The sequence below is a fragment of the Biomphalaria glabrata genome, chromosome 11 (genome assembly GCF_947242115.1).
Source record: "Biomphalaria glabrata chromosome 11, xgBioGlab47.1, whole genome shotgun sequence".
Taxonomy (NCBI): domain Eukaryota; kingdom Metazoa; phylum Mollusca; class Gastropoda; family Planorbidae; genus Biomphalaria; species Biomphalaria glabrata.
This window is the reverse complement of record NC_074721.1, coordinates 26,171,514-26,287,237: the sequence shown is the minus strand read 5'-3', so window position 1 is coordinate 26,287,237 and position 115,724 is coordinate 26,171,514. Positions and strand designations below refer to the sequence as shown.

General features: G+C 36.8%; 3 protein-coding genes across 15 annotated transcripts; 1 reads left to right on the top strand and 2 right to left on the bottom strand.

The window, feature by feature from the left end:
• Positions 1 to 824: 824 nt before the first annotated feature.
• LOC106067960 (sorting nexin-10-like) lies at positions 825 to 48,636 on the bottom strand. 6 transcript variants are annotated; one of them, XM_056003889.1, is made up of 7 exons: positions 48,501 to 48,636; positions 43,309 to 43,367; positions 8,771 to 8,860; positions 8,326 to 8,426; positions 7,598 to 7,696; positions 5,715 to 5,885; positions 825 to 1,809 (listed from the first exon to the last, which is right to left on the bottom strand). In XM_056003889.1, exons 2-7 carry the CDS (start codon positions 43,360 to 43,362, stop codon positions 1,488 to 1,490), a joined length of 837 nt encoding a protein of 278 aa, XP_055859864.1. In that variant the 5' UTR covers positions 43,363 to 43,367; positions 48,501 to 48,636; the 3' UTR covers positions 825 to 1,487. The 6 variants fall into 6 exon arrangements, with proteins under 6 accessions (XP_055859864.1, XP_055859863.1, XP_055859865.1 ...); XM_056003888.1 differs by having other exon boundaries at positions 48,476 to 48,629; XM_056003890.1 differs by lacking the exon at positions 43,309 to 43,367 and having other exon boundaries at positions 48,476 to 48,626.
• A 3,687-nt stretch (positions 48,637 to 52,323) lies between these two features.
• On the top strand, positions 52,324 to 92,802 carry LOC106072389 (protein lifeguard 3-like). 8 transcript variants are annotated; one of them, XR_008773761.1, is made up of 13 exons: positions 60,022 to 60,184; positions 61,129 to 61,495; positions 64,197 to 64,501; positions 78,034 to 78,121; positions 80,589 to 80,667; positions 80,918 to 80,971; positions 81,716 to 81,809; positions 83,378 to 83,415; positions 84,619 to 84,664; positions 85,710 to 85,841; positions 90,711 to 90,764; positions 92,437 to 92,678; positions 92,739 to 92,802. XR_008773761.1 is itself a non-coding variant. In XM_056004623.1 (13 exons), the coding sequence occupies exons 2-12, from the start codon at positions 61,153 to 61,155 to the stop codon at positions 92,654 to 92,656; spliced, it is 1,329 nt and encodes a 442-aa protein (XP_055860598.1). In that variant the 5' UTR covers positions 60,022 to 60,184; positions 61,129 to 61,152; the 3' UTR covers positions 92,657 to 92,678; positions 92,739 to 92,802. The 8 variants fall into 8 exon arrangements, 7 of the variants coding, with proteins under 7 accessions (XP_055860595.1, XP_055860594.1, XP_055860598.1 ...); XM_056004623.1 differs by having other exon boundaries at positions 92,561 to 92,678; XM_056004620.1 differs by lacking the exon at positions 60,022 to 60,184 and adding an exon at positions 52,324 to 52,792 and having other exon boundaries at positions 92,437 to 92,802.
• Positions 92,803 to 100,677: 7,875 nt separating this feature from the next.
• On the bottom strand, positions 100,678 to 112,416 carry LOC129921790 (borealin-like). The gene is made up of 9 exons (XM_056004645.1): positions 112,033 to 112,416; positions 104,382 to 104,476; positions 104,152 to 104,185; positions 103,960 to 104,035; positions 103,514 to 103,619; positions 103,321 to 103,376; positions 102,803 to 102,880; positions 102,264 to 102,360; positions 100,678 to 101,493 (listed from the first exon to the last, which is right to left on the bottom strand). The coding sequence occupies exons 1-9, from the start codon at positions 112,169 to 112,171 to the stop codon at positions 101,362 to 101,364; spliced, it is 813 nt and encodes a 270-aa protein (XP_055860620.1). The 5' UTR covers positions 112,172 to 112,416; the 3' UTR covers positions 100,678 to 101,361.
• Between the last annotated feature and the right edge of the window lie 3,308 nt (positions 112,417 to 115,724).

The following is a 115,724-nucleotide window of genomic DNA, read 5'->3' as shown; positions in this document are numbered from 1 at the left end:
AGGGGGTAAGGTATAGATAATTAATTTAATTTAATAATTAACTTAATTCCAAGAGCGTATTCAAGATAGGTTACACATTTCTACCAATGGCGGGGCTCCATTAATAAAGTAAAGTGAATAGTCATCTGCCGAAATTGAAAAACACTAAATGTGTCTCAACAAACATGGCTAAGACAGATTTTAGGAGTCAGTTATAGAGATCGGGTCTAAATCAAGGAAATCCTATGCCGGACTGGCCTTAGTAAGATTGTGACAGAGCGTCGCATGAGGTTTGCGGGGCATGTTCTCCGTTAAAATGAATCACGCATAAGAAGAGTTGCGATGACATCCTAGTACAACTTAGCGCCACACATTCATGGAGGTCCTCAGAGCAGGTGGGAAGAGGCTTCAGACATTACCAGTGACAGATTTTTATGGAAAACGGCGCAGGAGGGTCTAAGTCAGTAAGAATTGCACATTAGGTTTTTGAAAATAAACTTGTTAATAGCAGGAAAATGCACTGTAGATACCTCAGAATATGCATTTTGTTGGCTTTCAATACCAGAAATAGTGCTTGGCAGTGGGGGAGCTCCTAGCGCTCCCCCAGACCCCCTTGCTAACAATGGCAGGGAATCTACAATTTTTCCACTAACTCCAGGAAGAACCTATTTTAGGGCACAATAAACGTCTACCGAAAGAATGAAGGGTCAGAATGTAATGAAGATTATACACACACACACAAATACATATAATTTTTTTTTCGCCCGAAAAAAAATCCTGGCTACGCCCATGATGTACCCCATACTACATGTTTCCAATTAGAATAAATAAACACTACAGCACAATAGTTTCAATAGGTGAAGGTCAGATTTATTGACACATATTTATGTACAAATATCACGCAAGTTTAATACAATTACATTTTGATAACTGTAAGGAAGGAAAAGTAGAGTTGTAAATCATCGAAACAAAAAACTTGATAAAATTTGTTTTGAAGGCTAGCCCTACTATCTAGGTTACTTACATACATATTTACACATTATTTTACTCAGCTTCTGTAAAGCAATTACTGTAAGCACCAAGTTTCATCATGGTTAAGGCACTTTGATTAAATTTACAACCACTTGTAGATTGCAAAAGTGTAATGTAATGTTCACTTGCATAAGTTTTGAAGCAGTTTTGTGTGTGTCTATGTGCATAGTTATGTATTAATGAAAAATTAGATCAATTCAAAATGAACATCATTTAAATTAGGCTATTTTTCAACAATTGTCACAAAACAAAAATAACAGCATATTCATGAATGAAACAAATATTTGGTAATTGGGGAATGATATTAGCTTGAACATCTTCAACACTAGTGTAGCTAGTTGGATTTTTGTTTAAACTGATCTACAGTTTACAATCTTTTTGCACAAACACAAAAATAGCACATTATTCTTTGACAGTGTTGTTACAATATCCCTCTTCAGCTCAATGCATAACTATTTAGAGATTGTTCACATTAATTAATGTTTGGAAGCAGTGAATCTAAGTTTGATTGATTCATCAGTTTGAAGAGATATTTCAAAGTCTGAACTACCAACAGAGCTTGTGTGATTACGTTCAGTTGAAGCTATAGACTTCTCTTCATTCACAGTACTACTGGTTGGAACAACTTCTGCATATGCTAATTGTTTTGTTGCAGTCTGTGTGTTACTGGATGGCCCAGTAGAATTCACAGAATGTTCTGCAGAGGAGCCCATTGAGCCTGAAAGTTTTCTTTTGTTCTGTCGCAAATCTTCTTCATTCATAGAAATTTCTTGTGGTTGACATGGTACTGTGTTAATGCTGAAATAAATTTTAAAAATATTGTAATTTATATTCAGAATAAAACTATAGGATACATATTTATACATTTTTAACCAAAAATACTGATACTGGATTTAAAAAAATGTAAACTATGTAATCATAACTTAAATTTTATTAAAAAAAAAAACAACTTATAAATTCTCAGAAAAACACAAAGATAAAAATATAGCTACAACAATCACATTCAAGAATTGTTTTCTTTCTAAGAGTCATTAATTTATTAATTAATAGAATGGGTTTAATGAACTAAAAGATTAATATCATACTTTCTTAATAAGTTTGCAAATTATAGAGTTACAAATTATACACTTAACCCAAGTGAAAAACAAACTAAGTACTGGTATCAGCTGAACTAAAGTGTCTGATCTTCTTCTTCTTCTTCTAGCCAGCTTTATTGCTGCTGAGCTGTGAGCTCTTTTGCAGACTGTGCCAAGGAAAAAAAGTGTGCTGTTTTCTTCAGTTGTTCAGCACTGCCGTACAGGGTGTTGGTTATGTTGGGCTGTAGTGGAAGAAGGGTCTGCCTAAGGTGGATTAGGGAGGGGCATTCAAAGAGGATATGGTTTACTGTTTCAAAGGGGTGGGCGCAATGTCTGCAAAGGGGTAGTTGTGTGGAGTTTATTTTGTTCAGGTGGTAATTTAATAGTGGTGTGTGTCCTGTTCTTAGTTGGAAGATTGTAGATTGTTCTTTGCGGGGGAGGAAGTTAATACTGTCCAGTTTGTTAGGTGTAGTCATTTCTCTGTACATGGCTCTGCCTGTGTTTCCTGATGCCCATTGGTTGAGCCACTCCTCTTTGTGATTGTTGACTAACATTGACCTTAGGGTGAGGTAGTTAACAGGTCTATCTGGTTGTTCCATAGATGTACCTGCCTTTGATAGCTTATCTGCCTTTTCATTTCCCATGATGCCAATGTGTCCAGGGATCCATATTGATATTTAATTTTGATATCATCTGGTGGATTATCACAATGAGTGTTGTCAACTCTCTTGGGCTGTTTGAGGTGCTGCTGTTAAGTGCTTGCAGAGTAGATTGGGAGTCTGTAAAGACAACAATATCTGATGGTGGTTGCACTCCTTCATATAATTTGTTTTCCACTGTCTGAAGTGCTATGGTAATTGCCTCAATTTCAGCTTGGAAGTTTGAGCAGTAATCACCACAGGGTGCGCTTATCTCAAAGTGTTTATTTTAGGGAAGACCAGGAAGGCACCAAGACCAGCATTGATGGTAGCTTTGAAAGCCGATCCGTCTGTATAAATATGGATAGCTGTTTTTTGATAGCTTTCGATTGTTTCAAGCGTGCCTACTTTGAGCTCCAGTGGATTTGATTCTTTTGTTAAGGTGTTATTTAGTAAATGTGTTTTGATGGTTGGTTGTTTGTAGGTTAGTCCGGGTGTAATGTTCGAAAACCTGGTAATTTTTTCTCTGTTGTTGGGTAGGTGGTGTTTTAGGGCTAGTTCGTCAGTAAGTTGGATCAGAGTCCTTTGCTTTTTTTGGTTGTTTTTCCTATTTCTCTGTGTTAGTAATTTATTTGGATGATCGTCCTCCAACCTTCTGTATCTCTCAATAGCTTCTAATGATGCTCTGTTGCGCCTTAACTTAAGAGGTTCAATATTGGAGTCTATTTCACAGGCTGCTGTGGTAGTAGTTCTCATACCTCCACTAATTAACCGCAAGGCTTGGTTTTGGATTGTATCTAATGATGATTGATATGTTTTGTTGGCAGCTACTTGTATGGAGAGACAGTTATCCATTACAGATCTGACATATCCAGTGTATAACTGTCTTAAGGTTTTCTTTTCAGCTCCCCAGGATGTTCCTGCTAGGTGTTTTATTATGTTTAATCTTTGTGATGCCTTTTCTTTTAAATCTGCCATAAAGTGTTTTAGAGACAGTCTTTGGTCTAGTTTTACACCAAGATATGTTGGATTTTCTTCTTTATTTATTGGCTGAGAGTCTATTTTTAGGATGTAGTTTCTTTTTGCTGTTTTGTTGCTGTGGCTAAAGATTGAATAAACTGACTTTTCTTTGTTTATTTCCATTTTCCATAATTTTGAATATGTGGAGATAGTTGTGAGGGCTCTATTTAGTTTGGATCTAGTCAGCACTGGATATTTCTCTGTAGTCCAAATTAAAAGGTCGTCTGCATAAAGTGCCTTATTGACCGAAATGAGGTCCGGGAGGTCATTCATGAAGATTAGAAAGAGAGTGCAGCTTAGGGCTGAACCTTGTGGTAGTCCTTCTTCCAAACTTTTTTTACTAGAGATGGCACCTTCGAATCGGGTTTGGATGGTTCTGTTTTTTAAGAATGCTCTGATCCAGCTGTACATTTTTCCATGGATGCCCATTTTTTCATCTTCAAAAATAGACCTTTTCTCCACACTCTATCATAGGCTTGCTGCAAGTGTCTGATCAAAATATGTTATCATAATACAGTCACACCTCAATTCTATTTCAGAGCACAGACTATTTTTGTTAAACATATTTTCATGTGAGTTCATCTAGCAATGTTTTATGTCAAATTTCATCCATAATTTTAATTTCAAATTATGATGAAAGTGTTTTATTCCTTCAACAAGAATTTCTTCAGATGTCTGAGAGCTAAATAAATTCAGAATCTCTTGTTTGTTAATGACACATCCAATAAATTAAGTGCCACATCCAATACATAAGTGGCATATCAAATACATAAGTGAAACATCCTATACAAAAAGTGCCACATCCAATACATAAGTGCCACATCCAATACATAAGTGACACATCCAATACATTAAGTGAAACATCCTATACAAAAAGTGCCACATCCAATACATTAAGTGAAACATCCTATACAAAAAGTGCCACATCCAATACATTAAGTGAAACATCCTATACAAAAAGTGCCACATCCAATACATAAGTGCCACATCCAATACATTAAGTGAAACATCCAATACATTAAGTGAAACATCCTATACATTAAGTGAAACATCCTATACAAAAAGTGCCACATCCAATACATTAAGTGAAACATCCAATACATTAAGTGAAACATCCTATACATTAAGTGAAACATCCTATACAAAAAGTGCCACATCCAATACATTAAGTGAAACATCCAATACATTAAGTGAAACATCCAATACATAAGTGACACATCCAATACATAAGTGACACATCCAATACATTAAGTGAAACATCCTATACAAAAAGTGTCACATCCAATACATAAGTGACACATCCAATACATAAGTGACACATCCAATACATTAAGTGAAACATCCAATACATAAGTGACACATCCAATACATAAGTGACACATCCAATACATTAAGTGACACATCCAATACATTAAGTGAAACATCCTATACAAAAAGTGTCACATCCAATACATAAGTGACACATCCAATACATAAGTGACACATCCAATACATTAAGTGAAACATCCTATACAAAAAGTGCCACATCCAATACATAAGTGACACATCCAATACATAAGTGACACATCCAATACATTAAGTGAAACATCCTATACAAAAAGTGCCACATGTTTTGTAAAATGTTTTACATGTTTCGGATGTTCCTTCAGAGTTGAAGATAGTTTACTTCCTAGTCCAAACCTCCCGCAGGACGACGGGGGATGGCCGCGGGCAGGGTTTGAACCCTCGACCGTCGATAAATCCGAATGACAGTCCAGCGCGCTAACCGCACGACCAGGCAGCCATCCAATACATAAGTGCCACATCCAATACATAAGTGCCACATCCAATACATAAGTGACACATCCAATACATAAGTGACACATCCAATACATTAAGTGCCACATCCAATACATAAGTGATACATCCAATACATAAGTGATACATCCAATACATAAGTGACAATCACATCCAATACATTAAGTCTTACTTGACAACATAAGGACTTGTGTGTACATGACCAACATTCTTCCAGGCTGATTCAATAAACTCATCAGACAGCCTTCCAGCAAAGTATTCCTCCATTTCTTCTTTAGTTAAATCTGTCTGTAAAAACAAGTGAAAGGCAGCATCTGACAAAACTGTATCCGTGACCAAGAGCCTGCAAAGGTAATGAATTTCAAATAAAATATTTTAAAATACAGACAAGACAGTACTGGTAGGTGCTATAGTCTATTTGGTAAGTAATAATAAAATGAGGTGGATTAGACCTATAATGTCTAAAAATGCCCTACTGGGCTGATTTACTTTTGCTGGGTGAGGTCTAAAAAACATCACTGAAATATGAGGAATTAAAAAGTCCCCCTCCACAACACACACACACCACTCTATCCTATTTCTTTGCTGTATCTATAAAAAGCTTGTTGCTATGTGCGCAGCATAGTGTGAATGTGGAAGAGTGCGAATGTGTGTTGAAAGAGGAAGATAGAGAAGGATGACTAAATGGAGTACTGTAAACAGGTCATTATTGACATTATTATTTGTTGAACCATGAATGAAGTTATCAAAATCTACTATTTACAGGTCTGTTTGGTGTATGATTAAGAGTCTGGTAAAAGACCATTGTCAAATGGAAAAGTGTATTTTGTATAATGAAAGTGTGTACAGTTACATAAATATAATATTTGAAATAAGGAAAAGCTTGACAAATCTAATCGAAATTAACTGCATTACTTTATGAAATACTAACTTGCCACAGAAAGAGTGTACAAACGTACATTTATTGTTTAAGTCAGAGTTAACAAGTATCAGCTGCTTTAAAGTCAGGTAGTAGCACACATAAACATAACTAGGTACAAGAAAATACATCTAAATATATAATTCTCTTCATGGCTCAAGAGTTTGGACACCACATAATGGAAAGATCACTCTTTTATTTTTGCAAGTCAGACGGACTAGAATTACCCTACGTAATTTTAAAGGCAAAAACAAAGAGGGGGGGGGGGGGGGGGAGAGAACAAGTAGTATTCACCTGTCACTAAATACCAGGGCCGGACTTAACCATTGTGAACAAGAAGTCATGGAAAGAGAACAAGTAATCTACTCTGTATTCACCCGTCACTAAATAGCAGGACCAGACTTAACCATTGTGGGGCCCAATGCAAAACGGATTTCGCGGGGCCACGTCTGGGTAGGGATACATATAATAAGTGAAAATTAAGAGTTTGTATTAGAAAATAAATTAGTCTTTGCATTTTATTCATTCTTTACTACATACAGAATTACTTTACGAACCTTGGGTGTAGTCATACAGTGTACCATAAGAATTATGTTTATCCTACATAGATCACGGGTATTGCATAATACCAGGTTTTTTTATCGTGCATAGGATTGGCAATTTCCATATTGAATGACACCCCAATTTATGACAATTTTGTCTATATATTTCAGGCGATTTGTATGTTTTCAAGAGATTTTAATAATTTCCAGATATTTCCAGGACTTTTTCGTATATTTTGCAATTTCAGGCGATTTCCAGAAGCTCCTGGTAAATCAGGAGGCTGCAGAAAATCTGATATATGTTATAAAATGGTTTAATTTATTCATTTATACACCTAGAATTAGCACGGGTCCTATGAAAGTGGAAGGCCCACTGCAGTCGCATAGGTTGCAGTGGCCCAAGGCCGGGCCTGCAAAATAGTGGCGTATGCTACGCTGCTGGTCGACTAGTATTGTTTATTTGTTTAAAAAGACTAGCAATCAACACTAGAAAGCATGCCACGTACCCCCTCCAATATTTATATTAGAATGAAGAAATAGAAGCTTACAAAAATTATTGCTATATATCTTAAGAGATACAATTGTGCAACTTACTCATTGAGATAATTTTCAATTAATTTCATTCTTTCATTAATAAATACTTCATTGAATCTTTCAGCCCAGACTGTCTTTGGAGGAAATGTTGGGAAACTCCTGACATAAAAAAAAAGTACAAAAGTTTTCAAGGTAACATACATTTTTCATGAAGATAAAAACATAACAAAGAACTGATTATTTACAAAAACTTGTTAATAACAATAGAAAAGAATTGGGTGAAAGTGATCACTATTTTTTTTTATAGTTTCATAAGGATAACATTGGACTACTTCATTCTTTTTATAGATAACAGGCTTTATAAAGTGCAATGAACTGAGACAAAATATGCTTATTATATACCAAGTAAAAGTCCAATTTTAAAGTTACATTGTAAAGAATGCTAAAATGTTTTATATTTTCAAAAAGAAAGAAATATTTGAAAATCAGAGTCTAATAGAAAGGTTATATTTTAAAAAGTGTTGTTTTTTTTTTAATAGAATTAATGTTTTAAATAGTTTGCACTACTAAAGAAAAAACACAAATACTTAGGCTCAGTATCCAAAGAGTCATATGATAGATTGAAAAGAATTATAAATTAATTTGGACTTCTAACAAAAACAAATGAAATGTTAATATCACTAAAATATCTGCCAACACACTCATCAAATGAAATAGGAATTAAAATTCTGAAAAAATCAAGTCTTGGCAAGAGTTCTCAAAATGAAAACCAAAGTTCTTGTACTTACACATATTGATGATTGGCTTTTAATACTTTGGCTAACCACACAAGCTCTGAAAATCTTCGTCTGACAGCAGACATAGGCAAGTGAAACGCTGGATGATTAGTCTGTACAAGAAATGGTTTAATGTGTATAACACAATTTACTTTAACTTTAAATTCATTCAGCCCAAACTAGTTGACAGCTATCTAATTCTCAGAAAATGATTCTTTAAGATGCTAAACTTAAATTACAGATCACATTGACATGATTTAGAATAACAAAACACTATAATTTCAACGTATTTCAATGTATGTATGAAAGGCCCCATGACAACATATTATTATACTTAATGTAATCAAACAAGACTGTTATTGGGAGCAAAATGAGGTAAAAAGTTTGAGAGAGAAAATTATTTTTGCCCTCCCAAAGTATTCTCCTACTTGATCTAGCACTTAATGAAAGCACTGACCTTGATGCAAATTAAATAGGAAGTAAACTTCCCATCTTCCCATGTGCTGTGTGTGACTGGATCTTTCACCATGATTCTAGGCAACAAATCCTAAACAAGGCCAATGTGAGAGAATATAATATAATATTATACAGCTAACAAAAAGTGTTGCTTTTTTATTCAATAATCTTTTTTTTCATTCATATGTTGTTTTTTTTCACATTATAATTGATTTTTCGAAATAAGAAGCTTCATTTTTGCTATATTTATTATAAATTCAAGTTTGTTTTGTAGTGAGCCAAAAATTCTGATAGTTAAAATGGCAATTATTATTCAAGATTCTAAATTAAGAAATAAATTCAAATAGTAGCCTACAACTATCAGATGTAGAAATAAACTAAGATAGCCCACAACTATAAGATGTAGAAATAAGCTTAGATAGCCTACAACTATCAGATGTAGAAATGAACTCAAATATCAGATATAGAAATGAACTCAAATATCAGATATAGAAAACAGCAGATATAGAAAACTATCAGATATAGAAAACTATCAGATATAGAAAATAAAACAAAAGAAGACAAGAAACAAAAAAAGCACTAGATTCATTATTCCAAAGATTTTTTAAAATTATCAATTTCTCATCATTTCTCACCCCAGTTTTATTTTGAACCTACATTTAAGTTCTACACATAAACAACATTTGATTACAAACAAACAAAAATAAGTTGTTTTTTTTAAATTAAGGTATCCAATGTTACAAAATAAAAAGCCAACCACTGAAAATAGATATAAAAAAAAAATCCAATGTACAAATTTAAATGCCTAACTGAATGATGAAAAATCAAGTATGCAATCTTCCAATAATATATTCAATACAGTGACAAGTGATCATAAATGATAATAAATGCAATTCTAAACTTATTATTTAAGCTATTTCAAATATTTGTATTGCAATATAGTAGGGGCCTACCTATTCTAATCTATATAGCCTAATTTTCGAGTTTTTAAAATCACAGTTGAATCTATCTATTTAGATGAGATTTAGATCCAATACATTAATTTTATATATTATTTTATAAGAAATATTATACTAGTTATTTATTCTATGCCTCTATTGTTTTTCGAAAATTGATTCAAGTATTTACGTATTATCGTATAGAAATAGATTAGATCTAATATTGATACATATGATCTTCTGAAGAATCCTTAGAATCTCTAATAAATCTACTTTCTATGTTTGTTCCTAGATCTAATGAAAAAAGAAAAACACTCTACTTCTCGATATGTAGTATTCGTTTCTTCTAACATCCTGTACGTACACAAATTGTGATGTGTATTTGTAACACAATACGATCCTTATCCTACAAGTGGGCGTCACTTATAAGCTAGAGTAGTATTCCGTGATAGACAAGGGCACGTTGGAAATAGCAACTGCGGCTTTGGGACGAAAGGTCACCAGTTGACCGTGTCATTAGCGATAGACGAGTAGTCAAGCGCATTTTAAATAAATGCCATCAAGTCTAGATAGAATCTAGGTCTAGAATTCTACATCTAGTTCTAGATCCTAAAAGCTAGATGTACATCGTAGGGCATCTAGAGTTTTCACATAGAATTAAGTTGTTTTTAGCTTCTTTTAGTTTCCAAAATCTGGAAAAATAATTTGTCTTTGAAACAAACAAAAAAAGTTCAAAAGCAGACCTAAAATATAGATTCAAGCAATCGAAGGTGAACAAAGTCATGTTTACGTCAAATAAACCTAGGCCTATAAATGCTCCGTCTCAGTTTACAGTGCCACCATCCTTCCTATATACGAAATTGAATATTCAAGACTGACTAAAAATTTTAAATTACAGAACTAGCCTATTAACCATTTGATTAGCCTAATGCCGAAGCAAATGAAGATTCTAGTCCCAAAACCAAACTGTCCAATGTGGGGAAAATGATCTAGTGCTCTGGTTGGTCGTGTTACTTTGCAATCTCGATGCTATGGGGCGAGGTTCGAATTTCAACATTCTCTGCCACCCCAGTAGTAAGTGCTATTATTTCTTTTAAAAAAAAACCTGTTGTTATGGTAATGAGTTACAAATAGCTAATTTAAAAAACAACAACACTGGAACGGTTTAGCAGCTATGACATGTCGAGATAGCTTCCTTGTTTGGTTGCCCTATCTCACCCATTTTAAAATAGGAAGCAGATTAATATTTCTATTTATTGACATTGCCATGCAAGGAGTTGAAAACTTCGCTTAGACGAGGTTGTATCTGACTTGATGAAAAGTAAAGCTCCACTTTCAGACCTTGCGATCTAAGGGGCAGATGATATTAAGGTCATCTGTTTCTTTTGGCCTACGGTTAACGAGCAGTGTGTCATGTAGCCAGAACAACAACCAACAGCCTTTACTTTCTCCAATTAAAGTCAGGTACCCATTAGAGTTGGGTGGACTCGGGGGGGGGGGGGGCTTAAAAACTCAGTCTTCACCGAAATTGGAACCCGAGACCTCAGTGTTAGAAAGCCAAGCACTTTACTGACTTCATGCACTTTACTGACTCCATGCACTTTACTGACTTCGTGCACTTTACTGACTTCGTGCACCTTACTTTGAATGAGCGAGTGCTGGCTTTGAGATCATTTAGTAAGTGTTGTTAGGAAAAAGGAATCATAAGACGTCAATGATACCAGAGAAATCTTAAATGGCTGTCGTAAAGTAGAAATACGGATTAATAAATATTGTTTTTTTAAACTTGGTATAGCATAGCCGTTCTTGTTGATTACAGACAAAATAACAATGTTTTCCTGGCCAATCCAGATAAACCCATTCCATGGTATCCATGCTGGAACGTAGGAAGAAAGAAAACGTATGAATTCGTCCTGGAATACGGAATAGGAAATGTACCCTCATCTCGTATATATTTTATTAGTTTTTTGTTTGTTTGTTGTTGTTTTTTTGGTATCTGTAGGTTATAGTTAAGTGTTTTTCTAGTTTTCTGTCCAGGAGTAAAACTATAATAGTGATTTTCCTAATAGTGTTTTGTTAATATAACCCACAGACCGATGTGATATAATATACATATGTCTGTGGTAGCAATATTCATTTGTGAATAACCCCCTTTTTTTCAAATCTGTTTTACTTTGTTTTCTTGAGTTGGAAAATCCCAAATAGAGGTGTAACCAAATGAAATAGAAATTTAATTTCATAATCGTATTTGATCTATTAAAATCTTAACTAACCTCGTTGAAAGCTAATGCATTGTTTGATTTCTTTGTAATGTCAACAGTGTGAACATTCCACAACTCTTTAAAAAGGTATTTGAGTTTTTACTTTCAGTAAATGGCTTCACAGTTCCGCCATTGGACGGTACCAATCCCGGCAGAAAAAGAAGGAGGTTTGGGCATAGGGCTAGAAATCCATTAGTTACAGTAAAACTAAACAGTAAATCAGCAAAAGTCAAGGACCTGGGTGAAGATAGACCTCCAGCTGGAGGTTTATGTCGAATGTCGGTGAAAGTCATCTGGAAGCCGAAAAGCCGAAGACCATTATCTCCACCAGAACCACCACAACCATCGGTACAAAGAATGTCCGGACCATGTATGAGACTGGGAAGACAGCACAAGTGGCAGCTTAGGAATCAGCGAGTCAAGAAGGACTGGTTCCGGACAGATAAGGCTGACTTCAGGTGAGATACTTTTATACTCAGGAAATGACTGGTTCCGGACAGATAAGGCTGACTTCAGGTGAGATACTTTTATACTCAGGAAATGAGCAGGAGGCTACACACATTCAGAGAGTAGCCCTGATGCTGTCCAGGAGGGCTCAGATAGAACTTATTAGGTGGGAAGCGCACGGACCACCGATAATAACAAGCCACGTTCCACACAAAGAAGAAGAGGGTTTCACTGATCCAATGCTACGCCCAAACGAAAGCCAGTGAAGGGGGGGAGAAGGACAATGTGTACAACAGACTGACTACCATCCTAGATGACAGACCTAAAAAGAACATTCTCATCATAATGGAAGACTTCAACGCTAAGGTTGGCATGACAACAGTGGATATGAGGAGATCATGAGAAAGCAGGGACTAGGTGAGATGAACGACAATGTAGAAAGATTCGCCAATGTGTGTTACAAGAACACACACACACACACGAATACACAAGGCAACTTGGATATCACCAAACTTGTCAACAGAGAAACAAACAGACCACTAAGAGCAGATGCTGGTTGAGATCTTCATCTTTTGGTAGCCAGAAAGAAACTGAAGTTGGAGGAGGATTCAGCCAACGCCAGCACTACAATACCATTGCGCTGAAAGAAGAGCTAAAACGAGTTCCAGCTTCTTAATGAGGAGACAAAAGAACAGACGTGTCAGAAAGTGAAAATGACAGTGACCTCCAAGAAGTACTGAGTCCAAGTCATACACACAGAAGCAGTGGATTTCATCAGAAACTCTTCACCAGATTGAGGAAAGAAGAGATAAGAAAGCAGACGTGAAGAACAGTAAAACAAAAGCAACACAAAAATAATAAGCGGAAACAGATAGAAATAGCGTAGCGCCAGAAAAGAGGCGGGACTACATTGAAGCACTGGCAGAAGCAGCAGCCCATCAGAACAGAAAGGCAGAACTACATTGAAGCACTGGCAGAAGAAGCAGCCCATCAGAACAGACAGGCAGAACTACATTGAAGCACTGGCAGAAGAAGCAGCCCTTCAGAACAGACAGGCAGAACTACATTGAAGCACTGGCAGAAGAAGCAGCCCTTCAGAACAGACAGGCAGAACTACATTGAAGCACTGGCAGAAGCAGCAGCCCATCAGAACAGACAGGCAGAACTACATTGAAGCACTGGCAGAAGAAGCAGCCCTTCAGAACAGCACCAAAGACCTGTACTCAGTCATCAAAAAAATATCGGGAAATTTTACCAAGCCAGAGAGACCAGCAAAGGGCAAGAATGGAGACGTGATAACAGATGAAAAAAAAACAGAAGAGATGGATTGAGTATTTCCAGGAGTTACTTAACAGACTTACTCCTGCTAATCCACCTGAGATACAGTCAGCTGCAAAAGACCTGCCTAAAAATTGCAGTGCACCCACTAAGGAGAGATCCACAGCGCAATCAAGCAATGGAAGAACGGTTATCTGCAGCTTCTGACAGCATCCCTGTTGAAGCGTTAAAGGCAGACACTGAAACCAGTGTGAAGCTTTTCTACACTCTCTTCTGCAATATATGGGAAAAAGAAGAAGTGCCATCAGAGTGGAGGGAGGGCTAAAAAAAAAACACCTCAAGAAAGGTGACCTTAATTCCTAATCCAACTACCGAGGGATAACGCTGTTGTCCATTCCAGTTCAAGTTTTTTAACCGCATTCAACTGAACCAAATGAAAGATGCCATATGTCCACATCTCTGTGACCAACAAGCCGGTTTTCGAAAGGAGAGATCATGCACAGATCAAATAGCGACGCTACGAGACACTTAGGAACAGTCCATGGAATAGAACTCCCCTGTCTACGTCAGTTTTATAGACTATGAGAACGCGTTCACCAACGTGGACAGACATATCCTATGCTATACTATGTCTCTAAAGAGTGCCTGAAAAAAATTACTAACATCATCAGTTGTTTTTGTAATCGATTTCCCCTTTATGAAAATGGTGGAGGTAATAATTTCTCATTCTATTACTTTCTTGTACTGCTTCATTATTGCAAAGAGTCTTTCCAGTCAGCTTGCACAATCCATTTCTTCTAGTAACAGTCAGCTTGCACAATCCATTTCTTCTAGTAACAGTCAGCTTATGATTTCTACACGAACATGCATGTCTATTTGTTGATTCAACTCCTTACTGAAGACAAAGAAACTCTGGAATCAAGTTCGGGAACCCCACTAAACAGTGTTCAAAATTAAAAGACGGAAGCTAAGTTGAATTCTAAGATTATATTTTGAAAAATTGTATCTGTCAAACCAGAGGGTGTTTGTGTTTATGGTTTTTGTACTGTGTGAAGGGGGTAATTTTTTTCCCAAAGAGTCAAATTTCTAAAGTAAAAAAAAATATAATAATCTAAAAGTACTGAAAGAAATTATTCGCCATGTTTACAAATATAGACATCCGGCCCGAGAGTGATCGCATTTAATATCACCAGGTAACCCGCGGGCATGGCCGGATTTAGGGCTGTGGAGGCCTCGGGGAAGAAATTTCGTGGAGGCCCCTATACTTTTTCGAAAGCTTTAATAAAAATCCACTTATTAATAATAATTAAAAAACACAACTAATATGTAAATTTATGCACTATTTAAAAAAAAGCACTTGTAAAGTAAATTTAATTTTCCTTTGTTTAAAACAAAATAAAATTATGGAATATCCATATTCTAGTTTTAAAAAAATGTAAATTTTTAGGGTATATTATACGCAATGTATTTGGTTTATCCTAAGTAGCCTATATTAGGAGAATACAAGCACACTTGAAGCAGACCATAGACAGTGTTGCCAACTGTAAGATTGAAAGTATGTTTGATAAAAATGTGAAAAGAAAATGTGTAAATAAGAAATAGAAAAAAAACGATTACTTATTTACAAACAAGTGAAAGAACTGCTAATTACTGCCATTTATCTGAAAATGGCAGAGTTTCGCTCCCTTTCTGCTAAATATAACAAAATTAATTAAATAGTACTGACTAAACAACTAATTGGTTAATTTTTGGATTCATTCATGGTCATCGACTATAAATAATTATGCAAAATGTCGACTTGATCTGAGAATGGGAAGTGGGGGGGGGGGGGGAGGAGTTCAAAGCTTAATAAGCGGATTAAATCCATACATACATCCACATCTCTCATTTAAATAGCATTTATTTCCCTTATTTCATTATCAAACAAAATAATTAATAACTATTAATTAATTAACTAATTGTTATTTTTTGTTTATTGATTTAAGTCTTGTCACATACAATGAATAATTGTGCAAAGTTTTAACTTGATCCGAGAATGGAAAACGGGAGAAAAAATATGTACAAACTTTTTACCAGACAGACAGACAGACAGAGTAAGTTGATACAAGATTTGTAAAAAAAACAACAACAAAAACAAAACAAAACGTAAAGTAGTTGACCCGTTGAAATATCGATTTGATCTCTTGTGTGGAGCCCCGCCTGCCCTCCCTTCAATCCGACCCTGCCCGCAGGCCAAATGTTTCCACATAGAGCTGGTCAAAATGTGTGGTAGGGTTTACAAACTTACGTCTAAAGGTATTTCATAGCTGCTCAGTAAATCAAAGTCCATGGTCTTCCCGAACTCACTGAACTAATTGCACGTACACGTTGTCACTAAGAAGGAACTAAAATAGCCAAATAAATCCAGGGTGAGATAGCAGGAACAATTCCCGGATATGTGTCACGGATGTGTTATCTAGAAGTAGTCACTTGGAACTAAGTCTTCATACAACTTCATGGTACTTTATATACCCGCTTACAATGAGCGCTAATTAGGTCAAGATGAACTTTTTTTTAAAGACTTGGTCTAGTCTTTATCATTAGGAAGATTTCCCATCTAAATATATTCTTGTCCGCTTCGTATAAAAACGTCAAATCCTGTGAAACTCCAAACCAGGAAGTTGTTTCACTAGACACGCAGAACTGAATTGTCCGGGAGAAGACTCGCATTAAGACGATCCGAGAGAAACCCAAATGATCACCTACACAGTTTGTTGTTAAATGGCTTATAAGCAAACTAGGTCGCTTGTAACCAAACTAGGTGGCTGACTCTTGCGTGGACAATATGTGACAACTTGGTCACGATTGGATCGGTCCGACTTATCAACGAGTGTGGTCACTAGTGGTCATTATCCAAGGACAGTTGTGAAGAAGTAGAGCCGGCACGCGTGGTATGAAGTTGGGAGAGGGGGGGGGCGAGGTTCCAAGGCCACAATGTTTTTAGAGTAGGCCTCTACTGAAAAGCAGCCCCCCCACCCCCCCCCCCTTGGATGCCAGTTTCAGAGCTCGAGTCTAGATGCAAGTAAAAACGACAAAATAGATCCCTGTTCACATTAGACTCCTCAACCCATGACATGTCAAGTTGAAAAGCTAATGTTCACATTAGACTCCTCAACCCATGACATGTCAAGGTGAAAAGCTAATGTTCACATTAGACTCCTCAACCCATGACATGTCAAGGTGAAAAGCTAATAAGAGACACAATAAAAAGAAAAAAAAAACTATGAAGCTACTGTAAGAGATTATTCCCATGTTTACACATTTTGATCTGCCAATACAGAAACAAGAAAAACATTTTTAAAATACTTTTTAAGTGTAATACTTATATAAATTAGTTTGGAACAGTCATGCGATTATATGTATGAACGACCTAGACATATTGCCTACATCTATGCGATAGAAATATTTTTACCAACTAGTCGACCGGCGGCATAGCATACGCCACTATTTTGCAGGCCCGGCCTTAGGCCACTGCAACCTATGCGAACGCAGTGGGCCCCGCATTTTCATAAGACCCGCGCTAATTCTAGGTGTAAATTATTAAATTAAACCATTTTATAACTTATAACAGATTTCTCGCGGCCTCCTGTCGATTTACCAGGAGCTCCTGGAAAGCTCCTGAAATTACAAAATATACGAAAAAGTCCTGGAAATATCCGGAAATTATCAAAATCTTTTGAAAACTCATAATACAAATCTCCTGAAATATATACACAAAAAAATGTCATTTTGGGGTGTCATTCAGTATGGAAAACACCAATCCTACGCGCGATTAAAAAAAAACGGCAGCATGCAATACCCGTAATTGTGGAATCTAGTGTAAGAAGCTTCTCGCGCCTCAAACTAATGAAGAATTACTTGAGGTCAACAATTCTCGTAGATAGATTGAAACATTTCGTAATTCTTGCTATTTAGGGTGATCTATGTAGAAAACAGACTTCTTAAGATATATACTGTATGACTTCGCTACATGCAAGGCTCGTGTAGTAAATCTGTGCGTAGTAAAGAATGAATAAAATGCAAAGACGAATATATTTTCTAATATAAACTCTTATTTTTCACTTATTATCCATGTCCCTACCCAAACTGGGCCCCGTGAAATCCGTTTCGCATTAGGCTCACAATGGTTATTTCCGGCCCTGCTATTTAGTGACGGGTGAATACAGAGTAGTTTACTTGTTCTCTTTCCATGACTTCTTGGTCACAATGGTTAAGTCCGGCCCTGCTATTTAGTGACGGGTGAATACAGAGTAGTTTACTTGTTCTCTTTCCATGACATCTTGGTCACAATGGTTAAGTCCGGCACTGCTATTTAGTGACGGGAGAATACTACTTGTTCCCCCCCCCCCCTTTTTTTTTTTCGCCTCTAAAATTACGTGGGGCAACTCTAGTCCATCCGACTTGCAGAAATGAAAGAGTGATTTTCACATTTCTAGGTGTCCAAACTCTTGAGCCACGAAGAGAATTATATATTTACTAATTGTTTTTGTTTAGCTTATAGCTTTCTCAGTGCACTATGATCCTATCAATTGTTTGGACCAGCCGTGAAAGGGAAAGGGAAGAAGGAGGTATCTTGGTGAATGATTACATGATCGTTTTTTTTTTTAATGTTCAAAAGATTTTAAAACAGCATTGGAAATCTCAAAATGCTGAAACAATAGGTACAAATTGAATTGCAGCATTTGGTAGTCAAAACAACCAACTGTTTTTTTCCCTACGACAATTAGATGTCATTTTGAAATTGTATGAATCTTTTTTAGTTTAACTTACAGTGCTAGGCATGTATATATATGCTTGTGCCTTGTGTCTACTTAAATCTTTCTAAATTAACAACTGTAACAAGTTTACAATTCTATTTCGGAAGATTTGAATTAGCATTGGCACTTCTTTCATGCACGAGACAGATGGTATAAAATTGGATTTTTAACTGCGTTTTTAGTTTTCATCATCTGTACTTAACAAACAAACAAACAAACAAAGTTACAAAGACTGTGTGGAAACACAAACTCAAAATCGGCCCCCGAAGTGGTCCACCCAGGCAGGCAAAAAAGCAGGTATCAATACTTTCGGAAAGAACATCAGAATTAAATTTGATCAAAGACAAATGACAGAAGAATGGAGAAAGAAGGTTGGCAGATCTTGTGAGGTGCTCCAGCGATTCAGCAGACCAAAGGATAGGTGAAAGTGAATGTGAAGTTAAATGTGAACCTGGCCTTTGCTGGGGAGGAAGTTAAAGATAGATACACAACATGTATAGAGTTTGGTAAATCAATATAAAAATACCCAAACAGTACTACTCCCTTAGCCTTTCACAAATTTTATATTAATAAACAGATATATATTGATTAGATGGAAGTAGGTCACAGTGAAGCAGGAAGGTACATTAGACTATTTGTTGAAGGTCACATGTTCAGTCACAAACTATTAAGATTTAGTCATCTTTCAAAGTACATTCAAGTGCTTCAATCTTTTCTAAACATAGCCTGGGTACACAAATGACCTTATGGCCTGGGTACACAAAAGATCTAATGACCTTATAGTATGAGTACACAAATGACCTTATAGCATGGGTACACAAATGACCTCAGGTACACAGTCAGCCCCCAGTGAAATCTGAACAAAAAACACAAGGGCCCAGCAGCATTCCACCTCTTTTTTTTCATTGTTGTGCCTTTTTTGGTCCAAAAAAAATAATGTCAAGGTACTGAATACCACACATATAAGAACTTCCTGCAGTGCAAAAGTCAAATAATACTATGTTTAAAATACATGCAAATAATTTTTTAATTAAATTACAAGGTATGGCGACAAGTTGCAAATCAAATCACTTTCCCTTCCCTCTTGTTGAAATGTTCATAAAATGGGTTTGGGAATTTCATGTTTCAACTTTAAAAACTTCACACTCTTGGTATTTATAAAAAATTAATGGTCATATTAGAGTAAAAGGTGTTGTTTTTTATTTATATAAATAAAAGTTATTCTAAAACATTAAAAACATGGTAAGTGTCTAAATCACGAAACACAATTTACCAACCCAGTTATCCTGAATAAATGAAAGGCTGTTAGAAAGGCAGCCCAAATTGAAATCATTTAAAAATGTAAATTATTGAGTCAACAAAATGTACATCCTACAAATCTAATTCCTCTTAATAAAAATGTGTAAATGAAAAAAAAAAAAAAAGTCAATTTCTTGGTGCATTCCCCTGACAGGACTAAAAAAGAGTCTTTGTGTATCACATAATCTTTAGTCTGTGTTTGACACTTAGTTGTTCATGTAACAGATAGGTAAAGATGCAGATGTTTAAAAGTCAATACTAAGGTCCCCAAATAAATGAATAGTGTTGCTGGATGGATGATTTTAATTCTTCCCATAACATGAAAGAGAGCAAACACCGAAATAGACCAAGGCATTCACTTCCACAGTATATCAACCAGTGGCATTTACTGCCAACTGGGATAAAACCCAAAAAGTGTTGAAAGTGAAACCCCATGCCCTGAATATATGGACCAACATTTGTATTCCTCTAAACCATCGCCACATGAACAGAAGGCATCCAACTCAAAGAAACATTTTCTTCAGGCATGCAGAGATGGAGACAAGCTTCAATGTGTCCAGAGTCAATTCATAGGACAATTACAAAGTTCAGTAAAAGGCTATATTTATAACTAGCTGGATATGATTCGTGGACTGTGGGCCTTAGTTTACTGAACAGTAGAGTGTGAAAATGGGCTTGCCAGCTTTGCCAAGATATTCAGATCAAATATAATACACTGCAAACAATGTATAAATGAGATTACCCAATTCGTTAAAAAGTTTTGTTCTTTAATAAAGATAAATTAAGTTTTTTATTTTTTTATTTTTAGGGACCCCCCAGCCATGATCTAAGGAAGGAACACATTTGCCAAGTTTTATTAAGATCGGTCAAATGGTTTTCATTTCTATGCAGAACATACAAACATACATATACATCTTACATTCAATTATATATAAATAAATTAAATAAATCTATATATTTTTTTCCGAAAGTGCATGGAAAAGCTGCTATTTTTTTTATGCCATCAATCCATCTGGTAGCTTACTTTGAGATTCTCATCCATGACTGAGTAATTACATGCATGTTAGTAAGGAGTGATGGTAGGAGAGAAAGGTAATAGAAGTAGAGAATACAGTTTATTAAAAAGTAGAAATATTTTAAATTATAATTTAAAGTACATACCACAAAGGAAAGAAATTTGTTTTTCTTCATTTCTTATGTGACGCTCCACAAGAGACAATAATTCACAGAATGAATCTCTAACAAATGAAGCACTGCTGGCTGGAAAAACCACTGCTTAAAATCTATAGTCCTTTAGTATAGCTCTAGTACTTTATGACACAATTAGCAGCTGAAAGGTCACTTGTTTGTTTGTCTTTTATTTGTAGTTTTAAAATGACATATCTTTTCAAAACAGGAAAGATCTAGTTTCTATATCTATAAAATCTATGGTAGTCTACAAAACTTTGTCTTCAAAAGAAAAATTTCCAACAACTCAGTTGATGAACCATGGTTGAACTAGATCTAGATGTAGCCTTTAACAGTTTAAATACATATATATATATATATATATATATACATTTATTTCTCAAAACCTTGAAGCTTTTGGCCTACACTGACAGTAGCATTGGCTAACATGTATATAATCATTTTATTATAATAATAATATGGCTTGTCTTCGAGTCTGAAAATAAGTGAGGAGTGCAGTATTTCCCATGGCTGCACAGCCCCAGCTGTGACCTACATATTTTGCCACATCCAGGGCACACCAATGTATATATTATCAAATAAGTTTATCAAGTGTATTACTAGCTTACTAGCATGATTGGTTCATTAGTTATTAAATATTAACTCTGTTAATAACTATTATATAAAGATAATGTATGTCCTGTATGTCCTGTAGATTGTTAGTGATAGTTTGCTTTATCATAAAGCCTTAGACTCCATATTGCCTGTTTTCCGCGAAATTCTTAACAAAACTTTGTGAAAAAGTTGACATTTTAAATTTTTTCTCCTATCAGTATCAAAGATACAGCAATGCTGTTTGGTACAATAATTGATCATATTAGGAAATTTGTATTTTTCAAATTTCAATAATTCTGTTAGCTCACTTTTAAGACATTTGATATTAAAACTAACAAACACTCAGCCTAGAGTAGATTGTAGTCATTGAAGGCAATAAAGGCCTAGATCAGTAAATGAGATGTTAATCATCCATAATGATACAGATTATATAGATCTAGATTAATATAGAATATAAAATATAGCCTATATATATATATAGACTTAGAGTGCTCTAGAAGTTGTCTTATCCTTAGCCTTTAGGCTTATGTCATGAATTAAATTTACTTTTAACTTTTAAATCTATCTAGATCTATATATATGGTAGTTTATTTAATTCGGACATTACATGAATTCGGACATTCGCTGTTTTTTGTGGTCATTAAATAATTATTTTAATATGTATTATAAAACTAGCGCGCTGTATAATGTGCTTGTCCATTTTCCAATGATTCTGACCCAATTTCCTTCAATTTAGCTGTCTTTTTATGTAAGAAAAACGAATTTCAAATTTGTTAGTCAGGTTGTTGTTTTTTCCTATGTTACCCGGACAACTTTACCTCTTCCTAGGCCTAGAGTTAAGACTATATTTTTTGATTTGCTAAGTCTATACTAATGAGCCCGGCAATATTTATTCTGTTTTTGGAGCTAATTTATTTGATTCATAAGCCATGTTTTCTAATTCCATACAAAAAAAAAATTAATACAGTGTCCGAATTAAATTACGATTTTCTTACCAAAATTTATTTCGGACAGCCAGTTTTGGACATCAATAAAAATGATCTTATATTATATTTGTTCGTTTGTTGTTGTTGTTTTTTTTTTTAAATAAATAAATGGGCAAATGTTTGGAGTGAGCTTGGTACATTGAATGAAGTTAAATGCTTAGATCTAGACCTACTAGATCTAGATAGATCTAGATTTATATAGATCTAGAGCGAATATAGAGGATTCAGTTAGGCAAGAATGGCTATCGTAACCTATAGGGGCCTACTATACTACAAAAGATCATCGATCTGTATTAGAAATTTATTAAATTAATAAACAAAAAAAACACAAACATTCAACACACATCTAATCATGCAAACCCCTAACATTCAACACACATAAAATAAACATACATAAAATAATTAAGTCTAAAAGTCGGTGCAGAAATCACTATCCCAGTGACCTAATTTTGGTAGAATAAGTCATTTAAGTGTGTTCATATTTTTTTTTTTTTTGTGTTCGTATTTATGCATAGTTTGAAAACATCGTAATGATTTCATGTGAGGGGCTATGCCTGGGGATCTTAAAATTTAAATAATGTTAATATAGAATTAAAATCTGAGTTTATTGATGCCTAAATATAGAGACTGTCTGAAATAAATTATGGTGTCCGGAATCAAATAATGTTAGTCAAATGTGTCCGATTTAAATGAAAACACACGGCCTCTTTGACCTTAAATATAATAACAAATATAGATTAGGGGAACAAATATAAGTAGTCATCCTTATCTTCTTATATAATACAGACGTTACTTCAAAAAAGAAGATGATTACGTCCTACGCGTCATGCATTTAGTCATGCATATTAACCAATGACTTAAATTCTGCCAAGTCACTGGTTTTCCTGGCTAGCTCAGGCAACCCATTCCATGCTCTAATAGCACTAGGGAAGAAGGAGTATTTGTACAAATTTGTCCTAGCATATGGGACGAGGAATGTGCCTTTATCTTTGTGTCTTTCAGAGTATTTTATTAAATTTTGTTTTTGTATTTGAAGATTATGGTTCAGTGTTTTATGTATAATTGCTACTTTACTTTTGAGCCTTCTGTCCTGAAGGCTTTCTAAATTTAGTGATTTTACTAAAGGTGTTACTCTAGTCAAATGTGAATATTCGTTTGTTATGAATCGCACTGCTCTATTTTGTGTCTGTTCTAGTTTCTTAATGTTTTCTTGAGTTGAGGGGTCCCAAACAGAGGATGCATATTCTATTATTGGCCTAACCAAGGTTAAATAACATTTTAGTTTTATGTTCTTATTTGATTTATAGAAATTTCTTTTAATAAATCCTAATGCTTTGTTTGATTTTTTGTAGTTTCATCATTATGTGGATTCCATGACAGTTTTTCATTTATTATAACACCTAGGTATTTTGCGTTTTTAGTCTGTGTTACTGGTTTGCCATGAATAAGATAAGTGGAATTAATTTGTTTTAGTTTTTTTGTTACTCTTAACAACTGACATTTTTCTGGGTGGAAAGACATGCTCCAATTTGATTCCCATTTCTGTAATTCATCTAATTCTCTTTGTAAAATATCTGTGTCTTGTGTTGTTTTTATTGTTCTATATATTATGCAATCGTCTGCAAATAATCTGACTTTTGTTCCTGAAGTAATGCAATTTGGTAAATCATTTATGTAAATTAAAAATAGTAGTGGACCCAAGACTGTTCCTTGAGGTACACCTGAGTTTACTGTTATCGGTGTTGATTTAGAGCCATTTATTATTACAGTTTGTTCTCTCCCTATCAGAAAGTCTTTAATCCACTGATGCAGTGGACCATTAATGCCGAAATATTTTAATTCTCCTTTATTAACTAAAGAAGATTTTGATACTTCATTTTCTTTTCTAGATATGTCAAACCATTGTTAAATAATGCGCTGTCAAAGACAAACTTTCAAATTTGGGCATATAGTTATAGGAATAGGATTATAGGTGTCCAAATAGCATAAAGAGTATTAAAGTTAAAGGCATAAACTACTCTAGCTAGTAGCCCCTATGCATATATAGATCTAGATTTAGATCTATATTAAAATAGTAATAGAATAGGTCTACATGATAGTACATGCATCTAGCTAGATCTGACGGTAGTAGATCTAGATTCTACTAATTCTAGCATTAGCATTAGAGCTAGATTTAATCTAGACCCCTACTTAAGGCTACTTTTAAACTTTACTTAACTTGACGCTCGACTTGAGTGACTTGAGTTAAAAAAAAAAGAAGACGAGAAGATTCAATTTCAAGTCATTCAATCAAGATTAGATCATCTTGAAGATGTAACGCCAAAATTAAGATCAGATAATCATAATAGATTATTAGAAAATTAGATCTAGATCTATCTAGATTTAAATCTAGATCTAACCGAATCTAACCATATAATGATATTTTTTTTAAACGATTATACTAGATCAAGATTTTACTAGATCTAGGTCTACTATAACTATATAGATCTAGAATTATTTAATTCTAGACCAAAATAACAAAACTCGAATTATAGCATAGCACAACATCGACATCACGCTATTAGTATTACTATTAGAAGCACAGTCACACTCACAGTTTTGTTTTTTTCTGTAGATCTAGGTCAGGGGTTCTCAACCTGTGGGTCGCGACTCCTTTAGGGGTCGATTGACGATTTGCCAAGCCAGGGTCGCCTAAGGCCATCGAAGATATTGATTTTTTTTTATTCTAACGTGTAAAGTTTCAAAATTTTTCATTTGGAAGTTACTTTTTTAAAAATTTTTGAAGATGTTGAAGACAATTGAATCAGAATGATTTCAAACATTTTAAATTTGCCAGTATAAATATTTTGAACAGTTTAAATTAATGTAAATTATTCCATAATACAGCGTTACACCATTGCAAAATCATATATATTACCTCTATGTAACGTAGTTTGTTGAAAACAGTACTGAGATCAGAAAACTATTAGATGAAAAGCACAAGCTCCATAAATTGTTACTGAACAACCCAAACTACCAGTCCAGTAAAGATGCATTCACAAACATCCGCAAAAATGTGCAAAAACAGTTACGCTAAATGCAAGATACCTGGCTAAGCAAGAAAGTGGAAACAATACAGGAATTAGCTGACAAGCACGACATGAAGAACTTCTTCCATACCATAAACGAAGTCTATGGACCCACAAAGATAGGCTCATCCCCTTTACTAAATGCTGATGGGATAATCAGATAAGGATGAAATCCTAAAACGCTGGGCCGAGCACTTCGAAAAGGTTCTCAATACACCTTTCATTATAAATGAACCGGCCATAGGCAGGCTACAGCAAATACCAATAAATTAAAAAATGGATGACTCCCCTACGCAAAAGGAAACCGATCTTGCCATTCAACAGCTCGCAAGCGAAAAAGCCCCAGGAGCTGATTCCATTCCTGCAGAGGTCTACAAAAAAGGTGGTTTAGCCCTGATTGAAAGACTTCATGAGCTGTTCTTAATTATGTGGGAACAAGAGTCAATACCACAATACTTTAAAGATGCCACTATTGTCCATTTATACAAGCGAAAAGGAAACCGCTAAATCTGCGACAACCACAGAGGGATACCTCTTCTCTCTATTGCTGGGAAAATCCTTGCACGCATCGGCTCATGCAACACATAGAACATGGTCTACTACCAGAAAGCCAGTGCGGCTTCAGAAAAGAGCGTAGTACCATTGGCATGATCTTTGCGGCAAGGCAACTCCAGGAAAAAATGTCAAGAACAAAATGCTGACCTCTTCTCAATATATGTCGACCTAACAAAGGCATTCGACACTGTTAGCAGAGAAGGACTCTGGAAGATTATGTCAAAGTATGGCTGTCCACGAAAATTCATAACCATGGTGAGACTATTTCATGATGGCACGAAGGCTCGTGTCCAAGAAAGTGGAGAACCACCAGAGCCCTTCGAAGTATCAAACGGGGTAAAACAAGGCTGTGTCCTAGCTCCTTCACTGTTCAGTATCGTGTTCTCTGCTATGCTGACAGATGCATTCACAGATAGAGAAAACATCGGGATAAATACAATACTCAGATTTGATGGTGGCCTTTTCAACCCGACCTCTAAAAGCAAAATCAAAAACAAATTCAGCGGTAATCAGGGACTTGCTATTTGCTGATGACTGTGCCCTAAATGCCTGCTCTGAAAATGACCTGCAGAGCATCGTCAGTGACTTCTCAAGAGCATGCTCAGACTTTGGCCTTACCATTAACACAAATAAAACTGAAGTCTTATATTTACCTGCTCCTGGGAAAGCCTACTCGTATCCAAGCATCAAAATAAATGGACATGATATAAACGCAGTGGACAGATTCACGTATCTTGGCAGCACACTCTCCAGAAACGGAAAGATTGATAATAAAATCGACCTGCGTATCGCCAAGGCCAGTGCATCCTAAGGCAGACTGACTAAAAATGTCTGAAACAGACGTGGTATCACTACAAATACAAAGCTAGGGATTTATCGAGCCGTCATCCTACCTATATTGCTCTATGCCTCAGAAACGTGGACAGTGAACAGAAAACATGCAAAGAAACTGAATCACTTCAACATGACACGTCTAAGAAAAAATACTAAATGTCAAATGGCAAGACAAAATACCAGATACTGAAGTCCTTCGAAGAGCGGGTCTGCAAAGCATCCATACAACCCTGATGCAGTCTCAGCTGCGATGGGCTGGACACGTCTGCAGAATGGAAGACCACCGCATCCCTAAATGACTCTTGTATGGCCAACTAAGCGAAGGAAAGCGATCGCAAAGTGGACAAAGAAAGCGCTTCAGGGAGGCCCTCAACGCTTCTCTGAAATCGTTCAGCATACACCCAGCCACTCGAGAGACAGAGGCACATGACAGAGTATCATGGCGTCACACTGTGAAAACTGGCTCACAGGTTGCTGAGGAAAAGAGAACCACGCTGGCAGAAGAAAAACGCCAGAGAAGTAAAGCAAGGCCCACGACACTAGCTCCAGCTGGAATAACCTGCCCAGTGTGCAGCCTAACATTCCGGGCTCACAAAGGTCTCAACAGCCACATGAGGAGGCATAAAACCGCAGTGCAAAGCCCTCAGCCCCCTGGATGACAAAGTGGTCATCATCGAACCAAGATGGACGAACTATATATGTATATATGGTACATAGTGACGTAATGGAAAAAAAAAAGTTAATTGTTATAATACACCTTCGTTTAATATTTCATCATATTGAAGGTAATCTTATCTTATCTTATATAATACAGACGTTACTTTAAAAAAGAAGATGATTACGTCCTACGCGTCATGCATTCAGACATGCGTATTAACCAATAACTTAAATTCTGCCAAGTCACTGGTTAGCTCAGGCAACCCATTTCATGCTTTAATAGCACTAGGGAAGAAGGAGTATTTGTAGGCCTACAAATTTGTCCTAGCATATGAGATGAGGAATATTTTCATTATGGTATAGGCTACCATTGAAAAGGCATCTCGCATAAAATAACGTTAAGAAAATTTTTAGAAAATATAATGTCAGTTAATTTACGGTATGTTTTGACTTCAATAGTTTAGCAGGAATTGAAGAACCCTGTGCATCATTAGTAACGAAGCTATAAGAGCTAAAGCTATGTAGCCGAAAAATCTTTAACGTCAGTTTGATACTCAACACCCGAGGTTTGTCGACGAAATACACAGTATTGAAAAGGAAAGATGAGGGATATCAATGAAAGCGACCTTTAAGACGTGTTTTTCTTTTACAAAAATCTTGAAACGACTTCATTTTATTTCATTTAATTTTTCTATTTTTAAAGTTTAAGATATCTTTGATATATTAGTGAAGTCAGCACTAATTGGCTAATATTATGGTTTGATGTCAATGTTTGGTTCGGAATGAGTCTCAAATTTCATCGGAACTCATCATAGGATTCATAACGAAGACACTGCTACAAATATAACAAAAAGCAATGAAAAACTTCAATGCAAGGATCAAATGCGACCTCCATAGAGTTGTCAGGAAGAAATTGAAAATACCAATCTTCACCAGGATTCGAACCCGGGGCCGCCAGTTAGGAAGCCAAGGGCTTTACCGCTCAGCCACCGCACCTCTCCTGGCCTAACTGATGTCTTATAGTTGATCTAATTGTTTTGAAAAGGCTCAATTTCTTATTCGAATCCTCGGTAGTTACTATATAGATACTGTAATTAATACAAAATGAGATGCATACTACAAGATTACTATTTGTTTTAAATTATGTCTAACTTATAATGCATACTAAATAGATTTTTTCTCTTTGAAAAATAGTAAACATTTGTTTGTGTGTAAATAAATAGTAAACATTTGTTTGTGTGTAAATATAGTACTTAGCATAACAGAACTTACATAAATTAATAATACAAATATAAAAACAAAAATTTTTGACAAAAAATCTACAACTGCATAAATGTGTTAAAAATATGGAAACCGGTCGTCTCCCCTAATAAAGAGCCTCAAGTGTTTGAGTGTTTATATAGTTAATAGTTGTAAAAGTGATGTATTTTTATGAAAAAACTGCTTACATAAGTGATTTAAAAAATTAGATTTTTCGCTTTCAGAAAAGAAAAAAGTATCCGTTGCATCAGAACTTTGAATGATCTAAAATATTGTTACAAATGAACAGTGACAAGTAGAGGTCAACGTGTGACCCCAGCGAGATGACACAGCAGCCAGTGTTCTCTGGAATCTACGCGTATAAACAAAGACAGGATGTGACGTGTCCTCACGTGTTGTACCAGAGGACGAACTGATCTACGAAGGGGGCAGTGTTACAAATGAACAGTGACAGTTAGAGGTCACTACGTGTGACCTCGGCAAGATGACACTGCAGCAGGTGTTCTCTGGAATCGACATGTATAAACAACGACAGGATGTGATGTTTCCTCCCGTGTTATTCCAGAGGATACTAGCAGTGTTTGTGCAACTTTGGAGGAGCGATTAGGGACTATATATAAGCCAGAGAGTTAATGTGAAAGTCCGTCGTGAGTGAGTCGTGAGTTAGCCGTTACAGTCGATACAGACGATGTAAGACGTGTGCGGCTCTAGTGGAAGAGAAATGTGTACGACTCGGTGCAAGTTAACTAGGGTAGAGTTAACTGGAGTGGACTACTGTCGTTAAAGTCTATACAGCGAACTACAGTGGACTTGAGCCGTTACAGTCGATACAGTCGATGTAAGACGTGTGCGGCTCTGATGTGGTAGACTTGAGTACGACTTGGTTCAGCTTTGGGAGACCTGGAGCGACACTGGGAAGTGTGTCGTTGGTCTGTTCTGTGGAATACGGCTCGATGCAAGTTGAGAACAGATGAATTGCAACGAAGTGAAGAGATGAATTGCAACGAAGTGAAGAGATGAATTGCAACGAAGTATAGCTAACTGTAAACTGACAGATATTTTACAGTCTTCTACGCTACATGTTACAGTAACGAATTGTTGGAGTTAATAGTCATTAAAGTTATATGAAACTGAAAGTTTTTAGTCGTCAAGTTCTTTGCAGTGTTTTTATTTGTGTGCCTACTAATACATTTAGCAAGAAGATTCAGAAATACGTAACAATATTAGGATGTCGGATTTTCACTATCTTTTCTAGTTTACGAGATCTAAACGGGACGGACGGACAGACATTTCACACAAAACTAATAGCGTCTTTTCCCCTTTCGGGGGCCGCTAAAAAAACGTCCGAAAGAATGAAAGGTCAGTAAGTAATGAAGATTAATTACACACACACACTCTCATACATCCTGACTACGCCTATGATATGACATGCCATTAGTGGGTGTCACGAATCATCTATAGTGCTAATGACACAATCTAAGATGGTGCCAGATGTTACGATTATACTTGATCTTTATTGCACTTTCAATGACCGTGGTTGCCGAGGATTCAGAAATCGTCAGTTGATAAGATGATCATCTAGAAGTTGCTAGTTGATAAGATGATCATCTAGAAGTTGCCAGTTGATAAGAGGATCATCTAGAAGTTACTAGTTGACAAGACGATCTAAGTATATTATTATATATTCAATGAAGAAACTTCTCTTCGTCTAAAACAAATACTTTAATTCAGAACTTGGAAAAGCTATTCACAAATAATTACAATGGTTAAATGTACTTGAATAGAATAACTGATCTACACAATAATATAATTGAGTTCTAACACTAGACTCTCATACATGTTAAATCTAACACGTTCCGCACATGACTGGCGGCAATCTAGAATCTTCCCGGGCTCTAGAGCGTTATCACGTGACCAACATCTCTCCGCTGCAGGGCCAACCAATAAATGCAGCTCAAAGTACAATAATTAATACTTTAAACCAATCATATTTATTCCAAAACATAATTTAGTTGCGTGATAGAAAATTTCCCGAGGTAGCTAAAATTCTGCCGACAAGCTAAATATAGACTATGGCTAAATATAGATATAGTGTACGTGACAGTGGGCCTGTTTATATGGTAATGCCCGGGCTGATTTTGATACCCAGACTGCCCCTGCTGTCACTTTGAAGAAGTTAATAAGGAATAAAGGATAAGCAACAAAAGCAAAGAAGAACAGAAAAAGAATACCGAATGTTTTGGAGCTTCGTCCGGTCAGGGACAGTAACTTTTGTACATGACATTTGTCTACTAAAGTTGGAGTCAAGGCAATCTGTATTATTTGTAACCCACTAATCTTTGACATTTTTGGGCCTCGTTCGTCCAGTATTGGAGAATCTTTGACACACACATCATTGAAATTATAGACATTTTGAGGAACAATTTATTTGCCATTTCGTGAAGTCTATCAAGTAATTTTCCCGACAAGTACAAGTTTCACATATTGTAACCAGAGCTAGAGTCACTATTGTATGTACAATGAGTCAACATGACATTAAATTATAAACACGTAAGGCCAGTCCAAAAGTTTAGCCGAAGCCTGCAAGTTTTTTATTGGTTGACCTAAGTTCACCCTGACCTTACACAAGCGATCAGCACACGAAAGTTTGTTTTGATAGAAAACTCAAGATAGAATCTGAATGAAGTTTTGTTCTCCAGTATCGTTTACGTCAACGTAGACAACGCCTAGAGATGTGTACAGATCATTATATTTAATCAACTCTATATAAAATGACATACCATTCAAAAGAGTTGACATTTCTACTAGAGCCGTATTTGTTTAACCTAATTCGTCATTTGTCATTGACTAATTTGGACTTGCAGCTACTTCTTGTCTACCGAGGTCATATCATAGAACAAAGTCTTGAGTACCAACAACGGCTAACGATCAGTTTCGTGGACTTCAAAAAAGCGTTTGATAGTGTCCACCGAAAATCACTATGGAAAATAGTTAGAGAATACGGTATCCTAGAAAAATTCGTCCAGATCCTACGACACCTTTAAAGTCAGTCTAGTTGCTGCATTAAAACAGAAGAGGGAACAACAGAGTTTTTTACAATCGAGACAGGTGTGAGACATTGATGCATCTTATCTCCCTTCCTTTTCCTCCTAGCCATCGACTACATAATGAGGAGAGCAATGAACCAGACTGCCTTTGGTATTCCATGGCATGAACAACTCGGTTGACGGACTTGGACTTTGCTGCTGGTGTTGCACTACTCGGGGCTACAAATAAATGCATTCAAGAAATGACAAAGAGCCTAGACAGAGAGGCATCCAAAATTGGCCTCCGCATAAACTTGGACAAGACTAAAATTATGCGAGTGGGATATAAGGCAAAGGGTGTCCCCGTCAGACTTGGCGAGTCAAAGCTTGAAGAGCTGGACAAGTTCACGTACCTTGGCAGCATTATAACAAATGATGGAGATGCTTACCATGATGTAGCGTGACGAATAGGAAAGGCAGGGAGCATTTTCCAAAGGCTGCAGCCTATTTGGACTAGCAAAGCCATTGGACTCGAGACAAAAATACACCTTCTCAACACAATCGTCATTCCAACTGCTACATATGCATGTGAGACGTGGAAGTCATCTGTCAAAATTGAGAAAAGACTAAATGTGGCTCAACAGAGATGGCTGAGACGGATTTTGGGAGTCAGTTACACAGATCGGGTCTCAAACAAGGAAATTCTATGCCGAACTGGGAGTAGAACACTTAGTGAGGTTGTGACTGAGCGTCGCATGAGGTTTGCGGGACATCTTCTACGTCAACATGAATTACGCACACCAAGAGTTGCGATAACATGGAAGCCAAAAGCGCAAACAGGGACGTGCTCGTATTACTTGGCGACACATCTTCATGGAGGACCTCAGAACAGTGGACACAATAGATGGGAGGAGGCTTCAGACAGTGACAGATCTTTATGGAGACAGCTTGCCGCCCAATGCGCCGAACGGCGCGGGAGGACCTAAGTCCTAAGTAAGTAAGAGGTCATTGCGTCACTCCCCATTATTTGTTGACGTCCTGAGATTCAGCACGGCGTGACATCTAAAGAGACAAACTTACATCGATGTGGATGAAACTGAAGACTATAGACGACCCAGATACTATATGTCGACTTTACATACTTGTGGATTATATAAGCTGAGGTCATCTATTCACTTACGATTGGATTATTTTACATGAATGCGACTTAAGTACTCTTGGATTATCTACCTTTGTTCCATTGAAGTAGGATTATACTGGACTTGTACGCATTGGCGCCCTCTTGGACACAGAGGATAGGAGGCCAAGCAAATAGCAAGTGCCAGTATCACTGTATCGAACCTATTGGACTGATTGGATTATTTGTATATCTGCAATATCTGATATCTTTTTGGATTATTATCGTACAACCTGACTTGATAATCATTTTTTTTCTATGTACACATTATTATTACTATTAGTATTATATCGATGTTTAAAAATTTTGTTTTGTATTTGTTTCATTCTATTTGCTGTGAGTTATACAGCATTTACAAGGAGGCTGAACAGCGCCCGGACACTTCAAAAGGTTTAATCCAGTTGTGTGGAATGAGCTGTCATCTCTTCCATGGCATCAGACAGAGCACAGATAAGTTTTCTTCTATTGTCTGTTGTGTCGGGCACCTCAGGTCGAATCGTGCATTATCTTGTCAGTGATGGAGATTGAGGGCGACATTTTTGTGTGTGTTGATCTTTGTATAAGTTATTGTCAGATGTCATGAGAACATTGTTACTTGTTAACTTCACCTCTATAAGCTAATTTAAACTTATTCAGTAATATTTCTTATTAATTGTGATTATCATGGACGAGTTTAAACCTAGGTCGACCAAGGTAATAATAGAACAGGCCAACATGATAGGAATTGAGGGTGAGGAATTGAGAGAGTTTGTTTTAAACCAACAAAAACTAGATTTAAAGAGACTAACTCTAGAAATGGAAATAAATGCAATGGAAAGCAGAGGAAAGGAAACAAATGAGGGAGGTGGAGGACAAAAAGTTGGAAAGAGAACTGGAAATAAAACTGTCCATGCATGGGGATTAGCCCTATATAGTAGAAATGGACATTGCTGATCTGAATAGTAACAGACCGTATAACATGAGTATTCCTACAGAGTATATATATATATATATATATATATATATATATATATATATATATATATATATATATATATATATATATATATATATATATATATATATATATATATATATATATATATATATATATATATGTTGTAACTCTCTAAGGCAGGCACTCAACGAAAGACAGGTCGGCAACAGTAAACGATGTATTTATTTATTATAACTAGTACTAAGTATAAGTTTACTATAAGCATCAACAAATAGTAATAGTTACTAGTTAGACTTGGACGTCTGCTATAAAGTCACAGGGAGTAATATGTCTTAAGTTCTAAGAGTCCTACTTCATACCAGAACACAGAACAGACCACCGACACACTTCCCAGTGTCGCTCCAGGTCTCCCACACAGTTTCCTAGTATCACACAGGACAGCACTCAGCACCAGACTGTTCAGACTCCCATGACTTCTAGCCGGCTCACATCAGTCCTTCTTCCTGTCTCTATCTGTCTTTCACTAGTCGTGTTCAGTAGTGCTCAGATGCGCACCATTAGTGTAGCGCAGGAGCGGGGTTACAACAATATATATATTTCTAAGTGATATCTAGCTACTAGCTAGGCATATTCTTTTTTTTTTTTTTGTATAAAATGTTGATACACTTTGATATATAACTAAAATAATGTCCTGTTGTGCTCTTTATTTGAATACATTTATATATATATATATATATATATATATATATATATATATATATATATATATATATATATATATATATATATATATATATGTATGTATGTATGTATGTATGTATGTATGTATGTATGTATGTATGTATGTATGTATGTATGTATGTATGTGTGTGTGTATGTGTGTGTGTGTGTGTGTGTGTGGATATATGTGTGTATATTTAATAATATTTATATGTATATAGATTGGTTAGGCCAATAATAGAATATGCATCCTCTGTTTGGGACCCCTCAACTCAAGAAAACATTAAGAAACTAGAACAGACACAAAATAGAGCAGTGAGATTCATAACAAACGAATATTCACATTTGACTATAGTAACACCTTTAGTAAAATCACTAAATTTAGAAAGCCTTCAGGACAGAAGACGCAAAAGTAAAGTAGCAATTATACATAAAACACTGAACCATAATCTTCAAATACAAAAACAAAATTTAATAAAATACTCTGAAAGACACAAAGATAAAGGCACACTCCTCGTCCCATATGCTAGGACAAATTTGTACAAATACTCCTTCTTCCCTAGTGCTATTAGAGCATGGAATCGGTTGCCTGAGCTAGCCTGGAAAACCAGTGACTTGGCAGAATTTAAGTCATTGGTTAATATGCATGACTAAATGCATGACGCGTAGGACGTAATCATCTTCTTTTTTGAAGTAACGTCTGTATTATATAAGATAAGTTTATGTATGAAGGTATATATATGTATATATTTGAATGACTGCTATCTAATAAGTCATATCGTGTGAGGGGGGATGTCAGGGGGAGGTATGGCGAGAATGAATGTTTAGTTTGATAGTTGGTATTATTATTATATCCCCTTGTTATGAATGCAAAGTGTTGCACGTGTTATGAACTGAGTGATTAAGTCTTCTTTGAATGTGCGAGAGAGTGTGTTAAGTTAGTGAGGTCTTGCTCCCGGTCCAGGAAGGTTGGACGTTGCTTCCTGGACTGGTGTTTATATATGTATATAACATGAAAATCGATGGACTGGTGATTGTTGATTAATAATATTTGAGAGTTGATTTCATTATGTGCGTATTGAATATTAAAGTATTATTCGTATTTCAATGGATATCTATAGTTGGAGTTTCAGTGTATCTAGTAGTAATTGTTCTTATGTGAGTAACTAAGCAAGTATTAATTAGTGTAATTGAGTATTCATACTCCTAACGAGCCAAGTCAAGACAAGCGAAGATAAGAACCTTCTGACAGTCAAAAGAATTTGGAAACGGAAAATACAAACAAAAAAAATTAAAATTTCTTTCATCTCAAAACTTGGTTTGCTAAATATAAAATATTTAAAGATTGGGCTTGGTCTCTAATTTGTTTTTTCCCACTCTTCTGTCAAATGCACAAATTAAATGCTGAAAAAAAATCAGTTTGTTGATATAGCACAAAAGATTCCCTGCGACAACTTCTTTTTACCAATCAGCTCGCTAAAGTGACTTGTCGCATCCCACGAGGATAACTTCAATGACTGATGTGAAGAAAGACTATCTTAGGAAATATGAAGATAATTTGAGACCATTTGCTGGCGAAATCCAGTTTTCCAAATTCAATTTGTCATGCTATGTTTGCATCTTTATACATTTGAAAGCAGCTTTTTTTTCTGTTATAATTCTTAGAAAAAGCTGCGATAGATTAACATTATTCCACTCTTAAGAATAATAGTCTAAATTTGACGCTCGCAACGGTAAAATACCGAACGCCAACCCATCTGGAAGCTAGCTTATGGAAAGTCTAGTCTCAGTAAGTCAAGTCAGCGCTTTTCGCAGAAAGCTCACACAGGAAGCTTACGACAGAGAAATTTACAGTGAGCAATTGTTTTCGAGGCGACCCAACCGCCCCCCCCCCCTCCCACCTCGCCGGACGCTCGCCACGGATTCGGAGGTGCCGTAATTATAGTTCAAACACTTTAAGAAACAATAAAGTGACAAAGTGCTGATATACTTTTTTTCTGTTTTATTCTTTTAGACTCAAACTTGAAACAATAAATGTATGTACAGTTCATATTTAAAATAGATACAGGATACAATAATAATGACCAATAAAACTAAACAACTGTTTACTTTCAAACTAGCGACTTATAGATCTAACTTTCTAACTCTCTCTTCTTTTTCCAATCTACTACTCCTCATTATACAGAGGCGTAGCTAGGGTGGGTGGAGGGAGGGGGAGAATTTGAAAATTCCCCGGGCCTCCACTTGAGGGGGCCCCAAAATTAGTTTTTTTTACATTAAAGATTAAATATTATGCAAAATGCAGGGGCCCCCAACGAAGTCAAGCCCCCCCCCTCGGCAAATATGATGGCTAATTCCCAGTTACGCCATTGTCCTTCTCTATCCTTCCTTAGGATCATGACACCTCAATACGCCATTGTCCTTCTCTATCCTTCCTTAGGATCATTTAGAATCATGACACCTCAATACGCCATTGTCCTTCTCTATCCTTCCTTAGGATAATTTAGAATCATGACACCTCAATACGCCATTGTCCTTCTCTATCCTTCCTTAGGATCATTTAGAATCATGACACCTCAATACGCCATTGTCCTTCTCTATCCTTCCTTAGGATCATTTAGAATCATGACACCTCAATACGCCATTGTCCTTCTCTATCCTTCCTTAGGATCATTTAGAATCATGACACCTCAATACGCCATTGTCCTTCTCTATCCTTCCTTAGGATCATTTAGAATCATGACACCTCAATACGCCATTGTCCTTCTCTATCCTTCCTTAGGATCATTTAGAATCATGACACCTCAATACGCCATTGTCCTTCTCTATCCTTCCTTAGGATCATTTAGAATCATGACACCTCAATACGCCATTGTCCTTCTCTATCCTTCCTTAGGATCATTTAGAATCATGACACCTCAATACGCCATTGTCCTTCTCTATCCTTCCTTAGGATCATTTAGAATCATGACACCTCAATACGCCATTGTCCTTCTCTATCCTTCCTTAGGATCATTTAGAATCATGACACCTCAATACGCCATTGTCCTTCTCTATCCTTCCTTAGGATCATTTAGAATCATGACACCTCAATACGCCATTGTCCTTCTCTATCCTTCCTTAGGATCATTTAGAATCATGACACCTCAATACGCCATTGTCATTCTCTATCCTTCCTTAGGATAATTTAGAATCATGACACCTCAATACGCCATTGTCCTTCTCTATCCTTCCTTAGGATCATTTAGAATCATGACACCTCAATACGCCATTGTCATTCTCTATCCTTCCTTAGGATACTTTAGAATCATGACACCTCAATACGCCATTGTCCTTCTCTATCCTTCCTTAGGATAATTTAGAATCATGACACCTCAATACGCCATTGTCATTCTCTATCCTTCCTTAGGATACTTTAGAATCATGACACCTCAATACGCCATTGTCCTTCTCTATCCTTCCTTAGGATAATTTAGAATCATGACACCTCAATACGCCATTGTCATTCTCTATCCTTCCTTAGGATAATTTAGAATCATGACACCTCAATACGCCATTGTCATTCTCTATCCTTCCTTAGGATAATTTAGAATCATGACACCTCAATACGCCATTGTCATTCTCTATCCTTCCTTAGGATAATTTAGAATCATGACACCTCAATACGCCATTGTCATTCTCTATCCTTCCTTAGGATAATTTAGAATCATGACACCTCAATACGCCATTGTCATTCTCTATCCTTCCTTAGGATAATTTAGAATCATGACACCTCAATACGCCATTGTCATTCTCTATCCTTCCTTAGGATAATTTAGAATCATGACACCTCAATACGCCATTGTCATTCTCTATCCTTCCTTAGGATAATTTAGAATCATGACACCTCAATACGCCATTGTCATTCTCTATCCTTCCTTAGGATAATTTAGAATCATGACACCTCAATACGCCATTGTCATTCTCTATCCTTCCTTAGGATAATTTAGAATCATGACACCTCAATACGCCATTGTCATTCTCTATCCTTCCTTATGATAATTTAGAATCATGACACCTCAATACGCCATTGTCATTCTATATCCTTCCTTAGGATAATTTAGAATCATGACACCTCAATACCATTGATCCTTTTACATTTATTTCCCGTTGTCTATTTATTTTTCTAATTTAACCTTTATTAATTATATTTTCCAGTTGTTGTTTTTTTATCAACGTCTCTCTGGCATTTTAATCTCCCAAGTGTAATGACGTGTGACCTAATCTGAGCTAGATAAACTGTCCTACATTTTGTGAACAATGAGCTGTCACCTAGGATGTGACAGATATCAGGAAATCGAATACTAGATCTAAGTTTCTTTATTTTTCTTGATGAAACAAAATATTATAGTCCGCCTATTTTTTTTTCTGAGTTTTTGACCTTCTTCTCAAAAAAGTTCGCCCAGCACATCACACACACACACACACATGTACATATACTATTTGTTTCAGTTATTCCCAGCAATCAGCAGGATGCTTCAGTTATTCCCAGGATTGAAGGCGTACTTTTAAATCGTAGATCATGTGACAAGTCAAAAGCTCGCTGTCAGAGTCACTCAAATTTATCACAGCATTAATTATTATTATTATTATTCATTATTTATTTATTTTATTTTAGTCATTTCCCCGTCCTACCCCCAATTTCTCCCACCCGCCCCCACCTTTTCCTCTCCAGGCTAGACTTAGTTGACCACATTGGAGATAGCTATGCCGCGTCTTTCATTTATCTTCCCTTGACCGGGGTAAAGATACACACAGTCTCTTTGATCGTACCGACCGGATGTCTGACGGGCGCAGTTGACACCACCTTGTGTGGATTGCAAGTCACTCTTCCCCACGTCTCTCTTTGATCTAGGAGACCACGCGGACCAACACGCCCATTTACATTTCCAAGCTGCGACTCCCATCTCAAAACTAATTCACCCACGTGAAGGATAATTCTTAGCCTAGGACATTTCCGGTTTCCGTCCATATCTTCCAGGCCTATATAAGGTAGAGTAAGGCGGAATAGACACTCTCTCATTTCTCACTCTATCTGAGCAATCGAGTCTGGACTACTTCATTTATCCTTTCTCCTAGAGGACAGATATCAGAACTTTGGATTGAGACTCCACAAGAACTGAATCACGGCGTCCCTCTATCCGCTAGAGCGCCACCTCCAACTGCAGAACCTCAAGCCAGGACACAGCCAGCTGCGACATCAACAGGACAACCAGCTAAGTTCAGAAGACAAAGTGACATACTTTCTTATTAAGTGCAAGAGTGATGATTAAACATAGTATTCACTAGAGATAGATGCAAACCCTCCCCCTTTTTATTCTCATATGTAAATATGTATGTAAATAAATATTCTTCATTTTTAACTTTGTATCTATCTTTCATTGCTTGTCTCGTTGCGTGTCTGCTCCCAATTTATATGCTGACGGGTTGGTGTGTGATAGCTTTAAAAATAATCATCCCCTAGACATAAAACGCGCCAAACACACGTCACTCTCCCCAACCTGTCACAGATCAGCCATAGGTGTTGAGTGATAATGTTTTTAAAAACAATTTGTCAGCAGTTTTTTTTTTGGGGGGGGGGGGCTGTTTACATTCGCTAATGTCAGTTTTCCTGGGAAAAAAAATTGCAGCTATTGAAGAGGATGAAACGTCTGCTCGGGAGGTGTTCAGTACCTTACATTCAACAAAGAAAATTCTGCTAGACAGGAAGGTGAAAGAACTGAAAAACAGTACTACGAAGACGAATGCAAGGTATTAGGGACACTATCTACATTGAATAATTGGAAAAATGGATGGCACATTTCGCAGTCTTCAAGTGCTTTCACTGGATGTTTCTAAATGTGTTAATAATCATCCCATTGTTCACACCAAATAATGACATTGATGCTCTCTTGTCATACATACACTGCCTAAAGGCAAGAGGTATCAACAAGTTCCATTGTTTGACCAGTACTGCTATTTGAACTCATTTGCAGAACAGAAAGATGGTGTTTGATAAACTTCCTCATTAACAGTACTGTGCATATATACAAAGCTGTTCTAATGAAACTTGTTACTCAAAGCTCCGAAAAATTTGAACATTCCCCCTATGTTATCCCGAGCATAATGCCAACGTTGTCGGTTTTTTTCCAGTTAAATGCACAGTTGGCTAAAGAGAGAAATAATCTATGCCTTGAGTCAGTGAGACACATTCTTTTCACAAAGTACTATTTAAATGAAATGCCCTGCATGCAGTTCCATGTGATGTTTGCGCAAATGATGAACTATTATGAAAAGTCCTTTCTTATGAGATATATGAGGTGTACTAAAGTTGCCTTACAGATTATGATTTACTCTATGTTCAATAAAATAAATATAAGTCCATTTTTTAAAGTTCACTTTGTCTTTTTTTTTGTCCTTCTTTGTAAGGTTTTGTCCTCCTTTTTGTCCTCCTTGGGGTATAGAGGTATCTGGTAACTTTACTCAACGAAAGATGTTTTGTCGACTTGTTAGACATGCACAAGTGACCTAGGCTCTATTTGATTAGGTGTTTAAAGTTTCAACCTTTTACTAACAAGCTGGCTGGTATGGTAGAGACAATGTTACAGATTAGGGAATTATCTTTTTTTGATCCCCCCTACACGCCTGACACAGCACTTCATAAGTATCATGCAATGCTTACATTATGAACTGCAATATCGTGTTTTTTTTTACTTCCCTGTGCATTTTAAGTTTGTTACCACAAAAAGGAAATCTCAGATTTCTCAAGCTATTTTCTCACTTTTTTGAAATACATTTTAATTAAAATATTATACAGAATCTCACAATCCAGGCTCTCTGCAAACTGCACAACACGACAACTCAGGGATCCTAAATAACGTAACACTTAAATATCCAATAAATCACTATATACTATACAAATGGCAACACGTAACACAAACTAAACAAATGCTTCTTCGTTGATAACAGTACCGCCGTATCATCTCCTGTACCGCTGTATCATCTCCTGTACCGCAGTATCATCTCCCGTACCGCCGTATCATCTCCTGTACCGCTTTATCATCTCCTGTACCGCTATATCATCTCCTGTACCGCAGTATCATCTCCCGTACCGCCGTATCATCTCCTGTACCGCTGTATCATCTCCCGTACCGCAGTATCATCTCCCGTACCGCCGTATCATCTCCTGTACCGCAGTATCATCTCCTGTACCGCTGTATCATCTCCTGTACGGCTTTATCATCTCCTGTACCGCAGTATCATCTCCTGTACGGCTGTATCATCTCCTGTACCGCAGTATCATCTCCTGTACCGCTCTATCATCTCCTGTACGGCTGTATCATCTCCTGTACCGCAGTATCATCTCCTGTACCGCAATATCATCTCCTGTACGGCTGTATCATCTCCTGTACGGCTGTATCATCTCCTGTACCGCAGTATCATCTCCTGTACGGCTGTATCATCTCATGTACGGCTGTATCATCTCCTGTACCGCAGTATCATCTCATGTACGGCTGTATCATCTCCTGTACCGCAGTATCATCTCCTGTACCGCAATATCATCTCCTGTACGGCTGTATCATCTCCTGTACGGCAGTATCAAACTTTACTGGCCTCGTGCCGGACATACACTTGATTCAATTGTTCCGAACTGACTTCACGCTGGACTCGCTGGACCGGACTTACGAGATTTCGTCTCTTACTCGTGAAGTGTGATTGCCTTCGAAAAATCGACTGAACGTCACTCGTCTCTTCTGGATGATCCCAGGACTATATAAGACGTGACTGACCTGAGTAATGTTCACATTATTATGTTTCGCCGCATCGCCACTAGTCACATAGCGCCGTCCTGTGTGCAATTGTGTAAGCTGACTACACGCTCATACACACCACTACCCCCATTCGCGTAACAATATTATGAGTGTCACAATATTAGCGAGTGTTAACATTTAAAAGAGTATTCCATAGTGTAAACCATGTTTAAGCTACCACTAGACTTACATATGATAAAGACAGTGTAGAAGTTTGTAAAATTATTTGCTGAATTATGTGAACTCACTGGCATGTGTACTTTAACATTTTACTGTTACAGAGAAAATACAAGGCACCGAACACAAAAACAAACAGGCACGAGAACTTTGTTTCCCAGGTAGTCCAATCATTCCAACCAATCCAAATTTCTGATGTCAACTTGTTGGAGTGAAGCTGGTGTGAACGTATATTTCATTTTGCTATCACTATCAAATGTTTTGTTACGTGTCATGCACACATTGTAAGACGAATATCGACAAGGCCATAATGAAAACTTTTACCCAAAACTCTTGCTTCAAAATCATGAACACATAACATTGTCCTACAACGAGGCTATATATTCATCATAGGAACAGGGAACACATGTGTCTCTCATCCGTCACCCGAGCACCCTGCATCCAACTTATTGACTGGGGAGTCAGACATTCATTGCACACAGGGTTTTATATAATGCACTGTGAAAACTTACCTGACATTTCCCAACAGTATTTTGTATTCTGTTTCTGGAAACCATTCTCTCCATGCAAACTAATAAAAGAAAATGTAGTTACTGTCATATGAATAACATTCAGTACATAATTTCAACCTTATGAGTGGTAATTGTTTTTAATTTCAGTACCGAATATATCCCCATTACACAGCAAGTAGAACTAGATGAAACATAACTATAAGCAACATTTCTACTGGCTGAACAAATACTCCAGTGAACAATTATTTGCAAGCCCCCGAAATGAAATTCCCCCCGCAGGGAATTTAGTGACTGATCTTTTGCTTTAATTCTGTTTATTTTAGGTGAGATTTTAATACTAAACCATCACTTGCCCCATCTCAACCAAGGGGTTTAGAGTATAAGCCCCCCTACCAGGGGTTTTGCAGTCAAATCCCCTTTTTCTATAAAACAAAACCTAAAAAAAAAAGTATTCCAAGCATAGCTGAGAAAGATTTTGATTTTAAACCCCCTCCGAAATTTACAATAAAACCCCCTCTTCAATTTAAGACTATCTATACATTAGATACCAGATTCCATGAGCGTAGCCAAGAAAGGTTTTGTGTTACCCCCCCCCCCAATCCATGGGGTTTAGCGCTAAAAACCACCTCTTCAATACAAAATTCTATGAGCATAGCCTAAAGGGTTTTTGAGTTTAACCCCCCCCCCCCCGATAGCCTAAAGGGTTTTTGAGTTTAACGTCCCCGCCCCCTTTCAAAGGACTTGAAGCTAAAAATTACCTTTCCAAAATTTAAAAAAAAAAGAAAATTACACACTCAAAATGCTATGATCGTAGCCATAGGAGGTTTTGAGTTTAAACCCCCCTCCAGCTAGGTTTGAAGCTTAAAAATACCTCTTCAATATGAAAAAAAACATATTACACATTCAAAATTCTATGAGCGTAGCCAAGCCATGGAGCGTTTTGAGTTTAAACCCCCTCCTACAGAGGGCTTTTTTAAAAGTTTAAAACCTCACCACTAGCAAAGCATGAATGTGAACATCACCACTGTAAAGCTTGACATCACCACTCGCAAAGCATGAATGTGAACATCACCACTCGCAAAGCATGAATGTGAACATCACCACTCGCAAAGCATGAATGTGAACATTACCACTAGCAAAGAATGAATGTGAACATCACCACTGTAAAGCATGACATCACCACTGTAAAGCATGACATCACCACTGTAAAGCATGACATCACCACTAGCAAAGCATGAATGTGAACATCACCACTAGCAAAGCATGAATGTGAACATCACCACTCGCAAAGCATGAATGTGAACATCACCACTGTAAAGCATGACATCACCACTCGCAAAGCATGAATGTGAACATCACCACTGTAAAGCATGACATCACCACTCGCAAAGCATGAATGTGAACATCACCACTAGCAAAGAATGACTGTGAACATCACCACTCGCAAAGCATGAATGTGAATATCACCACTAGCAAAGCATGAATGTGAACATCACCACAGCAAAGCATGACATCACCACTAGCAAAGCATGACTGTGAACATCACCACTCGCAAAGCATGACTGTGAACATCACCACTAGCAAAGCATGACTGTGAACATCACCACTGTAAAGCATGACATCACCACTCGCAAAGCATGAATGTGAACATCACCACTAGCAAAGCATGACTGTGAACATCACCACTCTCAAAGCATGAATGTGAATATCACCACTAGCAAAGCATGAATGTGAACATCACCACAGCAAAGCATGACATCACCACTCGCAAAGCATGAATGTGAACATCACCACTAGCAAAGCATGACTGTGAACATCACCACTCGCAAAGCATGAATGTGAATATCACCACTAGCAAAGCATGAATGTGAACATCACCACAGCAAAGCATGACATCACCACTCGCAAAGCATGAATGTGAACATCACCACTAGCAAAGCATGACTGTGAACATCACCACTCGCAAAGCATGAATGTGAACATCACCACTAGCAAAGCATGACTGTGAACATCACCACTCGCAAAGCATGAATGTGAATATTACCACTAGCAAAGCATGAATGTGAATATCACCACTAGCAAAGCATGAATGTGAATATCACCAGTAGCAAAGCATGAATGTGAACATCACCACAGCAAAGCATGACATCACCACTCGTAAAGCATGATATCACCACTCGCAAAGCATGACATCACCACTCGTAAAGCATGACATCACCACTCGTAAAGCATGACATCACCACTCGCAAAGCATGACATCACCACTCGCAAAGCATGAATGTGAATATCACCACTAGCAAAGCATGAATGTGAATATCACCACTAGCAAAGCATGAATGTGAACATCACCACTAGCAAAGCATGAATGTGAATATCACCACTAGCAAAGCATGAATGTGAACATCACCACAGCAAAGCATGACATCACCACTCGTAAAGCATGATATCACCACTCGCAAAGCATGACATCACCACTCGCAAAGCATGACATCACCACTCGTAAAGCATGACATCACCACTCGTAAAGCATGACATCACCACTCGCAAAGCATGACATCACCACTCGCAAAGCATGAATGTGAACATCACCACTAGCAAAGCATGACGATAAAGGGCAGTAACAAAGTGTAACACAAAGTTTTATCTGCTTAGCAAACTAAACAGCAATTTATTTTTTACAAACCAGGGCCGCATTTTGCATAGGTAAACAAGGCAGTTGCCTAGGGCCTCCAATTGGTGGTTAGTAAATAAAATTGAGAAATATGTATCAATTCTCAAACCTAGTAGACCTCTGTGTACTAGCCTAGGTCTAAGTCTACTTCAATTACATATTTATTGACGAATATTTAGATCTTGTTAGTCTACATAAGTTAGAAGACCATTGTTATTTCCTTTTGGTGAAATGTTGAAGTTTCATTTCTAGTCTGGCACGTACATGCTATCGGTACTAGACGAATTTAACTTATTTGTTGATGTAGAAATAGATAAAGGAAGGTTTTTAATTTATTGCATATTTTTGGGCCTTAATATTCGGTTTTTCTTTTTCGATTGGGACATCGCCTAGGGCCTCCAATTACTTAAGGCCGACCCTGTACAAACAAAATTGTTCATTTGATTTCGTCTCTAATGCAAGCCGGTCAATGTTGTGTCTTTAATGCAAGCCTGTCAATGTGGTGTTTCTAATTTAAGCCTGTCAATGTGATGTCTCTAAGGCAAGCCTGTCAATGTGGTGTTTCTAATTCAAGCCTGTCAATGTGGTGTCTTTAATGCAAGCCTGTCAATGTGGTGTCTTTAAGGCAAGCCTGTCAATGTGGTGTTTCTAATTCAAGCCTGTCAATGTGGTGTCTTTAATGCAAGCATGTCAATGTGGTGTCTCTAAGGGAAGCCTGTCAATGTGATGTCTCTAATGCAAGCCTGTCAATGTGATGTCTCTAATGCATGCCTGTCAATGTGATGTCTCTAAGGCAAGCCTGTCAATGTGATGTCTCTAATGCATGCCTGTCAATGTGATGTCTCTAATGCAAGCCTGTCAATGTGGTGTCTCTAAGGGAAGCCTGTCAATGTGATGTCTTTAATGCAAGCATGTCAATGTGGTGTCTCTAAGGGAAGCCTGTCAATGTGATGTCTCTATTGCAAGCCTGTCAATGTGATGTCTCTAATGCATGCCTGTCAATGTGATGTCTCTAAGGCAAGCCTGTCAATGTGATGTCTCTAAGGCAAGCCTGTCAATGTGATGTCTCTAATGCATGCCTGTCAATGTGATGTCTCTAATGCAAGCATGTCAATGTGGTGTCTCTAAGGGAAGCCTGTCAATGTGATGTCTCTAATGCAAGCCTGTCAATGTGATGTCTCTAATGCAAGCCTGTCAATGTGGTGTCTCTAATGCATGCCTGTCAATGTGATGTCTCTAATGCATGCCTGTCAATGTGATGTCTCTAATGCAAGCATGTCAATGTGGTGTCTCTAAGGGAAGCCTGTCAATGTGATGTCTCTAAGGCAAGCCTGTCAATGTGGTGTCTTTAATGCAAGCATGTCAATGTGGTGTCTCTAAAGGAAGCCTGTCAATGTGATGTCTCTAATGCAAGCCTGTCAATGTGATGTCTCTAATGCAAGCCTGTCAATGTGATGTCTCTAATGCAAGCCTGTCAATGTGGTGTCTCTAATGCATGCCTGTCAATGTAGTGTTTCTATTGCAAGCCTGTAAATGTGATGTCTCTAATGCCAGGTACTAGCCTGTCAATGATATTGCAGAAAAGAAAAGTAATTTGATTTTTTAGAACGCTGAAAAAAAAAGTGGTGGGGGATGCTAGTTAGATTACTTATTTATAAAACCAGTATGGCTGTCAAGGTCATGAAAGCGTTATAGTAATATATTATTTAATGGAGGAGAATAGACTTAAAACTAAATTATTTTAGGCTTTATTTAGTTTTAAATTTTAAGGTGTAATAATTTGTAAAAAAAAACAACAGACACTAAAGAGCGCCCATGCTTAGAAGTATATTTGAATGCTTTAGACCTGTTCAATCTATTTGGATAATAGAAAAATCCTATCAATCAACGCATGGACCTACATTGACAATCTGTATCTCAGAAAGTCTGTCCACGTCACATACATAAATCATGTGTCGATTACTTTTAGTTGCCTATAACGTATTAAAAAAAGAATAAAGTTTAAACTTCGTAGAAAGTCAACAATTGGAGGAGAGAGAAAGTCAACAATTGGAGGAGAGAGAAAGTCAACAATTGGAGGAGAGAGAAAGTCAACAATTGGAGGAGAGAGAAAGTCAACAATTGGAGGAGAGAGAAAGTCAACAATTGGAGGAGAGAGAAAGTCAACAATTGGAGGAGAGAGAAAGTCAACAATTGAAGGAGAGAGAAAGTCAACAATTGGAGGAGAGAGAAAGTCAACAATTGGAGGAGAGAGAAAGTCAACAATTGGAGGAGAGAGAAAGTCAACAATTGGAGGAGAGAGAAAGTCAACAATTGGAGGAGAGAGAAAGTCAACAATTGGAGGAGAGAGAAAGTCAACAATTGGAGGAGAGAGAAAGTCAACAATTGAAGGAGAGAGAAAGTCAACAATTGGAGGAGAGAGAAAGTCAACAATTGGAGGAGAGAGAAAGTCAACAATTGGAGGAGATCATTTCAAAAGAGAAAATAAACACTTACTTGACTTCTTTTTGTTTTCACTTACTTAACAAAACAAACTTGATACGTTCCTAGTAACCCCTAGTGTTCAGCCCAGAGTAAGCAGGGATTTTCTTACAGCACGGGTTGTGTTTACTGGAAATTATACAGGATATAATTGAAATGATAACATCCTCGACTGTACACTAACTGAATCTAGTTTGGTTTGTTTTTTAATTATAGGCATCATCATGACCTAAGCTTTTGAGAGATATTCCTCAGTGGCGTTGACCCAACGGAATCAAAGTTCGACAGTGGGTCAGTGGCGCATAGTAAAACTTTTAAAAAATCGAACAAGATCTCCACTGACGTAGACCATAACTAAGCCAACTGAAAGGCTCTCCATAGGCGTAGATTTCATGTCCGCTCTCTCTAAGCATAAAGTAATTTGGAACTTTCTCAGTCCAGCTAGATATATATGTAACTCAACAAGTGAAAACAAGAGACAGTCAACTTAATTAAACAAGATAACAAATGAAGATTATGTTTGCTTTATGAACTTGGAGAAGGCCACTACAGGTCGACGGATCAACAGAAACATGCTATGATATTAATCTATATTACAGAATATCACATCGTTATCAGCTGATGAACAGAAACCTGTTTTGCTATTAGAGTATATTACAGGATGTCACATCGTTATCAGCTGATGAACAGAAACCTGTTATGCTATTAGAGTATATTACAGGATGTCACATCGGTATCTTGTTATTGGTTTTATTGTCTACCTCCACAGACATGGGAGTCACAAGGGTACACGTTTTACTCAATATAACATTTACTGTTCTTGAGATTGTAGTACATCTAATTCTACCACTAAGTAATGGTGTACATGTTGAATACATTCAACTATCTTTGGCTAAACATTAATGAACATATCCTTAGTTCTTGTTAGGCATTCCCTTCAATGGCGGATAAATAAATAGCTACCCTTTTGGCCTATCCGGTGTACTAAACGTTATGCATTTCAAAAGAGTTATATGTGTGCAATTCTAACCCCTGTCAAAGCAAATGTCTAAGTTATTTTATTTGTAGCACAAAGTAATTTTTTTATTGAGTTATCAACACTACGGCGTACTTGACCTTGTTTAGTTTTTCTATATATTTCAAAATATCTCCCAAACCTTCCTATTGTTATTATTCTTTATTTATAGCGGCCTCCAAAAGGGGAAAAGACGCTATTAGTTTGTGTGAAATGTCTGTCCGTCTGTCCCGTTTAGATCTCGTAAACTAGAAAAGATAGTGAAAATCAGACATCATAATATTTTAGTCCCTTCAAAGTTCTGATGGAACGGCTACTTTTTTCTTTTCTAAAAGCGAAAAAACTATTTTTTTTAAATTCACCTATGCAGGCAGTGTTTTCATGAAAATACACCACTTTTACAACTATTCACTATTAATAGTAACAAACACTGGAGGCTCTTTAGTAGGGGAGATTACTATTGACCATATTTTAAACACATTTACGATAATGGTTTTAGACTTTTTGTTAAAAAAAAATATTTTTTTACATTTATATTGCGACGTTATGTGAGTTATGTACTACTAACTACTACAATTACCCAAAAATAATGTTAACTTTTATTTAAGAGAAAAAAATCTACTTAGTATGCATATAAGTTGGACATAGATTAAAACAACAATTAATAAGCAGGTTTTCATATTATCGCGTGAACTGCAGTGCTACACAGTACTGTTGTTTTTTTTTGTCGGCGCTACTTAGATTGTAAACTATCGCAGCAGGGCCGGATTTAAGGGGGTGCAGAATAGAGACTCTTTGAGTAGAAGACTCGACGACCATTTTCCCTGTAAATAAACGTTTCGACGGTTTACTAAAGTGATATCCAGTTCTTTCAAGAGCGTCTGAAACGTTGTGCGGACTGGCATGTGTGTTATAACTTTTGGTTGGAGATTAACAATTTATCAAATGTGATAGCAGTCTGGGTGATAGCACAAAAATTAGAGACTGAATTAGACATAACTTAAGGAACTATAATGACAGGCTCGAGCTAAATGGGAGATGGCATAAACACGGCTTGGTGTTGGACCGAATTGATGTTGGAAATCAAGTGCCAGCGCTTCTTGTAACTGAATTAAAGACAGTATTATAAGTGCACAATCTTAAAAGCACGATATTATTAATTAAAATCTATTCGTTTTAAGACACATTAGGAAGTATTATGTAAGCATGTAGTTTAAAGATTGGACTATTAGTGTTATGTTAAATTTAATTCAGATGACGGCCAGGGACGGTAGATCTATATGGCGCAACCACTGCCTGCTATACAAGTAAATATCGGTATTACACTAGTAGGCTACTGCGCAGACCGTGACGTTGGGCTCCAGGATCCGTACAGGAGAGACAAAGACAGACAGAGAAAGTCCATCGTAGCCAAATATTAATGTCTCAGTAATTACTATATTCTAGTTCTGGAATCACATAGGTTAAAGAGAGCACTTTATAATATGATTATTACTACTGTCTTTTTTACATATTAAAGACCCAACTGTCGTAGGATACGTAGGCTAACTTGATATATTAATAAACATCACCTTACTTCTATTTAATTATTTTCAGTGTTGTTGATTAACGCCTAGTTCTATATCAACATATCAATTTCAAATACAAATTTTTGTCCGGAGCAGTGTGGGCATTGGCATCGCATTGGTTTCAAAATCAACCTCCGCAAGAAAAGGAAAATAAAAACAAACAAACTTCGAATGGATGGTTTTGAGGTCATACGATGAGAATGTGTGGGCATTGGCATCGCATTTGGTTTCAAAATCAACCTCCGCAAGAAAAGGAAAATATAAATAAACAAACTTCGAATGGATGGTTTTGAGGTCATACGATGAGAATGTGTGGGCATTGGCATCGCATTGGTTTCAAAATCAACCTCCGCAAGAAAAGGAAAATATAAACAAACTTCGAATGGATGGTTTTGAGGTCATACGATGAGAATGTGTGGGCATTGGCATCGCATTGGTTTCAAAATCAACCACCGCTGGAATTCGATGTCGGAATAATTTAAATTGGCACTCGCTGAACCTCCAAGAAAACATTTAGCATCTACATTTTATTTATCCTTGACAACAATTGTTTAGTATGGGGATTGAACTCAGGACTTGTGTGTCATTAGACAGACACTCAACAACCAGTTTCTCAAATACGTGCCGCATTTTAGTTTGAACTAAATGATTCAGTCTTTAGTCTTTTACAATACTTAGATCTGCATGTGTCTAAAATGTTGGTTCTAGAATCAATTTTATTTCTTTTCTCTTCTGAAATCAAATCAAATGTGTGGGCATTGGCATCGTATTGGTTTCAAAATCAACCACCGCTGGAATTCGATGTTAGTGATTTTGCAGATTTTTATGACCAATCTACCAGCTGTCACGCGCCCCAGCCCGATCCCACCCCCGAGGTGCTGTCGGTGATAACGTTTAGAAGCTTAACGTGTAGGACAAAAGGTTGGTTGCTACCTAAAGCTAACGAGTTCCTCTTGCCCGAGAGAGAAGGAAAACTCAGAATTCAAACCTCTGCTGCCTTCAGATAAATATGATTTTTAGATCAAGACATATTTGACATGAGATACCAGGGGCGGACTGGCTATATGGGCAAACGGGCAAATGCCCGGTGGGCCGGTACCAAATGGGCCGGTCTGGTCGCGACCAAAGAAAAAAAATCAATGCAGACAACTTTAAAAAAAAGTGACAGTAGCAAGACATAAAGGCCCGAACATGTTTTCTTGTGTTGTTTTTTTTTAAATTATTATTACAATTAATTTTGTTTGAAATTCAACAAGAATATAATTTTAAGAATTACACTTTACATTGTACGTATTATCATTTGTAAAACGTTAGACCGTACTTTCTGCTATGCATGAGCGGCATGGCCTTCAACACTACTTTGATGTCTTCGAGACTGTGTTTGGCCTGATCATTTTGCTGGTCGGCATGGGCCTTTGATGGCACTCCTATTTTGTTTTGCTCCTTCCCTCACCCGTCTTTTGATGGTTCCATGAAAGTTAACGAAAAAGAGGGATGGGAAAGGATAATTTAGAAAACATTGATATAACGCGGCAAAAGGGGAGACAATTAGACAAAACACATACACAGCCGCGAAATTGCAAACCAACCAACTTATTCACAGCTCAATATGGGTATAAAGATAAGATAAGATAATATAATTTTTATTGATCCAATGTAATGGAAATTCAGTTTGACTACAATTGACAACCTCAGCGTAACTACTGTACAAAAACAGTAGTTCTACTTTCTGCGATTTGAAAAGAAAAAGTAAGTTTCTTGTTGTTTATTTGTAATAACAGATCTAAAAATACTACACTTATGGCTTACAAAAAAAAAAAAAAGTATTATTTAATTAAAACATAAATCTAGATCTAAATCAATTTTATACCGTTGTGATTAACGGCAAACTTATGCTTAGTATGAAGTCATTGATGATGAAAATTATTACAATAATTACAATAATTTATATAGCGCTGTCACATCCGATATTTAATGAAAAGAGATTTAGAATCATTTATATTTTAAATAATATATTGATATACAAATCTCGTTTTTGAGAATGTACTAGGACGAAGCAAGAGCTTTTCACATTTAGAAGTACCTCTCTAACCGTTCTGCTTTCTCTTATCTTTTAAAGGAATATATATAGTTCGTCCATCGTAGTTCGATTATGACCACTTTGTCATCCAGGGGGCTGAGGGCTTTGCACTGGGGTTTTATGTCTCCTCGTGTGGCTGGTGAGACCTATGTGAGCCCGGAATGTTCGGCAGCACACTGGGCAGGTTATTCCATCTGGAGCTAGTGTCGTTTGTGTTGCTTTTCTTCTCTGGCGTTTTTTCTTCTGCCAGCTTTGTTCTCTTTTCCTCAGCAACCTGTGCGCCAGTTGTCACAGCGCGACGTCATGATGCTCTGCTATGTGCCTCTGTCTCCCAGGTGGATGGTTCTATGCTGAACGCCTTCAGAGAAGCTTTGAGGGTGTCCCTGAAGCGTTTTCTTTGACCACATTGAGAGCGCTTTCCTTCGCTTAGTTGGCCATACAAGTCATACAAGAGTCGTTTAGGGATGCGGTGGTCTTCCATTCTGCATACGTGTCCAGCCGATCGCAGCTGGGATTGCATCAGGGTGTGTGAATGCTTTGCAGACCGGCTCTTTGAAGGACTTCAGTATTTGGTATTTTGTCTTGCCATTCGACATTCAGTATTTTTCACAGACATGTCATGTGAAAGTGATTCAGTTTCTTTGCATGTTAACTGTACACTATCCATGTTTCTGAGGCATAGAGCAATGTAGAGGAGGATGACGGCTCGATAGACCCCTAGTTTTGTATTTGTGGTGATACCACTTTAAAGGAATGGGTTGTCAGGCAGGAAAAACAATGATTTAGCATATTTTAAGTCACAGATCAACATGCATGACTAGATTGACACGTGAAATGCGTAGGACCTAAGTATTTTATTTTTTTGAAGAAACGTCTGTAATCTATAAGTAATACCAAAAAGTTTGAAAATCATTAAGGCTGCTATTGTAGTGTCTATAGTTTTCAGACTACATACATGTAGATCTATAAATAGAATACATTATGTAAGCCTACGAAAGCATACATCCAGTTTTCTATGCGTTATCAAACTTTAAATATTTTTAATAGAATTAGGCTTACACCTATGATAAAACACATGGGCGTAGCCGAGAGGGTAGGAATTCAAACCATCACTGGCCTCAGATCTTATTGTCTGAAAGTGAAACTTTACTTACTTCCCCAGTGCAGCCAACTTAAGCAAACTACAGTCACCAAATTTCATGAGCGTAGCCAAAAGGGGTTTTGTGGTTCCCCCCCCCTTTTTTTCCAGTACAAAAGTAAAGCATTTTACCATTTTCTAACAGTTGCTGAACTCCAGTGAATAGAAGATTTAGTTTTTGATTTTTTTAGCGGAAGAGTAGCAGGCTAATTGCACTGTAGATACATCAGAATATGCATTTTTTAAAGCTTAAAATAGCGAAAATAATGATTGGATCCGGGGCTTCGCCCCGGACCCCACTGGGGGAGCTTACGGCGCTCCCCTAGTCTTCCTAGCTGTAGCTGTCCCTTGGCGGTGTGTACTACCTTTCACTAATTATAGGAAGAGAGTATTCTAGAGTAGAAAAAACTTTAAAAGAATGAAAGGTAAGAATGTAATGAAGATTAATTACATATACACACACTAATACCCCCCCACACACACACACACACCGAAAGTACATGACATGCCATTAGTGCCGGTTTATATGGTAATGCCCGGGCCGATTTTGATACCCAGTCCGCCCCTGTGAGATACATTCATTTTTAGCGGCCCCCGAAAGGGGAAAAGGCGCTATTAGTTTAGTGTGGCCTCATGATATTTTAGATCATTCAAAGTTCTGATGGCTACTTTTTTCTTTTCCGAAAGTGAACCATCTAATTTTTAAAATTAGATATGCCATCAGATTTTTCAAAAAATTACACCACTTTTCAATGAAAAATTTCAGGGGAGGTAACTCTTTTTAAAAGTTCGTGGACTTTTTCATTAATAAATCAAGCATCATTCATAGATTCGCGCATTGGTACAAAACATTTGCAACTAAGGTCAAATGGTAAAAGTGCCAATGGATCATTATAAAATAGATTTTCCATTTATTAACTAACTCATTGAATAGAATACTGATTCAATTGTTATTTTAAAAAAAGAATTTTGATACGAACTTCGTTTTAGTTATAAGTTTCAAAAATAACGAACTACTTTTTTGACATATCCTCATTATAGGGGCCTACACTTTACAGTCTAAACAAGACTAAATAGTTAAAATAGAGATTGAGTTTTGAACTTTTTCAAGATTCTAGATATAGATCTAGACTTAGATATAGACTTAGATCTAACTAAAAAAAAACCTTGGCTGCGCTGGGACAAGTGATGGTTTAGTATTAAAATCTCACTTAAAATAAACAAAATCAAAGCAAAAAATCAGTCTCTAAACTCCGACCCCTCCGATTTCATTTCGGGGGGAGGGGGTTGAACCCCCAACCCCCACCCCCCTGGCTACGCCCATGGTCTGTGCTATCTATTTGTATAGTTTCATTAGCTGATACGCGTGATTCACAACAGTTGAACTAGTCAATGTTTGTTTAGTTTGATCGAAACACGTTTTCATTGTTTGATTGCACGGTCTGCTTTACAGCGACACTTTGTCAATTGGAAATAATCCCCGGGCCTTCTTGATTTGGTCTCATTTCTACTGCAATCGAACGGCACGTAACCCATTACACACACACAAATATATACATATATATATATATATATATATATATATATATATATATATATGGCTCCTTTTGTCTCGAAAGGCAATGGATGCGCCCAAATGAGTCACTGGTTTTGGCTTAATCTTGAGACGGGGCAGAATCTGGTGTGGCTAATCAAGCCAATTCTAGAATGGCAGACTTTGCCACAATTCGTACATGTGTATGCCTCTGATTTAGGGCTAGTGGACAGGGCAGCTTTCTTTTTTTTTCTCTTGATTAAAGCCGCTTCAATTCTTTTGTTCTCAGCAAGGGTTGTCCCAGCACGCACAGTCTGTCTCCATGCACTTCGGTCTTTGGCTATGTTTTCCCACATACTTTCGCTGATGCCTGAGGCTCTCATGTCTCGCTTGCAGACATCTCTATATATTAGTCTTGGGCGGCCCTTGGGTCTGACTCCTTCCACAAGCTCAGCATATAAGATATCTTTCGGGATTCTACCATCTGGCATGCGGGTGACATGTCCGAGCCAGCGTAATCTTCTTTGTGTCAGGAGAGCATACATGCTGTTCATATTGGCCAATCTCAAAACTTCCTGATTGGAGACATGGTCCCTCCAAGAGATGCCCATTATGCGTCTCAGGCAGCGCAAGTGGAAACTATTCAATCTGTGCTCTTGGTACATGTATGTTGACCAGCTTTCACTGCCATAAAGGAGAGTGCTCACAACACAGGCGTTGTAGACTAGGGTTTTGGTCACTGTGGTCAATTTACCATTTTCCCAGACGCGCTTGGAGAGTTTTGCCAATGCTTTGGTAGCTTTTCCTATCCTTTTTGTCAGCTCGATGTCTAAGTCTAGGTTACTGACAATTGTTGAACCCAAGTAGGTAAATTCCTGCACCACTGAAAGGGTGTGGTTCCCAATTTGTATTATAGGTATTTCTGCGACGTCTTGTGCCAGGATTTCGGTCTTGGAGAGACTTATAGTAAGGCTAAACTCTTGAAAGCAGCTGCTAAGGCGTTCACTAGCTTCTGTAGACCTCCTTGTGAGTGAGATGCGAGTGCCGCGTTATCGGCAAACAGCAGCTCCCTTATCAAGATACAACGCCTTTTTGTTTTGGCTTTAAGACGTGCCAGGTTAAAGAGCCTTCCATCGGATCTGCTATGGATGTATATTCCGTCTTCCAGGGATTTAAAAGCACTGGATAGTACGACTGAGAAGAAGATGCCAAATAGTGTAGAGGCCAGTACACATCCTTGTTTTACACCGCTCTTAATGGAGGATGGCCTGGAGGAAGAACTTTCAAACTGAACGGTGCCCTGCATATTTTCGTGAAAAGCTGACACTAGTTTTCTTAACTTATTTGGGCAGCCGATTCTCTCTAGTACAGCAAACATACCGCTTCTGCTAACAAGGTCAAAGGCCTTGGTCAAATCAATAAATGCTTTGAAGAGGGGCTGCTTTTGTTCTCTGCTCTTCTCCTGTAGCTGCCGAAGAGAGAAAATCATATCTGTTGTAGATCTACCTGCCCTAAAGCCACACTGCGACTCTGGATAAACACGATCTGCCAGGATCTGTAATCGCTTTAGTAATACTCTAGCAAAAGCCTTTCCGACTATGCTAAGCAGTGAGATGCCTCTGTAATTGTTACAATCAGAGCGGTCGCCTTTATTTTTATAAATTGTAACAATGTTGGAGTCTTTCAATTCCTGGGGGACCATTCCTTGTTCCCAGCACAAGCTTAGCAGTTCATGGAGTGGTTTGATTAGGGCATGTTTTCCAGCCTGAATTACTTCAGCAGGAATGCCATCTCCTCAGGGTGTTTTCCCATGTGCAAGCATGTCAATGGCAATGCTCAGCTCTTTTACTGAGGGCGATTCGTCTAATTCCGTCAAAACTGAAAGTGATGGGAAGTTGGAAACAGCATTTGGTGAGATGGCGTTTTCAATCTGGTAGAGTTCTGCATAGTGTTCTACCCATCGTTCCATTTGCAGCGCACGATCGCTGATGATTGAGCCATCTTTTGACTTGAGTGGAGCACACTTGCTGGTGTGAGGTCCAAAGGCTTTTCTCATGCCCTCATATAGTCCTCTTATGTTACCACAGTCGGCACAAGATTGAATATCTTCGCATAGCTCCTGCCAGTATTTGTTAGCGCATTGTCTCGCTACTCTTTGGGCATTGTTACGTGCAGCTCTGAGCCTTTTTAAGTTACTTGGGGTGGGATCCTTCTTGTAGATTAGCATGACTGCTCTCTTGTTCGTAGTGGCAGTTTCCATTTCTGGTTGACTAGCTTCAAACCAGTCTTCGCTTTTCTTGGTTTTGTTTCCAAAGACCAGTGATGATGTTTGGTAGATTGTATCACGCATAAACGTCCAGCTTTTTTCTACCTCAGTCACAGAGAAGTTTTTAAAAGCTTCCTCTAATTTTTTCTCAAATTCGGTGCAAAGATCAGGATTTTTTGTGCTAGTAGTATTCAGGCGTGATTTTCTTTTTCCCAGTGATGTGTGGATCTTAGTTGGCAGCAGTCTTGTCCGGCAGGACACTAAAGTATGATCAGTATCACAATCCGCGCTTTGGTAGCTACGTGTCAGCAGTATATTTCCAATGTCCTTTTTTCGTGTCAGTATCATATCCAGCTGGTGCCAGTGCCCAGACCTAGGGTGCCTCCATGAGACACAGTGCTGTGGTTTTGTTCTGAAGTATGTGTTGGTAATGCAGAGCTTATGGTATGTGCAGAATTCAAGCAGTCTTTGTCCGTTCTCATTCATCTTTCCGATTCCAAAAAGCCAAAGACAGTCTGGCCAGGTGTGATTTGATCCTACTCTGGCATTGAAGTCACCTAGAAGGATCATATGTTCTTTTTGAGGAATGTTTGCAATGGCTTCTTTGGGGTCTTCATAGAACTTGTCTTTGTCCTCCTGAAGCGAGCATAGTGTGGGGGCATAGGCACTAATTAGAGTGACTTTTCCAGATGCTGTCATCATACTTATGCTTAGTAGCCGATCCGAGCCACCAACTGGAGGGACTATCATGGGAAGAAGACTGTTCTTGACAGCAAAGCCCACACCATGTATTCGATTCTCATCCTGTGCTTTCCAAAAGAAAGTGTAGTCAGTCTCGCGGAGCATGCCGTTTTCGGCCAGTCGGGTTTCTTGCAGGGCTGCAATGTCAATATGTAGCCTTTTTAGCTCGTTGTTTATAACTGCCGTCTTCCTTGCATCGTCGATCTGCCTTAGATCATCAGTGAGACCAGGACACATTGTCCTGATATTCCAAGTGGCCAGTCGCATGACAGGGATTTTCTTTTTCAGTTTAATTTTTCTTCTTTTGTTGCTTGTTGCAAGTTTCCAGCCTACTTGTCGTTTTAAACTAAGCTCTAAGCACCCATTAGAGCAGGCAGGCTGTGGCGGATCAGCACCTAACTGACTGGGGGCTGCCCAGGTTGAGGCGGGCGGTAGCTGATCAGTGAGGCGCGAAGACCTCTCCCACCGTCAGAGACAACCCGTGGCGTCCATACATTACGCCAATCAAGTTGGACTTATAACCCGTAACTGTTGTCTCCCGTGTTGTTTTAGCCGCTTTGCAGCAGCACCAGAGTTTCCTCTCCGGGGCGCATTCCTGGGCCTTGAATAAAGGGGTCATGGGTGGCCCATGCGTCATGATCCCTCTCTCGACCTTGCTGATGTGATCCAAAGGAACGCATCGCATTACATTTGGCACCAACTCAGTTGCAGAAGCTGCCGGAGGAAATTTCGTAGCTGAAGGGGCTTCACTCCTGATTTCTCCTCGAGGTTGTCTCCTGAAGCCTCAGTACCGCAAGGCAGCGGGGGTTTGAAGTCAGAGTACCCCTCTCCTAGATGAACTGCCTTACTAGGCTGACGAGCTCCATCTGCCCGAAGCTCCCGGTTTTGTGGCGCCAGGTATCCGCCTTCACCCCTTCACCTGTTAGTAAGAGCAGTTTCGCCGGGCTTAATATCTAAGCCACACGAGCAGGCCAGGTGCTGGACTTAGTTGTCAGAGGCTATTTGAGACGCATGCCATTAGGAGTATTTTATAGACAATGGGAGCTTAACCCCCATTGACACCCCTGGCTTGACAACCTTTGAAACTATATATATATATATTGGCCGGGGGGGGGGGTCCGAAAAAATCCTGGCTACGCCCATGGCACAGACTTTATATACCTTGCGCACCATTGACTGCACCTTCAGACACCTTTGATAAATGAAAATGTTTCAAAAACGGAGAGAGTCTATTTCCGGAAACATCACGCATCAAGAAATGTCTATTAGGATAAAACTAATCTGAACTCATTTTGATTTTGCTAAACCCTTGCCGTGTTTAAAATGTGGGTAATAGATCTCTAGATTTACATAGATATGTCATCTACACACATCGATCTTTGGTACTTATAATTAAATCTAGTCTAAACCTTTGTTTTTTGTCTTTGTGTTATTGTTTTTTTTATTTTAACAAATATTATATATAGATTATAATAGATTTATCTAGATCTACACCATGCCATAGTCGACCATGATAGACTGTTTGACCTACTATAATCATACCAATGGACTGCTGCAAGGGATGCGGAGCTTAAAGGGCGACACCAATCAGGGGTTGACAAAGTGTTTAAAACATATATTTTAAAAGGAATTGGCGTCAGGGGCGGACTGAGTGTCAAAATCGGCCCGGGCATTTATTTACAATCCGGCCCATAAGTTGTATATCATAATGAGATAATATAATATAATATAGATACACTGCCTTCATCTTTCCCTCAACCAATGTCAGGTACCCATTAGAGCTTCCAAAATTAAAAACCAGCCAAGCACTTTACCACTCAACAACCGCGCCTCTTGTCTACGGATGCAGGCTAGTACATTAGTTCGAGAAAACAAAATTAGATTAAATGAGTTTATTACACTGTCCAAGATTTGTTGAACACCACGCTCAAAAGTCACGTTTATAAGAGAATATTATAGAAGCTTAATTGACTACGTATCATAATAACATACTTGAGGTCCTTTAGGTGCCCTACCGGCCCATTTTGGTACCGGCCCACCGGGCATTTGCCCGAAAATACCCATAGAGCCAGTCCGCCCCGGCTTGGCGCACATTCTAGTTGTGTAGCGATAAGCTCAATCCAGATACAATACACAAAAACTATGTTTGTTACGTTTGAAGCTGAAGACGATACTATCAACAGATAATGTTTGAAACATAGATACAAAAGTAATTAAATAATTGCCTTTTTTTGTAGAGAATAAAATGTTCCTTAAAATAAATCGATGCATGCTATGTTTTCTAGAGTTTGTATTTGATGTTTCTACTAACATTTCTACTCGACAGATAAAGCAGCTTCATGATTCTGAAATGTTGACTCTACTTTCATTGCTTCACCCAAATAAGAAAATCTGCAATGGTTGTTACATGGATATCAATTCCACCCGACAGTCCAGTGAGATCAACGCAAGCCCATTGGGTGGTACAGAGAGTAACGAAAACTACCCTCCAACAGACCCTCCAAAACTTCGATGTTGTTTTAGCAAATCCAGGACTTCTCCACAAGCTGTTGAAACAGAAGCAGGGGTGGCCAGTGTGAAATCAGCAAAAGGCAGTGAAACTGATCTTCAGACAACTGATACATTAATGTATGGGGACAGTGCTATGGACAATAAGAATGCAAGTGCTGATCATGCTCCAGCTGGACATCAAGGTAACTTTAAAACTCCAAAGAAAATGTTTCCAAGAAGCTAGACTCACTAGTCCATTGTTACTCAGCTTGTAGGGAGCACGACGTAAGACTCACTAGTCCATTGTTACTCAGCTTGTAGGGAGCACGACGTAAGGCTCACTAGTCCATTTTTACTCAGCTTGTAGGGAGCACGACGTAAGACTCACTAGTCCATTGTTACTCAGCTTGTAGGGAGCACGACGTAAGACTCACTAGTCCATTGTTACTCAGCTTGTAGGGAGCACGACGTAAGACTCACTAGTCCATTTTTACTCAGCTTGTAGGGAGCACGACGTAAGACTCACTAGTCCATTGTTACTCAGCTTGTAGGGAGCACGACGTAAGACTCACTAGTCCATTTTTACTCAGCTTGTAGGGAGCACGACGTAAGACTCACTAGTCCATTGTTACTCAGCTTGTAGGGAGCACGACGTAAGGACATAGGAAGCAAGGGCGATCATTCTTCTAAACTTAGTTTCTAAGCTCATCTGTGTTCTAGATACATAACCTATATATGCAATGTTCAATACAAGGGACATTATTACAAATACTAGTCGATCCATGGTGTAACATACGCCGCTATTTAGCAGGGCCGGCTTTAGGCCACTGCAACCTATGCACCGCAGTGGGCCCCGTACTTTCATAAGACCCGCGCTAATTCTAGGTGTATAAATATTACATTAAACCATTTTATAACTTATAACAGATTTCCCGCTGTCAATTTACCAGGAGCTCCTGGAAATCTCCTGAAATTGCGAAATATACGAAAAAGTCATGGAAATCTCCGATAAAAAAACGGCATTATGCCGTAATTGTGGAATCTGATGAAAGAAGCTTCTCGCGCCTCAAACTAATGAAGAATTACTTGAGGTCAACTATTCTCAAAGATAGAATGAAACATTTGTTAATTCTTGCTATTGAGCGTGATCTATGTAGGAAACATAATTTGTATGATATATAGTATGACTTCGCTACACGCAAGGCTCGTAAAGTAATTCTGTACGTAGTAAAGAATGAATGAATAAAATGCAAAGACGAATTTATTTTCTAATACAAACTCTTAAGTTTCAGTTATTATCCGTATCCCTACCCAAACTTGGCCCCACGAAAACCGTTTCGCATAGGGCCCCACAACGGTTAACTCCGGCCCTGCTATTTTGTGACGGGTGATAACTACTTGTTCTCCCCCCCCCCCTTCTTTTTTTTCGTAGGGTAACTCTAGTCCGACTTGCAGAAATAAAAGAGTGATCTTTCATTTACTTCGTGTCCAAACTCTTGAGCCATGAAGATAATTATATCTATTACAAATATTATCTCGTCATCTAGCCACTTGTGTTACTAATATCCTTTTCTCTTAAGATGTCTGCACAAAAATAGCGATCCAGGGAGCTCGTTTGGAGAAGACATTTTAATATGTTTCTGCCTATGTCCTTTTCACGGTCAAAAGCTTTTTTTTATGTTGAACTTTTTACTTATCTTTGACGATGATATAAATATTTCTGCAGCTTAAAATGCATAAGTCCTGATGGCGAAAATTAGCTGGACCAAGATGGAAGCGATCCCCGGAAACCCTAAATGACCGTCAGGGCGTCTGGGAAATACGATTCTATTCGCATAGCATTCAGAAACTTGAGTTGATAGGAATTATAACAAGAGAAAAATATAATAATATAATAGATCTAGATTAACAAGAATAAATCAGTGCGATTAGAAACATTTTTGCCTACTGTTTTTGTTTAGCGCAATTTCATGCTTTTAGCTTTTTCAATGCGCAATGATCCTATCAATTGTCTGGACCAGTTGTGAAAGGGAACACAAAAGGGGGGTGGGGGGACTATTGGGGTAGCTCAGTAAATGCTAGCGTGATCGCTTTGAAATGTCTCTTTGATAGTTCAAAACTGGTGTACGACTTGAGCTCTGTGGCCTATGGAGATGCAATGTGTCCACTGTGCCAGCTTATGAGATAGAAGGTTTTAGAGTTATCTATTGTTAGTTTCAAACCTGTCTCTACACAAAGTATAAAGGGAACTCATTCTTATAACACAGCATCTGTCAAGTAGACTTTCTTTCCTTTATTCAATCCCAAACAAAATAATTAATTACCAATAGTAAATAAACTAATTTTTTTTAATTGATTCTCTTTTGTCAGATACAACAGATGATTGTGCCAAATTTCAACTTGATCCCCGAGATTGGGTGTGAGAGAAATAACGTGTAAAAACTTTTTATCCGACAGACAGACAGACAAGCTTTGCAGGAAAATTGTGGGAGAAATTTTAAAAGCGTCTCGGATGCAATTCTTGTCATTTCAGTACTTTGTTATCTTAATAACTACATTTTATTACAGTGAATCTTTAGAGCTGCATAAGCTGTCTTGTTTTGTTTGTATTTTAATCGGGTTCAAATAAAATGTGAAGTTTCTTTGTTTTTCGGATCGGTGAATACAATGTCTTCTTTTCCTAAGCCTCCATTAAGATGCAAGCGTTGTTACGTTCCCATTGAGAAGACTCTCTCTGAGAGTATCTATTAAATGTTAGTCCGACCCCAAATCATGCTACATTATAAAACTAAATCAGAAATTATCATCTTTTTTTATCGTATCGAACAGCTGTTCTTTGATCCGTTTGTAGTTTTGTTTTAATGTTTAGTTTCAACTTAATTTTTTTTTCTCTTTGGCTTCCAGGACCAAATCCTTACGCACCATATGCCCAGCATCCCCCGCCACCGTCCCAACAGCAGTACACTTCCTACCAAAATTCGGACACTCAGTACCAGTTGCCTCACCCACAGTACCAGCAGCCGAGGTATAACCCTCCTCCTGGTTACAGCGTCCAGGAGGGTCACACTGTACCCTATCAGAACCCCCAGACTCACATCGTCTACGTCATCCCACCTCAAGACCACGCATACATCAACAATAGTGAAACCACCGTTGTGATGCCCCATGGTCAGCGTCAGGAAGCTCTCTATGTACCTGGACAACAAATAGCTGAGTAGTGAATTTACTTATCATCATCATCTTCGTCATCATCTTGTAACACACACATACACACACACACACATACATACATACATACATACATACACACACACACACTCATAATACATACATACATACATACATACACACATACATTACATATATGCATACATGCATACATACATACAGACAGACAGACAGACATACATACACACACTCATACATACATACATACATACATACATGCATACATGCATTCATACATACATACATACATACATGCATACATACATACATACATACATACATACATACATACATACATACATACATACATACATACATACATACACACACACACATACATACATACATACATACATACATACATACATACATACATACATACATCCATGCATACATACATGCATGCATGCATACATGCATACATACATACATACATACATACATACATACATACATACATACATACATACATACATACATACATAACTAGATCTAGATCTGGCATCCTATCAAGGGATGTATTGATTTCCTTTCTTATCGTGTATGGAATCTAAAATGTCAATAATAGCGGCTTCCTTACAGGGGCCCGCAAAAAAAGGGGCAAAATTGATTGTTCTAACTTTATCTAGTCTAGATCTAGTAGGTCACATTCACAATAGAGCCTACAATTCCGTCGGATAGTTAAAATAACCCTATAAATAAATTAGCCCTAAGCAAATTAAAAACCAATCAACTGGTAATGAAGCTGCCTACAGATCTAGATCTATTCTAGATCTCGATTCGTTTTTCTTGTAAACAACCAAATTCAGGAGAGAGTTCTTTTGAGATGAAAGTGAAAAGGGCAGAGGTTTGAATAGAAGAAATAGCCTAGTGGTTGAGCTTAATCTCTCTCTTAGCAGGATAATGGGAATCAAACTGTTATAGTCACTAGCGACTAGCTAGGTGCCATTACTGATGAAGGCCTAAATTCAAAGAATGAAATCTTGAGCATTCAATGCTTATGCTTACAAAAAATATTCGATTCTTGATTTCTTGCACCCTCCTTCAACACATCTGTTTGTTTTCAAATTCAAGCATCAGAAACCAGAAGGAATAGTTTTATTCAGCAGACTCAATAGCCCAGCTTTTATATTAAAAACAAGTTCAATGACTGAATAGAAATATCTGCCTGAAAATTTTTTTGTGAAGTATTTGTTTTTAGTGATTGTTGAGGATGCCAAAGCTTTCATTGGTAACTCTGCAAATAATGGTCTGAAAGAAAATCTGAATTCTTTCAAAATATTACAAAATATTTACAGCGTCTGGATACCTTTTAAAGAAATAGTCTATAAACAAAACTACTTTTATAGAATTAGATGCCACTGATCCTGCTAAGCAAACCATTACATCGGGTTGAAGACTTGAAGCCTAATTTCACTTGTAACAAACATTCCCATTCTTTTGAATACATTTTCTGTTGCCGCTATTATGGAATCTGAAATACACTAGAGGCATTAGGATCATAAAATCATTGCCAAGTGACAAGAACGACATCATTCTAACATAGTCTAGAAAAGTCTATGACAAAGACTAAATGTGTAAATATTTGGACAAATGTACAAAATGTCTTATACTACTTTATGCTGTGTTAACTTTAGGATTGGTGCATTTCGTGTATATTAAGTGCTTGAATGATTTTAGTCTTTGCTGAGTATATTTTTAATATTTAGGAAAATACACATTTGCCCCTCAAAACACACATCTCCAGGGGTGGGAATTCACATTTCCATTTTGGCATGTAGGCATCTCTGCCGTAAGGATTTTTCTCCCCCCCCCCCCTTTCGCCGCCATATTTATATATAGGCTTACACAAATTTGTAACCCCTCTTGGCTAAGCTCATGGAATTTTCTGACTGTAGTTTGCTTTAGATTTTCTATAAAAAGGGAAGTTTTATCGCTAAAACCATCTAAAACACCTCTGAAGGTTTCAAAAAAAAAAAAAAAACATAAGCTACGCTCATAAAATATATATATATACTTGCCTTTGATAGAATTTCATACTGATATTCTTTCTGAAATTATTGAAACCTGCCTTTTTACCTGCCAGGGTGGACCAGCAAAGTACAGAAATACACATAGGACACTTACCTAAATGATTTTTAGCGGCCCCCGAAAGGGGAAAAGACGCTATTAGAAAAAATAGTGAAAATACGACATCACAATATTTTAGACCATTCAAAGCTCTGATGCAACGACTACTTTTTTTCTTTTCTGAAAGCGAAAAATCTAATTTTTTAAATCACTTATGCAAGCAGTTTTTTCATAAAAAGACACCACTTTTACAACTATTCACTATTAAACACTCAAACACTTGAGGCTCTTTATTAGGGGAGACGACCGTTTTCCATATTTTTAACACATTTATGCAACAGTTGTAGATTTTTTGTCAAAAATTTTTGTTTCTATATTTGTATTGTTAAGTTATGTAAGTTTTGTTGTACTAAGTAGACCTACTATATTTACCCACAAACAAATGTTTACTATTTTTTAAAGAGAAAAAATCTATTTAGTATGCATTATAAGTTAGACATAATTTAAAAGGAATAGTAATCTTGTAAATTGTAAAAAAAAATTTTCTTTGTATGGGTGCATACCATCCAGATCGAGCCTTTGCAAAACAATTAGGCAATGTTTAAATGCCTATGTTCGCATAAGTGTGTACACACATAGATGTGTATGCACGTTTGATAGAAGTTAATATAAAGAACTGAACTGGGGTAATGTAGCAGAGCACAAGGAAACAACCATAAGCAATGTAGACAAAGTGGAAAAAAATGTGACTACGATTTTTAAAATGTTTTAATATCATTTAAGTTTATACTTTCACTTTTTGATTGTTTCTATTTAATTACCTATTGTTGACATTCTTACCACATATATTTGAAGAACCTTAAATTTCAAAAATATTCATTATATGCTATTGGAAAAAAATAACGCCACATACAAAGCAATTTAAAACGTTAAAATATTATGACAAACTAAATGTAACTATTTGAATTGCTACGTTTGCAAACTTTGTACTTTAAAATGTAACTATTTAATTTGTACGCTTACTAACAAAATATGCATCTTTTTGTTAAAAAGAAAAAAAAAGCCCAATAAAGAGGCCAATAGCCCAAAAAAGAGGAAATGCCCAAAAAAAAGGCAAAGAAAACAGGCAAAAGCCCAAGGATTCCTAGGATGTAAACAGCTGGACAATTGAAGTCAAAAGCTAAAAAGCTGAGGTATCCTTAAAAAAAAACAACAAAAAAAAAAACAATTAGGCAAGGGGAGGCGCGGTGCCTGAGCGGTAAAGCGCTTGACTTCCGAACCGGGGGCCCAGGGTTCGAATCCTGGTGAAGACTGGGATCTTCAACTGACAAAGATGAGCCCTTTTCTCATCTACAAAGGACCAAAGTCAGTAGAGGGAGAGCCCAAGAGTGTATCTAAGCTACACAAGTCAATGGAACTTCTTGTAGAAGTTGACAGTAAGATACATTCTGACGGGCTTTTACGATGCAGACAAATCTGTGATCTCCAAGTGGAAATCATGCCACACATGGGTTTGAACACCAGCAGAGGTGTAATCAGCTCTTGATACCTGCTGGAATGTTCCGAGAAGGAAATAGTGGAGGGTATTGAAGGAGTCACCCATGCCCGGCGCATTACCAGGCGCAGGGATGGGGATGAGGTCAAAACCGCCACAATTATCCTCACATTCGGAACTAGAACACCGCATGAGTATGTGAAGGCAGGATACCTACGAGTTCTAGTGAGGCCCGACATACCTAGCCCTATGAGGTGCTTCAAGTGCCAGGGTTATGGACAGGGTGCGGCAGTCTGTGTGTGCCAGATGTGCTGGAGAGGGTCATGAGGACAAGGGCAGCACAGCCCAGTTCAAATGCCCAAACTGTCATGCTGGCCACTCAGCCTACTCCAACTCCTACTGCCCTGTGTGGAAACAGGAGATTGCCGTGCAGGAGTACAAGGCAAAAAATGGATGTACTTCAGCCAGGCGAAATCGGCTGTATTGGCCCTACCCAAGGGCCAATTTGGCTTGACAAAGACCTACGCCCAGGGTGTGGCTAAGATAGGAAGATCCATAGCCACACAGACGGACACATTGACCCCACCACCCCCTCCTCCTCCAACTCAGAAGAAAACACCGCCAAAGAACACACCTCCGAAGAGACAAGAAAGCCCTGTTGTCATGCTAAAGAACAGGTTCTCTGTGCTCGCTGATGAGAGCATGGAGACTGAGCAGCATGTCAAAACCAACACTCCGGGAGAACCCGGAGACATCATGTCACTCCTCAGAGAACCCTGCCAGACACCCCAACCTCTTGAATTAGAGGTTGACCAACTCCATAAGGGGAGAAATCAAAGCGGAGAGGATGCCTGATGTGAGGTAGGAGGAAATAACCTCCGCTCTAACCAGAGGGATCTCCCCTCTCCAGAGAGAAAGACTTCCCCATCCAAACCCAAGAATAAAAATACCAAGGTCACTGGAATAATGGGCAAACCCCTCCGGGGGCCTCCCATGGCCAAATAGCTCCAAGTAGGTCATTTAGAATAAGCCATGGATTCCAGAATTGTACAGTGGAACTGCAGAAGCCTCAAGGCCAATTATGAGGAAATGCAGCTACTGATGGACTCTGAGACTCCTGTAGCTGTCTGCTTACAGGAAACATTTCTGAAAGATAGCATCAGTTTCCGAAGCTACAGTGCTTACAGCAAGAATGTTGAGGATGCAGAGAGAGCATCAGGTGGAGTCTGTATCCTTGTGAAGCGTCCCCCATGAGAGGGTAGAACTACAGACCACACTACAGGCCTTAGCACTAGCTGCTACACAAGGTTATCACTTGCTGCAGCCTGTATCTACCACCAGGCGCTCCATTAAACCGAACAGACATGGAGGACCTATTGAAACAACTCCCTCGGCCTTATATAATTCTTGGAGATTTCAATGCCCATAACACTATGTGGGGATCCAACAACACCGACACAAGAGGTCGTATGCTGGAGGATATCTTCCTCTAACATGATTTATGCATACTTAATGCGTCCCCGGACTTCTGGACGACTTTAAATGGTCAGTAAGCAATGATCTACGGGGAAGTGATCCCAATCATCATTACTAACAATCTCCCCTCATTGGGACGTCATCAGCGGTGGAAACTGAATTAGGCCGATTGAGAACAATTCCAAAAAAGATTCCCCGAGGATATTACAGAAAATTTTCTTGATGAACAGAACCCAGCTGATATCTTTGCTATCAAGTTACTTGATATTGCCCGGAAAGTTGTTCCCCTAACCTCCGCGAATCCAAAACGGCCTAGCAAACCATGGTTTGATACAGCTTGCAAAAGTGTTATTGGCGATAGGAAAAAACGACTGGCTGCATTTATAAAGAATCCTTCCCAAGAAAACCTAAAGCTATTCGGGATAGCTAGAGCAAAGGCTAGACAAACCATACGGTCAGCCTAAAGGAATTCCTGGAGGAATTTTGTTGGCAGTCTGGATGCCAAAACTTCTGCTAGAGCGGTTTGGAAGGCAGTAAGGGGAATCAAAGGGAAAGAATCAAATGCAATAGAGCATTTGAAAAACCAAGGACGAGCTGTTACGTCCCCCAGAGATATAGCTGACTGCCTTGCATCCTCGATAGCAGGTAAATCATCCACTGCACACTACACGCCAGAGTTCCAAAAAGTCAAAACCAGGGAGGAAAGACACCCCATTGATTTCAGATCTGAGAACAATGAAGATTATAACAAACCGTTCTCGCTTGAGGAACTGAAGGACTCGCTGGACAAATCAAATGAAACAGCGCCAGGAGAGGATGAAATCCATTATCAGTTCCTCAAGCATCTTCCCGAACCCTCATTGGCAACCCTGCTAAAAATCTATAACTGTGTGTGGCAAACAGGCGCTTTCCACAAACAGCTGGAGGAAAGCCACAGTTATACCGATACCCAAACCGGGAACAGGTGGGTCTGACCCAGCTAACTATCGACCAATAGCACTAACAAGCTGCATCTGCAAAACCATGGAAAGAATGATAAACAATAGGCTGGTCTGGTACCTTGAGAGAAATAAAGTAATTTCCAACTACCAGTGCGGATTCCGGCAGAGGCGGACAACAACTGACCACTTGGTAAGGCTGGAAAATGCACTGCTAAGACGAGAACATCTAGTAGCTGTATTCTTCGATATAGAAAAGGCCTATGATACAACCTGGAAACATGGCATTCTACGTGACCTGGAGCTTATGGGGCTTAAGGGACACCTTCCCTGCTTTGTAAGGGAATTCTTAAAAGACCGGAAATTTCAGTGTGAGCAGGTCAGGCAGGCGCGAGTGGGAGACCTTTTCTTATCTGCTCAACATTAAATTTTATAACAGTAGACAGATGTTAGCGCTACTGGGTGGGCTCAATCTGTGACACCTCAGTCTACAACCAAGGGGCTAGAGTCGCCTAAGTAACCAGACATACTAGACTATACTAACTTAAACTAAATGAAAGCACCAATGAAACTTTAATTAGAATTAAATAAGATAAAATGAAACTTTATTTACATGTACAAAAAAAAATCAATAATAAAATATAATATATATATACACTAACCACTACGACAGAACCCAGCAACTAACTAAAACCCTCTAAATCTACGCCACTACAAACACCAACAAACTAACTGAACCAACTATCTCAGACCAACTGATCAAACCAACTATCTAAAGAGAACTAAATCAATACAACTACTACACTAGACCTAGATCTACACAAACACACTACAATAAACTAGTCTAGATCTACAATATTCTACTATTATAACCAACCCATAACTTGAACAAAACCAAAACAAGAACACCTTAGCCTTAGTACCTTATTATTAGTATTCACTAAGAACAGAAACAGACTATAACTAAGCCACTAAGGCAACTAAAATAACTAAGGCAACACTACAGAAACAAAATAACACTGGATCTACAGCAGAGTAATAGCATTTATAGCACAGCAGAGTAATAGCAGCATGTATTTCAGCAGCTATATTCAGCAGTTAAAACAGCAGTAATAATAGCCTGCAATACATAAATGCAAAACTATATTATATTCTATTAGGACTGATGGACGCCGCCATCTTTAATACAGCATGTTGCCAACTATTATCACAAATAGTCCAAGTAGAAAATAAAATAACTACCTTACACATAGTGTGACATAGATCTAGTAAAAGAAAATATAAAATAGTTACAAACTTACAGGCCGTCCCAGGTACAGAATAATAAAATAATTAGACGACAGACCACAAAGATCTTCAGCTGTCACACAGACAGAGATATGGTACTGACCACTGGTCAAATGTACACTCAACTGTTTTAAGACAGCATGTAGTACATCACTTTTATACTATACCGCAGTGGTCCCGCACTAACCTATATAAATATGCGGAAGTACAATTATAAAATCTGACACTAACCTATAAAAATAAAATATATAAAAATAGCTCTAACCTATACAACAAAAATACATTGAAAAATAGCTAAAATTGCATATAAAACTAGCTCTGGGAGCGCAAGCTCACATTAGGTTCGAGTGGGCAACTCCTCTACTGACACTTATGACCAGGAAATGGGTGTACCCCAGGACAGCATTCTCTCAGTGACACTGTTCAACATAAAAATAAACAGCATCATAAATGCTCTGTCCCCTGGCATAGAGTGCTCTCTGTATCTCCCGTAGACTCCCCGATGGCTGCTCCATCTTTACGGCCGAATTACATGCAATATCGCTTGCACTTATGGCCGTCAAAGCATCAGAAAGGAAAAAATGTATAATCTGCTCCGACTCCAAATCTGCATTGCAAGCTTTGGGGGCGGAAGAAGACTGACATTCCATTGGTACATAAGAGTCTGAAGCTGTTAGACCAAATAACAGCCGACCATAGGGATGTCACCTTCATCTGGGTCCCCTCCCATGTGGGCATTTGTGACAAGTCGGATTAAAGTATTGGCCGTTTTGGGTGTCTAGGGGATTTTTATGGTTTGAGAATCCACACTTGCACATATAAACTACAAGCACAGCGTTATAATGCAGGCAACATATACTATATTTAGATGTACACTTATGTACAGTTTATTATACAAAATAAGATAATGAAAGGTGAAATGCTGTACAGTTGCTAGTATGGGATCTAGCTTATTTACATATATAGGACTATCATCATCAGATATTAGAACCAAGTGGTCTGAGTGTCATTAGGCTGCTTGCTTAGCTTTAAGTCCGGTGCTGCACTGATGAGACGGGTGTGGCTAGTACTGATGCTGTCTGCTGGTGAGCTGGTGTAGTGGATCCAGGCTCCGGTTGCAGTCCAACTTGTATGGCTGCAGAGCTAACCTGCGTCTACCAATCAGTCAAGCCAGTGACGAGTCTGTGGCTAGCGTTGTTACTTGGACTCTCGAAGGATGAGTAGGACTGATGTCTGCAGATCTGGTGTCAGCAAATCTGTTATCAGCTTTAGGTTGCTAAGATTTCAGGCGGATGTAGCCTATAGATAAAAGCTGCAACGATATGATGTATATGTCGGTTTAGCTATAACGATAACACTGGGAGGTAGATGCCTTTCCGTAAAGTACATCTTCAGACTTATGTAGAGAAACTATAAGCTAGTTTCATAAACATCAAAGGGAACTAACAAATGAATACAGTGTCCCCTCAAGGGAGATAACAATAATAATGGGAACTACCATAAAGGGAAACAACAAACAGTAATAACTGATACATGATAAGTAATATAAGTATAATATATGGTGGGAAGCGTGGTCGACAGGCTAAGTGCGCATGAACTTGGCTTGTCTTGGCTACCTAGAAGGGGGCTCGAGGTTCGACACCCGACTCGGGCAGAGTTGTGTTTACTGAGCGCCTAAAGGCAGCACGGGAAAACCAACTCCTAGATACCCCCTCCCCCCACTGGTCCACAAATGAGATTGGACCAAAGCGCTCTGAGCATGCTATAAGCATGAAAGTAGCGCTATATAAAAGCTATAATAATAATAAGTAACGTTCACCCATCACGGTGAATAGCAGGTACATAAATCGCTTAGATAAATGAGATGAAAGGGGAAGGGGAGATCAACGCCTGATACTCGCCCATGCCCTCACATAAGTAAACATAGAGCATAAGTAAATGCATACTCAGTAATAAGACATGTTTACAGAAATGCTTTGATAACTCCCTGCCAAGGAATTAATCAATGATGATATATTGAAAGCTCGTGCCGAGCGCTAATATATCAGAGTTAAATTAATAATAGTTAAAGAGCTAAATACATCTGGTAAGAATTGTTAATAGACTCTAGTCCAGATGGCTTGAACATTTAGCCACAAAGTCATGATATAAAATATAAGTATACAGTAATCTACTTACATTATCCATGATAAGAATGCACAAATATATACACAAATAATGTAGTAATAAATGCACAAATATATATATACATTACTAAGTAAAATGGTTCTGAAGCACTTTACTAAGTTACATACCACCAATCCAAAGTAAAATAAGGGAATGAAAATAGTCTAGAGCTCAAGCAAGAGATAGATGTGCTCCCTGTGGTCTCTCCAGCGTGAATGAGATCGGACGATGAAGTTTGTCCATATACACGTGGATAGAAAGGGGGGGGGGGGGTGAGTGGCGGGAGATAAGTGCAAAGGTGGTCTAGACTATCTGGCGTCTTTGACAAAGAGATCCTCGCTTGACCGTGACGGCTTTTCCGGGAGATAGACACCGCGCGAAGGCGCGAGTTGAAAGTCCAGGAAATCAGCCCAGGTGGTCAGAGAACAAAGAGAGAGGGGGGGTGATCGGAGGTGCCCAGGTCAAGGTAGATTACACCTTGATACTGGCTCTGCGCTAGACGATCGGGGAGACCGCCGCCCGAGGTGTTGAGTTGAACGGGCACTTTGAAGTGACCAGCCGCTCCCGGAAGGGGGGGGGGTCAACGGATGTTTGCCACGATAGATGGAGGGAGTGTACTCTTGTCTAGAGTCTAGTGTGACACGTGTCAAGGTGGGGATAGTAAAATGTGACATCGCTGCCATAGGGGGGGGGGGTTGGATTGAAGGGGTGGTGGCTGTGTTTTTAGCGCTTGATAGCTAAATTAGTGCAATTGATGATTAATAGCGAGTAAATAAATTAATTAAATGCTTAGACCTGAGTGATACCTTGAGTGAGCTAAAACAGTTCGTCACAGCATTGAGGGAAACGAAGCCGCAGACAGAGAAGCAAAGAGAGACCTAAATCACGCGGTGTCAGGAACCCTAATTCCCTGCTCGGACCTGAGACTAAGTATTGCCTCTGCCACCTATCGAGAGTGGCTGGACCGATGGGAGGCTGAGACTCACAATAAACTCAGGCAGATTGTGGCGGATGACAGGTGGCGGCCCACAACTAAGGGTCTGACAAGGCATGGTAGCACGACCATGTCCAGACTTAGGATTGGCCATCCTACATCACGCACTCTTTTGTGCTGAAGAGAGAGGAGACCCCACTTTGTGAGTACTGTGACTCTCGCCTCACCGTGGAACATATCCTCATTGATTGCCCCAGATACCAGGATGTCAGGGAGAAATTTTTTTAGAGCACAGACCTTAAAAACACTACTCGACAAACTCGACCCTGGGAAGGTACTGGGCTTTGTCCGGAAAGTAGGGTTGTCTACGAAGATCTGATTTTTGAATTGTAAACATATAATATTTACATAAGATTTTTACCAAATTATTAAATTTTTACTACCCTTACTATTTTAACTTTGAATAGACCTTGTTTTTAATGATTTAACTGTATAGAATTTAGCCATTGTTATGTAAAGGGAGAATGATCCTTAAAGGATTATGGGCACGACATGGCCTAAATTGTGCCGATGTGCCTAAACTCAAAACTCTGATATTCTTTCTGAAAATACTGAAACCTGCCTTTTTACCTGCCTGGGTGAAGCAGTTCGGGGGCCGATTTCGAGTTTGTGTTTCCATCCAAACTGTCTTTGTAACCTTGTCATTTGACAATAACCGAAGTCGTAATGAATATTGGGGCGGAATATTTTTTTAAAAGACCACCAGAACTACATTACAGACCACTAGAACTACATTACAGACCACTAGAACTACATTACAGACCACTAGAACTACATTACAGACCACTAGAACTACATTACAGACCACCAGAACTACATTACAGACCACCAGAACTACATTACAGACCACCAGAACTACATTACAGACCACTAGAACTACATTACAGACCACCAGAACTACATTACAGACCACTAGAACTACATTACAGACCACCAGAACTACATTACAGACCACCAGAACTACATTACAGACCACCAGAACTACATTACAGACAACCAGAACTACATTAGAGACCACCAGAACTACATTACAGACCACTAGAACTACATTACAGACCACTAGAACTACATTACAGACCACTAGAACTACATTACAGACCACCAGAACTACATTACAGATTACAGACCACTAGAACTACATTACAGACCACTAGAACTACATTACAGACCACTAGAACTACATTACAGACCACCAGAACTACATTACAGACCACCAGAACTACATTACAGACCACTAGAACTACATTACAGACCACCAGAACTACATTACAGACCACCAGAACTACATTACAGACCACCAGAACTACATTACAGACCACTAGAACTACATTACAGACCACTAGAACTACATTACAGACCACTAGAACTACATTACAGACCACTAGAACTACATTACAGACCACCAGAACTACATTACAGACCACCAGAACTACATTACAGACCACCAGAACTACATTACAGACCACCAGAACTACATTACAGACCACCAGAACTACATTACAGACCACTAGAACTACATTACAGACCACTAGAACTACATTACAGACCACTAGAACTACATTACAGACCACCAGAACTACATTACAGATTACAGACCACTAGAACTACATTACAGACCACTAGAACTACATTACAGACCACCAGAACTACATTACAGACCACCAGAACTACATTACAGACCACTAGAACTACATTACAGACCACTAGAACTACATTACAGACCACTAGAACTACATTACAGACCACTAGAACTACATTACAGACCACTAGAACTACATTACAGATTACAGACCACTAGAACTACATTACAGACCACTAGAACTACATTACAGACCACCAGAACTACATTACAGACCACCAGAACTACATTACAGACCACCAGAACTACATTACAGACCACTAGAACTACATTACAGACCACCAGAACTACATTACAGACCACCAGAACTACATTACAGACCACCAGAACTACATTACAGACCACTAGAACTACATTACAGACCACCAGAACTACATTACAGTCCACTAAAACTACATTACAGACCACCAGAACTACATTACAGACCACTAGAACTACATTACAGACCACTAGAACTACATTACAGACCACTAGAACTACATTACAGACCACCAGAACTACATTACAGACAACCAGAACTACATTAGAGACCACCAGAACTACATTACAGACCACTAGAACTACATTACAGACCACTAGAACTACATTACAGACCACTAGAACTACATTACAGACCACCAGAACTACATTACAGACCACCAGAACTACATTACAGACCACCAGAACTACATTACAGACCACTAGAACTACATTACAGACCACTAGAACTACATTACAGACCACCAGAACTACATTACAGATTACAGACCACTAGAACTACATTACAGACCACCAGAACTACATTACAGACCACCAGAACTACATTACAGACCACCAGAACTACATTACAGACCACCAGAACTACATTACAGACGACTAGAACTACATTACAGACAACTAGAACTACATTACAGACCACCAGAACTACATTACAGACCACTAGAACTACATTACAGACCACCAGAACTACATTACAGACCACTAGAACTACATTACAGACCACCAGAACTACATTACAGACCACTAGAACTACATTACAGACCACCAGAACTACATTACAGACCACCAGAACTACATTACAGACCACCAGAACTACATTACAGACCACTAGAACTACATTACAGACCACCAGAACTACATTACAGACCACTAGAACTACATTACAGACCACTAGAACTACATTACAGACCACTAGAACTACAAGATGCTGTTTCTTTTTTTTTTTTTCTGATCTAAACTTTGCATTAAAAATCTTCAAAATGAAAGATCTAAGCTCCTGCACAAAGTCATTTCTTTTTCTGACTGATTCTGGGCCACTCATTCCAGGCTGGAACTAGGAAAGAAAAAAGGTTTTCCAGTTTGTCCTTGAATATAAACAAGATTTATTCAAACTCTTTGTCCTTGTAACTTTTGGTATAGTCTTGAATGTATTGAATGCATTAACATTGGTTGTGTTCCTCTCTCTGCAGATTATTGTCAGCGTGAGAAAACTGGAAGATCCACGGGAACGACAACGTAAGAGAAGACTTCATTCTCTAGAAAGATTTGGTGTATTTGGTAGGGAATAGGCCCCGGAATGGACCAACCCGAATACATTCAATGTTGTAGGAACTGTAGATCTATGTCAATTTTACCGTTGCTTAGCTAATGCGACTTTGGTAATATCAAGTAGAGTTGGTTGAGTTCACTTCGGAAATATTTGGATCTGTAACTCTTGCGTTCAAAATGTGGAAACTAGCTGAACTAATTCTTCTACTAGGTCATACTAAAATGATAATCTCTCGTTTCCAATGAAGGCTAAAATAGTAATTAGGAAATGATAGTAGGGATAGACAGACATGTTTGCGTACTGAGTAGGTCTATCTTGGCCAAAAGAAATGCCAGGGACAAATGGATATGAAGAGACACAAAATTGATCGCTGTCTCTCTGACAGCGTAACCAAATCCCTCCACACTTTTCCTGGTCAGGAGTTGATCTTAGGAGGATATCAAGAGAGAGGCCTGCCCATTCTTTTACATTGTCCAGCCAGCTTTTCTTTGGACGACCCTTTCTTCATGCTCCCTCCACTGTATCTTGAAGAATGACTTTTGACAGTGTTTCGTGTCTTACAATATGACTGAACAAGCTCAGCTTTCGATTCTTCACAGTGTTAAGAAGTTCCTCCTTCTTTTGCAAGCCAGAGTGTTGACTTGTGCAAACTCATTTGCCTTCTTTTCTTGGTATCTGATACCCAGCATTTTTTTAACATTTACTCTCAAAGGTTTGGATTCTTCTTTCAGCCTCAGCGTTCAGTGTCCAATTTTCACAACCACACAAGAGTACAGAGACCACTAGCAGAGAATACAGTTTTAAATTTTACTGGGAAGCTGATTTTACTCTTGCAGATTTTCCACATTTTTCTCAAGGCAGCAGATGGCAAATTAAACGGTTTTTATCTCTTGTATTGATCCTCCATGTCTTGATATGTTTGAACCTAAGTATTTCAATAAGTCCACTTCTTCTAACGTATCGAACGCTTCAACACCATGTAACATCTCCTGAGATCTCCACCACAAAGTAGCAAAAGTAAGGAAGTATCCCGAAAACCTTGGGGAACTATTGAAGTAAACTAAATTTTAACTAAACAAACGTAATGTAGAAACATTTAGAACTAAACAGAAAGTCTCGGTAGAAGTTGGACACAACTTGAAGGAAATACTAACAATGACGTAAACATTCCAGAAAAGTTTTTGTACTATAAGGGAATTAGAGCTGAGTCATTGTTCCTAATAGATTGTTCAGTGATCAGTATTCTATGATGGATAATTAGGCCTATTAATAATCAACATCTTCATTGTGTTTTATTTACTCAACGATAATACTATTTGTCAACTATTTGTACAAGTGATTAATTTTTCCAATGGGTTTATCACTAGATTTAGGTTATTTGTTTATTGAATTGAGTTGGAAAGCATTAAACTCAAGGGGAATATATTCAGCGTTGTGTTTCTTCAATATCATCAAATAGAGGCGCTTACTAACTTGGCGTTGTGTTTCTTCAGTGTCATCAAATAAAGGCGCTTACGAGGTCACATATGTCATGTACATTGGGGAACAATACTACTCTACAGAGGCCGCCTCTTAAATTTTGTTTAACGTCGGCTTCACATTTATGTTACAAGGTCATAGTCAGTCACCTACACTTTGAGATTGTCTCCAGGTCATAGTCAGTCACTAACACTTTGAGATTGTCTCCAGGTCATAGTCAGTCACTAACACTTTGAGATTGTCTCCAGGTCATAGTCAGTCACCTACACTTTGAGATTGTCTCCAGGTCATAGTCAGTCACTAACACTTTTGAGATTGTCTCCAGGTCATAGTCATAGTCAGTCACTAACACTTTGAGATTGTCTCCAGGTCATAGTCATAGTCCGTCACTAACACTTTGAGATTGTCTCCAGGTCATAGTCACAGTCCGTCACTTACACTTTGAGATTGTCTCCAGGTCACAGTCAGTCACTAACTGTGCTGTTTTCTTCAGTTGTTCAGCACTGCTGTACAGGGTGTTAGTTATGTTGGGCTGTAGTGGAAGTAGGGTCTGCCTAAGGTGGATTAGGGAGGGGCATTCAAAGAGGATATGGTTTACGGTTTCAAAGGGGTGGGCGCAGCGTCTGCAAAGGGGAGTTGTGTGGAGTTTATTTTGTTCAGGTGGTAATTTAATAGTGGTGTGTGTCCTGTTCTTAGTTGGAAAATTGTAGATTATTCTTTGCCTAGATAGATAGATAGATAGATATATAGATAGACAGATAGATAGGTAGGTAGGTAGATAGATAGATCGATCTTATCTTCTTATCTTATATAATACAGACGTTACTTCAAAAAAGAAGATGATTACGTCCTACGCGTCATCATCTTCTTTTTTTGAAGTAATGTCTGTATTATATAAGATAAGAAGATAAGATCTATCTATCTAGATAGATGTAGTATAATCTTCTCTGTTGTAATCTCTCATTGAATGCTACTCATTTGTTCTGCTTTGTCCAGTGTTTATACGAAAAGTCTACAGCATTCTTATGATCCAGTTGATCTTCACGTCATTTGTTGTCGCTGCTGCTATGTACATGTAAGTTTAAACCCCACAGATCTAGGTTTGTGTGATCGCTGCTGCTATGTACATCTAGGTTTAAACCCCACAGATCTAGGTTTGTGTTGTCGCTACTGGTATGTACATGTAGTTTAAATCCCACAGATCTAGGTTTATGGTTTAAATCCAATACATAACAATCGCTGTGCATTTGTAGAAGTAGAGTTACGTATCAACAGTCTTGAGAACCTCCGTATGACTTGATATGGGATTTTGTTTATATTTCTAGCAAGCCAGTCAACACCTGGATAGCTGCTAACTTTTACTGGATTTACGTTTTTATGTAAGTACTGTCAATCATAGTGTATCAGTGGACTTAAAGAGATAGAGAGAGATGTGTGAGAGTATGTCTTAATTGGCTGACGAGAGGAGCAACATTAAGTAAAGGAAACTGAAAAATGAAATTTCGGGAAAGAAAATTAATTGCATGTTTTTCTTTGATCATCCTAAGAATGAGTAAAAATAAAAGAGACCACATCACATGTAAAACTATAATGGTTAAATAAACAATTCCCAGGCCTTAATGACAAGAAATATTTGAATGCAGTTCAATATAAGACTTGCACCCATAGTCCCCTTGCTTGTCTTCTTTAACGGCAGACAACTCTAGTAGCTATGGCATTGGGATAGCGCACACACTTGTATTTGTAGGCAATACTTTGGTCTATTATGTGTATATCTGAAACGACACAAAGACTCTCGTATGGTCCGAGATCTAACTGGAGCAACGAGTGGACAAGGAGTGTAGAGGTCATCGACAGGCTTTCTAGTTTTCTATGGGATATTTTCTTCTAGTCTTAATTAAAGAAAAAATGCAAAGTTAAGCAAAATGAAAATCAAATCAACTAGACGCAAACAATTTATTTTAATGTCAAGAATGTAATGTAACAACTGCATAATTAATGAATCGAAAATATAAGTTAGGTTATTAATACTGTTCATGATAACTTAATAAAAATCGTTTCCTTTATAAAATTGTTCATAAAAATTAACGAAACAATGCTAAATGATGTTTCTCTCCGCTCAGGTTCCTCTACCTTGCCTGTGGTATACTTATATGTTGTCTTACTCCATACATGTTGACCACAAACTTCTTGAGTCTTCTAGTCCTATTTACACTTGTAAGTATACATCTATACACTAGTCACGCTTGTAAGTATACATCTATGCACTAGTCACGCTTGTAAGTATACATCTATACACTAGTCACACTTGTAAGTATACATCTATACACTAGTCACGCTTGTAAGTATACATCTATACACTAGTCACACTTGTAAGTATACATTTATACACTAGTCACACTTGTAAGTATACATCTATACACTAGTCACACTTGTAAGTATACAACTATACACTTGTAAGTATACATCTATACACTAGTCACACTTTTAAGTATACATCTATACACTAGTCACACTTGTAAGTATACATCTATACACTAGTCACACTTGTAAGTATACAACTATACACTTGTAAGTATACATCTATACACTTGTAAGTATACAACTATACACTAATCACACTTGTAAGTATACAACTATACACTTGTAAGTATACATCTATACACTTGTAAGTATACATCTATACACTAATCACACTTGTAAGTATACAACTATACACTTGTAAGTATACATCTATACACTTGTAAGTATACAACTATACACTTGTAAGTATACATCTATACACTTGTAAGTATACAACTCTACACTTGTAAGTATACATCTATACACTTGTAAGTATACATCTATACACTTGTAAGTATAAATCTATACACTTGTAAGTATACATCTATACACTAATCACACTTGTAAGTATACAACTATACACTTGTAAGTATACATCTATACACTTGTAAGTATACATCTATACACTTGTAAGTATACAACTATACACTTGTAAGTATACATCTATACACTTGTAAGTATACATCTATACACTTGTAAGTATACATCTATACACTTGTAAGTATACATCTATACACTAATCACACTTGTAAGTATACATCTATACACTTGTATGTATACATCTATACACTTGTAAGTATACATCTATACACTTGTAAGTATACAACTATACACTTGTAAGTATACAACTATACACTAATCACACTTGTAAGTATACAACTATACACTTGTAAGTATACATCTATACACCTCTAAGTATACATGTAAGTATTTATGTAAACACTAGCTTTTATTGCTAATGTTCACTACTTTTCAAGTTACTTAATTAAAAAGAATTGTAAAGCTAATTCAATTGAGTCTAAATGAATAGACAGAGATTTTAGAGATCTTATGAGTCCAAATAAATAGACGACAAGTTCAGTCCTTTATTTATGCACTCTTTTCTTCATCAATGTTACGGTCTCAGTTTGGACATTTCGAGACTACCCAGAGAGTAGCAGACATTTGATGTGGATCCAAGAGGAGTGCTGGTTACACGTTTACATCACATTACCCATCAATAGACCCTGAAAGGATTTCATTGTCTTAGAAAATGTGTCTAAAACTATTCAGACAGTTTGCTACTAATTGTGAAGTTCAATCTCTCTTTGAAACAACTCTATAATTAGCACATTGATGTATCGTCTAGAATAAGTTTCTTTTTCTAAATTTCTTTCTTTTTGTTTCAACTGAAGCTAGAGAACAATGAATTCTTGATATTTGTATGTATTTATTCCAAACAGACAGTGGCCTGGGCTGGAATATTGAGCTTCATAGCTGTGTAAGTTGAACTTAGTCTAGCTGCTGGTCTCATCTTGTGGACTAGGAATGGAGGACTCATCGTGTCGGTGAAAGAATACCTTTTACAATCGTTACATTCCGATTAGGCTTTGATTTCTCTCTCCCTCACACATACACACACACTGATGTGTGGAAGCAGGGGGGAAACCCTCACGAATTCTAGAGCAACGTATGGCAGACATCACTTCAGATTGCAGATTTGACTTTTTAGTTGTAGACTTCCTGTTCATTTGAATCACCTGACTCTTTCTTTCATTTTTTTTTCTGTGGTCATTTCCATATAATACTAGATTTACCCACCGACTACGCCCGTTGATTAGTTTTCGGGTTACATAATGTTTATTTTGGCTGGAAACCTGACCCCCTTTTTCTTCCAAAGTTCAATTAGAACGTTTTGCCTATTAGCATACTTTTGTCCTTTGAACTCTAGTATCGCTTCTATTTAATAGGCTGCTGTTAGACCGGGACTCTTGCATCCTGTACAGTGTGTAACACACTTCAACAAAGGCTCTTTGCTTGTAGTATATCTCTTATTTTATACATACTCCTAAATATAAATATATATATATATATATATATATATGAGAGAGAGGGGGTGGGAGAGAGAGAGAGAGAGATATTTTCTTTACTAAGATTGACAATGCTAAATCCAAGTGACTTTCATTAAAGTCTGTCGCAAATAGACCGGCGAGCTAATGCCTCTGTACACTGTCATATTAGCAGCAGTGGGATCCTAGGGGTGACTTAGAAAGATTAGAAACAACTGTGTAAAACTGTATGATGTATTGTCTTTGTTGAAAACCAATTAGCTTACATATGTAAGTAAAAAGATATTTGAGATAGATTTCAACAAAATGAATAAACCAACGACAGATTTAATGATTTTTTTTTCGGGCCGGGGGGGGGGGGGGGGATGGAAAAATTGAAGGAGGTGCCGGGTCACAGCGAGCCAATCGCACTTTGTGACACCGACCTAGCCACTCCTTTGCTTAGCAGTAGTTGGACTAGATGTAGGCCTAATTGTAATGACGAACACAAAATTTAGAGTTAGGGTCCTTTTTGGTTCTTGGATTTTATTGTAATACGATACGATTTTTTTTTCATTTGTCTATTGGCAAGTGTTGTTCTTTACTGGACCTATTGTTTATATGTAATTATTTAATATTGATGTCTGTATTGACAGAACTAAGGCACACGAACCAATGCTGATCGCCACAGCCGCTACGACAGTAAGTAGAAATGAAAGCTTGCACTAGTAATTACAATGTGAACATATGTAAGATTGAAAGAGTCTAGCTTCCATCTGACTGACCAAATCTAAATCTAGTGGTTAATACGCCTTAATAGTATCAGAAGTGAAATGAGATGAGCCATTGTCCAATTGTAGGCCGGAGATCCTGGTTTTTGTGAATACTAGATTTCTCCTCTACGAAATAAAACACTTTTATGGCTCGAGTGGAAATCTTGAACACACATGTTAAACATAACAATAGAACATCATTTCAATAATAGAATCACAAAAGTAGACTTAACATAAAGACTAAAACGTATTGACCCCTCTTATTGTAGGCCTATATAGACCCTCTCTAAAATGAGGTTCTCCAATAGACAGGAAACATCTTTAATTTTCTGCTCAAAATATCTTGGTCTATTTGTAAGTCCCTTGGCTATTGATATGTTCAGTGTAAGCTTGCTCTTATTTCTTAATGTTTGTCAAATGTTTGTTTCATGTTTGTCAAATGTTTCATGTTTGTCAAATGTTTGTTTCATGTTTGTCAAATGTTTGTCAAATGTTTGTCAAATGTTTGTTTCATGTTTGACATGTTTCGGATGTTCCTTCAGAGTTGAAGATAATTACTTCCTAGTCCAAACCTCCCGCAGGACGACGGGGGATGGAAGCGGGCAGGGTTTGAACCCGGGACCATCGATAAATCTGAACGACAGTCCAGCGCGCAAACCGCACGATCAGGTAAACATGTTGTTTATTGTTTCGACAAATGAAACAATCTTGAAGCTTATTATTGCGTGACAATTTAAAAACATTAGTTAAAAAGGGGATGAGGAATCATGTCAGAGTCGGATTTCTGATGTTTTTACAGTTGTGGTGAACTGAAAATTTCTATGATCCTCCTATGGAGAAAGTGTTGAAAACTTCAAGACAAGGATTTGCAGATGTGTATCTAATGTATGTTTCAGGTGTGTGTTCAATCTGTGTGTTTCAGGTGTGTGTTCAATCTGTGTGTTTCAGGTGTGTGTTCAATCTGTGTGTTTCAGGTGTGTGTTCTGGTGCTGACATTCATCGCCTTCTGTAGCAAGCAAGACTTCACTCAACTCTACTCCATCATTACAGTCTTCTTTATCATTGTCATTCTCTTTGGCTTTTTGGCCGTAGCTCTACATCAGCAAGTAAGTCACTGAGTTATCACTTAGATATACATCTGCAAGTAAGTCACTGAGTTATCACTTAGATATACATCAGCAAGTAAGTCACTGAGTTATCACTTAGATATACATCAGCAAGTAAGTCACTGAGTTATCACTTAGATATACATCAGTAAGTAAGTCACTGAGTTATCACTTAGATATACATCAGCAAGTAAGTCACTGAGTTATCACTTAGATATACATCAGCAAGTAAGTCACTGAGTTATCACTTAGATATAGATCAGCAAGTAAGTCACTGAGTTATCACTTAGATATACATCAGCAAGTAAGTCACTGAGTTATCACTTAGATATACATCAGTAAGTAAGTCACTGAGTTATCACTTAGATATACACCAGCAAATAAGTCACTGAGTTATCACTTAGATATACATCAGTAAGTAAGTCACTGAGTTATCACTTAGATATACATCAGCAAGTAAATCACTGAGTTATCACTTAGATATACATCAGCAAGTAAGTCACTGAGTTATCACTTAGATATACATCAGCAAGTAAGTCACTAAGTTATCACTTAGATATACATCAGCAAGTAAGTCACTGCGTTATCACTTAGATATACACCAGCAAATAAGTCACTGAGTTATCACTTAGATATACATCAGCAAGTAAGTCACTGCGTTATCACTTAGATATACACCAGCAAATAAGTCACTGAGTTATCACTTAGATATACATCAGCAAGTAAGTCACTGAGTTATCACTTAGATATACATCAGCAAGTAAGTCACTGAGTTATCACTTAGATATACATCAGCAAATAAGTCACTGAGTTATCACTTAGATATACATCAGCAAGTAAGTCACTGCGTTATCACTTAGATATACACCAGCAAATAAGTCACTGAGTTATCACTTAGATATACATCAGCAAGTAAGTCACTGCGTTATCACTTAGATATACACCAGCAAATAAGTCACTGAGTTATCACTTAGATATACACCAGCAAATAAGTCACTGAGTTATCACTTAGATATACACCAGCAAATAAGTCACTGAGTTATCACTTAGATATACATCAGCAAGTAAGTCACTGCGTTATCACTTAGATATACACCAGCAAATAAGTCACTGAGTTATCACTTAGATATACACCAGCAAATAAGTCACTGAGTTATCACTTAGATATACACCAGCAAATAAGTCACTGAGTTATCACTTAGATATACACCAGCAAATAAGTCACTGAGTTATCACTTAGATATACATCAGCAAGTAAGTCACTGAGTTATCACTTAGATATACATCAGTAAGTAAGTCACTGAGTTATCACTTAGATATACACCAGCAAATAAGTCACTGAGTTATCACTTAGATATACATCAGTAAGTAAGTCACTGAGTTATCACTTAGATATACATCAGCAAATAAGTCACTGAGTTATCACTTAGATATACATCAGCAAGTAAGTCACTGCGTTATCACTTAGATATACACCAGCAAATAAGTCACTGAGTTATCACTTAGATATACATCAGCAAGTAAGTCACTGAGTTATCACTTAGATATACATCAGCAAATAAGTCACTGAGTTATCACTTAGATATACACCAGCAAATAAGTCACTGAGTTATCACTTAGATATACACCAGCAAATAAGTCACTGAGTTATCACTTAGATATACATCAGCAAGTAAGTCACTGCGTTATCACTTAGATATACACCAGCAAATAAGTCACTGAGTTATCACTTAGATATACACCAGCAAATAAGTCACTGAGTTATCACTTAGATATACACCAGCAAATAAGTCACTGAGTTATCACTTAGATATACACCAGCAAATAAGTCACTGAGTTATCACTTAGATATACACCAGCAAATAAGTCACTGAGTTATCACTTAGATATACACCAGCAAATAAGTCACTGAGTTATCACTTAGATATACACCAGCAAATAAGTCACTGAGTTATCACTTAGATATACACCAGCAAATAAGTCACTGAGTTATCACTTAGATATACACCAGCAAATAAGTCACTGAGTTATCACTTAGATAAACACCAGCAAATAAGTCACTGAGTTATCACTTAGATATACACCAGCAAATAAGTTACTGAGTTATCACTTAGATATACACCAGCAAATAAGTCACTGAGTTATCACTTAGATATACACCAGCAAATAAGTTACTGAGTTATCACTTAGATATACATCAGCAAGTAAGTCACTGAGTTATCACTTAGATATACACCAGCAAATAAGTTACTGAGTTATCACTTAGATATACATCAGCAAGTAAGTCACTGAGTTATCACTTAGATATACACCAGCAAATAAGTCACTGAGTTATCACTTAGATATACACCAGCAAATAAGTCACTGAGTTATCACTTAGATATACACCAGCAAATAAGTTACTGAGTTATCACTTAGATATACATCAGCAAGTAAGTCACTGAGTTATCACTTAGATATACATCAGCAAGTAAGTCACTGAGTTATCACTTAGATATACACCAGCAAATAAGTTATTACCTAATCGAGTAGACGAGTGTAGCAGTGACAGGTCCTATGTTAACTTTCGTATTTTAAGTTCTGTCAAGTGGAGAATAAACGTTCGGTGACACTGGACTATATATTTTGAGCTTGCGAATAGTCAGTTGTTCAAAAAGTGAAACTAATTTTCGTGACTGTTACATACACAAAATTGAAGGCTCAAGTTTCATGAAATAATATGATCAAATAATGTCTACATTCTTAAAACAAGATTAAAAAAATATTTAAAAAAAGCTTACATTAAGTGTAATTGTATCAATTTTTTTGGAACAGTCGTGTAATTAAATTTGTAATAGATTTACACAGTGCTTTTTTTGTAAAAAAAAAAAAAAAAATAGGTGCCGGTACCCAGTGATGGATTGCCTAACTTTTAACTACTAGTAAATTAATAATAAACGTTAATATACAAGAAAAGTAATAATTTTCTCCTCACATTGAAAAAGGTGCGGCGTACCGTCACAAAAAAAGGACTGGATCTACATTACCAATAATAAATCTGTGCGATTAAAAATATTTTTACTAATAGTTTTTCTTTAGCGCAATTTCATGCTTTTAGCTTTCTCAATGCGCTATAATCTTAAAAGTTATAAGGGTGGGGTGAGAACAAGTTTTGAGCTTTGTACAAATCTAACAAGATTTGAGCTTTGTACAAATCTAACAAGATTTGAGCTTTGTACAAATCTAACAAGATTTGAGCTTTGTACAAATCTAACAAGATTTGAGCTTTGTACAAATCTAACAAGATTTGAGCTTTGTACAAATCTAACAAGATTTGAGCTTTGTACAAATCTAACAAGATTTGAGCTTTGTACAAATCTAACAAGTTTTGAGCTTTGTACAAATCTAACAAGTTTTGAGCTTTGTACAAATCTAACAAGATTTGAGCTTTGTACAAATCTAACAAGATTTGAGCTTTGTACAAATCTAACAAGTTTTGAGGTTTGTACAAATCTAACAAGTTTTGAGCTTTGTACAAATCTAACAAGATTTGAGCTTTGTACAAATCTAACAAGATTTGAGCTTTGTACAAATCTAACAAGATTTGAGCTTTGTACAAATCTAACAAGATTTGAGCTTTCTACAAATCTAACAAGTTTTGTGCTTTGTACAAATCTAACAAGTTTTGAGCTTTGTACAAATCTAACAAGATTTGAGCTTTGTACAAATCTAACAAGTTTTGAGCTTTCTACAAATCTAACAAGATTTGAGCTTTGTACAAATCTAACAAGATTTGAGCTTTGTACAAATCTAACAAGTTTTGAGCTTTGTACAAATCTAACAAGATTTGAGCTTTGTACAAATCTAACAAGATTTGAGCTTTGTACAAATCTAACAAGATTTGAGCTTTGTACAAATCTAACAAGTTTTGAGCTTTGTACAAATCTAACAAGATTTGAGCTTTGTACAAATCTAACAAGATTTGAGCTTTGTACAAATCTAACAAGATTTGAGCTTTGTACAAATCTAACAAGATTTGAGCTTTGTACAAATCTAACAAGATTTGAGCTTTCTACAAATCTAACAAGTTTTGAGCTTTGTACAAATCTAACAAGTTTTGAGCTTTGTACAAATCTAACAAGATTTGAGCTTTGTACAAATCTAACAAGTTTTGAGCTTTGTACAAATCTAACAAGATTTGAGCTTTCTACAAATCTAACAAGATTTGAGCTTTCTACAAATCTAACAAGATTTGAGCTTTCTACAAATCTAACAAGATTTGAGCTTTCTACAAATCTAACAAGATTTGAGCTTTGTACAAATCTAACAAGATTTGAGCTTTGTACAAATCTAACAAGTTTTGAGCTTTGTACAAATCTAACCAAAAAAAAAAGTGGATTTCTCTTCTATTTATTTCTCTGTACAAATTATTGGTTCGAAAAAACAATTCGGGCGCTAACATTGCAAAGTCCGCCCTTTTAAAAACACTTCCTTCTATTGGAATTTCATAGTTTTTAATTTAGACTACAGAAAGGCAACACAGTTGTAAAATATTTTCCTCATCCGAAGTTGACAACAAATACAACACTTCCCAGATTTTAAGGGGAATTTACTCTTATAAAAACATCCTCCAACTGAAATGTGTCTTTCAGCCGACTGTGTAAACTGAGGCTCTGACATACTCCGTGTTCAGTGCAATCAATCTACAACTCAGTGTGAAAGACATCTATTCAGCAATGCTGTGGCCACACTTTACGACTATAATTGAAGAATGTCCTAAGTTGAGTGTCAGACGTCCCAAATTGTTTTCAGTTGAAGACGATTACACTTAAATAAGTTGACTTGTACCTGTATAAATAATCCATACTATCTATTGTCTGCCTCTAACAGATACCAATTTTAAAACTTGTCTATTCACTACTTGGAGCCCTAATCATGTGTTTTGTAAGTATAGCCGCTCGGTTATTCATTTAGTTTTGTAGTGACCAGTGAAATAGAAAGGATATAATGCACGCAATGAAAACAAATATTTCTGACCGATAATTAACATTGTCACACATTAAGTGGTAGTGGATATCGATGTTGACTACTAAGAAGACATTCTCTAAACCGCACACTATGGAGAGAGAGGGTGACAAAGAAAACTTGACATCAACAGTGAAAAAAGCATTGGTCTCAGCTCTGGAGGAAAAACGTACTCATCGAAAAATGGCGGGTTGCTCGACCACCTGCGGCAAGGTTTCTCCAGAAGACAGCTCTCTAGTCACATGAAAAGTGTTCTACGAAATGAACCATAGGCGTTTTACGCCTGAAGGAGACCAAGATATACAGGACCAAGATATACAGGACCAACATATACAGGACCAAGATAGACAGGACCAAGATAGACAGGACCAAGATTTAAGACAGGACCAAGTTAGACAGGAAAAAGATAGACAGGACTAAGTTAGACAGGACCAAGTTAGACAGGAAAAAGATAGACAGGACCAAGATAGACAGGACCAAGATAGACAGTGGTGGTAGTCAGAAAACGAATCTTGACATTGAACAGAACGAATTAAAAAGCCTGCATACATTTTTATTGTGGTAAGTCTAGTCTTGGAGGTGGTTGAGCGGTAAAGCGCTTGGCTTCCGAACAGAGGTGCCGGGTTCGAATCCTGGTGATGACTGGGATTTTTAATGTCGGGATCTTTGGTCGCCTCTGAGTCCACCCAGCTACAATGGGTACCTGACATTGGTTGGGGAAAAATAAAGGCCGTTGATCGTTGTGTTGGCCACATGACACCCTCGTTAACCGTGAGCGCCGAGGAAACATGATATTTACATCATCTGCCCTATAGATCGCAGGTCTGAAAGGGGAACTTTAAGTAGGCAAATGGTAATATATACAATGCCAATCATATCACTGCTTTGTTTCAATAAAGTGTCATAGACACAATGTCAATTATTGTTTAACATAAGAAGTTACTTTTTTTTTCATTACAGTTTCACAGACACACACTAACTTCTGTCCTAGACACACACCAATTTGAAACTGTCAGGTACAGTTGAGCCATAGGCTCTTGGAGATCTAGGCCAGCAAAAGCGAACACCGGCCTGATTGAACAGTGGGTTCTGTCTGGCAGAGGGTCTTACTCGTGTCTATTTTGACGCTGTCATTTCCTGCGACACGGTCACTCCTGACTCGCGGACTAGAGACGCGGCATTTTTCGATTCTATACCAGGCTAACCATGCGGGTGACGCCAATTATGCAACGGCCCCTTGAGGAACGGCGCTTGGATTGTTGACAAGATTGTGGGATCTCTTTGACAAGCCCGCACAGTGCAATGAGGATACTCTCGCACCTACTTAGGCACACACACACACCCCACGGGAGTCTTGTTTCGCTAACCTTTGACCTAATAGTTTCCTCTTACGATCGTTTCCACCCGTGCGCCATTATTATATTATGCCCGTATAGACACACACCCACTTCTGTCATAGACACGCACTAATGTACCTTCTGTTATAGACACATTTAATTTCTGTCATATAGACTCCCATTTAATTTCTGTCCTAGACACACACTAACGTCTGTCCTAGACACAAACTAACGTCCTCTGTTGTTTGTCTCAGTACATCATAATGGACACTCAGATGATAATGGGAGGTAAACGTCACGAACTGGACACCAACATGTACATCTTTGGTGCTATCATGCTCTATTTAGACATCATGATGTTTTTCCTGTACATCCTAGACATCACGGACTCGAGCTGAGAAACATATTCAAGTCTCTAACTCACAAGTTCCAATCAGAAAGAAAAAATCTAGACAAGAAACATTGAAGAACTAAAATCTACCGGAAACTTGAAGAGGTCAACACAAATCTAGACAAGAAACATTGAAGAACTAAAATCTACCGGAAACTTGAAGAGGTCAACACAAATCTAGAAGATGCGTTGAATGTCCACATGTTTGAATAAAGCTTTATAAAAACAATTAGTTGTATTCTATTCTTCATTATAAACTAACTCTCCGGTATTTCAAGTTAGATTTCTTGAACAAAACATTTTCAGAGTTCAACACAAACAAGAGTGTCATTAAGTGTAACTGTATCTATTTATCAATTAGTTTGGGTCAGTCATATAATTAAATTTGTAATATTAAATTTGTAATAGGTATACACTACATACACTGCAATCGCAATCTTAATTTGTCTCTAATCTCATTCTTTACGTATGTATTTAATGCCTACCAGGGTCAACGTCATATCACATTATTGTTTCAAGACACTAGTCTAGTGGTAGTGTTTTGTGGTCACATTTAGAGACTCTAAACTGTTAAGAGACATCCGACGTTAAAGGCGCACATGCTTATCCATGAACTAGTGCGTTTGTGGTTAACCCCCCCTCCCCATTTTTAGCGGCCCCCGAAAGGGGAGAAGACGTTATTAGTTTTGTGTGGAATATCTGTCCGTCCGTCCCGTTTAGATCTCTTAAACTAAAAATGATAGTGAAAATCCGACATCATAATATTTTAGACCAATGAAAGTTCTGATGCAACAGCTACTTTTTTTTTCTTTTTTGAAAGTCTAATTTTTAAAATCACTTATGCAAGCAGTTTTTTTTCATAAAAATACACCACTTTTACTACTATTCACTATTAATTAGTAACAAACACGGAAGGCTCTTTAGTAAGGGAGACAACTATTTGCCATATTGATAGCATAATTATCCAAACGGTTGTAGATTTTTTGTCACAAAATTATTATTTTCTTTTATGTTTGTATTGCTAAATTAAGTAAGTTCTTTTTTTACTAACTACTACATTAACACACACCAAATGTATACTTTTTTAAAAGAAAAAATCTATTTAGTAATGTAATTATATAATACACATACGTTGGACATAATTTAAAACAATTAATAAGTAGTGTTTTTTATATCATCACGTGAGCTGCAGCGCTGCACTATGGCACTGGGAACTAAAGGAATTTTATATTTTTTTTACGGAAATGTTGTTTTTTTCCTTGAGGAATAAGAGAATGTCCCTTTACAAAACAATTAGAGCCATGGGCGTAGCCAGGATTTTTTTTTGGGCCCCCCCCCCCCACCACGAAAAAAATATATTTATATGTATGTATGTGTGTGTGAATAATTTTTACTACATTCTGACCCATCATTCTTTCTGAAGACGCTTATTGTGCCCTAGAATAGGTTCTTCCTGGAGTTAGTGGGAAATTTTTTGACTCCCTGCGATTGCCAGCAAGGGGGTCTGGTGGAGCGCTTGGAGCTGACCCAGCGCGGGGCGGAGCCCCGCCGCCAAGCACTATTTCTGATATTGAAAGCCAACAGAATGCATATTCTGTGGTATGTACAGTGCATTTTCCTGCTCTTAAAAAGTTTTATTTCAAAAACCTAATGTGCTATTCTTACTGACTTAAACCCTCCCGCTCCGTTCGGCGCATTTGCCGTCAAGCAGTTTCCACAAAAATCTGTCACTGGTAATGTCTGAAGCCTCTTCCCACCTGCTCTGAGGACCTCCATGAATGTGTGGCACCAAGTTGTACTAGGATGTCATCGCAACTCTTCTTATGCCTAATTCATTTTGTTGGAGAACATGTCCCTCAAACCTCTTGCGACGCTCTGTCACAATCTTACTAAGGGGTCGACTCCCAGTTCGGAATAGGATTTCCTTTTTTTACACCCGATCTCTATAACTGACTCCTAAGATCTGTCTTAGCCATCTTTGTTTAGCCACATTTAGTGTTTTTCAATTTCGGCAGATGACTATTCACTGCACTTTATTAATTGAGCCCAGACAGAAACCTCTCTTGAATACGCTCTTGGAATTAAGTGACTGTAGTTTGCTTTAGATTTTATATCGAAAAGTGAAGTTTTATCAAAATCATCTGTTTGGGGTTTTAAACTAAAAAATCTCTGGAGTTATGTTTTTTTTTAAATTCAAAACCCCATTTAGCTACCGTCATAGAATTTAGTAACTGTAGTTTGCTTTAGAATAATATTGAAGATAGAGGTTTTCCAACTCAAAACGCTCTGTAAGGGATAACTCAAAACCATCTGGAGGGGTTTTAAACTTTTAAAAAAGCCATCTGTAGGAGAGGGATTTAAACTCAAAAACCCCAATCGTCTTGGCTACGCTCAAATAATTTTAGTGTGTAATTTTCTTTTTTTTTTATATTGAAGAGGTATTTTTTAGCTTCACACTCCTCTGGATGGGAGTTTAAACTCAAAACCCCTTTGAATACACTCATAACATGTTGAGTGTATAATTTGCTTTGTTTTTAATATTCAAGAGGTATTTATGACTTTCAAACCCCACTGAAGGGGGGTTTAAACTCAAAACTGAGTCAAAACCCATTTATCTACGCTCATAACATTTTGAGTGCGTAATTTGCGTTTTTTTTATACCAGGTATTGAAGAGGTATTTTTTAGCTTCAAACCCTACTGAAGAGGGGGTGGGGGTTAACTCAAAACCCATTTGGCTACGCTCATAGAATTTGAGTGTGTAATTTTCTTTTTTCATACTGAAGAGGGGGTTTAAAAATCAAAATCTTCCTTAGCTGTGCTCGTGAAATTTGTCGTATACATTTTTTTGTTTTGTGTTATAGAAGAGGGGAATTTAACTGCGAAAACCCCTGGTAGGGGTTTTTTAAACTCAAACCCCCCTAGTAGGGGTTTTTTAAACTCAAACCTCCCTGGTAGGGGGTTTTAAACTTAACACCCCCCCCCGGTAGGGGTTATAACCTCAAAAACCCCTTGTAGAGGGTTTTCAAATCAAACCCCCCCTGGTAGGGGTTTTAACCTCAAACCCCCCCCCCTGGTAGGGGTTTTAACCTCAAACCCCCCCTGGTAGGGGTTTTAACCTCAAAAACCCCTTGTAGGGGGTTTTAAACTCAAAACTCAAGTGATAGTTTAGTATTAAAATCTCACCTAAAATAAACAAAATCAGCAAAGCAAAATATCAGTCACTAAATTCCGATCCCAGGGGGGGGGGGGGATTTCCCCCCCCCCCCCTGGCTACGCCCATGATTAGAGCAATTATATGTTAATTATAAGACATTAGTTAGGCCACATCTAACGTCACATTCACTTTCATCTATCCTTTGGTCTGCTGAACCGCTGGGGTACCACGCAAGATCCGCTAACCTTCTTTCTCCATTCTTCTGTCATTTGTCTTTGATAGAATTGCATTCTTCTGATCTTTCTGAAAATATTGAAACCTGCCTTTTACCTGCCTGGGTGGATCACTTCGGGGCCGATTTTGAGTTTGTGTCTCCACATAAACTTTCTTTGTAACCTTGTTTGCTTTGATTTTGTTTATTTTAGGTGAGATTTTAAGTTACAATGTCATTATTTCCCCTTTTAATAGAGTGTCCAGTAAGTTAGAAGCTCCTTTCTTTTATTGGAGTGTCCGGTAAGTTAGAAGCTCCTTTCTTTTATTGGAGTGTCAGGTAAATTAGAAGCCACAGCGTAGTCAAGGGGGATTTAACCCCCCCCCCCAACCGAAATTTTTTTTTTACGAAAGGGATGAGTTTTTTTGAACTAATTTTGTTTAATAGCAGGAAAATTCATTGTAGATACTGAAGAATATGCATGTGTTTGTTTTAAATACCGGAAATAGTGCCTGGCGGCGGGCCCTGACAAGGACGGAGTGTTTCCAGTTTATTCCCCTCACTTCAGGAAGAACCAATTCTAGGTTACAATGAACGTCTTCCGAAAGGATGAAGGGTCAGAAAGTAAGATCAACTATGCACACACGCCCACACATATATATCTAGGCCGAAACAAAAAAACCTGGCGGGCTGGCTGGTTTCTAAGTCATCTAACGTGGCATGATAGACAAAAGTCAATGGAGTCGTGAATGTTCCTTCGTGAAAGTTCTCATCAGATTCAGATGACGTTTGGCTGCATCTCTTGGCAGAGGATTTCAGCAATTTTTGCTTTTCGTCACAAATTTTTTTCTTTAGTTTCCTTTTGATTAATTTTCGGTTACATTTTTTTTAATTTTGAAAATAATAATTGTGATTTGGCAATGAGATTGTAGCTGTGAAATGCTGGGATCTAAAAACTGCTCTAAACCTAACTCCACCCTAACATTAAGAAATAGTTCCTTACTTTGAAGTGCCAGGTCCCGTTCAAGATGAACACGAGCATGTTCACACTAGTTAGACTAGTTCTATAGGACTATACACACAAATAAAATAAAACAAATTACGAGTCTTCTGTTGCTAACTTGTTTCTTAATCTCTTAGAGGCTCTAACCATCAGAAATATCCACATAGTTTTCGCCTAAAAAACTTGACATTGAACACAATTTTCAATTGAATTCAAATTATTTCAAACATTGCAATTGTCGCAGTATAAATATTGCAGAATCATAGATTCTAGTTCAAGTATTTATATGGTGAAGATTTACGAAAAGCACATCAATTTTTAATTATCACTTGTGAATTCGCCATCATGTTGTTGGAAGTATTTTCATTCTTGAACAACTCATGAACATGGCTCTCGAACAATAGAACATTAAGAAAAGATCAAACCGCAGGAATTGAAAAGCCACAAAATGCATCACTTGTAACAAAAGTTCTATTTTTAATACCGCACAAACTGAAACGTCATTTTGTAAATCTGACAAGAGTCAAGAAAGCCAGGCTATATATCTAAAAATGATGGCGATTTTAAAGACGAGCTTCCTTCTTTGCAAGCCTGTTGAAAACGACAACTACAGCAAAAAGTCATCGGAACTATTTAATTCATCAACAAATGTTAGTAATTTCCACAAGAATTACAAAAAGTTATTAAAAAAAAAAAAAAAAAGAATTCCAGAACTGGTCAAACAGAAACAAGCTCAAATTTTGCAATGACATTTTGGCTTTTTTTTTCACAAACCGTCACAACTATTGTGTGTTCAATGTAGGATTCCATTGCTGGAGATGTTCCCATGTCCACTCATTTTTTCCTAATTGTCACATACCGGTAAGTACAACACAAAAATCATGAATATAGTTAATGTGCAATTGAAAGCAAATGAATGCAAGTCATAAAGATACAATTTAATGACTTTGCCATGATGAAACATACAGCTTTGGCTATTTATAAAAGTGATTTACATTTGGATTACAATGTTATACAGGACCAAACAAACAGGCGATCTTATGGTGGGGGGTTTACTGCATAATGGGGAATTGCAAAAAAGGGTTGAGACCATTTTTTTTCTTTCATTTATTATTAATCTATATTATAAAGTAGAATGTGAGGTTTGTATGTATGTATGTTACTTATAGACATCAAAACCGCTTGACCAATCTTGATAAAACTAGGCAGGAATGTTCCTTGGGTACTAACTTAAACCGTAGTGTATATATTGTAGCCCTAAAACAAACGTAAGACCTCAAAAAAAAAAAGTCCGACTCTATTACAGCTATTGTATTTTATGGATCTTGGCCATGTCTACAATGTTGACATGAGAAAAGATAGAAAGGATTTAGACATAGATCTAATTTTAAGAAATACACTTTGCGCAGATAGTTTTTTACTTTGACACATGAAAATACAAAAGAAGATCCATTGATTTCATTATAGAATAAAATTAACCTTCAATTTTGTGTTTCAAAAGCATTTTTTACATAAATTAGATCCTTATATCTGTGACTTCATATTTCCTGACGAACATTCTTTCATTAGACAATACCGTAATGAATCGCGTACTAAATATTAATTTGTTTAATTGTTTACTTTTAAATCCCATCACTAGATTTAAAACTCTAATTCAACTATAAGATGATAAAACTTCTCTTGGCACAGATAGTTAGATACTTTATCACATAAACTAATTAATTAAAGTCCATTCATTTCACATTTTGATCAAATAAACATTCAAATTTGGTTTTCTAAAGCTACATTCATTTACGAAAGCTGCGAAGCCGAGTTGAGATAGGCCTAGATCTATATTCATTCATGAATCGCGTACTAAAAATTATTTCGTTTAATTGTTCACTTTATAATCCCATTCATTTAACAAAGCTATCGCTCTTTTCGTTTTTAATAGATAAGAATGTATGGACCTCGGGTAAACCCATTTTCGCAAAACTAATTTTATTTTCGTAGCGAAAGAGAAATAACGTGAAAGGATCATCAGCTACGTTTATCATACATCTAAATCCAATCCAATGGATTATTTAAAAGCATTTTTTTACATAAATTAGTTCCTGATATCTGTGACTACAGATTTCCTGGCGAACATTCTTTCATTAGACATTACCAAATGGTTACACATTAACACATCTCTCTACTGAGTCTATTCCTAGGCCTAGGGCCTAGGTCTAAAACTCTTATTGAACTCTAAGACTGATAAAACTTCTTTTCGCAAAGATAGTTTTATGCTTTAACACATAAACATACTAATTATTGTCCATTCATTTCATATTTTAATCAAATTAACATTCAAATGTGTTTTTCTAAAGCATTTTTAATACATTCGTTCGCTGTTCGCTAAAGCTGCGTAGCCGTGTTGAGATAGGCCTATGTTCATTTATGAAAAAAAGTTCACGCATGCGCAGCACAGAATGAACTCTATAAAAGCCAATTTTTAACTTAGATTTAGATCTATGTCTACCTCAAGATCTACTTTATACACATGAACATACAAAATTTAGTCTATTCATCTCAAATTTTAATCAAATATATGTAGGCCTACAAGCAAATGTTTTAATTTGAAAAAAAAAAATGGATTTAAGCCTATTAGCTATTTTGATTTGATAGCTTCATTCACACTATTTTTACATTGACACATTCGCTTTACTTATATTATTACATTATTATTTCGTTTAATTGTTTACAAAACACTCTCAGTGACTATATCAAAAGTAATGCGCAAATAAAGACCTGCGGGTCGCGGGTAACATATGTCTAGTTAATTATAAAGAGTAAAAGATTCGGTGACCGGTCACTTCATCCACCAAATTGAATATTGTTTCTTATTAAATTGTCTAGTTGTGCTAATAAGGCTTTGATTTTAAGCCCTCATTTCATGTACAAAATAAATAGGATTATATAGAATGCTTTTTGATATTTTGGAAGTTATTAATGCGTTTATAGTGTTCACCTATAATCAATTATAAATCTGGGGTGTGTACTTAGCTATAGCGCTTCTATTCAATGTGGTAGATGTAATATTATAATAGTATCCTGCGTGAGACATACTGATCAAAAGCCCAAGGTGTGGGGGAAGTTGTGGAAATCTTTTGAGAGATGAGAACGATTAGAATACATGATCATGCCGCTGATAACTCCTGGACGACTATCTTTCACTTTATTTTTCAATCGCTCTTTCTTGAAAATGGGCGTCATTTTTAGCCATGAAATAAGGTTTTATTTTTTCTAGTAAAAGGCTGACTTGACCCATCCTTAGGATATCATGTCGGCTATATAAGTTTTGCTTTTATTTCTTTTAAACATTAAAGTTGTCAATTGTGCTACAGGCATTAAGTACTATGAATCGCTGGATCGTCTTGTGTACTTACAATCAATAGCCTATCTATCCTATCTGACCTATCTGATGTAACACAAAAACACTTTTTTACATGACCTCTCTATTTATACATGTTCAATTTGTATTGTTTTTAATGGCATTTAATTATATTCTGATCTAATGTGTCACACGTTTTGTCATGTAAATAAAAATGAATATATTAAATAATGCTTATTTCATGATTTGTACAATTACTATTTGTTAAAAGATTCACTTTGACAAAACAGCTTCATAAAGGACTTGTCTTCATTTGGTTGACATCTGGTTGTTTGGAACTTCATTGACACATAGGACATTAGGTAGACATAGGACATTAGGTAGACATAGGACATATGTAGGCAACATAATTAAGATGAATCATAGGAAGTAAATGGGGGGGTGAACTGACTAGACAAAGTCTAAAATCCCACAAAGAGAAATAAGTGAAAGAAAAAACTTTGTGAAGAGGCAAGTAATTTACTGAATGACAGTCTCAAGATCTAGAAGTAAACAATCCAACTGAGGAGAGCTGACACACTACAGTCACTTGACATTCAAGCATCCACTCCCAGTAATTCCTCTCTTTCATGGCATTCAATCACACAATGTCAATCTCACCTCTCAGTCTTACCATTCAGTCATCACTGTTTACACAATAGTTGTGATTGCATGACTTATTTACAGCTACAATTGACAATTCTATGAACATTTTGTCCACATTATCATCATTAATAACAATGAGTGAAAGTGTTGAATAAATAAAACATTTATGTTGCATTGAAAATATTCTAATTTCTCTAACCTAATCTTGGTAGTTTACCAAAACAAAAAATTCTAGGTAGCCTTGACAAGCTTACAGTTTATGTAAACTGATATACAGACACATTCGACTGTGACAAAAAGATTTCATCAATGATTTTGCAGTTTTTCCAAGCAACAATGTGAATATTTATTTTTTAATTTTTGAAGATATTGTTACACTAAACTAATGACACACATATAGTGAAAACAAACTTCTCCAGTGCTCATTTTTTCATGAGCTTCGTTGAGACCAGTTCTAAAATTTTCTCAGCCCGGCCTGGTGTTAAGTCAATTCCTATGTCAGCCAACCCAGCAGCAAATTCAGTCTTGTTGACATCCTCAATACAAACAGTTGGCTGGAGAGACAAAATGTTGAATCAAACATCAAAGTTTTACTATCAATTTGTCTTTATATGTAAGGGGATTAAAATTGTGACATTCATATATTGCAATTTCAGTAGTAGAGACAGAGTTAAACTAGTAAACATCATAGAGTCATAGTGATCTACTAGGTTTGAGATCTGATTAAAATGTGTTGCTTTTTTTTTTTAGTCCTGTGTTCAACAGCTCACATGATTAGATGCATATCAAGATGATAGCTACAAATGGGTGCATTATATTATGATGAAAAAATTGTTGATTCTAGCCAACTACTTCAAATAAGAATTAATGGCTTATTGTTACAAGATTTACAAACACTATGAACCAGTGGAGGTAACTGGACTTTTGTTAACTATGTAAAAAAAGAGATGATAAAAAAGCAACAAATAGATAGCTGGTCTACTGTATGTATCAGTTTAGAACAAGATCTAATGACTTTTTGTGTTGGTTTAGGACAAGATTTAACCTCTAGATGTACTAACTGTTCAATCAAATCACATTAAGAGTCATATGAGCTAGCATAGAAAATGATACAGTATGGGATTAGGTCAATGTAGTCAAGGAGATTATAGTAAACAAATCATTAAGGAGACTAAGTAAAAAGAATGAAAAACACTTGAGTATTTCTAGGTAGATCAACATATTCATCTCTCCAGATAAGCTTCTCAAATCTGACAATCACACAATATAAACCCTATCAAAAGAAGCATTAATTTTTAACTCCATTTTGATGATAATATCTTACTTGTCGTTTGCCTAATTGCCGCACAGGACTACCAGCTAAGGACATGAGCCTTTCTCCAGGTTTGATATCTCGTTCATTTTCTGGTGTTATTGGTAAGCTGTTAGGAAGACACACAATCAATCAACACATAAATAATAAAGACATTTCTTTCAAACAAATCTCCAAGATCACACAAAACTTTACAGACTTAATTTTCAGCAATTTTCTAGTCAATGTCTAAAGAGAGACATGAGAGAGAATGTGTAAATATTTTAACTCTTTCTCTCCTAATTGACCTCATTAAATTAAATTAATGTTTAATTTTATAAACTTTATAAAAAGAGTATGTATTCTCATTTAATTCTATACCAAATAAAACATTTTCTGATTACAAACGACAAAGCTATTGAAACTTAATCATAACAGGGGAGTGAAATAGTAACGAGCAAAATGAAGAATTTCGTCAAAACGTGGAAAAATAATTACAGAGAGAAAGAGTTACATCAATTATGAAATTAAAAAGTACAAGGAAGAAACAAAATTTGACTGCTTCAACTCACTAAGGGTTAAATTTAGGTGTTATTAAAGGTGTTTGTCCCCAAACAGAGCGGGTAGTACTGTTACATGGTGTAGTCAGTCTGAAAGAAACAAAATAGTAATATATACACAAATAGCTTTTCTTGCTTTAAAAAAAAAATGGGTTTAAAATTACAAAGTAACAAAAAGTACTACTAATTGAATATATTAACTTTCAAATTTGCTATCAACAATAAGACATAGATACCTATGGCTACAATGAATATTTAATCTGAAGTTATCAGTTAAGCCCCCTTGATTGTGATATTAAGATCAGAATTATCTCAGTAGAAGAGTTGTAAGAAACAGTATATAAAGCTAATCCTTGTTTCTGTTCGGGAATATTTTCCTATATTTCATTTTATATTAGCACTACCAAATGAAGGCACTTTATAAGGCTTCTCAAATTTCTTTAGAATAGAAGATAAAAGGTTTGAGAAATACAAGTGTATATATTCAATTTTCTATAAATTACCAATGTTATGAGCATTACTATACTAACTTTGATCGAGTGGCCCTTGAAGTAGGAGGAAGCATAGTTCCTTTCTTTGATTTATTCTTTATAAAAGAAAGAAAAAGTCATATAATGATTAAATTATTGAGAAGAAACAGAGAAGAAATGATTAAAGAATATGAACAAACAAAATCATTCATTTCAATTGAAATTGATCAAATGACCAAAGAATACAACACACCTTAGCTTTAAATGTTTTTGTTGAAGCTTCATTTCCTTCTGAATCTTCCTCACTTATGATACTAAGACCTGATTCTTCAGTTTTCATTGATTTCATAGCTCCAGCCCTTTGGGGAAAAAAAAGTATTAGCTTATCATTATGGCCTCATTCAGTCCCAAAGTGACTATGGATCATCTCATGGAAATGAGATGAATGTTTAAGCATTAGCTGTGGTTGGAATGATGTCACACACACACACATCAGTTCCCCACTCTTCACGCAGCTGACATATTCAAAGGAGCAACTTTAAATTACCTTGAATAGCCAAATGAAGTCAATGTGGTAAGAACAGAAATAAAATATTTTTACCCCATTTTTTATGTGTTCTTATATTTGGTTCAAGAGTCATCCATTAAGATATTGTTACCTACATGTAGGCAATCCATTAGTACAAACAAAAGTATTACCATGACAATTCATCAAGCATTTGTCGTCTTGTTGTATTTTTCAGTTTTATCACTGCTTCCTCAGTACCACCAGCCTCTAAGACAGAGTATAGGGAAATCAGTCTATGAAATATATAGACATGAAATAATACAAATATAGTAAACATATATTTCTTTAGCTTTCAAACTTAATATATATTATGAACAACTGACCTGCATATTCTTTAAGAGTCATATTCGCTACAACCTAAAGAGAAACAAAAAGAAACAGCACACAATTTATTTACTAACATTAAATGTTGTGCATTAAAATTTTGAACTTTTAAGACATAACTTTCTATATAATATACTTTGAATATAGAATTTTAATTTTAGAATTAGAAAGTTATTTTTCACTAGTTATTTAACAAAATTGTGAAGTAAAAACGGAACAAAAAACTTACAGCTGGTAAGTTTAAAATTTGTTCTTCAAAGCGGGCATTGATGAATTTAATGATTGCTGTCTTTTTCTTTTCAAGGTCCTGTAGTGTATTTTTAACTGTAAAAATGAATTATTGAAACATTTGCATTACGAGATAAGATCTATGTAACTTTTATATATTCAGTTCTGTACAACAGCTAAACATGAAAGACAATTTCAATTTAAACAGAAAAGTAACTACCAATGGAAGAAATGTTGAAAAGTCAAGTTTTACACATTCGAATAAAAAAAACAACAACACAATATTTCCAATTATGAACAGGAGGAGAAACTAAACAACTACTTTTTGTTAAGTGAAAGTCTGATGTTTTTGCTGTTCATTTTTCTCCATTGTGCCAATAAAAAAGACATATTAAGACATATTAATTATTAAAGCTTCCTTTTATTCTTAACTTAATTTGTTATTAAGTTATTAAAACTATTTCTGTAAACTAAACATATTGTACTATTTTTAATGGTTTATTTTTGCGCTGACATTAACAAACACCATTCCCTGCTTTGTAACTTAACAAACACTCTCAGTGCACTAATGAACACTTCATAGTTATTGTATTTAAAAATTTTCATTATCTCCAATTTTTGTTTTTATATCAATTTAATTTAATTCAATTTAATACTGTAGCAGTGTAGCCTACCTAGATCTAGTTGACCCAAATAAAAAACTGCGTGACCACGCTTACACCACTCAGTGACTGTGTCCTAAATTTAGTACATGATCAATCAATAATTGTTCCTCCCGTTACATTTTTTTTTTCATTACTGTGTTGATGATAGTACCTAACTGGTCAATCAATAATTAGGACACCAAAGAGAGACAGAATTTAAGAGAAAGGGACAGCAGGGTTGTACCTATCACTGTGTTTGTTTGTTAATTGCTTTATCATATTTTTTGCTTTAGTAGCTTTTGTCTTTTTTATATTTGTAACGCATTAGGGATATGCGGCCTGTCAGTCTAACACAGTGTTTCTCAAACTGTCGAAGATCTGCAGGTGTGCAGCGGGAGTTTTCAGAACGCCACACGTGCAGTTACACAGGTGTGCCTACTATTAAATGTTTATTTTACATTTATCGCTCCATAGTGGCGGAAAGGGGTGTTAGCTCTTCAGGTTATGGAATTGTCCACTATACATATATTATTATAATGACTCAAATGTAGGCCGCCTTAGCAGACGCACAGCAGTTCTTGAATTGTTAACGATAATAATAAGCGGTGTGTTTCATGTAAATTGTTTAGGTGTATGCTGATAATAACAAATTATTATTATTCATTGTTATCCATGGAGAAATACGTTAGCAAGAATGAAACTGCGAAAGCGTTAAATGAAAAGCAAGGAACCAAACGAAGGTACAAAGAAGATTACATCGGATATGGTTTCATATCTTCTGGACCTGAAGATGCTCCATTACCATTCGTTCTTATCTGCAATGCAACTCTATCGAATGAAGCACTTGTTCCAATCAAATTGAAGAGAAAGTTGGAAACAAAACATCCAGCTGTAAAAGCGCAACCGAAGGAATACTTTGAAAGCATCAGGGCTCAACAAAATAAACAAGCTAAGAAACTTACGAACTACCTAAAGCTGCCAGAAAAGGGATTAATTGCAAGTTATAAGGTAGCTCAGTTATTAGCAAAACGCAAGAAAGCACACACAGAGGCTGAATCAGCCATTGCACCAGCTTTAGCAATAGTTGTTGAAACTATCCTTGGACCCGATGCCGCCGAAAAAGTTAAAAAAGTTCCTTTGTCAAATGGTACTATCTTGCGCAACATGGAAGACTTATCGTCAGATTTACAAGATCAAATCTGCGAACACTTCGACGTGACTGACGATGAAGTGTCTCTGTTGTGGTCTCTTCAAGTTGATGAATCCACTAACACTAGTGGCAAAGCCCAGCTGCTAGCTATTATTCGGTTCATAAAGGATGAAAAATGTGACAACGAATTCTTATTTTGCAAAAACTTACCAACTACGACCAAAGCGGAAAATATTTTTAAGTGGTGAACGAAAACATTTTGCTATTCAAAGTACAGTGGAGAAAAACTGTGTAAGCGTTTGCACCGTTGGCTGTCCTTCCATGCAGGGAAATAGAAAGGGATTCGTCACTCTTGTGCGTCAAGAAAATCCAAATGTATTAGTTGTTCACTGCATGATCCACAGATAAGCTCTTGCCTTCAAATCTTTGCTGAAATATTTGATGTCTGTTCTGGATCAAGTGATTGAAGTTGTAAACTTCCTCAAATCTTGACCGCTTGCATCCCGACTGTTCTCTCAGCTCTGTGAAGCAATGGATTCAGACTACAAATGTCTCCAGTATTACACCAACATTTGTTGGCTCTCCAGGGGAAAAGTGTTAAAGCGTGTCGTCCAACTAAGGGCTGAGCTGATTTCATTCTTGGAGACTGAAAAAAAAAAAGACTTTGGATTTTCTATTCATGACGAGATCTGGTGGGTTAAGGTGATATTTTTCTCTGAATTATTTGACAAATTAAATTCATTGAATTTAAGTCTTCAAGGACCATCGGAAACCATCATCATTGCATCCTCAAAACTGAAATCATTTGGTGAAAAATTGATTGTCTTTGTGGCAAAGTAAGACCTTGAACGGACTGCTTTCCTACTTACAATGAATGTGCTTCAACTAAAGAAATCACCCGTGAAATTCTGCACACTTTGAAACACCAGCAGTCAACATTGCAGCATTACTTTCCAACAGTAATGAATATGAATGGGTCAGCTCTCCATTTGGAAACAATGAAGTTACAAATCTGACTACTGAAGAAGCAGAGCAGGTCATTGATTTAAAAAATGATGCAGTTCTTAAGTTAAGTTTTGCAGAGAAAGCTTGGATGTATTTTGGATTTTAATCAACAAGTTATATCCTGCAATCAGTTTAAAAGCAATCAAAATAATTCTTCCTTTTGCATCTTCATGGTTTTGTGGGTTTGGATTTTCAGCACTGACTGTAATCAAATCTAAGAAAATCTAAGAAAAGAGAGAGACTTCTTACAATAGTCGATGACATGCGAGTTTGTTTGTCGACTCTGGAGCCTCGATTAGATCGCATTTGCTCTCAAAAACAGGCACACCCTTCACATTAAATATAATACTTAAAAACAGGTAAACTCTTTTTTTCTTCTTATTATAAAACAACTGTTGCTCTTCGTGGTGTGCCGCAAAATTTTTTTTAGTTTGTTTACTGTGCCGGCAGACAAAAAAGTTTGAGAAACACTGGTCTAACAGCTCAAGGATCATTAAAATAGCGTTAAAGTCATTGATAGTAATAAAAGAATATTAGTGAGCACCCCCATTTACACAAAGGCTATGACATGTATAGTGTTTTAGGGGGTGTTTGTTAGACGAAAATGATTACTAAATCTAGATCTATAGGACTAAAGTCTAGAGCTATTAAGGTCTGAGTTTCTAGATCTAGACAGATTAGATTATAAATCTAGATTAGATCTTAGAGTAAGATACTCTTAACTCTAGTAAGTCTAATACAAAAGAAGTAATGTAGATCTATATTTATATAAGTAGATTCTATTATATATAGATTATATCTAGGAGATTACTAGAGTGTCTAGAGTCTAGGACTCGATTAGGTAGCTAGGCAAAAAACCCAGAAGTGCGGAACTAAAAAACAATAAATAATTTAGAGATCGCTTTTTTGATGTTTTTTTCACACAGGCTGCACTTGGAAATTTATTATCCTTTTTAATGAAATGTGAGAGGTTTTAATGAAGTGTTATCCACTACTTTAGACCAGTGATGCCCAAAATATGGCCCGCGACGTGGTTCCATCCGGCCCGCAGAAACGACACAAAGTGTAGAAAATCCCCTCTCTTTTTTTAAAGTTGAAAAAGTATCTTGAAGTACGTTAGGGCCTCTCTTTTTAATCTGATGGATTGGTACAATGTCCTTTAACATTAGTACATGTACGTTATGACATGGAAGACCTGAAGAAACTCTAAGTGGACTCTGAATTTAGAATATACCAGGAAAAGTGAACGGATCTTTAATTTTTTTGTGAAACATGATAAAAAGCCAACATATATATGATTTATATAGAAAGTTTGGCTGTTTTAAAAAAAAGAACAATATATAAACGGCATAATAAAACAAATATGTTGTCATTTTTGGTTTGAGTCTCAGATAAAAAGATTGTTAAACTACGCCTAGAGATTGGAGGATAAACAAGAGAAGAAAATGAATTGTTGGTAAGCTAGCTACAATGTCGCTCACATTTTAAGTAGAGGCACATAAAAAAAAAAAAGAAGAAATTTCAGATATCCCATTAATTATTGTAAGTAGGCTACTAGATCCAGAGGTTTCTAATAAAATTGTTTCAGGTCAATTTTATTTCGTTTTTGTACCTTTTCGGTCATGCGGCCTGCGACATGAGTGTCGGAAAGTGAAATGGCCCGCAGGTCGCTTTAAGTTGGACATTACTGCTTTAGACAATAGCCTATTTAATGCTTAATCAGGATTTTTTTAAAAGTTAATTATATTTTTTAATTTATTATGAAAAATACCCCTTTTTTGTTTTTACCATTACAGGGTTGAGAAAAATAATCAAACATTAAATTTTTTTTCTCGCTAGATATCATACCTGGCTATAATTCTACCAAGTTTTATCGCGTTATCTTATGCACGTCACATCAAAAAAGTTGAAAACCTGGTTAGCATTGCTAGCAATGGGATTTACAGTTTTTGTTATAGAAATTTCTTAAAAGACATAAAACCACTTAAGGCCATGTAAGGCCTAATATTCTACATATATTCAAATAGTTTTTGTGTACTAAAAATATGCGCACGAATTTAAAAAGGAAATGAAAAAAAATTGTTTCAGACTATTTTTATCAAACTTTTAAATATTTAATTATTTTCTGCCATCATTACGCCACCATTTTGTCCACACCACTCTGACATTTCTTGTAGCTTAAGACCTGATAATTTGTTTATTCTTCAATATTTACATTCTAAACAAGTAAAGTTCATAAATATAAATGAAATCAGCTTTGTGAGCTAGAAATTTACTACTAATACTAGATCTACTATTAAATTTATTATTTAATAAGTAGATCTATCGTCTATGAAAACTCAACTTCAACTTTTGACCGGCTAAGCCAGCGACAAGCTCTCCAGTCACAACTCCAGCTCCAGTGACTTGTTCCATTGCCCTCAATGTTATGTCAAAATGTCACACAAAAAAATCATAACTCTCTAACTGTTAAACATACAGTCATAATTTATACATAATACACCATTGGAAAGTTCTGTTAAAGTATTTTAATTAATTTTAATGATATATAGACGTCTAGACTAAATCTAGAGATAATATATATAATATATAATAATATATATATTAATACTGACCATAAATTGTTTTTTTCAAAGATAATTTGGTAATTCTGAATGAGACTTATAAGACTTTAGTGCATGGGACTGGGTCAGCCAACTTTGTTACTAGATCTAGATTTGCTAGACTAGATCTATTTTGTTATTTTTTAAATTCATATTATTTTCACCTCCCTGGGTGGATCCTAGATAGTAGATTAGGCTAGGTACTTCGATAAACTGACCTAGTTCCATTTTTTTTAATCTCCCAAAAAATGGCTGAAAAGTGTGTCAGCACATTTTACCCTTTTTTTAGGGGTGGTCATTTCCATCAAAGTTTTAGCACATTGTATTTGATTTGAGGACTAATTATGATTACTTTTTGTAAACATAAGATATCAGAGATAATTTTTATTTCATTTTGAAGCCAATCTGTTAAAATTTTTCTTAAAAGTTTATGTGAAAGTTGACATTTTTACAACTTTTTCCTATAAAAGTTACAACAATGCTGTTACAATGCTGTTTGCTACAATAATTTATCATATTATGAAATGTGTATAGTATATTTCAAATTTCATTAAATTCTCTTGGTGCACTTTAAAGATATTTGATATTAAAATTAACAAAGACAAAGAAGGGTAAAATTTTCTTTTTTAAATAAAATAAAAGTGTTTATAGTTAAAACAATCTCACTAATTCTATTGAATTTAACATGTTAATATATATCTGTGTGCTAAGTTTGAACTTTGTAACTTGGCGCACTCTTTAGATATTAATTTTCAAAGTTGATGGTTATTATCTATTTTTAGTAACAGCCAACACTGTGATTTACGAGCTATTTTTAGAAGCACACATAGGAATTTTTCACTTATAACTTTTATAGTGTTTGAATGCTAGATTATGGAGAGGGAATGTGTCTTTATTATAATGACTTTGTAATCTGCAAATTTTAAAGTAAAAATATATATTTTAAAATAATATTAAATATTTTTTAAAAAATTTTCATATTTTTAACTCAGCAAACTATTAATTAATTATTTTTTCCCTGTGTTGTTTTTTTCTATTAGTATACATGTAAATTAATAGTTAATAAATGAGTACATTATATTTTCCAAATGAAGAGCTATTACTGTACAAAAATTCAAGTAAAAAATCTTTTAATAACTTCTAAAAAAATCGCAAGGATTCTTTTTTATTTTATTGTTCGATGCAAGAAATTTTTCATATACAATCTAATTTCTAAAGCATTTAAATTTAGGCATTTTGAAATGATTAATTGCCAGTGCTCTACAAAAAGGTTAAAACTGTTTTTTTATGAAGTTTATGAAACTTATAGTCATTAAATTTTAGGAAATATTTTTCTGCGCAGTGCTATTTTCAATTATAATTTATAAGAATTATCTATCTGATGCATATAAATAGCTATTTAAATACAGTAGAATTATAATTAAACAAAATAAAACACAATACAGATATCTGATTTGTTGTATTTGTGATTTTTGGGCTCATATGATGACAAAATCACATATATTTTTATTTTTTGTCGAAGTTCAACTGTCAGTTGTTTCGGTCACAGATTTTTTTTTGCTTTACAAAGGCTAAAGAAGGCTAATTTTTGGCCACTAAAAATTTAATAACCTCCCTCGCAATTAACTCAGCAATATAAAATTGTTATCATTGGAAAGCATTTCTCAAGCTCTATCTAACTAAATAGGTTCCATTGCATTGTGATCATTTAGAAATTTTTATCGAAGTACCTAATTAGGCTATCATTAGCATTAATAACTTTAGTAAGGCCTTAGGTCTAGACAATTAGTATGACTAGAGTGTGGGAAGCGTGGTCGAGAGGCTAAGTGCGCTTGAACTTGGCTACCTAGAAGGGTGCTCGAGGTTCGACACCCGACTCGGGCAGAGTTGTGTTTACTGAGCGCCTGAAGGCAGTGAAGGCAGCACGGAAAACTCTTGGATACCCCCTCCCCCCCACTGGTCCACAAATGAGATTGGACCAAGACCAAAGCGCTCTGAGCATGCTATAACTATAAGCATGAAAGTAGCCCTATATAAAAGTTATAATAATAAAGAGTGTCTAGACACTCTAGTCTAGAGTAGAGGACCTAAGAGTAAGAGGAGTAAGTCAGTAGATGAGTAGAGTGTCAGTAGACTAGAAGTAGAGGTACTAGACTACTAGATCTAGCCAATCTAGATCTAGAGATCTATTATAGAGACTACAATTCTAAAAGATCTAGAATCTAGACTAAGTTTTAGAAAGTCACCAACCTTTACAATCATAATCTTTTAAAAATACTTTCAGCTGCTCATTCTTGTCAGTAATGGATAAATCTTGAGCAAGAGGAATATTTTTACTTGGCTGTGACTGTGAAGCAATTTTAATACGTGTAGTCCTCTTCCTTGGCATGTTTTATTGTTTATTATATAAGGCTATTACCTTTTCATTAAGTCTAAGTTAAATAATGGAAATAATGAATTATTGTAATATAGAGATCTTGACTTTAGACTTGTCTAGATAGACTCTGGTCTAGATCGGACACTCAGAAATTCAATTTTTATACAATAAAATTCGAAGTCGACGAAGTAAACAAACTTCGGAATTTTCATATTTCGATTACCCGCTGGATGCCGACCAATGAAATTTGTTGTTGACGATATAGATCTAGAATCAAACCAGCAAGCTAAAACTCATCTAAAATCAAATAAGCACCAAGGTATCTGTCACTCATTCACCCATTCAGGCAAATAGAAATGTGAAATGAAAATGTTTATCGATTAAACTCAGTCGCCGACATTTTTTATGTTTGAATTTATGTATCTCCGTAAGAATTAGACCTAAAAAAAAAACTGATTGTATCTATGAACTCCTCATTCATTTTTCTTAAAAAGTAGACATGTTTTATTCTATTACTACTCATAGTTAAAATTATATATGATGTTAAAGTGGGTCAGGTCGATGCTTTCAAACATCGAACATTGTTTTACCGCTACCTTCAAGAATTTATATCTATCGAACATATTAAGAAACTATCGAACACACGAGAAGTATGGTGTTTTAAAAGTGTTATAATCTTTAAATTTTGTGAAAAGTATGGTGTTTCAGAAGTGTTAGAATCTTTAAATTGTTGTTATTTATATCATTTTCTTTTAACGCCATGTCAAGACAGACAGATTTTAGTCATTTTCACATGCTCCACATCGAAGGAATCTATCAGCTCTTCTTAGAAACTGACGATACACAATACACATAAGTGTAAGGTGCTAAGCCCAGTAACGCATTACCGACACATTACCGTACTGGTACTTATTTAGGTCTATAGCTATTTTTAGATTTAAGGCCCTTAATTAATCCAGATATTATTTATTTGGGGGAGAGCCTAATAAGCTTTGGTAGCCAATACATAATCCCGCCCTCCCCAAGCCATTGCAGGACACAACAGTTTACGTGGTTGACCTAAAAACAAAACATTCGAGGCTCTACGTATCTAGCCGCCGATCTAGCCCGCTCAGTGTATGTAACCGTGACCTCCGTGACCGTATGTCAAAGGCGCCGATGTAATAGCCCAAAAGTCAGTGCTAGATATTTTTCGATCGGGGCGGGGGAGTGGGGGGGGGGGGGGGGGGCTGAAAAGCTTGTGATTTGTGTTACCTATAGATGTAGTAGATCCGCCCTCCCAAAACCACCTGATTGACCAAAAAAAAAAACGTATTTTAGAGCACGCTTAGTATTTGTCACACACACACAAACAACATATCTATATATCTCTATCACGCCTAGTGTTTGTGACCGTAGGCCTATAGGCTAATTTATAGATCTAGTAATCTAGTAATATTTTAAAGTTTATCCGAGTTTTGCTTATTATTTTTGCCACCATTTAGACTAGATCTAAATTAAATAACTTAATAAGTTCTCAAACATTTTTGCATCAGTGACTCTTTATACTTTATGCAGTCATAATTTCAATAAATTTGCCCATGCCCCTTAAGTTTAAGGGAAAAGATAAAACATATATGCATAGTACATAAGTTACAAATGTACAAAAACAAACAAACAACTACACATTTTGTTGGAGTGTTTTTGAGAAAAAAAAAGTATGTTTCGCGGACACTTTTGCGCACATCTTTACTTAATAATTTTTATATAGGTAATTAATGACTTTGACTTTTTATGAAAGTATGTCTATTTATGTCCCTCTTAATTTTTGTAAGTAGCAAAATCTCCAAGAGCACAGTTTCTTTTTTATTTGTTGCGGTTCATCTCGGCACCGAATACATGTTCTACCAAATAAGAAGACGGCACAACAGTCAGCAACTTCTGTATAATGACCCATAATTTTAGAATCTATTTACAAAGCTAGATATCCAAATCACTCTGTCTGTCTCTCTAGTAAAAAGTGAATTATTTCCCCCACACCCAATTTCCAATCAAGCTGAGCTTTTGCACACTTATTTCTTTGACCTGACAAAGCAAGAATCAATACAAAAAAAAAATGATTAGTTAATTAACTATTGGTAATTTATTATTTTGTTTGTTATAGAACAAAGGAAAGAAATTTTACTTGACTGATGTTGTGGTATAAGTTGAAATTGTCCCCTTTATACTTTACTTTAAAGTTTGAAACTAACAATAGATAAGTATAAATAAGCCATCTATTTTCATAAGCACTTATCTGGTACAGTGGTTAGTGTGTTGGCTTGAGGAGACTAGAACCCTTGAGTTTGGATCATTTAAAAAAAATAAATCATAAATACATTTAAAAACTTTAATGTTCAACCAGATAACCCCTTCTTTCCCTCCCTAGTTTTTTAACTAGAATTCATGGTATCCTTGTTCAAAGATTGATTAACGTTCTTCATTTGTGTATATTTCAAGAAGTTGCTCCTGTATTAGTATGGATTCATGAGCGATTGAGATCCGAGTATGTCCACAAGCAAAAGAATTTGATTTTTTTTTTCAACACCCAGTCATCCAAGTAAAGAATGTTTTTAAATCTTTGGTCTTGGTCGACACAGAATAGTATGTAATAGACGTATAAAACAGTAGTGAGGGGCGAATGTATTTTTCACCTGGCATTAGCCAAGAAGTTATTTTAATTGTATACATATTCCCATTGTCTTCTTGCCCAAGATCAAACAGCATGGAGACAGGTTGATGTGGCTGCTGTTATGGCCCCTTGCACAGAACAAAATGACAGAGGAGGGATTTATACATAAAACGATAAAAGCCGCAAGACTAAGGGAGAAGCAGAAGCCATCTACACCAGCAATTCATCTAGTCGCATCTATTGGCATTCTATACAGAGGGAGCCATAGAGGCATGTATTGTAGAAATGTAACGTTGGGTGAATATGCACACCATAGTTATCTTTTTTTTTTAAAGGACTTTCACTTATAAGAATACAAAGTAAAAATAAAGAAGACATTCCGATTTGTCACTAGAAAAAAAAAAGATCTAAGGAACAATTTCTTAACGTACTTGTAAAGTTCTTAGGGTCTATGGACTAATACATTCATAGTGTGTCAGCCCGCACAAGGCGAAACACTTCTGATCAGAAAAATTCTTTGTAAGGGGCTCTCGGTTGTCTAGAGGTTCACTTGGTTTCGCACGGTCAGGTTGCTGTATGAAATTCATCATTTTCTCTCAAACAAAAAAAAAGGTAGGCATCATTCATTCAGCTATATTTACTCTGGATTGAAATGCAAGTCAAAAGACCCTGAAGTCACTACTAATTAAAATGAATCTAGATCTAGAATTGAGTAATAGTTTGTAAAAAAAAAATTATTAAAAATTACTGTCCATTTACTGATAGTATGTTCTTAATTAATACTGCACACGTCCATAATCTTTCAACTCATAAGACGTCATCTAATGCATGCCTTATTGTGTTTTCCAAACATTTTAACTTTAATCTTTGTTCACAGCCTTAGAAAGATAAATAGAATTAAACATTTGAAAGAAT

What these genes read in the sequence shown, in the direction of transcription:
- LOC129921790 (XM_056004645.1), bottom strand. Translation starts at nt 112,171, where the DNA reads ATGCCAAGGAAGAGGACTACACGTATTAAAATTGCTTCACAGTCACAG. An exon ending in AAATTTTAAACTTACCAGCT is followed by an intron (nt 104,186 to 104,381) that starts GTAAGTTTTTTG and finishes GTTTCTCTTTAG; the next exon opens with GTTGTAGCGAATATGACTCT. An exon ending in GACTCTTAAAGAATATGCAG is followed by an intron (nt 104,036 to 104,151) that starts GTCAGTTGTTCA and finishes ACTCTGTCTTAG; the next exon opens with AGGCTGGTGGTACTGAGGAA.
- LOC106072389 (XM_056004620.1), top strand. Translation starts at nt 61,153, where the DNA reads ATGTTGACTCTACTTTCATTGCTTCACCCAAATAAGAAAATCTGCAAT. An exon ending in TACTGGATTTACGTTTTTAT is followed by an intron (nt 80,972 to 81,715) that starts GTAAGTACTGTC and finishes CTCTCCGCTCAG; the next exon opens with GTTCCTCTACCTTGCCTGTG. An exon ending in ATATTGAGCTTCATAGCTGT is followed by an intron (nt 83,416 to 84,618) that starts GTAAGTTGAACT and finishes CTGTATTGACAG; the next exon opens with AACTAAGGCACACGAACCAA.
- LOC106067960 (XM_056003889.1), bottom strand. Translation starts at nt 43,362, where the DNA reads ATGGAGAGAATGGTTTCCAGAAACAGAATACAAAATACTGTTGGGAAA. An exon ending in ATTGAAAATTATCTCAATGA is followed by an intron (nt 5,886 to 7,597) that starts GTAAGTTGCACA and finishes TTACCTTTGCAG; the next exon opens with GCTCTTGGTCACGGATACAG. An exon ending in ACAAGTCCTTATGTTGTCAA is followed by an intron (nt 1,810 to 5,714) that starts GTAAGACTTAAT and finishes AATTTATTTCAG; the next exon opens with CATTAACACAGTACCATGTC.